Raw genomic sequence first — 144,179 nt, 5'->3', positions numbered from 1 at the left:
TTCATGCTGGGTATCTGTAAATGCACTTTGTGACAGCTGCTGATGTAAAAGGGGCTTTATCAAATGAATTTGATTGATTCATTATTCCTTGTAAGTACCATCTAACTACTACATTAGATGTTTTAACTTCAAAGCAATGAAAGACAGGCAGTCTAACATTTAAAGGCTTTTCCTCAGGCTTTAAAGGGCTTTATAGAAAATAATCCCAACGACATTTGAAACATTTCTGTGTCTCTACTGATCTTTAACTTATTAAGGAGGGTTTTCATTAAAGATACTTTGCCTTTTTTGCTTTATTGGATAGAAAGAGTTTATTCATAAAAGGACTTGGATAATTGGTCTTCGATAATGTCCCTTAGTAAAAAAAAAATATTGTCTTGCTTTAAATTACTTTCATACCATGTTTTTATCAAAAGCACTATATTAACGTGTTACAAAGCATATGGAATACTTTTTAAAGGGTTCATATATATGCCTTAACAGTCTGACATACCATTATCCAATGTGACATACTGTAACCCACTATGTGAAATATGACATAAATCTGTGCTTTATAAAGGCTGCAGGTTGTGCTGAAAGAGAACGACTCGAGAGTGATGTCATGTTAGTCACATACAACAACAAACGTCTATTTTGACGGAAGCTCCCAGCAGACGGAAACCGAAAGTGGCTTTCGTCAGGAGCCAGGGTTTTTGTTCCTCAGCACGTAAAAACACACCCAGCACATCAACGACGAGCCGGGCCATGTGGTGTTGGAAGCACGCTCCGGTCTTTGAAACATACACCTGCTTCCCCAGTGGAATAGCACCTAAATGTCAGCACCGGGTTGTAATCGAGCCATGGTCTTCGGCATTATATTGGTCCATCAATCAATCCAGATACCTTTAGCACTCTGTGTGTCATGGAAGAACTATCATAAATCAATCCTGGCAATTATTCATTGACGGTTTCTTGTTTTTTTCCTGTCATACTTTCAGTTGACTCATCTTCGGTCATCTATAACACACATATATCATTGTTTTATTTTATATTTACTATAAAGTGTAGTGTCAACATTAGTATTCAAATCAAATTGTTTATTCGTTCTGATTGCAAGATACAGCAATGTGATTACATTGCACAGGGCTTTGGATAATGTTACTTGTCTTTCAGCCCACAGGCAGAGGTGTTTTCCTGTTGTTGGAACTAGTGCGTGCAAGTTTCAACATCTTTAACATATCATTGACATTCTGTCAAAGACGTCAGATTTTGTTAACCTAAATACATTTAAAAATAATCACCAAGCTCTTTTTATTGCATAGTGCAGGTTTCTCCATGGGATTAACATTCTACAGTCATGGTGTTTCAAAGTGTTTCTGCCGGTCTTAAGCAAATGACCTGAATTTTATCTAAAAATAAAAAGCTTGGTATGTGCTTAGTACTCTATTGATATCACAGAGATTGACTATGCCTGCTTTTGGGTGAAATCCTTTGAGACGAGAAAGATCATGGGAAAAGGAGATTGTCTGACAGGGTCGGAAGCAGTTATGCCTAGTTAACCTGATGCTATAGACAAAAGTATAATACTTCAACTGGGTGATTTGAATTGTGAATGTCATGGTATGTGAGACTATACACCACAGGGGTGACATCACACTGTTTAAATTGAGTTGGTAACTGGTTTATAGAAACGCTAAGGCACCTCTGGGTTTGTGTTATATTGCTAATATGCCACGACTAAGTGGTGTATCTACACACTCCACAATACCTTATGTTTAAGAACATAGACCTAATCTCCTTTTACTCCTACTGCTTAACAAAAAATAACAGTAATGGCTATTAGGTTATTATTATTATTAATGACAAACGGAATTAAATATAAAACACTTTTCATGGTTGGTCCTAAAAATTGCCCTAGGCTACTCTATACTGTACTGTAGGTTATTGCAATAAAACCACTTCTGGCTTCTTGCTCAACTCATTTAGTAACTTTAGCTTTGCAAATCTTACAAAGGTGAAAGCACCAATAACGTTCAAATGGATGACAAAGACTAAAATTTGCATTTATGAGTGGAAGCTTTTTCCCCTAATAGTCCACTGTTTATAATGATGTCAAAAGCAGGGCTCTCTAATGGAAATATGGTGTCATTTGGGATGAACACAGGATATATTGGATGATTGGACGTTATTCACTAACTAAGGAACGTTTAAAAAGAAATATTTGACTGAACGCTGAGGCTGAATAGTAATCAGTTATAGGAGAGATAAAATGCTATTGCTGTTTACTGTTACTTTATTTCATCAGTGGCTCAGCTGTGATGGCCATTTCATTTGGGCTGTGTACGTTCGTTTACTCACCCAACACTATCTTGTTTGTGCAAAGCTGTCGATGATATGAAACTAACCTCCAAACTAAGTTATTTTTAGTGAGCCTTGCTTCCCAGACATATCATTTCTTTATGCCTGGTGTGACCTGCTGCATTGATCACCATAAGTTAAACTGCGGCTCAAGTTACACGCATGTTGCGGTAACATGACAATGTTTGTCTATTTTGCCTATAAGCCATCGCCGCGGAGCTTCAGCTGTCCCCCCTTGCTTCAAACTGCGCCTTTATCTCCCATTCTGATGATGATCGTACACGCTCGCGGAAAGTCCCACAAGCCGCCCTTGACACAGTGACCGGCCCCATCATCCCGTGGCGCCAACTTGTGTTTGTGCTTGCATGCCAGTTTCTTAAGCAGCACTGGGATGACGGCTTTAGCCTTGGAACGACTTGGGGACACAGACGACAGTAATTGCCCCAGTCATCCGCATCCATGTGAGGCGAGACAGAGAGTTGGATGGGGAGAGAGAGAGAGACAGAGCGAGAGAGAAGCGATTGAGTCACGTGATAAAACATGGCCGCTAGTGGTTACACACGTCCTCGCGCAACAGGCTGACATTTTCTCATGCGTGTCTAGACAGCGCTATGACTGTTGATGCAAGTGATTTTGACAGAGGAATAACAGATGTGAATAGAATGTTATTTGGCACTGGGTGGCAATAACATTTGAAAGTAAATAAAGTTAATTGAGCGTTATTGATGATTTACTCCAAGCGAAAGTATCCTACAGCACTCTTCTACATTTATTTTCAGAAACACATGAATACAATACCAGGGGCCCTATATTGACCTGATCTGTCATTTAACATGGATCCTCTGACATAAAATATGCTACATATTTCTACAGTATATAACACTACTAAACTCACTGCAGAATACTATTACCATCTGTTATAAACGTTAGTACACTGTAGAACACTATACTGCCCTACAAAGGACAAGCAGAGTAACTACAACATGTACAAATATGTAGTATGCTAGCATAGGAGATATGCTAGCTCCTGAAACATATGCTCACTTTCCGTGCTAGAAGTATATCAGCTGGAAGGTCCTGTCTGCTGAGGATTACAATGTGCCACCATTAATGAGTGGAGGATAGCATTCCTCTGTAGTTAGCCAAGATGTTTTTCTTGTTCCACACACTGCCTTCTGATGGCATTTCCAATTAGACGAGAATGTGTCAAAGTGCATTGAAGCTGTGTTCCCTAGAGCATAATTTGCCGTTTTGTTTTTCAGAAAGGTGAACTGACTAGCAGTGATGAAACACAAATGTAGGTTGAATTTAGTACTCCACTCGTTAAAGTGTTTTTAAAACAATTGCCTTACCGGCTTTAAATTGGCTATAACTGTGGATGCTGTATAGCCATCCCAATGCCTTCTACCGGGCAAAATATAAAAAATATCACAACATAGTTTGTGCTGTTGTTTTTATTCCTGGCTTGGCTTCCCCAGTGATCGAATCCACACACCACCGATTTTCTCTACTCCAAATCCTCTGTCTGTAAACGTTATTTTTCAATTGACAGCGGGTGCTCCAGCTTTTAGGGAAAAGATAAAGACCAGCCTCGCTAATGTCAGGGTTTCTCATGAACATGTCACAATGACTCACCTAATTATTATTTTCCCATGAGAACATACCTCCCCCTTCGGACTCCCAAAGAAGAGTGCCATATCTTATTATAATCTCCATACTTCTAGGAATGCCCTCTGACTTTTACTTCCTCTTATTATTATTTTTACAGTCTTTAAAGATAAACCAACTTGAAGAGAAAGAGAGAGTTTGAGATTTCCAAGTAGACAGGCCATTGCCCGGGTTACATCTACATAGTTGCTTCCTTCAGTTTTTTCCATTTTCTTGCTCACTGATTTGTCAGGGTCAGGAAATCAAGGCAAAAATAGAAGGAAAGGATCAGTTCTGATTAAGAAAAGGACATGAAGAAAGATCAATGAATTATATTGGAATTACTGGCACACCACCCTGGTCTCTTGCATTCGATGACTCTCACTCACGTGATGTGATGAGACCGAGTCTGTGTTGGGTGTCTGTTGTTCACTGCCAATACTACTTCAGGAGATCAAGATGATGGCTGGATCTCACTGGCATGGCAGGATGGTGGGCTTCACAGTTGGGATGGAGTTCTTCTTGTAAGCCTCCCTGTTTTTCATCCAAATGTAATGATGTTTTTTATTTCAGACCAGAGGACTGCAGTTGCAATCCCTAGTCAGTTTTTTTTTTATGGCAGTTTTGGAGCAGTGGCTTCTTCCTTGCTGAGCGGCCTTTCAGGTAATGTCGATATACAGTAGGACTCTTTACTGTGGATGTAGAAACGTTTGCACCCGCTTCCTCCAGCATCTCCAGGTCCTTTCCTGTTTTTCTGGGGTTGATTTACACTTTCTGCACCAAAGTACGTTCATCTCTAGAGACAGAAAATTATGACAAAAGGTATGAGGTCTGCGAGGTCCCATGGTGTTTATACCTGCGTACTATTGTTTCTACAGATGAACGTGTTATCTTCAGGTGTTTGGAAATTGCTCCCAAGGATGAAGCAGACTTGTAGAGGTCTACAATGGTTTTTCTGAGATTGGCTGATTTATTTTGATTTCCCCATGATGTCAAGCAAAGAGGCATTGAGTTCGAAGGTACGCCTTGAAATATATCCACAGGCATATCTTCAGTGGACTCAAATTATTTCAATTAGCTTATCAGAAGCTTCTAAAGTCATTACATCATTTTCTGGAATTTTCCAAGCTGTTTAAAGGCACAGTCAACTTAGTGTGTGTGAAGTTCTGACCCACTGGAATTGTGATATAATGAATTACAAGTGAAATAATCTGTCTGTAAACAATTATTGGAAAGATTACATGTGTCATGCACAAAGACATGACATCTGTGGAGTTGTTGAAAGAGAGTTTTAATGACTTGAACCTAATTCTATGTAACCGTCCGACGTCAACTGTATGTCCCCCATACAGTGAAGACCCAAAGTCTCAATTTCAAAAAATACTGTCAGAAGCAATATGAGAAGTGAAATGACAAACTGCATGAGGGGATTAGTGTTTTAGGGATGTGCCAGAGGGAAGAACTTTCAACATTTTGTAAATGGAATAAATGTGGCGGTAAATGTAATATTAATGCTTGGGGAAAACACTGGGAATCTGCTTATAGACCCCCCAAAGCAAAATTAGCTTCCATCTACTGTGTACTATTTGTGTACTATGTTTAGTTAAATTAGAATGTGTTGCTGTATGGATCACTGTCACCAATCCACTGCATTACACTTATGCTACAATCACGACTTCTGCATGCTAGCTATACTATCAGCTCACCAGTGTACTGTAGCCATTAGCGTTTCTAAAATGTTAGAGCGAAAAACCGACAAAAGAATCAACATTGTAACTCAATTGTGGGCCTGTTACAAAAAATAAATAGGATTTAACAAATATTCACTTCTTCAGATCAGAGTTTTGGACTGCATGCCAATTACAACAACCTTCTTCTCCCCCATGTTCTACATTATAAAGACCCATTTAAATTATACATTACTAACAGGGTGATTTTAATCCTGAATGCTGTTTAGTCTTTGTAAACGAGACTGTATACCACAGCTAAGTGTTGTGTCCAGACACTAGACCAATTTGTTGTGACTATGAACAGCTTTTAGCCCTGACGTAGTATATTGAACATTTATCACAACCCTTGTGCCTTTTTGCTTCAAAAACTGTTTCTCTGTTCGTGAGGCATGTACACGTTATAATCCAAAAACAAAATAAATGACAATAAATACATGAAATTATAAAATAGTGAACTCAAGAAAAGCTGTGATCGATTTACTGCAAGTCCTCGGTCAAGGTCAATATCGCTAAATAAAATGCGTTACCACAATGCGGATTGCGTGCACACAATGCGCCCATGCACGCACGTGTTCTGAGACAGAGACTGACCGCGGATCACCCATGATTTATTAAATCATAAAATCAAAATTGCATACTGCAAAATATTTAAGCTCGTATTTTTCGCAGGCGACATAATAACCTGAAGAAACATAGCAGAATGAAGTCCTGCAGAGGCAGCAGAAATCAGAGTGTCCGTGTATCACTCACATTTTACTGTACTTGTGGGGGCTAAACTAAGGTAAGGGTCCCCACTGGGACAGTAAAACATGGAATGTATGTGTTTGTCTGTGTGAGTTTGTGGGGTGGGGATATATCCTTATTTCTATAGCCATTAAAAAAACACAATATGAAAATAACTCATAGCTGCCTGTTATTTTTATTTCGCTTGTCCCACCTCCACGGTTTCACTTCGAACACCTAGACTATACCAAAAAGCACTTAGTACATTTGTCATTCTCATCTTCTAATAATCTGCTGTTCGGAATCCATCTGGGATAGACCGCCTAAAGAATTTCAAGGAATGGCTTGCTTGACATAACTACACCGATACTTTTTCAAACCATAAAAAAACATCAGTACACAAAGAAACCATATTATGGAACTGTGAGATTTCTTACTAACTTTGGATTATGTTATTATATTAACTAAGGACTGGAGAGAAATTTTAACCCTGAAAGGAGTGAAGAATTAGTTGCAGCCTGTGTGAGTGCTTGTCTTGGGAGATGGAGGCATCATAATGTGAAAATAATGTGCATCGCAGATCAGGGTTGTTGCAACCTAATTAACTAACCTAACTATTTTAATGGAGAATAACGACTACTTTCATAGCTGTCTGTAAATGTTCTGATTAACACACAGCATGTGTTTGGAGACAAAATGGAGAGAATTTAGCTCTGAGACGATTGGGTGAAACCAAATACAGGATTACGTGCATGTGTGTTTTCACCACGGGAAAACAAAAAATGCTGCTTATTAGAATCCAGTCATAGTAGCTGGCTGAACAAACACCCCGCCCATGTGTTTACTGACAACCAAATCAGCCAATTGATCACTCAGCATTACGCACCGTGAGAGATCGCGGACGATGACATTAAACAGTTGACTCTGGCAAATTCCTAATATCGTTAACACTACTTTATTTGTCCAAGCACTCTGATCACCTCGAATTGGTATGTGTACATCTATGTGAGTGTTTGCTCATTGTAATGCACTGTCAGGGAGTAAAGACGCGGGCTGCAGGACTCCAGAGGCTGTTCAGAGTTTAATTGTTTAGCCTTTGGTCTGTCAGCAACCATTACCCAGATGCCTGTGCAGTGTCTATCAAAAACCAACATTAGCATTAAAACACTGTACCTTGCAGATGGGCCCACTTATTTTCTTTTAAATAAATGGCGCAGGTGCACAGGGGGAGGAAAGAGGGGCTACATTTGAATAATCTAATGTACTTAACAAGGAACCTGTGCAGGCAGTGGATGAGACGAAAAATGAGAGAAGGGTAGAAGCCATGACTTTGATCAGGACTGGCTACATGCCTCATAATCTTAGACAACACCTTAGCTTAGACAAAGTCAGTTGCTTGGCGGGAGCATTTAAAAGTACATGGTAACTTCTATTGGTTCCCAGATGTAAACAGTGGAGGTAAAAACGGAAAAAGCATGACAGCTAGGTTCTAGAAGGTTTGCACATGGTCTTAGGCACAAAATCTGAGGAAAGCTCACCTATGCTTTTGGCTGAGGCTAGAGCCAGGAGTAAGGCAGTAGCGCCGGGGGAACACTAACGTTTGGCAATCAAAGGATTGATCGTACGGATGGGCTTGGCTGGCTGGTTTTAGCATGCAGGAAGGGAAGACTTTTGTCCTCACCAAACTGTGCCTTTTCTCTGCCCCTCTTTACCGAACAAGCTGGAATTACTGTCTTAAGGGAAGAGAGGCACCTAAAAGCATTGTTTATCCACATACAAGCACCATTAATCCACCCTTGTTGTTTGGTTTTAGTTGTTTTAGTCTGCTAAATCTGAATTTCTTTTGCTCTGGAAATCTGCGGCATTAGGCCCACAACCCATGACAAATCAGTTGGGAATGTCCTTACTATGTCACAGACAACTTGAGCGGCCAAGTTAGAAACACAGCAGATGCTGGATCCATTTCCCTCCAGCTGAGATACCTCAATAATAACAGCCCCTTACCTGTTTTCCTCCCCTGTGACAGTCACCTTTGACTCTGACAAAGCCAAAGCAAAGGGCAGGCAAACACATACACAACATCTTTCAACTCTCACAATAACACAACCCATGCACAGACTGAGACAGGGCAGCAGAAGCATGACCCATGCTTAGACACACAAGTAAATAGTGAGAGCACTTAGTGGAAAGTGATCACTGAATATGCTTCATTTGGCAAATGTACCTATTCCACCAGACATGAATAGATATACAAAAGTGGGCAGTTAAACTGGCACCAAAAATCAGGTGGTGAAGAGTTCACCTCAGTTTTGAACTAAAGTGTGATATCTATTTTCCCGGGTCGTGAAGGGACTATATCTGGTTCATGTCAAGCTGAGGTTTTACCAAGTTTATTGGCCATGACGGTGTGTTCACGATACCTAGTACCCTCCTTCAGAGAAACAGGGATATATCCTGATTCTTACATTGTAACACTATAACAGACGTCTGTGTCTTGATCTATTGCCTGAGTTGGGACCAATAAAACATACTGTGTTTTTTTTTTTTCTTTTATGGAAGATGTTGAGATGTTGAGAATGTGTTGCACCGGCAAGTTACTGCTTTGATGTTTGCAGTGAACGACAAGGTGTTGTCTAGGGTCAAGATAACGTTCTTCGCAGTATGGAAGAGGGACATCACCTCCAGTATTTGTCAGCCGTGATGAAGAGGTCTTGGAGCAGTAAGAGCTTCCCGAGGAATAGAGGCAGAATGAATTCTGAAAGTTACATCATCGATGACAACGAGGAGATGAGGCTGTGTCAGTGGCAACCAAATATAACCAAACCTAAACACCATCTCCACCATGTTAACACCTTAACACCATCTCCACCATATATAACCAAACCTAAACACAATCTCCACCATGTTAACACCTTAACACCATCTCCACCATATATAACCAAACCTAAACACAATCTCCACCATGTTAACACCTTAACACCATCTCCACCATATATAACCAAACCTAAACACAATCTCCACCATGTTAACACCTTAACACCATCTCCACCAAAATCCACAGATGAAGTTGTACGCTTGGTCTGGATCTTGTACCATCGTTTGTAGAACATCCTGGTACATGTTCATTTTCTTGCTTTAAATGTAGAAAATCATCCACTGTAAAGGATCCAACTTTGGTAATCCGCTGTAAAGGATGCTATTGCTCACCAACCTGTTTGAAATTCTTCGTCTGTGACAAACCAATATGCAGGTCAGTTGCACAGCCCACTCAGTGTACAGTGCGTCCTACTTGTATAGGTTTGAAGCATTTGTTGACTAGCTTGTTTCGGAAAATCATTATCTGTAGAGGAGGAACAGAGTTCTCATACACACACACACACACACACACACACACACACACACACACACACACACACACACACACACACACACACACACACACACACACACACACACACACACACACACACACACACACACATATATATACACACTCACCTAAAAGATTATTAGGAACACCATACTAATACTGTGTTTGACCCCCTTTCGCCTTCAGAACTGCCTTAATTCTACGTGGCATTGTTTCAACAAGGTGCTGAAAGCATTCTTTAGAAATGTTGGCCCATATTGATAGGATAGCATCTTGCAGTTGATGGAGATTTGTGGGATGCCACATCCAGGGCACGAAGCTCCCGTTCCACCACATCCCAAAGATGCTCTATTGGGTTGAGATCTGGTGACTGTGGGGGCCATTTCAGTACAGTGAACTCATTGTCATGTTCAAGAAACCAATTTGAAATGATTCGAGCTTTGTGACATGGTGCATTATCCTGCTGGAAGTAGCCATCAGAGGATGGGTACATGGTGGTCATAAAGGGATGGACATGGTCAGAAACAATGCTCAGGTAGGCCGCGGCATTTAAACGATGCCCAATTGGCACTAAGGGGCCTAAAGTGTGCCAAGAAAACATCCCCCACACCATTACACCACCACCAGCTTGAAATCGAGATTCATCAGACCAGGCAACATTCTTCCAGTCTTCAACTGTCCAATTTTGGTGAGCTCGTGCAAATTGTAGCCTCTTTATCCTATTTCTAGTGGAGATGAGTGGTACCCGGTGGGGTCTTCTGCTGTTGTAGCCCATCCGCCTCAAGGTTGTGTGTGTTGTGGCTTCACAAATGCTTTGCTGCATACCTCGGTTGTAACAAGTGGTTATTTCAGTCAAAGTTGCTCTTCTATCAGCTTGAATCAGTTGGCCCATTCTCCTCTGACCTCTAGCATCAACAAGGCATTTTCGCCCACAGGACTGCCGCATACTGGATGTTTTTCCCTTTTCACACCATTCTTTGTAAACCCTAGAAATGGTTGTGTGTGAAAATCCCAGTAACTGAGCAGATTGTGAAATACTCAGACCAGCCCGTCTGGCACCAACAACCATGCCACGCTCAAAATTGCTTAAATCACCTTTTTTTCCCATTCTGATATTCAGTTTGGAGTTCAGGAGATTGTCTTAACCAGGACCAAACCCCTGAATGCATTGAAGCAACTACCATGTGATTGGTTGATTAGATAATTGCATTAATGAGAAATTGAACAGCTGTCCCTAATAATCCTTTAGGTGAGTGTATATACACACACATTTATAAACTTCTCTTAAAAATTAAAGAAACACATAATCATCACAAAATAACACTGAAATCAATTAAACTTCAGGGATTTCAATCTGTCCAGTTAGGAAGCATAAGCGACTATGAATCAATGTCACCTGTTTTGATGCAAATGAAAGTGACAGCATGTGCACTGGATGCAACAACAAGACAACCCCCAAAAAGGGTATGGTTTTGCAGGTGGTGGCCAAAGACAATTGCTCTCTCCTTACCCTTCCTGACTGATTCTTCTCTAGTTTTGCATTTTGCTAGTGTCCTTGTCACTACTGGCAGCATGAGGCTGTACCTGCAGCCCATTCAGGTTGCACAGGTAGTCCAGCTCCTCCAGGATGACACAAGAAGGTTTGCTGTGTCACCCAGTACAGTCTCAAGAGCATGGAGGAGATAATGGGAGACGGGCGGTTACACTAAGAGAGCTGGCTAGGGCCGTAGATGTGCATCAACCCAACCCAGATTTTAGTGATCCCTTAATTTATTTTCCCCATTTCAGCATATGTACATACACAAATCTATATATACACAGTATCTCACAAAAGTGAGTACAACCTTCAAATATTTGATTATATCTTTTCATGTGACAACAATGAAGAAATTACACTTTGCTACAATGTAAAGTAGTGAGTGTACAGCTTGTATAATAGTGTAAATTAGCTGTCCCCTCAAAATAACTCAAAACACAGCCATTAATGTCTAAACCGTTGGCAACAAAAGTGAGTACACCCCTAAATGAAAATGTCCAAATTGGGCCCAATTAGCCATTATCCCTCCCCGGTGTCATGTGACTCATTAGTGTTACAAGGTCTCAGGTGTAAACAAAATGTTGTCTCTTTTTCTAGTGCATATTTATGCCCTATGAAGACAGGACCTGAATAAAACCAGCAAATGTGGCCTACACATAATAGTTTAAGAAATGTAGCAGTCGTATTGTTACTATTGTATTGTTTAGAAATCCCAACTTTCAGGAATATGTTGATATATATGTTCAACTCCAACTTCTGTATCTAGGCCCTTCACTTGCCAATAAGCTTAACACTAAAAAAGACAAGCTCAGTGGATTTTTCTATTGAACTAGATTGTTTAGTTCTAGACTAAGCTTACTCCGTGTCTGCGAAACCGGCCTTTAGTCTTTCTGCTTTTGTCAGATTGATGGCAAACATTGCATGAATACAGTGCTGGCTCTGGCTGTTTGGGTGCCCTAAGTTAATTTCAAAATACATTTAATATTATTAGCCACCGTTTGCCTTGATGAGAGGTTTGAACACACTTAACATTCTCTCAACCAGATTCATGAGGTAGTCACATGGAATGTGTTTCAGTTAACAGGCGTGTCATGTTAAAAAATGTATTTCTGGAATTCCTTTCCTTCGTCATACATAAGGATGGGTATACAGACAATTATAAAATAAGCTGGGTATATAGACCATCATTAATTCTGTACTGTAGTAAATGTTACCATAGTTTTGTCATAATGCAATAGGATTGGTGAGATAAACACCATTAGTTTCAGTGCCTGCTACAAATCGCAATTTAATAGGTTAATATCTGAAAATGTGCCCATAACTTGCAAAGACAGAAGATTCCATTCCAGTCCCAGTCTTACAAATGGGCCCAGGATTGAATTAAGCTTCTATTTAAAACTTCTGTTCGAGGTTAACTGAGATTATTGCACTGGTCACCGTTCTATTTAAATCCCTTTTTGTCTTTGTCTCTAACTACCTCTGCATGTCTCTACCCGTGAGGAAAATTTCACTCAACTGTTTTTTCTCTCTCTCTAGTTTCTCCTATGCTCTGTCTGTGAGAGGAACTTTACACTGAGAGAGGGTTTCTTATCTGTCCTTAGCGCTGCCACAGTCTCTTTTTCAGTCTCTGTTTCATTCTCTCTTTCTTTTACACCCCCATTCGCCTCATATCGGTTCTCTTTTATCTGCTTCTCTGTGTAATTAATGTAAGGGTGCTAGAATGATAGACAGAAATTATATTCAGTCTGACACTTGTATAATTCAGTCTTAAATAAAGGTGGTAAAGAGGTCAATGGAATGCAGACCATCTGCCATATAAGATAAATACTGCCACTGGCACAGAGTCAATTGTTAAAGATCTAAGAAAGTAGATATTTGCAGTTGTAGAATTTTTTTGTGATAGATCTGCAATGTAAATGCTTAAATTTGATTTGGATACATATTTAACATTTTGCACGTTTGTCTTTTTCAAGGTGAGAAGAAGTGACTGCTAATGGCATAAGATGGCAGTTATCTGTCAATCGTTGACAATGACATGAACATGCAGTGGTGTTGACATTCATACAAACATCATATTCACATTTTAACATATGAAATAAGAAAACAATACATTATTGTTAACACTAAAATGTAATAGTTTCCTCTGTTTCACCATACTGTAGAGGAAATAAGATGTTACAAGAAACTAGAATTAAATTAAATCCAGTATTGTTTTTCTTGCATTTAAATCAGTCACTGGTCAGCACTGATATACAATTCCAGGTTTGTGTTGAATTGTACAACAGGGTTATATCTACTAAACACTAAACAGAAGGATTCGGCCTGAAACTATACTGTCCAATAAAAACAATAATAAATGAGTTTCCTGTTGTAAAGCCTATTGCTCCTCTGAACCCTAATGATTACGATCAGATAAGGGCGGTTTTATTTCGTGAATCAAGACCTGAGGCCTAACCACTTCCTTTCAAATAATTCATGATGCTGGTAAATGACAATGGGAACATGCTTGCCCTTGTTAGTTTTTGAGCCTGTGTCTTATTTGTTGAACTCATTCAGTAGTCTACGACACAACAATTTCGTTATACTTTGAATTGCACATGCGATTGCAACGTTGGACATTTGTGGCTAACACACTAATTTGTGACGTTAGAGGGAAGTGGCAGCGCACACACAAAAAATTATCTCCTTAGATTCAAAGTCATATTTGGAGTTACATTTTGCATCTTCCAAGCACACATTTCAATCTATTTTAATATAACCCTGGTAACCAATTGGGCCTGAATGGAATGTTATATATATATATAGGCGTTTTTATTGAAATGTATAATACCAACTTAACTTTCAACCTTGGTATCCAAACCTTAACCCTAAACACAACCATAACCAAAAACCACAAACTAAATTCTAACCCTGAAATTAATTGTAAATTTTACCTTAAATCTTAGCCTTTAAATTTTCCTTGTTGTACCATCCTTGTGGGAATTTCTGGTCCTTGCAAGTACAGAAAGTGCGCACACACACACACACACACACACACACACACACACACACACACACACACACACACACACACACACACACACACACACACGGTTCCACTGTCTGAGCTTCATTCAATGGACTGTATCATTTGATCCTTTTTTCATTAGAAACAGTGCCCCTTCATCCTCCTCCCCCGGTGTCTATGAAACGCAATCAATGTTGAGGAGGACAAGGAAGTTATTAATGGCAAAGGCCATGAGGTCAGGGAGGAAAGGCCGAAGCACCCCAGCCTTAACAAGCTGACTCTGGCCTTTTGGGGATCGTTTGTCCGTGTGATGGAAGAGTCAGTCAACATTTGCAGTGCCAAGAAGGGTTTTCAGGCATCTCATTTTCAACCGGAGTGTGTGTGGCGGAGCGGCAGGAAAACCCTTTTGTGTTTTGAAGTGTGGGAAGTAGAGGGCCCTTCCTCTAGCTTCAACTTGGCCGTTTCTCTCCAACTGTCAATCAAATGAAACGTGAATAGTTGAAGGCAACAGGTCAGTCTCTATTTCGCCCACCTGTGTATGACGTGTCTTGATGGTAGCTGATGGTTACGCTAACTTCATGTGCTGTAACCGGGGTCGACACAGACGGCGGATGCAGGGCACGTTTCTAGGGCACGGGAGGGCGTTTCTTCAAATTAGACGGCAGAGTAGGAGAGGGGAAAATTTGAAAGCAAACACTTCTCTCCTGGGGTGGCCGCATCGTCTTCGCCTTCCCAGCGTCCGTTTGGGAGGAATGGGAGTGGATGGTCGTCATGGCGGACTCTGCTCCCGCCGTCTCTGGGGCTTTCTTCCTCCATCTCCTCAGTACAGCATCGACTTTCCTCGCGTCTTTCGTCGCCTCTTTATTTTTGGCCTCGGGCCCCAAGCTGCTCCCCGGGAGTTCCTTAAGGCCGATCCTGGCCAGGTTCCCAGTGGGAGCCAAATCCGGAACCTGGCAGCCTTCTGTGCGTTGGTGAGATGCTGATCCAGTAGGCGGGGAGATTCAGTCTAAAGTAGAATTTGCATTGGTGAAATACACAACCCAGCAGGTGGTGTTGAGATGTAGTGAATTGCTTGTGTGCCATTGAAACTACAACTACCAACTTACGATAAACAAAACCAAATTAAACAGGATATCAAAATGGAAAAGGAGCAGTTGCCACAAATGAGTAGTGGTGGAGATTGAGGAACCGTCGCAGGCAGAGTGGCAGTCGATATAATGTATTTTAATAGAAACAAAACACAGAGCACTCAAACAAAACTGAATGAAAAGCAAACGGTACAAACCGAAACGAAACACTCACCCCGTACATGAACAAACAAAGACATTGAAATGAGGCCGACAAATGAGGGAAGCAGAGGAGCAACATTTAAACATACAAATGACCGGAGTGGGACCAGGTGTGAGTGATAATCAAAGACACAAGACAAGTCCGGGATGTGTTCATGGATGAAAAGTAAACCGGGAAAAGAGGGAGATGACGGGGCTGTCTGTCACCTCACCGTCACAGCAGTGTTCAAAATGTGTATTGTACAGGCAGATGTACTATGTAATTCTGACCGGGGGATAGAAGCAGTTAGTACTGGACACATGAAGGATATTATGTCTATATGATTTGCATATGTTTGCATTCGTGGTAGGTTTCTTGAATGTGTAGTACTTGCATCTCTTTTTCTTGCTCCCTGGGCCACATTAGGCTTCAGGTAGGGAGTTAGATGTTTGCAGAGGCTGGGTTTCTGGAAAGGCAACATCTTAATTAAATATGGGCGGTAATAATACAGTATATGCCTAACAGGCTTACTAAATAGGAAATACTTATATTGGCTGCGATACAAGCAGTTACACCTGGAATGTGCGGGCCTATACTGTTCACTCAGCTGGGGATACCCCTGAGAACCATGGCAAGTGGGTGGTGTTAGATTTGACCAACAGTCTCAGAGGGGAATATGTCAATAAGATCTGAACATTCTTCACCTTAGATAACCTGGGGCAAAAGCTAATCAAACAAAAATGGACCATGGTGAGCATAGTATGTATGTATGTGAGCCCAAATGTACGTGCATGTGTGTGTGTTCAGATGTACCGGTACTCTCTGTAAAGGCACCGTTCTCCGCCACTGGCCACACTTCAGGCAAATGAAAATTGGTTGCCTTTTGTTTCATATGTTCTTAAAATCAGTGTTGAGGATATCATCAAGTTACACGCGGATCAAATATAACTTAACCAATGGCTTAGCGTGCTCGAACGTGCTGCTTAAGTTGTCCACCGTCGCCATTAGCAGAAGGAGCTTTCGCCGTGCGCTAAAAACGTGCAAAGAGATGTCGAGCTTGTCTGGGAGTGAGGTCTCATCCCTTGCCAGCCATCTTAAAATGACGGACCGATCAAACTGTGACCAATTTGTCCCTCAACTGACATTTTGCCTTCTTGATTGCTTTGGGAAGGTCATCGCTGGACTGTTTGTACTCATCCATGTCTTCTGCCACCTCACAGCTCTTATGTAATAATAATTCATTGGAAGTCTTACAAGCAATATTCCTTGACAGGCCAACCGACCAAGGCAAAGTCTGCTGCCTCCTCCAACGACGGAGAGGGTTATGGGGTAAGCAGAGAGGTAGCCTGAGGACGGTAGATTATGGTGATGAAGTCCACGGACGTTCTCGTAGAGGGCAAGTTTGGAAAACGGCCTGATCTTGAAGCCACAAGACTTCGCCTCCACGTGGCACCCACTCGGCTGATGCTTCAGCAACCCTGAGTGTCAGAAAGCTTAACGCAGAGTTCAGAATAGAGGCCAGTTGTCCTCATTACAAGTTCTCACGCTGCAGGCAACTCCAAGACCAATGTTCTCAGAGAGATCAGGAAGTAGCGGACGAGTGAACAATTATCTAAAAAAAAAAAAACACACCAGATATGAAATAAAAGCCAGTGTTATCCAACACAAAACAGTTGATTTATAAAACGTAATTTGCCATTAGAACACATCTGGATATATAACGTAAGTTACGCACTGCCAGTTTTGCAGTTCCTGATTTAGATGGTCGTAATAGCCGTAATTGATGAGTTTCTGAAAGGCTGGCTGAGAGGGCAAGAGAGGGCTTTGTAACGATTCCAAAATGGAGTATAATAGCCTTAGTTTATTCACTGGGTTTTGTGCACTGGAGGCGTTTAGGTGAATTTTTCAAACTCCTAATGTTGCCATGAAAAAAGCAGCTTTGTGGTACACAGTGTCTCGTTTCCTATAAATATATGGGCAACTTACATTTAAATCATTTCACTCACACTTATCCAGAGCATCTTACAGTGGTGAATGTGTACAATTTCATACTATATCATGTTCCTTAGGAACCCACTTCGTATGAGCTTGGATAAGGATGGACAAATTATAGTTTACATTTGTCATTCAGAGAGAATGACCGATAAAAAGGTTTGCTGTAAATGGGCCTGCTCCAAAGTATAATTTCGAACAAAGGGTCTACTTCGAAGATTGCGAGAAAAAATCTTAAACGCATGGATTGGGTTAGGATATATGTCTTTCTGTGTGTGTGTGTGTGTGTTTTAATATGTGAGCAAGGGCAACTTTCAGACCTTAATGGTAAGTGCAATGTCAATATTTGTCACGAGTGACACAGTTTGGCCCTGGCCGACGCGACCCATAAGTGTACGGCCTGCAGGCAGAATTCAGGCGGGCATCAAAAACGTGTGGATAGGTTAAGCACAGTATGACGGTTTGTGCACCTTGGGTGTTTGAGAGGATTGTGTGCGCGCATGTGGGTTGTGTGCTTGCGTTTGTGGGTGTCATGTGTTTGCGTGTGGGTCAATAGCGCACACGCCTTTGAGTTATAGCACACACGCCTGCAGTCACGGAGCGCACGCACACTTTTTGTCCCTGACTCCTCGACTCCTCCTCCCACGTTCTCTCTCCTGCTCTCCATCTCACTTGCACTTCTGTCTATCTGTTACAGACAACAAACACGTTCACACTGAAACTCTTCAACAAACACATTCACACTGAAACTCTTCAACAAACACATTCACACTGAAACTCTTCAACAAACACGTTCACACTGAAACTCTTCAACAAACACGTTCACACTGAAACTCTTCAACAAACACATTCACACTGAAACTCTTCAACAAACACATTCACACTGAAACACTTCAACAAACACATTCACACTGAAACACTTCAACAAACACATGCACACTGAAACTCTTCAACAAACACATTCACACTGAAACACTTCAACAAACACATTCACACTGAAACTCTTCACCAACTTGCTGTCTTTCTTCAAGAAACATGCAAGCAGACAGTCCCACACACAAAAAACAACTGGTCTTAGATCTGAGGAATAAACCCTCTGCGATAACCTTGGGAAAGGGTTATTACCCCCTACTCTCTCTCTGTGTGTCCATATCACTGATAAAACCACTTAACTCGTTTGATCAGTTTTCAAATTCATAATATTTGGTTGGTAAAACAAAAAATGTATTGAAAAATATATTGCTTTGTCTCCAGGCATTTCAGTTAAGTGGAAATGCATGGAAGCAATTTATGAAAGGCCAGGCCATTTTCATCCAGGCCATTTTGTCTAAAACCTCTGTAGGTTTCTTATAGTCCATGTTCTTCAGGAAAGAAATATTCTGATTTGCTCATTTGTTTGAGATGCACTGGTGACTTGAATTCATGGGTCTCTTGAGACATTGTCCGTATTAGAGTTACATTTTCTATTTTAAATTGCATGAAGATAGAAGCTGGATTTGTTTCATATTTTCTGTGTAGACACATTGTTGGGAATAGATATTAGAAGCATCCCAGCTTTTTTTCAGACTGAGCCAATATCAGCCGAATTGATTGTGAATGGTAATCTATGGAAATATTGCCTTCAAAGCCCCAATCCTAAACCCGCTTTGGGATTGTGGCTTTAAAGGCAATTAAATCGTAGATTTGGCCACACACACTTTCAATTCTCTGCGAATTTGTTGTGAAGATGCAGGTGAAAGCTCACACTTTTTGAAGTCACTCGAATTGAAACAAAAGGACAAACCTGGTCAATTACACATGCCCCTAAAAACCAGACCATTATTGAGCCAGATATTGTCAAAGTGCGCTCATATTGTACGCATTTCCCAGGAAATCAACAACGCACTTCAGTGGTGCTAAATGTTTCGACTGTGGCTAGTTTCGAATTCAACTGTGCTTGTTTGTGATCACTATGTAAAAAATCTTTTTTAGCAAATAGTCATTCAGATTTCCTTCTCCTGATAACATTCCTCTACTGTACCATAGCATGGCCAGATGTACCTATACACTGAAGGATCTTAAAACAACAGTTTTTAAACTAAATGCCTTCAAAAACATGAAGGAGCATTACCTAAATTGCACTGAAATCGGCACACTAGCTTGTCCAGCCATATGCAATCCACTCAACTTGAAAGTAAATGCGCTTTAAAACAACAGGGATTAGGGATACTATTGTTTGGGGCCAAATCACACAAACAAGTGACCCACTGAGGAGTAAACAAAGCCACTCTTGGCTGGAGAAATATCTGAATTCACCAGAGGTTCGATCTGTGTCATTTTTGTGCATTTTCAGCCAATTGAAAGGCACAAGGTTTCAAGCCACATTTTGGCTCTCTGAATTCTGGCTATGGGATTTGCCTGGATTCACATCAGAGAGTGTGTGCGTTTGAACACATTTTACTATATAACAAACACAATTCCCTAAACCAAGAAAATGTGGTTAATGGGTACATTTGTCCTGTCTTTATATTTTCTTATGCAATGTTTTGGCTTAAATGTTGTTGATGGTAAAAGTAAAAATTGGGTTTAGGGTTAGGCTAGGTTAAGTTAGGTATAAATGTGAAATAATTGAGGTTAGGGTGAGGTTTAATGTTAGGATTAAAGCAAATCTACTTTGTTTTCCCCATTAAGATAAGTGAACATACAGTGTGTGTGCGTGTGTGTGTGTGTGTGTGTGTGTGTGTGTGCACATGTGTGTAGGTGGGCAAACCCGGGCGTGAAACAAATGATCAGTTCTGATCCCTGCTGCACCCAATGTGTGGCTTTGGAGTAGCTCTCAAAAGTATCCACCCGCTTTCCATATTGATCTGTGTTACAACATGAAACTAAAATGGATTGTATTAATTATTAATTATTATTATTATTATTAATTGCTCAAGCTCCATCAAGTTGAATCGGGACCTTTGGCGAACAGCAATATAAATTATTTTCACATTTTCAGTTGGATTGAGGTCCAGGCCTTGACTATGCCACTCCAGGCCTTTGACCTATTTGTTTTTAAACTTCTCCAGTGTGGCTTTGTCTGTGTGACTGCGGTCATTGTGCTGTTGGAAAATACATTTTCTCCCAAGTCTCAGGTCTCTTGAAGACGTCAGCAAGTTTTCCAGGATTTCTTTGTACTTTGCTGTATCCATTTTGCCCTCAATCCTTTCAGGCCCTCATGCAGAGCAGCAGCCCCATAGCATGTTGCTTCTACTGCCATCCTTCAAGGTATATATGGTGTAAGACTTGCACCAAACATAGTATTTAGTTTGGAGCCCAAAAAATATTTTGGTCTCATCAGATAATAGAATATTCTGGCAAACTCTAGTTTGATGTGAATTTTTTGCACTCTCTTGAAGGTCACTTTTATGAAGCAGTGGGGTTATTGCTGCAATATGCACAGTGTCTCCCAGTTCAGCTGTGGAAGACTAACTTTAGAGTTGCCATATGCCTCTTGGTGGCCTTCCTGAGCATTTCCCTTCACGCCTAGATACTCAGTTTTTGAGGATGCCCTTTTCTAGAGAGATTAGCAGAAAAAGCCAAATTGTCTCCTTTTCTTATTAATGGACTTTACTGTATTCCGGGGATGTTCAAAGCCTTGGAAATTTTCTTAATTGACAGTCACGATTGGATAGAATTTATCATCAATTATTTTCTGTCCTTTTTTTGTTATTCACAATCATTTCCAGCTTTTATTTTTCATTACAAACTACTGTGTTGTTCAGTGATAAAAAACGAATTCCCATTCCATGATGTAAAACAATAAAATTCCAAGGAGGGTGTGAATACTTAAGATCCATTTTATCTCCCAGGCCGATCGTAATCTCAGTCTCAACCCCAGGTCGAGCACACGCATTCCCTATGGTGCTGTCGTGGTTCAGGCAGAATGTCACCCGATCGAGCACCAATACAATCTGGTTGTGTTGCAGATGCTGTCGCTGCCTAAAGACACAGCCCACCTGCATTCACTGACACAGTGGCTAATCTGAACATGCAAAATAAAAAGCAAGCAAATCTAAAATGCGTCTTTGACGTCTCTGATGTCTTTGACAAACTGTGTATTTTACAGACAGTTTGTGTGAGGGCCTCTGTCCCGGCTGGCCACATTTCAGTGTCGTTGAGTCGTTTTGGGCATTCGGGGGTGGACTCACTATTGCTATTGGTTCAAATCCAGTTGTGAAAACATCACGGCATAGCTGCTTGGCATCTGCTACAGTCCGATCATGTAACTTGATCTGGCCGTACGCGCACGACTACACACGCGGACCCACACGCACACGTGCACATGCACGAGTAGACACGCAGACCCACGTGCACAGTGCCTAAAACTCCACTTGGACTCAAACATACGCATGTTGCGCGACTTTCCACTGCACTCCAACGGGATGCGCTCCCATTCCAAATGATAGAGGAGGGAATGAGAATCTCTCAATTAGAACAAATCGGTAAAAGGGGAAAGTGGTGCTCTTTTGGATTCAGAACACAAATCTCGAAGTTGGATAAGTGTCATAATTAGACTAAAATGTGCATGGAGACACAGTTAAGCTCGATCCTCCCTTTAAGCATGGGATTGACTGACAACCGACCAATGACCTGGGGAACATGAGACCTCTGCCGGCTGGGAATATTAACAAGGGCAAGTCTGACGCCCGTAACCTTTAACCGCCAAGTAAATGTTAATTTAATAAAGAACTTGCTATAAGTTGAGCCTTCCTGGCAGTCCTCTTCCTAACCCAAAACCATAACCCCCCTCCCACCTGAAAGATTTCCTACAGCCTCATTTTCCTCCCCAAGCCATGTCATTTTACCGTGAATCCAAAGTGACGCAGCCTGTCAGACTGGGCTGGGTTGTGTGGTTGTCTTGTCCCTGGTTTCGTCAACCCCCAGTCACCTGTCCTTTGTCATAATTAATTTATTCTCCCTAGGCCGTACCCCCCAGCTTGGTGTCTTTTTACCCCCAATCACCCTCCTTCGCTCCCCCATCTGCTGCCCGCTGGGTTGGCCTCCAGACAAACCTGTTCCAATCTTCATAAGCCCCTGCCAACCCGACACCTATCGGTTCAGGAGGCATCACACGCGGGCCGATGGGGTCCTTGGAGGGAAGAGAGACAAAAAGGCCCTTGAAGCAGTTTTTCCCTGGTTCTTTTCTTTCACTCACTCACTCAGCCAGACAGACAGTCAGAGGCACAGTCAGATATGGAATCATACTGACGCTCCTTCATTCTCTGTCTGCTTCTCTCTAATAGCTGAAAGAATCGAGTACTTTCACATGATGTTAATATTTTACAGATCTCCTCTGACTTACGTTTGTAGATAACCATCTCTAGCCACCTTGTCTACCTTAAGCCTATCTTACTGCTTATTCAATCATCCTAGTTGATGCATTTGATCACCCATTCATTGAATTTAGGATCATTAAAAAAGAAACCGGTATTTGGTTGTAATCTGTCAAAGTGGCTAATTATTCTTTAGGACCTCTTGTGAGGGCTCTGGGCCCACTCAAATCACATTGTAGCCTAAACATCAGCTACTAGACAATGAAAAGGCTGGGAATTCTGTCTCTTTAACGTAATGCAATGCTTTTTAAACAGAAAATTGCGATTGGTTGCCATGAACTTCAGAAGATTGTTATTCAACTTCCACATGTTCCTTTTCTTCTCTGTTCCTTTGTTGATTTGTATGCCGCTGAGATTCCTTTTGGCAAGCACCAAATGGGCTGTAATGTGCCTTTTTATTGAGGAGTGCCTACCGTCTGGCCACTGTACCATCAACGTGTGGTTGGTGGAGTACTGTAGAGATGGTTGTCCTTCTGGAAGTTTCTGTCATCTTCACGAAGTGTCATGAAGAGTCTGAATACTTAAAGGTGTGTCCAAACATTTGAATGGTATGGTGTGTAAATTAGATGTTTCTGTAGTTGTATTTGTATTTAGAAATGTGCTAACATTTCTATAAAACACATTTTTACTTTGTCATTATGGGGTATAGGGTGTAGATTGATGAGGGAAACATTTAAACAGTTGAATTCATTTAAGAATATGGGCTGTAATGTAACAAAAGGCTTTCCAAATGTACTGCACTGCGTGTAGACATCCTAGCAAACAGGACACAGGTTTTTAGAACAATCTGTCATGACATCTCAGTATCTCAGGGCACCAGTATCTGGACATGTTTTAGGCTAGAAGAGTGTGCGTCTCATTAACTCTGTCAACAGATTGGAGAGTCAATGAGTTCAGTTAATTGATTTTAAAGCGGTTGTTCTAGTCAAGATCAAACTCTCACTCACATTCATCCCCGCAATGACCGGGATTATATCACTCCTATGATAAAGAAAACTGATGGTTTCTTGTCACATTTAGCCAGTCTCACACACACACACACACACACACACACACACACACACACACACACACACACACACACACCCTACCTCTCTCTAAATCTATCTGAGCGGGATTAGGGATTGAAAGGCAGAGGCGTGGGAACCTCTTCCTCTCGCACTGTTCACCCCCAAAAGCAAGGTGTTGTGTGGCGGGCGGGATGACGTCAGCGCCGTCCAGGGAGAGTACTGGAGAGTGGAGGAACAAAAGGAGAGGTTGAGTGCGTAGGCAGCCAACTCACAGAACCCTATTGACAGACTGAAAGAGAGATGTTCATGTTGTGTGGTGAACAAATACATATATTTATATAAATGCAGCAATTTCCCCCAAAAAAACTATTCTGAGCTATAGTTCCTTAAAAGAAGAGGTAGGGGGAGTGGATCAGAAAAACTAGTCTGAATATTACGTGACCACGGCTTGTCTCGTGCAGCGTCACGCATCTCCATCTCCTGCATATACTCGTTCAGGGTGTTGACTGTTGCCTGCAGAATGTTGTCCCCACTCCGCTTCAGCAGCTATTGCCAAGTGGATGGAGATTGGTGGGAACACACCGTCTTAAGAGCACCCCAGAAATGCTCAGTGGGGGACTTTTGAGTTTGTCGCGGACATAGGAGAACAGGGACATTTTCATCTTCCAGGAATTGCATACAGATCTGTGCCTCGTATAATAATGCTGAAACAGGAGGTGACTGCGGTTGATGAATGGCATACAAGTAGACCTCAGGATCTCGTCACACCGTCTCTGTGCATTTGAAATTGGCCGCAACTAAATGCCATTCTGTTTGTTTTCCTTACACCAGCCTGTGCCGTAATTCCACTACGCCTTCATGGAGTGGTCTGTCCACATTGTCGACATGTCGCCACTAAAAAACTCAGTAAGAAGCCGAATGGAGGACCTGGACTGGCGTGGTCACACGTGGTCTGAGATTGCGAGGCCGTTTGGTCATACTATCTGATTCTGGTAGAGAAATGAACACCTCTAGCAACGGATCTGGGGACAGTCACCATATGCAGATTGCACGCTCAGAACAAAATGTAAGACGTCAGTGGCATTGCACATTTTTAGCAAAGAGCTGCATTTTATTGTCCCCATCACAAGGTCCACCCGTTTTTCCTTCCCTCTTCCTTGGCACCGCTACTGGCATTTACCATGTTTTTTAATTATTATTTCTAAATCTAAATTCTCCATCTTTCCAATGTTATTTTAGCAGAAAGAGGAAAGCGATATTGGAGACAGGCACCCAGAAACACAAACAGAACAACAGAGGCGGAAGTATAACTTTGAATTTATAAGCAAAGTATTTAAAGGCAATGTTCCCTTGTTAGCAGAGACAGCACTCATCGTCGGCTGGCTGAACCGTGTGAATCGGAAACCAACTTTGTATGACCTATCAAACATATCCCATGGCATGCCTATGGATTTATCTGAATCAAGATAAACTTCCAAGAACAGAAGTGATTATGAGAAAAGAGAGGGAATGAAAAAAAATAGAGTCTGTAAAAGAAACGAAAGAAGAGAGAATAATGAATGGCTGAAACAGAAAAGGATCCTGAGACAGGGCGTGAATGACAAAAGAGAGAGGAAGAAGAGGAAATGAAAGAACAGAGAATGATTGAGATCCAAACGTCTGCAGCATGTTCCCAGACATTTCTGAGTGCGGCACAGCTGTGGTCGGGTCGCCATCCCTTTAATCCTGTGATCTTCCACTGGTAGTGTGCAGAGCGGCGAAAAGCCGGTGGCCATTTATCAAATGGAAGATAGATATATTTGATATTAAATTCAATAAATTCCAGATATTTCCCATGGTGACTCTGCTCACCTGATGTCAGCTTCGCTAGTATTGAGTTTTCCTTCTTTATTTCTTTTACATCCACCGTGTGTGTTTTCTGGGTTTGTGACCCAGGTCTGTGTGTACATGTGGGAACCAGTGAATCCTGACAAATCAGTCCCCACAAGGTTTTTAAGCTGTCCCGCACAGGTATTAGGTTGGTTTGGTGTAAGATTTGTGGTTACTGTTTAGGTTTAGGGGGTAGGAGTTTAGGGTAGGTTATGTTTAGATGTAAAGGTTAGGTTATTGAGGACAAGGATAGGATTAGGGAAAAGGGAACGTGTATTTCTGGGTTTCATATTACTACAATGTTGAGGCATTTCACATGAAACTAATCTGAAGCGAGGGACTGAGCTTCCATGGGTGCAGGGGGTGTGGCATTCATGGCAGCCAATAAAAGCGTCCCACAAACGTGCTCATCATATCCCCAACAAAAATAATGACATGCATAATAACACATTTTTCGAATTTATTCATAGATTTTTTTATATTTTCAGTTAGGAAAATAATGATGGGGTGAAAAAAATTGATTTACAGCTGGATTTTATTTCATTATTCTATTATGCAGTTTTAAGATGTGTAACTGTAGGGGGCATGATGAAAGATCAAGCTAATCTAGAGCTAGATAACCTCTGGTGAGCAAAGCTAAAGAAAAGCGAGAAAATAATAAAAAGACTATATAGACTATAGTAAAGTTGTTGAGCAGGGGTGGCACAAGAATATTGATAGGCCTAACACTGGTACAGTAAAATAAGTCCACAAACAGTGACAATGATCACAGACGTAGCAGCAACATGGTAGCATCAGGAGAAATTATAGATAAAACATAAATATGGCATTATTTGTCAAATGGTATTAAAAAGCAATATGCTCTGGGTTATTAGTTTTATCAGCTAGCTGTAGTAAGAGTGAAAGTTAAGCTCCAGTCCAGCTTACAGCCTACACAGCACAATTTTGTATATAAACATCAAATACCAACTCTTTATTAGGGTTACCCTCTTTGAATCTTTTCATTACAGCTACAGTGAGTAAATCAGTAGACATGCCTGAACAATTGAGTCTGGTTTAATATATTTGGGCATGTTGATATTTGTCTGTCATTTCAACATGACTGACAGATCAAGCTAACGTTCATTTCCTAAATAACAAAGGTAAACAGAAAAGCAATTTCTACAGACAGTACAGTATGTGCACTTTATTATCCAACCAAAAGGCTAACATTTGAATTGGGTGCACCAAAACAGGTGCAATGGATTAGAACATCATTGGTGAACTTATAGGGTCTGGACATTAAAACCAAAACTGCTTTTGGTCTGAACCATTTTTGCACATCATGCAAAAATCTAAAAAGCTCTCTGAGGGCCTCCAAATAAATATGTTTTCATGCCTTGGTGAAAAAGGTTATTTAAGCATTTTCAGGCAATTAAAAATCAATCATTCCACTATTTACAGATAATTTTTAAATTCCAACCAGTCTACAACAGACTGTACTACCAAATCCAGCCAAAGAGCTAAAAGATGCTCTAATGTTCCAAGAAACCCCCTGAAAACACAAAGCTATCTAGATAACTAAAACCTTAGAAAAAATTTACACTTGGAATAGATGAGTCAAAGCCCAGATATTATTATAATGGAAATGCTGAGTGGGACTTCAAGCATGTAGTACACGCAAGAAAGCCCTGAAATTACCCAGCATTTAAGTGAACTGATTACCTTAGCTCCACCCACGTCAATTGGAGAAGTCAGATATACATCTCACTGAGATGTTCTGGTTGTTACCAAACTGCTCTCTCAACTAGGAAGTACTCACCGGCACATATGCACTGCCCTGACAACAACCGTGATTGAGCTTGCAGACACCCCATTCATTTAACATGTGTACATTATCGATCTAGGTTTATTTGAGCCAATCAAGTGCTCAGTGGTTAGCCTGGGGGAAGTCGTTAAAGTAGTTGACGTTTTCGTGGCCTGAGGACAGGATTAAAGTTCAAATGTATGTGACAATACATTTAAGTCATTTCTCAGCTCAGAGTGACTTGCAGTAGTCAGAGTACACATTTTTACACTCATCTGGAATATCAAAGGATTGAAGTGTTAAACAGTTAAGCCGCCTCTGTTCTACCACCTTATACATTATCTTATCTTATGAAGTGCCACAAATTGGCTTATTGTGTATTAAATTATTCATAAACGTAGTGCAGGAAGGAAGGAAAGGAAATAAGGTACCATTTGGGATGCATTCTGTTTCCCGTGTCAATGCTAATATTAGACACTTTGCTGTATTTGCCTGTGGGCAACCTGGACAATTTAGAAAAAAAGCTTGCCTTTCTAGTTGTCAGAGATTGACATGAAAGACAAGAGCACCCACATCGTGCACCAGCCTGAACTACAAAATGCCAAACAGCGTACTCCTGCATTTGTCAATATTTAGTGCATAACAGACGACAACCAGCTGTTCAAGCATCCGAGAAACAAAGACGTTTGCTGCCAGTTTAAACAAAAGTGTAAGTCCTCTGAATAATTTGACATTAATCTGCCTTTTAACCAATAAATCCAAAAATGATCACAGAGCAGCTTTTTATGATCTACATAACATAGCACAAAACTGAAACATTTTCTCAACAAAAGATAAAAAACTACAACGCATACATAGTATCACTGCTCGATTCAGTAACACGAAGCTGTCCCATCACATGATTTTTGTCCACTTTTTGTTTTTGTTCACTTATTATGTTAGCACTTACAGTTGACCAGGGGCAGATCTAGTAGGGCATACATTTCACCAACGGGCTTGGGGCAAACGCGGCATCCCATGATAGTGCCATGTTTAAAGCCTAAAGTTTTGTACTGATAATGTTTGTACGCTGCATTTTATGCACCTGTGAGCAATGTTTGTGGCTGAAACACCTGAACTGAATAATTCATTTGCGATAAAAACATACAGTTGGTAATAGTTTTACCTCAGGTGTCAGATCCAATCTTTTTTGCCATGGTAATTTCCTACTCTCTCCTTTATGAACACGGAAAATCAATCAAAGTAAAATGTGCTGATTTGGCATTTTCTGCGTCCTTCAGCTTGTCCTTTGAAGCACTCCCTTTCCCCCGTCCTTGTGTTATTATTTTCTCCTCTGGCAGAATTATTAACGGTGATACACTTTACTAGCAAGAGAAGGAAGTAAGAATGGTGTTTCAAGAGTCGACAAAGCCAGATGATACACAGCGTTTTCAGAAGTTGCTCTGAATGCAAGAGGCGACAACTTGAAACGGCCATCATGGTAATATTGTCACGAAATTCCTCTTTTTCCACTTCCCATATTTTCATTCAAACTTCTCTCAGCTCACAACTAGACACCATACAACAAAAGCACACCTCTGGATCTAAAGGTCTCCATTAAATGACATGTGATATGTGTTTGTGAGTGCAAACAAAGTCACGTTGATTGGTGGACACCTTTTCCTCCATTGTCCCACTGCTACAAGTAGTCTCCCAGGGGTATAAACAGTTACGAAGGAAAAGCACTTGGCTGTGTGAGAGACGTTTCTAATTAAGACCTAAATGATCAGGTAAAGGGAATTAATTTAGCTCTTATTTAGGAACTTCCCACACTCTTCATTAGCTTGAGAGAGGGAGCGTAATCGAGTATGTCATGATGACCCGAGACCTCTCACGGTGCATGCAAATGGGTTTTTTCGACTGTGCCTGTAATTGATTCACAGAGAATTTGTATGTTAATGAAAATGTTTGACAATAACTCACAGTAAGTGTCCGGCGAGCAAAGTAAATGTGAACTAAACGTTAATATACAGGTGCTGGTCATATTATTTGGATATCATCAAAAAGTTGATTTATTTCAGTAATTCCATTCAAAAAGTGACACTTGTATATTATATTCATTCATTACACACAGACTGATATATTTCTAATGTTTCTTTATTTTAATTGGGTATGATTATAACTGACAACTAATGAAAATCCCAAATTCAGTATCTCAGAAAATTTGAATATTACTTACCAATGCAAAAAAACTTTGTTTTTTTAATGTTGGCTAACTGAAAAGTATGAACATGAAAAGTATGAGCATGTACAGCACTCAATACTTAGTTGGGGCTCCTTTTGCCTGAATTACTGCAGCAATGTGGCGTGGCATGGAGTCGATCAGTCTGTGGCACTGCTCAGGTGTTATGAGAGCCCAGGTTGCTCTGATAGTGGCCTTCAGCTCTTCTGCTTTGTTGGGTCTGGCGTATCGCATCTTCCTCTTCACAATACCCTATATATTTTCTATAGGGTTAAGGTCAGGCGAGTTTGCTGGCCAATTAAGATACCATGGTCCTTAAACCAGGTACTGGTAACTTTGGCACTGTGTGCAGGTGCCAAGTCCTGTTGGAAAATGAAATCTGCATCTCCATAAAGTTGGTCAACAGCAGGAAGCATGAAGTGCTCTAAAACTTCCTGGTAGATGGCTGCGTTGACCTTGGACCTCAGAAAACACAGTGGACCAACACCAGCAGATGACATGGCACCCCAAACCATCACTGACTGTGGAAACTTGACCCTGGACTTCAAGCAATGTGGATTATGTGCCTCTCCTCTCTTCCTCCAGACTCTGGGACCTTGATTTCAAAAGGAAATGCAAAATTGACCTTCATCAGAGAACATAACTCAGCAGCAGTCCAGTCCTTTTTGTCTTTAGCCCAGGCAAGACGTTTCTGACGCTGTGTCTTGTTCAAGAGTGGCTTGACACAAGGAATGCGACAGCTGAAACCCATGTCTTGTATATGTCTGTGCATGGTGGTTCTTGAAGCACTGACTCCAGCTGCAGTCCACTCTTTGTGAATCTCCCCCACATTTTTGAATGGGTTTTGTTTCACAATCCTCTACAGGGTGCGGTTATCCCTATTGCTTGTACACTTTTTTCTTCCACATATTTCCTTCCCTTCGCCTCTCTGTTAATGTGCTGGTACACAGAGCTCTGTGAACAGCCAGCCTCTATAGCAATGACCTTTTGTGTCTTGCCCTCCTTGTGCAAGGTGTCAATGGTCGTCTTTTGGACACAAGTCAGCAGTCTTCCCCATGATTGTGTGGCCTACAGAACTAGACTGAGAGACCATTTAAAGGCCTTTGCAGGTGTTTTGGGTTAATTAGCTGATTAGAGTGTGGCACCAGGTGTCTTCAATATTGAACCTTTTCACAATATTCTAATTTTCTGAGATACTGAATTAGGGGTTTTCATTAGTTGTCAGTTATAATCATCAAATTTCAAAGAAATAAACACTTGAAATACACTCACCTAAAGGATTATTAGGAACACCATACTAATACTGTGTTTGACCCCCTTTCGCCTTCAGAACTGCCATAATTCTACGTGGCATTGATTCAACAAGGTGCTGAAAGCATTCTTTAGAAATGTTGGCCCATATTGATAGGATAGCATCTTGCAGTTGATGGAGATTTGTGGGATGCAACATCCAGGGCACGAAGCTCCCGTTCCACCACATCCCAAAGATGCTCTATTGGGTTGAGATCTGGTGACTGTGGGGGCCATTTCAGTACAGTGAACCCATTGTCATGTTCAAGAAACCAATTTGAAATGATTGGAGTTTTGTGACATGGTGCATTATCCTGCTGGAAGTAGCCATCAGAGGATGGGTACATGGTGGTCATAAAGGGATGGACATGGTCAGAAACAATGCTCAGGTAGGCCGTGGCATTGAAACGATGCCCAATTGGCACTAAGGGGCCTAAAGTGTGCCAAGAAAACATCCCCCACACCATTACACCACCACCACCAGCCTGCACAGTGGTAACAAGGCATGATGGATCCATGTTCTCATTCTGTTTACGCCACATTCTGACTCTACCATCTGAATGTCTCAACAGAAATCGAGACTCATCAGACCAGGAAACATTCTTCCAGTCTTCAACTGTCCAATTTTGGTGAGCTTGTGCAAATTGTAGCCTCTTTTTCCTACTTGTAGTGGAGATGAGTGGTACCCGTTGAGGTCTTCTGCTGTTGTAGCCCATCCGCCTCAAGGTTGTGCATGTGGTGGCTTCACAAATGCTTTGCTGCATACCTCGGTTGTAACGAGTGGTTATTTCAGTCAAAGTTGCTCTTCTATCAGCTTGAATCAGTCGGCCCATTCTCCTCTGACCTCTAGCATCAACAAGGCATTTTTGCCCACAGGACTGCCGCATACTGGATGTTTTTCCCTTTTCACACCATTCTTTGTAAACCCTTGAAATGGTTGTGCGTGAAAATCCCAGTAACTGAGCAGATTGTGAAATACTCAGACCGGCCCGTCTGGCACCAACAACCATGCCACGCTCAAAATTGCTTAAATCACCTTTCTTTCCCATTCTGACATTCAGTTTGGAGTTCAGGAGATTGTCTTGACCAGGACCACACCCCTAAATGCATTGAAGCAACTGCCATGTGATTGGTTGATTAGATAATTGCATTAATGAGAAATTGAACAGGTGTTCCTAATAATCCTTTAGGTGAGTATATATCAGTCTGTGTGGAATGAATGTATACATTATAGAAGTTTCACTTTTTGAATGGAATTACTGAAATAAACTTTTTGATGATATTCTAATTATATGACCAGCACCTGTAATTTCTCAAATGGAATCCACAAATACCTTAACAAAAATGTCATTTTATCTTTTACAATTACAGCATTTTCATGTTTTTTAGGCAATTTCTTTATTTGTTCAGTGTTGCAGGATTTTTCGTAAATGCATATAGATTCATTGTCACTTTGGAAGGATCTATCGCCATTCACCTGTGTGGGCCCAGACAGTATTTAAAGGCTGCAAACAGTTTGGTTCAGTTGATGTTAGACTTCTGAGGCAATGCCGTCATTTGCACTCTCCTGCTTTATTCCATGCCACCTTTTGAAAAAGACTTTTGTTTTCTGTCTTAAAGTTACTATTGTTTTCACGCCCTATTCCTAAATTGGTGTTGGTTGTAGTGCTTCTGTAAACAGGCGAGGGGAGGTTAATTGATTTTATTTATTTAGGAATGGAAGTTGTTTTACTGTTTTAGGGCTTAATCGATTTCTCAGAACAAGCCCTGCCTTGAAAAACTCTCACATGGGACAGGAGAGGGTGGTGTATACAAAAACCATAGTGCCAGCTGATAAAGGTGGGGGTAAACAGATTTTTGTTTTCATGCAAGTTTATTTAAATAGCACAATTAATACATCGAAGCAATTCAATGTGCTTAACAAATAAAAAATATAAAAATACAATAACAATAACCCTTCAATGTAAAACAGAGGTATTGAAAAGAAATGACCTAGTGTATTTTCTTTGCACTGGAATGTATCTTTGAATAGGGCAGCCCCTTCTCCTCCTTTCCTACCATTTCAACACGTATTCATACAGCCACATTTTTCAGGTGCTGTCTCGTTACGAATAGTAGCACTACAATCTTCTGTTAGCCATGTTTCATTTGTTGTGCCCCCGGTTGAGACAAGGAAAACTTCTGAAAGCATTGGGTGATTTTAGATAGAGGGTCAGGAGAGGGGGGGGGGGGGGGTGAATACTCCGCCTATGAGTACTGTCCTTCATGCTTATCTTGTTTGGGAATGGCATTCCAAGAGCGTGACGTAGGTTGGCACACAACAGCCGGCATCCCATGATGTTTGGATGAACCCCATCAGGTCTAAAGCAGTCTTTACTGTTCCAAAAATATTGAAATTGTCAAAAAACCTTATCCCGTGGTTGAGGCATGCAGATGTCAGCCACGTATTCAGCCCAAGGAGTCTGCTAAAAGATTAAATTCCATTCCCCAAGGTTGGAATGGGGCCCGAGATGAAAACATGTTGTTGAAAGTTGTTTATTTTCTCCAGTAGCATAGAAAAATACCTTTTCAGGATCTCAGAGGCAGCTTTCCTTTGTAGAATGTCAAAAGACCCTGTGTGGATAATAATCTGCATGTTGCTTGGATGTGTAGAGAGAACAACATTTATGTTAGCTCTCTGACCAATGTGTCAGCCATGGTTAGCTTTTCAGTCTTTGCCATTCTGATATGCTTAGTTATGTCGTCCCCAATCAAGCTAGTATCTGGCTTATCAGATGTGGAATTAGCAACGTTTCTTCTTTCCGCATTTCAGGTCCTTGTCTGGTCAACAGTGCTATCCAAGAGCCACAGGTTTGCACAGAAGAAATATTAACAAAGACAAAACTGGCAGCAATTGTACTTGCTACAACATATGTCCCATCTGAATACACCAGGTCAGTACAAATTGATTAGTAAAAAGCTCAGTTCTAACCATTGTTTTTAGACAAAAGTTTTCCTACGGGTTGTGTATGCCCAAGGTTGACTTGCCAGGTGGGAAACAACAACGAACACAATCAGGAACTTAAGGGACACCTGGGGAAACTGCAGGAGGGGGAAAAACACAAACGTACATACAGGGTACCTGCATGGGTAACAAGGAGTAATACAGCAGTTTAAACAAAATGGCATTACAGTCTTAAATTAACTGGGATTGAAACCAGCTTTATTTGTGTGCCTATTGGATCGGGCTACTTTCCTCCAGCCCTGCACCGGTTTCCTTTCATATAGTGAAAACATACATACTCTACTCAAACAGTCCATGCCCCACGCCTATTCCTTCATGTAGAATTCCACATTATCAGAGTTTTTAATAACAGTATTAATAAGTGCTCGGTTCTCATTCCCACACGCGCCATGCTGACCCATCGGAGAAAATGTTAATCAAAGCAAACAAAAATAGGAACAGTTAATTACTTAAATGATGGAAAACATTCATTGTCTAACTTGGTGGACTTTGTTAGCTGAGCATGACCGAACAGAAACTGAAAGTGTTGCCCTTCAGCCGGTCTCTCCCGTCGGGGGCAAAACCGGAGTAGCTGTCACACTGGCAGCTTGGTGGAGAAAAAAGGGGGGAAAAATCCAATCTTTTCTTTTATTGGATTCATTTAGCTGACGTGTACCTTATCTACAGGCTGGCAGTCAGGAAATTTTCAGCCACATCAACCTTTCGAGAGACCTTTTTCTTTTTTCCTGTTTCCATCCCAATTTATATGCTAAATGAATCAATGATTCTGAAATTCATTTGAATGGCAGGTAATATGCCACAGCCCCTGAGTGATTATTGGCATATGTTTTATACAGGCTGTTTTTTGTATCCAAGCAAGAAAGGAGCAGACAGAATAGTAGTGTACATTATACAACTGGGCTGAAAGCAGATGATGTATATTGGAGGACTCTGTTTGCATTATTGACCTTTGGCCACTAGGTTGTGTTGCCCATGGTTTCTGGGGCACTGTTTAGATATGACCTCCAACCAGCCCTCATGTCCTTTGTGTATTTCTTGGTTTCTTCCTGCTGAGGTCTCTAATCTTTGTCATTCCAGCAAGGTACAGTACACACAACATTGCCTGTTTGAAATGAACTCTTCGTGAGGGCAGACTCGGGTTAAACTAAAATCCCAAATCGTGTGTAATCAATTACTTCATCAGTGATTGATTTTTGCCTGATGCGATCAATAAAGTTCCTCACATTGTATACACCTATCAGTATGTCTTTCGCTCAGAGATTAATACAGGGCTCACTAAATCCTCTCCGGGCATCCGCCCGAATATATCCTTGGAAAGTTTGCTCCGTTAATCGCCCTGTTTATTTTGGCACGGAGAGAAGGTTCAAAATGCACAAGCAAGGGAGGATGGTTGACAGTGATTTGGGAGGCGATTGATCTCACTGTGTCGTGGACCCCAGAGAGGCTTACAGAGAGGGCAGTAAAGTATAATTTGATGATCTGAGGTGCATTTCCATAAAGACGTGTCTGCATTGACAATGGCACTCAGTCGACACATGATTACAATCCAAACTCTTGAGCTGCAAAGGGCAACATGATCTCAAACTTGATGGCGTATTTACAGTTTTTTCTAATTGCTAAAACACAATTTTGCAATCTAGCCTGGTTTTATCAAAATACTTAACACAATTCACAAAATCACACACCCAAACTGCAAAATACCTCATGTATCCTGCAAAATGAAACACTGCAACCAAAACTACATATAGCATTCTCAAAATCAAACTTTTCCACAAAATGGCACGCACTTCATTCATAATACTAGATTTTTGTCTAACCAACAACACACTGTTGGGCATAATGAAAAGCACTCATCTTTATTATGCTTTGCCATAATACTAAAATAATTCAAATTGTAAAAAAAGATCTTCAGATTGTTCACATGAACAGAAATATTTGCAAATACAGTGCAACATATGCACAGCAGATATATTTACATTGGACTGAACAATAATATGCTCACAAAAAACAGTAAACTGAAAAAAAAAGAGGCAAGAAATATAATTAGGCAGCACCTTGCCACACAGCTGGGTCTGGACACAACCCCTCACCCACATCACAGGCAATATCTTCCCTTGCCAGACATCAAGGGAAGAAGTGCCTTGAGTGCCTCATCCATCCCTGAATCGCACCCGCATCAGTCTCATCACATGCCTCTTCCAAAGCCTGCACAAGAGGCATGCGCACAAAGGGCTGCTGGTCGTATACCTTCCACCGCCATGCTGAAAATAACTCTTCTATGGGGTTCAGAAATGGTATAGTGGGAGGTACTGCATGAGAAATGGTGGGTGGTCAGCAAACCAGTTTTGGACAGGGGCTGCACGATGAAAGCTCACATTGTCCCGTACTACAACGTACCGGTTTCTTTGACGGTCTGCATCATTCATACACTCTGGTGGTATGAGAATGTGGTGGAGCCTGTCCAGAAATGTGAGAATATGTTGTGTGTAGTGTACTGCAGTCCATATGGTGTTATCCAGTACACTGCGAAACAGTGTTGTGTGTAGTGTACTGCAGTCAATATGGTGTTATCCAGTACACTGCGAAACAGTGTTGTGTGTAGTGTACTGCAGTCAATATGGTGTTATCCAGTACACTGGGAAACAATGTTGTGTGTAGTGTACTGCAGTCAATATTGTACTTACATCCACATACGCTCATCTGACCTCCTTGTTTCTTTGAGTTTCTCTCAAACGGCACCTTATAAAGTTGTTTCATTCTGATTTGGTTTTGCTCGAGAATGTGAGCCATTGTGGACAGACTGACTCGTTGAATGTTGTTGAATATGGTGTTGTCTTGGATGATGTGGCTTTGAATTTCTCATTCTGATTAAATTATTTTCCAAAACCAAGTTTACAATGACAGCTTCCTGTACCCCGGTGAACATTTGGCCCCTTTCTCCACCATGTATCTCAGTCCTTTAGAAAAAGAAAAAAAACTAATATTATAATAATATTATAGGGCTTGGACAATGCAGTAGAGTAAATTGTACTGGAAACTTAGTGTATGACATCAGCCATTCACGAAGTAAACAGGTGTCACCCAAATGATACACTATGACATTGGGATGAATTTCAAAATGTGTGTAAAGCAGAAAATGTGTTTAGACTTTTGGAGACTTGAGAAGAGGTTTTGCTCTCTGTGTGTCAGTTTAAATAATTACGCTGTTCATGTAATTTTAGTGTGTTAGCAATTGGAAAAAACTGTAATGTTTGACTGAAAAACGGAAGAGAAACTACAAGGATGCAGGAAATACGTGACCTAGCAGTAATAGAAAACATTAGTGTGGGACTGGAAAGTAATAAATAAGTAAAAATTGCTCTCTGTTAGAGAAATAGCTTCTGTGTAAAAGAATATATAGAGCTTCCATGATGCAGGTGTCACCATTCACTCCCCCTTTTGTAATACTCCCTATGAGTTTTGCAATCAATTTATTACAGGATTTAGCATCAGTATTTACAATGCCACTGCATTCTTTGCAATGCAAAAAATGCTTCCTGAAAAGTAAAAAAGAACTGAGAAATCCTTGAATCAATAGCAAAACCAGCCAATAAGGTGAGAAGACATTATCTTGTAACAAGACAGAATATTCTGAAAACAAGGAATAACTTGATGGGAATATTCCAATAAGTAGTCATTTTTTCACGGTGAGGACCGGGCCACTTGCCACTTCACAATCCACCAGATCATCTCTGTCCTAAGTCCACCTGATTGTGTTGCTGATCTAGTCTATTCCTGTCAAGACGTGCTGTCGCTGGCCACTGCCCACCTGGTCCCATTGCTGTATCTGTCTAAACCTCCTAATACTCGCCTACGAATAGCCTACTGACATTTACACTTCCTCTGCAGGATCTGACCTTTTGCACCCTATGTAAACACAGTGATTAGTTTGAACTCCCTGTTATGAAAAGCCAAATGACATTTATATTTACTCCTGAAGAGTAGGTATTTTTTGACCCGGTAGTCATTTGAACTTTGGAATGTTTTGAAGGATTTAGCCTTAAAACGTCATGTACTCTTATCTCCACCCGTCAAAGAAAAGGACCAGCTAATCCCTGGAGCCCAGCTCCTCTCTTGGTTTCTTCCGAGGTTTCTGCCTCTCTAGGGTTTTCCACCTCCTCTAGTGCTACAGTAAGGAACTACAACCCCAAACACAGCATTCTCTCCATTCGCTCCAGTCGTTAACAACGATGAATCTGAAGTAGCCGACTTCCACTGACAGTTTGAATGGGTCTGCATAGGAGAAATAAGAGGAAAGAGACCTATACTTTTCTCACATAAGAAAATAACACTTGTCAAGATGCAGGCCACAGGGTCTTGAGTTAATACATGTTTACAGTGGAATCTGTACAGGAAGTTAACTACATTGGTATTTCGGTCCAGATTCAGAATGTATTTGAATTGTAGCTGATGGTTGGTATCAGAGCTCTGCTGGTAATGACTTTGCAGACCTGGACGCTGTTGCAGAGTCCTCAGCTGAATATCCGTTGGAAAATGTTGCTTTAGGTTCCGGCGTCATCTGAACCAATACCAACACAGAACGCCAATTACAATAATCACAGCGAAGATCTCTATGGTTCGTCCAGAACCAGCGAATGGGATTTGTGGGCAGCAGTGATTTGATTGTTGAATAATTAAAAAGGTATTACAGTTATTACATTGAATGACTTGTCACTGAGAACCACATTACCTCCTGCTTGCTCTGTTGTCAGGTCCTAAACCTGATAATGCACAATCATTTTTGTACAGAGAAAAAAACTATTCTGGTAATGCTTTAAAAACGGATTTATACAGATGTCAGGCTGTCTCGCAGGTGAGAAAATACTTTGATAAGCACTGTAATAGTTCCCAGCCTATAACACAGCGCGTATTAGCAGACTAAAACAAACATTCAGAGTTAGCCTTAGTAGGAGTGATCTAATCATTCTGTGAGAGTGAATTTAAGTAACAGCCATCATTCACATTTTAGCTTATCACTATTATGTGACGCTAATGGAGGCCAAGTCAGACTGATGGATCCACTAGCAATTCCACACATTTAGGCAAAGTGTCTGGGAACAAGAGTACTCCTCAAATAACACTTGGTTTAAAACCTCTCATGGGCCAAGCTAAGGTGAAAGGTTGCATTTATTTTCCTCTCCCCAAGTTCTATCATGTTTGTGTGATTACCCATGACACTCTAAATCAGCCTGCCACATGGCTGCGTGAATGATCACCATGTATCCATCAGTAGCCTGGACAAATTGTTCTGACCTCCCGACCAACACTATTCGCCATTAACCTCTCTAAAACAAAACACCCCGGGAAAACGAGTTTTGAAATCCACCGACTAATGAATTAGATGTTTTTTTTTCTGAAGCTTGCTGCCTCAGCTTGCCTCCTCAATGTCAAAGAGAAAATGGTTGGGTATTTCCAAGCCCCCAGGGGCAGTTACGAAGTCTTATACAGTAATGTGAAAAAGTACACCCCCTGGAAATAATGTCTTATGTGGACACGAATATCTGAGCTCAATTCCAACCACATTTATTGATAAGGGGAATTTAATTTATACAATCATACAAAAGGAAATACTTTGAAATAATTGATGCACCCAAATTAGCATGTTGAAAATCCTACAAGAACATCTGAACTTTATTTGTGATTAATCAGAGTCACTTTAAATGATGGCAGGTGTGTAATGACTTCTATTTAACTGGAGTTTGAATGTGATTGGTTAATTCTGAACACCGCCACATACCCAGTTATAAGAGGGTGTGCACACTTATGCAACCAGGTTATTGTAAGGTTTTATTTTTCATTTTTCCCCCTCGAAGATTTCAGTTTGTTTTTCAATTGAATTGTTCATGTTTTGGGTCACGTTAAAGGTGGAAAAAGTTCTGACATTATTTCTTTGTCTCCATCTTTTACATCACAAGAACCTGGCATTTTAACAGGGGTGTGTAGACTTTTTATATCCACTAATATATATATATATATATATATATATATATATATATATAAAATAAATATCTGGAGAGAGAGAAAAATCGATTAACAGCACTTCACAGGTGCCGTGGGTGGAAATGTAATAAAAAAAATAAAGGATGGGAGCCAAATAAATTTCATTATACCTTTTTATGTCGTGTCCACCAATCATCAGCAAATGTCAACATTTTGACCGAGATTTCTTGAGACAAAAGGTGCAATGCTTTATCAAATTCAGTAATGTAGGTTTTATGGTGCATTATAGATCTGTGATCTTTAAGATTTTGCATTGGAATCTGAATTTAATGACCAATTTGAGTGCCAAAAATTGTCATATGGTGTGACATGAAAGTTATTTTATGTAAAATGATAATGGGGTATACTTCTCTTAAGAAACGCACTTTCTTAGAATTCTTTATCATTACTATCTTGAGATCCAACATTTCCTTGTGAAAATTCATTTTATGTTGTATATATATTCTAAATCTTTCAACACTGGTCCAAAAAAATTAAGGTAACACTTTAACCACACATCGGGTCTCGATTAACAAAATATACTGGTTTTAAAGATCAAAATTGTGTAATTCATTAAAAAAAAAATAACAATGGTTAATGGAAACCAAAATCACCAGCTGGATTCAAACTCACATCAAAAATCAAAGTAAACAGCTGAAATCACAGGCTGTTCCAACTTGCGTGAATTTCATTATGGCAACTCTTAATGTGCCTTAGTAGTGTGTATGGCCCCCACATGCCTGTATGCACTCTTGACGTCTCAGCTTACTCCTGATGAGATGGTGGATGGTGTTCTGGGTGATCTCCTTCCAGACCTGGATCGGGGGGCATCAGTGAGCTCCTGGACAGTCTGTGGCACTACTTGCCAGCATTGATGCCCAGATGCAGAACGTCCCAGAGGTTCTCATTTGGTACGTTATGTTGGGGAACTTGAGGGCCAGTCAATAGCATCAATGCCTTCGTCATCCAGTAACTACTTACACACTCTGGCCACATGAGGCCGGGCATTGTCCTGCACCAGGAGGAACCCAGGGCCCACTGCACCAGCGTAAGTCGATGGGTCTGAGGATTTCATCCCTGTACCTAACAGCAGTCGGGGTACTGTTGGTTAACACGTGGAGGTCTGTGCAACCCTGCAAGTATAAGCCTCCCCAGACCATCACTGACCCACCGCCAAACTGGTCATGCTGGATGATGTTGCAGTCAGCATAACGTTCACCACGGCGTCTCCAGACTTTCACATGTCACGAGGGCGGGACTCCAATGGTGGGCTGCCTATTCTGGTGTTCTCTGGTGAATGCCAATCGAACTGCACAGTGCTGGGCTGTGAACACAGGTCCCATTAGAAGTCATCGGGCCTATATGCCACCCACATGGAGTCTGTTTCTGTCAGTTTGGTCAGACACCGTAGTATCTGAACAGACACACTGGTATCTCCTCCATGTTCTTGAGACTTCTGTGATGATTACATGTTCCCTTATTTTATTTTTTTAGCCCAGATATAACTAACAAAATGCGTGTGTATCATGCTGAAACTATTTTACATGTATTCCATTGAGATTTTTATGATTTAGCACTGACAAAGCCTTTCTTTGTCCACAATTTTGAATGTCACACCAATTATATAGTGCCACACCACCGGATGGACAATACCACAGTACAATTTGTCAGTGCAGAAATGTGTATAATATGCATTTAACATTCAAACAAAAACTGACTTGTGACACAGGACTAGTGAAGAACCATATTTCTAGTGAGGAAACACTAATGAATAATAATAATATCACAAGTAATGGTTTACAGTTAAGTCTGTAGAATATTAACTACTGGTAAGTATTGATAACTCAATTACCCCTAAGTAAATCAGTCATATAAACAAGGTTAGTTTATCATATGACAAATGGTGTATGTACAGTCTTCTTCAGTGGGCACTAATGCAACATAATAGGCTACTTTGACTGTGAGAGGTCAGCTAAAACAAAATTACACTGTGATTAGCAAGGTGTTCAAGGCTGGCCATTAAACTAGGCTTCAGCCTAGTTCACTTGTCGTCATGTGATGATAGACAGGAAGTGTTAAAAAATGACAAAACATACATTAAGCTCAGCTATTAGTTATAAAATACAGTAAGAAATGTTTGCTCAAATTAATAATTATTCTGTGTGTAGGAAAATACTGCATGAATATTAAGTGACAATCAAAACCTCTCACACAATATGAGTGTCACACCATATGAGGTTTCACGCAATCCTAGCAGCATACCCACTGCAACATGGTAACATAGATTTAAAAGTAATAATGACTAAAAGTCATTTATCTTTGGCATTTTTATGTAGAAAAAGTGTCACCCTAAAAGACACTAGGAAATGGGAGTGCCAAAGACGTGATATGATTTATTGAATCATAGGTTTAAGACCCTCTGTGCTAAAGCCCTTTCGTAAATGTAAATGCATTTCTTCTTTTCAAAAAGCTTTGAGTAACACTTTAGTACAGATTGACCAGCCTGTCAAAACACAAAACAAGTGTAAGGTACTCTGGAAAACAGTGTTAAGGGTAAAATAAATTAAATTAAATGAAGCGCAGCACAGCCTCTCTTCCAGCTAGTCTGGACATCCAGGTTGCCCCCTGTAGGCCAAACATCTCCATCATGCTGGTTATGCCCTTCGAAGGCAGAGAAGAGTCAATAACCAAACTCCTGATCTTACACCTGATCTTATCTAATTGAAACAAACACATCCAAACCAGCCCTCTAATCCTGGCCGAGATTCAACAAGAACAGCTGACAATGTGCCTTTCAAAAGAGAATTCCACTTCGTTGGCTGGGATTGCTTTTGTTCTTGATCAATCTGTGACAGAAACGATGCACAGATCCTCGCAAAATGCCCAAGCTCGGCTCGTAGGCGTGAATGCATCGCGTGCATGAGTTTAGCTTTGTGCGCACACGCTTCTAGGGATATTAACACACTAGCAGCATTTTGAAATATTACATGTATCCTGAGGGAATTCTGTCACAATTTTACAGTTACGTAACGATCACCCTTGCAAGCGCTTAGAGTAAGCATGATGCCATTTGTCAAGTTGTATTTTCTCCTGAGTTCTAACGGGAAAAGTGCATGACACAATTGCATGGCTTTCAGCACTCAGAATGCCTACGGAATTCATGACTTTAAGTCCAAAAACCTGTCCGAGTGTGGATGAGATCACCCACATTACTGGGGCAATAACTGTGCTCTAACTGGCCTTTCGCTCAGAGCATCTGAAAAATAATCAAAATGCTGACGGATTAAATCTGATGTTCTCTCCCTGAGCAAAGCAGTTACCCCTACTTCCACTTAAGTTTTCTGAAATCGTTTTCAAGTTAGCCAACTAATAAAACAAGGGTAAGAAATGCACTGATTTATATACATATACATGCAGGCGTAGGCCTACTGTGCGCACACCCACATCCACTTTATTCCACATTATGGTTCCAGGTAAATATCAACGTTTAGGAGAAGCAGCGAGCAAGGCTAGAAACAAACGTAAATGACATTTAAGCAGTTGTATACATAGTATTTCATCTTTTGCCTTGTACATTCCTAACCTTCATTATTCTCTGATAACAAATTCGACATTGTTTTTAAATATAGATCACAGTGGTCTAGTGGTGCTTTGGAAATGCCAGAAGAAAGCTTAGCATATCAAAGGTGTTCTTATCTAAATTGTAAATGTGAGATTCAAACTGACTGTTTTGTCTCAGCGTGGGAAGACTGTCAGGAAAATGTAGATATAATCCCTGCATCTGAAGAATGGAACCTCAATGGGGTGTTGTATCAACGCTAGCGGAGCACAGCTATAAAGTTTCACCACAAGTCAATGTGGGATTTCTGCAGGCTTGGTGGTGAATGCCATCTAGTGGAGAAAACGCATAACTCACCCAGACACTGGCTACACCTCTTTCACCACACAGCCATTGATTCAAAAAACAAAGTTGACTGTAAAAAACACAGGAATATAAGTAAACAGTATTATAGCTTCTCAGTGGAGTGCCTATAATTACCAGTATATCCAGTAATAAAAGAAAATGTCATTCCAAAATCACTCTTGGAATGTAAATTGCAGTACATTACAGGTTTTACATATGCACTTGTTATGTTGCCCAGTATGGTTCAATTTTATGATGCTAGCAAGGGGTTGTGGGTTAGATTTCCACAGGGGGCTAGTAAGAAAATATGGACTTGACTACATTATGTGCTTCTGGATGTGTCTACTAAATGACTAAAATGTAAAAGTTACAGAAACATTGCATTTCTGTCCAAAGTTTGATCAAAGTTCGTTCCATTGCTGACATGATTAGATATCAACTCCTTCAGCATTTTATCGCACCCGGACAACTTCCCAGTTCAGGTCAGTGGTGGCAAAGACGGTGGCGAAATGCGGTCGGTCTGTTACAGAGCTGCACGAACTGCACATGGATATGGAAAAGGAAGCTTTTGAATGTCGATAACGTGTGTCAGTGTTGAACTGTGTGTGAGGCGCTCATGAGCTAAAGATGACGAAACTGTTCTGTTCAAACATTTGGCCCACCGCTCGGACACACATAAGCACCAGGAAGACCTGCATGCTGAGGTCTATTCATAGTTCTATGGTCACAGAAAGAAGATGTTGAATAGAGTAAAGAAAATCTGTGGCCACAGCCTATTTCAAGCTGACAAAAGAACATTCCGCATTTCTCTGAGTGTGTTATCGTATTATGTAGGGATATGATGACTGGTATGGTTGTTTTTGACAAACACGCGTTAAGTTAACTTACCCCACTCAACTTGGACAGCAGAGCCTGCTAAATTATAAAATGAAAATGTAATGATATTTCTGTGTATCATTTATTGTATGTATTTTGGTAACTGTCTTGACACTAGGAAGGGTTGCCGATGCCTTATAGAATCATTTTTCATTTAAATGTAATTACTAGATTTTATTAACTGCTGAGCATTTCTTACTATTTTCTTTTTTTTAGTTGGATGTAAAATAAACATCTTTATAATCTCTTATAAAGAAGTATCGAGTTACCAGATAAAACACTACAGATACCTGTATTTCTGTAATGAGGGAACGAGAGAAGGCGTCCATGAGAAACGCCATATGCATCTCAACTGAATGCGTGCGGTCAGACGTAGTTATCTAAAATCGCCATCATGTGGGTTTTTAGTGGTACTACAACACCTTTTACCCAACTGACATTGGTCAAGAAAGTAATTATAACAAAAACATTCATGAGCAGACAACCTGCATTCGCAATAAATGTTGGATTCATACCTTTCAAGCCATTTCAGTGAACACACCTCACCATTTCTCCCCACACTGGCATATGCAATGAAATTGGCCAGATTGTGCTCCTCAACGTGTTAAGTGACCCCCACATTACGGTTTATTTTTTGAGGATGGAATTTAAGTTACGGAAGAGTGTGCTCAATCAAGAAACTAATGCCCACAAGGGACCATGATGTGCAAAGATTGTCAGAATTTCTTCATTTAGTCATTCTTCAGGTATGACCCTCCTATAGACTGACAAGTGGTAAAACATCCTGCAAACGTATACAGATTTCTTAATGATTTTCATTATGTCACAGAGGAAAAACCATTTTGTGATTTTGTGGACATACTAGGCCCTGGAATGTTGGCTGTTAAACTTGTTCACTTCTGAAGGGTTAACCAGGGGGACTGGCCCGATCTGACTAGGCACCAGCCTCTCAACAAATATTTTCTAAGAAGGAAACATTACAACTTTACATTTCTACACTTGGACATACTTCAGCGACATTTACACCATGTTAGAATATATTTTTTAACTCAATCTTTACAGGTCTTTTTCTTTAAGTAGAATGTTGTAACACGTAACATGGTCATAACCACATCCTTTTAGCTTCTCAGAATATCCTGTTGTACAGTCTACAGCTGTATGTGAGCGGGCTTGAAACAGGATTAGCCATCCCACCGTGAGGTCACTTTACCGGAGGTTACTCTCGATGTGTTCCTGGCTGCGTCCCTCAAGGTCTTCAACACCACTGGATGCAGATGCATTATCTACGTTTGTTGCGCCCTTAAACAAGGGAATAGTAACGGGAGAAGATTAAGAAACCACATGTGCAGCTCTTGCCTTCACCCGTCTGTATTGAATGATATTTTCAACAATACAAAACTCATATCAATTTACGTATACACTCACTTAAATTCAGGACCACAGTCAACACTGATATCTTTTTAACATGCTCTAAGTTATCTCTTCAAATTATTACGATGTACTACATATTTGTAACAAGGTTTCACATGCCATTTATATAATGAAATGTATTCTTAGTTTGTTAACGTATTCGCTGTTGCTACCACCACATGAACTATAGGCTTTTACGGTGATAAATATTCACTTACAGCGCAAGTACATGGGTGTAACACTAACTACCTTGAACAGCAACCGTAGTGTAACCACTAGAACATAGCGGGACCATGAGGTCTCTGGCCGCTAGCATACACGTCAACTCAATTAGCACGAAAATCTCTTTAACAAGTGCAAAGAAACGTCTTTCATTTGTCTAGAATCACAGTAACATGAAAACATAAATGTACTATCAACATGTGTTTCAATTTACAGTGCTTTGTGAATGGTAATTACCTTAAACAAGGGAATATTAACGGGAGAAGATTAAGAAACCACAGGTGCAACTCTTGCCTTCACTCGTCTGTATTGAAAGAGGAAAAGAAGCGCGACATTACCAATGGATCGACGACCAGTTAAGGAGCTGCATTACCTATCTTTTCAGAATTACTCACAGTTACCACAGAATATACATTCACCTTGTACAAAAAAAATTACATGCCCTGAAAATGGACTACTGCAATAACTAGTCAGATCATAATGAAATTAGCTTTTCAAAATGAAATTATTTGATCACATACTGTCACACGTTTACAGACAAGAAAATCGCTCCGTGAAGAAAAGAATGACGACAACAATGTAGTGACAATGCTGAAGAAATATACACCGGAGACAGAGACCACATGCCAATATGGTAGCGATCACATTCATGTAGCCTAGTTAAAAACAAGATTTGTTTAATGGTAATCATTTGTTGGCACTTCCAGCCTCAGCCAGCCTCACACCTGGGATTTTTTTTCTCCTTTAAGTGTAAATAGATAAGATCAGGTCACAATCCGGACACATTTCACAAGGCAGGTTTATACAGTGGTGAAATGTCTCAAGCAGTCTTTGAGGTGGTCGAAACAACGCAGATCCCAGGTATTTTATTTTAGAAGAGAAACAACTAAAGGACCAAGAAAAAGCTCACACCTTACATACACAATAAAATACAAAGACAGTCCTATGTTTTCTGTGCATGCGGAAGAAAGAGTTATCAGACACGTTTGTGACACCTTTACAATTTAGCATAAAAAAAAAATCACTTCACATTCCAGATAACATGCTGAAGTGTTTGGATTTGACTAGCAAGCTAACGAATATTCACTGAGAAATATGAGCAATGCAATTTGATCATCGACAGCGTTACTTTTCACAGAGAGGCAGGACACAAGTTGAATGCAGAGACGCTGCGTCGAACCCCTCCGGGGGCTACAACAGTCGTTCGCGGCGACTCCGTCGGTGGCAGCTTCGCTTTCCGCCGAGACTGCTGCCGTGTCTGCTGAGGTGATCGCCGGGGTGGCCGCTGAGCTGGCGGCGCGGCTGGCGGAGAAGAAGCTGAGCCCACCTGGAGTCCTGACGCTGGGCCCAATTCCGCCAGGAATAATGGCAGAAATTCTGCATATGGCCGCCGCTTCCAAAGCTCAGTCCGTGTGCACCAGAAGGCCCAGCTCGACACCCTCCCATCCAACTATAACAGGGCCCTTGCCAACATGTCATTGACTGTTGAAGTGCCACCCGGAGTCTGGGTAGGGTGAGAAGACACCTCGTGATAGTAGGGAGACTGCTTGTCCTCCTCGGGGACGACGTAGGAGCTCCTCTACATTTAAACGTAGCGGGGGTCGGTCATTCTGTTTTGTTTCAAGGAGAGGGCAGGACACAAATGCAGAGTGAAGGTAATGAAGGGTATTATTCCAAAAGACTTACTAAAACAAGGCGAAGTAGAAGATAACTGCCTTGCAAGGGACAACTCGTTTTTTCTCCCCTTGCTGGCTCAGGGAATCGAACTGGCAACCTTTTGGTTACTGGTGAGGCTTTAACCTCTGGACCACCCGCCAGTCCGATATGAGAACCGTAGAGTCACTCAATGTTTCTCGGTGTTAACATTCTCTAAGTTCTGCTTTATGTACTCATTGAATACTGCCGTTAAACCACACCTGTGCTTTCGAAGTCTGGGAGTTGTCTCCCGCAAGGTGTTCCTTTGTCTGCCACCAATTGAATGGGGCCATTATGTTTTCACTTGTATAGCTTTTCTTTGATCCTGAATCTTACTCAAAAGAAATGCCATCACTGTTTGGTCGTGGACAATATTTACAGTGCATGACAAAATGCAGTAACTACAGATATTATTGCCGGGATACAAAAGGGCGAAAAATGCACACAAATCTGCTCTGTGAGCACCTGCGAAATGTAACCAATAACTTATTAACAGGCAGTCCCCCCTTGATACATAGAGCTGACCCAATTCCTTGCCCAGAAATTGTCAGTCCACTAAAAGAATGGCCATTGACCAGGTGCATTTCCACTATCAATGTAGACGTATAAATACACCAAATCCTGTAGTACAGAGACACACTGCGAAAAAGACATCCGTCAAGACCCAGGTAGAAGTTTCTGTATTTTCCTCAGGTGTATAAATGTTAGTGACATTTTAAGTGTGTGGGGGGGGGTGTGCTTCCATTTCAAATACATTTATTTGGGGTTGAATCTGATTTACTGTTGGAATAGAATAAGGGGGGGGAGATAATTGCAATGTTTAAAGCATGCATTTGCTGTTTCTCTCATTTTTATGTCCCTCTCTTCCTCTCAGATTGATCATGGCCTGGCAGACTTTACATTGCTATTTCCTCCTCGTCCTCTCTGGGTCCACTGCCTCGTCATTCCCGACCATTGATGCAATCAGGGATCTGAGAGGAATATGGTTTGGCAACATATTCCCAAGACATGGACTCCATCTGCTTTATTGGTTTGTTGACCAATCAGACGTCAGCAGCAACTATGAGACCATCCAAACCAATTTCGATCCAGCCAGAGGTGACTATGGCTTTGGCTACTACAGTAACAATGACAGTTTCCTGCCAGTACTGACCAATCCTAAACGGGAAGCTTACTACTCAGTGGGGGATATCAGTAAGAAGAATTCTTGGGGATTGCCTGAGTATGTCACTGAAAGTTACTACAACTCTCTGAAATCTGGGGACAGAAACAGGGACCGGATCATTGTCCGGGTTGTCCAAGCCAATGGGTCAAATGAGTTCAAGTTGGACAAGGTCTTTGTCACGCAACTTCATCCGTTGAATGACAACCAAGCAAATATGATCGATCCAAATCACACGTACTTGGTTACATTCGACCTTTTACGAGAAATTCAAACATTACAGGTGCTAAGCAGAAGGAATGACACGTTGGCCGGTTTAGAGGAGTTTCTGACACAAGCGGGCTATCAAACGTGCCCAACGCCAGAATTCCGTGTTTGTTCTTCCAAATCCATTCGATTCCAAAAGCTTCAGATGGTGGACATTAAAACAGTGGACGATTGTGTTTTCCTGAAGCTCGATGTTCAACCGGCCATGAATGGCTATTTGAAAATGAGTTGGAGTAAACTGCCGAAGTCTATCATGGATCTTAACATGGTGGTGGCGCTTTTCAACGATGACACTAGCACAAACATGTTAGCCAAGTCCCCTGTTGGAAATGAGACGTCTGGAACCTCTGACGTTACCGTGGCTCTAACCTCTGGCCTTCAGGTCAGGCTCCTCAAACAGAAATCTCTCTGGGATGTAATGGAAAAGGAAATCTGGAGGGGTGCTGAATTTGACAGTTCATACAGCTTGATTCCAGTCAGCCTGAAAGGCTACGATGCCAGTCTGCAGCTGTACGCTAAAGACGGCTATGCTTGTGGTCGGTTGTTTGTGAAGACATCGTTCGTTGACTGGAAGGAGGTGTTTTATAAATCTTGGGTAGGGTTTTACTCGGGAAACAGCTTAAACAACAACAAATACTACACCTTTCAGTGGGCAGTTTCGTTTACTAAACAGTCTTGGTCAGAGGAGATACCGGCGTATGATGTCTATGTTTATGAGTCCAGAATGGCTATTGCACCAGGTGTCCAGGCTCGATTCATGATGTCTAAATACAATGAAGTTGCACGTACGGCAGCCTGGGGAAGTCAAACCTAATCAAATTCAGAGCAAATTCAGGGGTAAATCTTGGTAGAAAAAAGTATTTCATGTTTGAGTGTATCGACTTTTCCAAACAACAATATATCTGATCATAACGTCATTATTTTGCTTTATTTGGCTTTCTTGGTCCATTAATAATAATGCTAATTGTGAATTAATGCATGTATGTCAATGCAATACATTCTGCAAAATTAAAGTTAACTACATTTTATTTGATAACACATTGTAAAAATACATGCATTCATGTGGAAATAATGCATTAAACTTTTTTTTTGTTGCATGCTTCAATTCGAAATGAATCTTTTCAATTTGAAATAAATAGAAAACTTTTAACAAATGTAGTTTACATTTTTAGTAGTGCATGTTGTGAATTACTCTATGTATTGTGCCCCAAATCAAAAAAGCTGTATACTTATATTTCAAGTATTATGCACTTTTGATTGAGTATATCTTAATTGATTGAGTATATCTTAAGTATTCATGAACACTCTTCACAAAAATTTGTTATAATTATTCTAAAGTACATGATCTTAATTCTAATGTTTAAATACTATTTTGTGTACTAAATTACACCAAAAGGGTTTCCAAAAACAGAAGTAGTTTACGGCTTGGTCTGTCTTGGGGCTTTATAGAGTAAGATAATAATCTGTAAATGGTTTTAAACCCTAACCTGAAGTAGCAATATTTTTTCCAGTACAAAGTACAAGCAAACTGTTTTTCCAACATTGTAGACACATTGTTCCTCATTCCAGTGTGCAGTCTTGGAGGGGCCGGTCACTGCAGCCATCTGTTAGCTTAACTTACAAAAAAATCCATATGCTTCTTTTAGGATGATTTCAAGATTAAAATTGGTTAAGGTATTAGCCTAATACAAAAAGAAGAAAAAAAACTATCCCTGTCCTATATATTCAGGTCCTTTAATCTGACGCACAAAAGAAAAAGAATACCATTTCCATAGGGCTGTCAAGTACCTGAGGGGCGGGGTCTGCCTGGTGTCCATTCAGGCCCGATTGCTGGAGTGCTGCAAAGATGGTTGTGCTTATGTTACGTTCTCCCATCACCACACAGGAACTCTGAAGCTCTGCCAGTGACCATCAGGTTTGATTCCCTTCTCTAATTGGTTTGGCCGAGTGGCCAGCTCTAGGAAGAGTGTTGGTGGTTTCAAACTTGCTCCATTGAAGAATTCAGGAGTCCCCTGTGTTCTTGGGAAACTTTTATGCTGCGGAAATATTTTAGTAGTCTGAACTCGAGACAATTTCATCGACCTCATGGCTTGGTTTTGCTCTGACATGCAGTCAACTGTGTGACCTCAAATAGGCAGGTGTACCCTTTTCAAATCATGTCCAACCAGGTGAATTTACAATAGTTACCTCAAACCAAGTTGTAGAAACATTTAGAAGATCAGTGGGCACACGATGCACCTGAGCTCAATTTCAAGTGTCAGCAGAAAGGGTCTGAATACTTACGTAAATGAGTTTTTTCTTAATTTCATTTGCAAAAATGTCTATGATTGATGTGGGGAAAAAATGACTTAAATGCTATAATGGCTTTAACGTTAGAAAATGTGGAATAAGTGAAGGGGCCAGAATGCACTGTATCTATTGATGCAGCTTTATGTGAAAAGTTACCAAAAATCCATCCAGTGTCTGGAGTTGCCATCAACCGTTAATAAATGCTTCCTTTGAAATAACAATCATTAGCATCAACTACCCAAAAAGTACAATATATTCCGGGAAAGTCTATCATGAAAATTAACATTTTAAAAATAAGATCAAGCTAATGCAATTTACAGTTCAGTTTTTAAAACCTGTATTACACATTCAGGAAATGTGTACTGGTAGTTGTGAAACATGAAGTGGGACATACAAACACCAGCAGCAAATAAGACTCAAAGCAGCAGAGCTATTTTTTATGAATAATTTATTGCCAGTAGGAAAGCGTGAGCTAGTGGCAGTATTCAATAAAAACCTTAACAAGACCATAGCATTGCTCACACACACACAGACACCTGAAAAAGTCACGTGTCCATGGATAACTTTGCACTATAAATATATTGGGTCCCATTTTTGTGGTGGAAAAATAAAGAGGTTCCAAAGTCGCCATTTACAAACAAACAAATAAAAAATAGAACAACACAAGAATATGCAGTCGCTCATCGAAGACCCTTTTTGAAATGAGCAGGAGACAAACTTTTTACGGATACAATGTGTTTTGGAAAAGCAGCGCTCTTCTCTTTTTAAACAAGTTTCGGTTTTCTTTTCTTGTGAATGAAGGAACAGGAAGGCTGATAACGCCACACACCATTTAACTTGGTTTTTTTTCTCCTCAAAAATAAAAGCATAAAATATCTACAAAACCTAGTAAACCTTGAAATCAAAACTGTACATTTAAATTTACATTGAAAATGAATGAGGATTTGTATCAAAAATCAGTTTGCACGGTTTTACCTATACAAATACAGATATCACCTTTTTTTTCTCTTTTCAATTTCTGTGTTGAACGCTATTTTTTTTCTCACTTGTACATCTCAGTGTGCTTTTCTGTCAGACATTTCATTTGCATGATTGACATTTACCTAAAGCAACGGCACAGCCAACTGAAACGGGGGTATTTTTCCAGTACTGCAGGAGTTGGCCACATAGGAAGCTACAGGGTCCGACGATCTTCAATTATATCTACGTAGAGAAACTTCCGCCCAGCCAAGCTACCTTCACAGAGTAAGACCAGTCTCGACAACAGATCTCAACGCCCCCGGTTTAGATCAACAAATTCATTTTCCTGGGTGTGTAATGTGAAATGTGTGTACAATACATGGGGCGGGCGGGCGGGCGGGGGGGTGTTATGCTAGAGGTGTGGAAGGGATAGGGAGGGGGCGGGGTGTTCAGGCACTTTTGTTTGGATCCAGTGTCAGACTTCAGTGTGCTGTTGGGAGTCCAGTGCGGGGATGGCCAGCCGCTCGAAATGGCCCTCGTCGCCGCTCTCGTAGTCGCTCAGCATGACCTCTGACTCCTCGCAGCACGCCGACATGTCCGAGCAGGAGGCCGTGGACGTGTACAGGGACATGGACATGTTGTCCAGCGCCGGCGTGTCGAAGTCCCCCCGCCCATACCCCATGGGGTAGCCGCCCCGGTAGCCGCCGGCTCCGCCCAGGGTGGACGCCGGTGTTGTGGTGGCGTTGGTGTCGGTCGCGGAGCTGCCCGGGCCTCCCTCGGCGTCGCTAGGGCAATGGTGGTGCGGTAGGTACTGGTTAAGGCTGTAGAGCTGGGGGAGCGGCGGGCGCCGGCGCACACCGGAGGCCGAACCGGGGCTGTCCCTCCGCGGTGGTTCGAGGGTGTCGTAGCGGTCGCCGTACTCTGGCAGCGGCGGCGGGGGCGGGTCCTCGTGGGCGTGGAAATCCTCGGGCGGCGGCGGGAAGTCGCTCTCGATGTCGTAGCCGCCAGGGTAGTAGTCGGTGTCGATGGCGTTCGGGTCGCTGTACAGGGGGGCCGGGGACTCCACGATCTCATACTGCGGGAACTCCTGGATTCCAGGAAGTTGAACACTTGGCATCCAATCAGATGTGTCCCAGTGGTAGCCTATTGGACGGGACGCACACAGTTATACACAGAATTCACCCTATGCCTCAATCGAAGCACCCTTCTAAATGACAGTGAAGATTACATACAATTACTACACCAGGATGTTACGGTTATGAACCCACAACATGCATGTCACAAAACACTGAGGGATATTTGTTAAAATAAATCAAATAGAAATTCCACAATACTTTGTAAAGAATCCATGCACACAAAATAAATATTTTCTATCCTTGTGGGGACCAGAAAACCCATGTACCTTATCTCCTAAACCTAGGTCTTATCCTAATTTTTACATTGCTAGTCTTTGTCTGAATCTAATCTAGCCCTAACCCATTCCTTCTAAATGTAAAAAAATAAATAAAAGTAAAACTATATTCAGTTTTATCACAGACCTAACTCGTAAGCAAGAAATTGCAGTATTTCCCAATGAGGACTGGCAAAAAATTTGATTTGTCAGGTTTTACTAGCAGGGAATTCTGGACCCCACATGTATTGTCAAACCAGGACCAAACACACACACAAACACACACACACCCTTTGTAAATACACACGACACAATTAAACACACACACACACACAATGCAAACAAAGTGATTAAGTGGTAGAAAGCTCAAAACAGATTCCTTTTCCTTCTACATTTACTGAGTGGTTTTTACGCTCAGAACGTTTCAAAGTAAGCGTGAATGCGTGAATGAGATTAGTCATTTTCAAAGCACTGTTTCGAATGGTTTCTTTAAAGTTGGCTCCAAGTTGTCAGTGAGACACATCAAAGAATACTGAGTGATAATTCTACGCAATGTTGGAAAGCTGTAGTTACTGGGGGGAGAGGGAACACAGCAGCCCTTAAAGGGTTGACGCAAGGGATTTTCAGCAACGCTGATGTGACAAAATTAGACCCTTTTGAAGCACAAACTAGGCAACACACAGTAAGGTCAAGAGAGTTTTAGTTACGAATCCGTGTTTAGTTTGTAGCTTTTGAAACATCTTAACCAAATAATGTGTAATCATTACCAGTCTCATTTTGTCACAGCATTCACTTCATGCAAGGGATTGTTTGTTTGGTTGACAGGATGGGGGTTTGAGGGAGTGTGAAACAGCACTGGGCTTCAGGCAAACAAATGACAAAACGGTCACCTCTTGGGTTCTTGAGATCGTGAGCCAAACAAGACTCTTAAGATGAGGCGAGAAAGGACAGGAGAGAAGGAGAGAACAAGTCAAGTTAAGAACCTGAGAAAATGGTGAGCCCCGAACAAGGATGAAAAGAACACGTACCTCTCTGACCATGGTAACAAACTAACAATACAAACTAAAACAGAAACAGAAAAGCCGTTTTTCTTAAACAGTCAACTGAAGGGAGTGGGAGTTGAATAGAACGTCTTCTGAAGGGCATCCTGCTGCTCTGTTAATTAGCCAATTGTGTGATAAGACCTGATTTAAATGGCAGTTGGACAGATGCCAATGAGATGAGGGATATGACTGGATAAGGAAAAGGCATCCCAGAGGCCAAACTCGTCATCCTGACACCTAGGATGGAGCATGAACTACCAGACCTGTGTTCAAATACTATTGAAAACAATTTTACCGGCAGCATACTTAAGAGGTTTTGGACGGAAACCAAAGGGCTGCTCGTTCACATCCCAAATCAATTAAAATACAAATCAATTAAAATAGAAATACTTCAAATGTGTTCACTGAGCTTTTCTGGTGCATTTGAACCAACGGAAATTTCCAAAAGCCTCGCCCACCTAGTCCTCCAGCCAGGCGAACGCAGACACTCACATTACTTGAAATATTTAAAACAGCGCTTGAATCCAGGTCTGGCGATTTAAATGCCAAAACAAGGTAACAATCACAGATGCCTAGAATGTAGGTGATAGTAATAAAAGAGTACCTTCTCCTTCCACTGAGTCAACAACAGAGTTGACAAGGTGGATTGCCGTCACTATGGAGGCTTGTGAAAGGTAAGGTGAGGAAACACATGATAAGAATTCTACCATTAGTACAAATTATTTGGAATAAGAAACCCCACCAAAAAATGGGAAGTGCCTCGTTGCTTCAGGAAACACCCAACCAACGTTCGAGAAATGTTTCCCAAACCACAATTCTACTATTTTTCTTTCCTGTGTTGACTGAGGCATATGGGGTTTTTCGGTTGGGAGGGGTGTCGGACAAAGAGAGGACAGGGAGGTAAGTACTTTTGACTGCATGATATTGAAGGACGTCTACATTGGATGTTTGGGTTTCCATGGTTGGTCACAACACAGTGAGGGAATGGGACAAGGTGGAGAGGGTGGTCTGGTCTATGTGCAAGGGAACAGACAGCAACAAGATACGGTGATGCTAGGGGGTTGCCAGTATGGAAGGAAGGATCAGTGAAATTCTCAAGGAAAAAAAATGCCTTTCCACTTATGAAACCGAAGTCCTAATTCCCTAACAATGAGGTTGTATATTTGTGATGCATAAATCTATCCCAAATTCAGCAGGTTTAAACAGTTAGGTTCAGGGTAAGTACAGATGAAGGTTGAGGTGATTGATGGTAAACATTCCAATGTGAAAAGAGGGTGGATATGGGAAAAAAGCCATCATGTACTTTATACCCTCGCGTAATGCTCCTCGCAGTTTTCTTGAAACATCCTGAGGCTAAATTGTTTCAGGAGAAGCACGGGCAAAAAAAGAGAAATAAAGAAAAACAGAAAAGGGACATGCAAGTAAACAAATGAAAACAACAAATCAAAAGACTAGCATATTGTGATGCTAATGTGCTAAAGGGCTAATGCTATTTCCCACTTGTTACCTCAGTGGGCAAGCCTGAACATGCCTGTTTTGCAGCTAGCAAAAGTAGATGGGAGTAAGAACAGAAAAACACAAGACTACAGAAAGGCTTTTTTATGCCTGGAGAATCTCGCAAAACATTCACTTCGATCGCTTCCTTCTGTACCAAGGTGAATGACGACTTACAAGTTGGCCCCTAGTTAAAACCGTGTTCTGGGTCTGTGGACCGATTTGATCCAAATGGGAACTGAAGCCCCCGCAGCAAAGAGGGAGAGAAAAGAACACATGGCCGCCATGTTGGCCAATCATGGCATCCAAAGACAGAGGGTTAGCACACAGCATGTACACAAGTCAACAATAGCCAAGGGGCCTCGCTACTTGTTTGACAGCACAAGACCTGCTGTCAAACAAGAACCAGAAATGTTTAAAGCATTCCTTAGGTGTACTTTCCACTGCAAACATGCAAGAGCCTGATTAACTGCTTTGGAATTCTCATGGCTTTGTTTATTACAGACATTGGTCTACACAAGCAAGGCAAACAAATATATTTAGATTTACATTTAGTAAGTGAGTCCAAAAAATACATCTGGATATCTGTTTAGTACAAGTATTGGTTTGCAAAATAACCAAACGTCATTTGTTCGCATGGGGTTGTTAATTGATCTGGTCAACGTATAAGGATATTTATCAATAAAAACAGGCGAAAAGGTTGGCCATTTCACAGATACGTACCGTTGTCATCACAAGACTCGGACTGGAAAGAGCTGAGGGACTGGACCTCTGACATACTGCCCCTGGTGTTGTAGTGACAGGCACTGTCTTCCACTGGCTTCTTGGTCATACAAGGATCCAGGTCGACTACTTTAGCTGGAGTAAAGAGACACACACCCAGACAGACAAACAAACACAGACAGTAAGTAGCAAGTACACATCCTGTAGCCTAGGAATGAAAGAGAGCTTTTGTGTCTTGGCTTTAGTAAGAGACACTCGTTTTTGTGCAGGTAATTCCACAAAGGATCTTAAAAAACCTGGATTACAGCCTTGCCTCTTTGCAGGAACTCCTAGAGAGCTTGTGAGAGTTGAAGCACTCTGAAGCCGATTGCATCAAGCTTTTCTGCTTGATGCACTGTTTCTTCAAGCCAGAACCAATGCGCTTGTAGCAGAGCGGAATGAACACAATTAACTTGTAGAGTACAGACCTGCCACAAGTAGTCGATAAAACGTTGAAATGCATGCATATTCAACCATCCATCTCTCCAACTCAGAGAGCAAAGCTAATTTGCGCTGCCATTTGCAAATACGTTTTTGAAATATTAATCTGAAATAAAGTAGCATTACTGAGTAAAGTAGCATTACCATCATAATCATAGTCCCAGCTCGGCTTCTGAATAGAGTCGCTGTCAGAGACCGAGTTGGACGGCGGCGGCGGCGGCAGGTTCGGCGCCACGCTGCACACCGCCACAGTCTTGCGGTGTCCGTGCGCCGTGTCTGGGTTGAACGTGCTGAACTCGGGGTGCTCGGGGATGGCCGAGCCCTCGAACGAGTTGCGGTCCAGGTTGTTGCGCGAATCGCTGGGGATGCTGGGTGTGTAAGAGATCGGCCGCACGGGCACCTGCGGCGGGACGTCCGAGTAGATGTTCTTGCTGAACTTGACGTCGAAATAGGGACGCTGGAGGAAGGAGTGGGGTGCTCCTGGGTTGCGCTTGTCGTCGTCAGACTTGGACCTCCTTCGGCACACCCTCTTCCGGACCACCACGAACAGGAGGACCAAGAGGAAGATTGAGGCCACGAAGACCACGATGCCGATCACTTCTTCGAGGCCGATGTTCCAGGAGGTGGAGACAAACTCGTTGCGGACCTCCGAGCGTAGATCGCAGAGTCGCCCGCTGTAGCCCAGGGAGCAGTTGCAGCTGTACGAGCCGTACGTGTTCTGGCACTGGCCGCCATTGGAGCAGGGATTCTTCGTGCACTCGTCCACATCGCTGAGGCATCTGGAGCAACAACAAGGGAGAGTTTAGAGAACACGACGCTAGTTGCAGGACAAGCGTTGCCAAAGTAACAAGAAGTGTCAGTTACCTGTCACCCTGGAATCCCTGATCACACTCACAGACAGGACCGTCCAGGCTGTCTATGCACTTCCCGCTGTTTTTACACGGGTTGTCTGTGCAGTATGGTCCCACCTGGCAACTGCAGTGGAAGATAAACAGAAATAAACCAAAGCGTAGTGACAAATGACCTCACCACTTCCTGATCGTTCGCTGATTCGATCCATACTTCATTTTTCGAGAGTTGCCGATACGCGTTCAGGGATTTTAATGCTGCGAGAATGCTCGATACCCATTTCCTACAGATCAATGGTTCCAGTTTTTTTTTTTTTTTTTATCTACAGGAGTCTGGACTGGATCGTCATTTCAGATTGAGCTGACAGATTGCCGACACGTGTTACTCTTGATGGAAAATACTGAGCCCCGGATATCAGCAAATTCGTTTTTTAATGGAATTATGGATTTCGGAGCGAAGATACAATAAGTCAATTCCACAAAACATGGCCGTACGGAATACTTTTGAGAACATGAAATGTGAACATCTGAAATTGGTAAGGGGGCATCGTTTCAAAGGCTCATATCATTCTTATAACAACTAAGTCCCGCATATGATACACGTCTGCGTTATCGGCAAACCGTCAGATATATCCGAGCTCCCGAATACTCAGTTCTGTGCTTATCCTCAAATGGGCGCTATGTTCACAAAAGGTGTCGTTTTAATATCCGTTGAAGGAACGGGTCTGTACCGTTGTCCGGAGTACTGTCCACGGCACTGGCAGTAGAAATCGTCTTCGCGTGGAACGCACGTGCCCCCGTACAGGCAGGGGTTGGAGACACATGGGCTGATGCCAACCTCACACTGAGTGCCCATGAAGGAGGCCGTGCACTTGCAGAAGTAACCTGAGGAAAGCGCAGACAATGTGTGAGGATCAAGTCAGGCCATGGTTTTGTCAATTCATGTTTTCCCCTTGACCGGGGGAACTATTGTGGCTGCAAGACATCAGGGAGGTGTGTGTTAGATTATACGGTCAGAAAATTTTTTAATTCGATTATTGAGATTAGTGGTGTGCTTTAGCTTTGGTTAAAGAAGCAGAAGTTTAGAGCACCAGGTCGCAACCTTCTAATAACAAAATGTTAAGGATATTCCAAAAAAGTCCAAAGGGGAGTTTTCGTACCTCCGTGGGCCAGTGAGGAGCAGCTGCCCCCGTTTGTGCAGGGGTTGCTGGAGCAGGCGTCGGCGGGGGCCAGGGCGCACCCGGGCGTCACGTCCACCACGTCTTCCAGCAGAGCGTGGGAGCGCCGCGCCTTGGTGTTGAGCGGCAGCTCCTGGCCGTTGAGCGCGATGGCTTCCACGCAGCCCCGGAGCCCGTTGGTGACGGGCAGGCTGTGGCCGTGGCGGCCGGCGGCTGAAGTGGCGTGCTGGCGCACGTGCCCGCCGAAGTAGACACTGTTGTCCAGGTTGAGCGTGCGCAGGGTTCCGGGCGCTGTGCCCGAGGCGGCGTGCACCCGGTCCAGGACCAGCTTGGCGTAGTTGCCGTCCACCTCGAGTGTGACCGTGTGCCAGTTGCCGTCATTCACCTGGGTGCTGTGTATTGAGACGATGCCCGGGCCGCTCCCACAGTCAAACTTATATTGCAGTCGGCCGTTCACAATCTGACAGAGGGAGAGGAGCTGGTTAGGTACGACGTAACACCAGACACAAACCCCTACCTTTATGCAAAGCGACATTTGAAGATCCAAAAGGGATTTGCAATATATTTTTGCCTTTTTCATCTGGCGAATATGGGGCCACCAGAACTTTGCTTATACCTTGAGCTGCATCATGGGAGGATTTGTCTCATTCGCTAGTGCAGTCTATAAGAAGGGATATTTTTTGAATAACTACTCTAACTATCTTGAAGTATTACTGTACTTAGACATAGACAGGCTGTGGAACCATGCATTCCAATAAGGAGCAGGCTACATCCTAAACGGCAACTTAAAAAGCAGGAAGAAACGGATTGCACGTGGCCCGGAATGTTCCACTGACCCTCTGGGACTAAGACTCGGATTCCCCCCCGGAGAGGAATGTGTGAGAAAGCGCTTTCCGCTCCCCTCCCAGGGCTCCTCAAAATAGTTCCCTGCTGTGTGTTGTTGCACACAGACAGCCACTGCATTTTCCCAGAAGCCTTTCACGTGGAGGGGACCACCAGTAAGACAGAAAGGGTGGCTCCCAGGGGAAGTCCTGCTTATCAGGCGGTTTTCTACACGGGACAATGCGGGCTAATGGGTAGAATTGCCAGGGGGAGCGGGAGCTGAAGCGGCGGACGCTTTGAACAAGTAGGGTAATAGCCCTGGTACAGACAGAGAATGTGGGGTTCGTTTATTAGGCTGTCATTCCAACGCTGGAAAAAAAAGACCCGAAATTCATTAACGAAATGAATCGCTTTCCGGCGCTTTCTCGACTCACCTCCAGGATGCTGTAGTCGGTGCCTTTGGCGTACATGACAGTGGCGTGGCTGGAGAAGGTCCTCAGTCTGAGCGAGAGCTTCATCTCCTCCTTGTTCTCGTTCTCCATCAGCCGGTACTTGACGTAGCCCGACCCGCTGAAGGTCAGGGAGTGGCCGTCTGGGAGGAGGGGGGACGGGTTAGTGCAATGCAGGAGGGAGTGGAAGAGCAGGATGAGAAGAAAGGCAAAAAAAAAAAAAGAAAAGAAGAGGAGTGAGAGGGAGAGAGAGAGAGGGGCCGTGAGAAAGAAGAGGGAAAGGAGAGAGAATGGGATTTTTTTTTTTGTTGAAAAAGATAGGAGGGAGAGAACTGGGCAGGTAATTATAGATAACAATGATCCGCAAAGAAACGGAACATACTGTAGGTTTGTATAATCATCGGACAGCTTCCTCTCATTATTTACATCAAAGAGGAAAGAGAGAGGAAGAGAGACAGAGAGGGAAGGCCAGAAAGTCACATGACGAGATGGTGCGAGGTGGGTGGTCTTACCGGAGCACTTGCCCTGCTTTCCGCCATCTGGACAGGCACAGCTATACTTGGCTTCCTTCTGGTCTGCCACGCATTCCATGCCCTCTGGACAGGGGTTGGCATCGCACAGCTTGTTCACCATAGGGCATTTGCCACCTGAAACAATATACCCGGGTACATGAGTCAAGCAGTTGGATGGCATGAGGCCGGTGGGAGGTGTGTGTGTGTGTGTCCATCTTGGTTAACCATCTGTACCTTCACATTGACACTTGGCCGTGCGAATGTGCCGCGGCGTGACGAAGCTAAGGCGGGCCGTGCTATAGGTGGACATGGCCGCCTTGTCCAGGCCGACCGCCTCGTCGCAGAAGCGCAGCGGGCAGTCCACGCCGGCGCACAGCTTCTTCACCACGCGCACGATGCGCACGCCCGTCATCTCCTCGATGACCGCCGCCGACGAGTTCAGCTTGCGGAAGACGACCTGAGGAAAACCAGGGCGCGTTCTTTTTTATGAACAGCGGAAAAGACTTGGCGCCCGTTACGAAGACACTTATTCGGGTTAGTAGGACTTCGCTAAACGAAGCAAATGGGTTAGGTCTACAGTCCTTCTGGTGAGCTTGCTGGAGGTCATTTTAGTGCTTGTCGCCTCAGAATATCACGTGTCATTATTCTTCAACAGTTATAATCAGTGAAAATACTGTAAACAGTCATTCATTTGGCTCTCTGGTTATAAGGCGAAGTAATAAACGAGCACCATTTAAAAACGCCTTCATAAATAAAGTGCCCAATTCTGTGTTATGCTATAGCTAATATCACAGTCATCCTCATTAGAATGCGGAACATACACAACCAGTGTTTTAAACACAATCCCTCCCCATGGGAGGGATGAACACAGTGCGGTTTTAATGGTTGCTACCTCCTGTGGCTGATAGGGACTCCCGGACTTCTCCAGAGCCAGCAGGACGTCCAGGTCTCCTGTCCCCTGCTCCGAGGGCTGTAGGCTGACCAACTGCACCTCGCTTCGCCGCACCCCGGCGATGTTCCTCAGCGCCCGCTGAAACGTGCGCCAGTAGTCCCCGACGAACTCCTCGGGCGCGATGGAGGCGAAGCGCACGGCGATGGAGTTGTCCAGCGCCTGGCGCGTCGCCTGGCGCACGTGGACGTTCACGTCCGCCGTGGCCGTGAAGCGGCCGTCCGTGACCGTGACGTTGAGGGGGTAGTGGCCCGCGTCGAGCGGGAGCCGGGCGATGACCTTGCCGTCCGAGGCGGAGACGGTGAACGGCGCGGCGGCGCCGGACGACCCCGGAGCCAGGCTGTACGTGAGGGTGTCGTAGATGTCCTGGTCGGTGGCGTGGATCTTGCCCAGCACGCCTCCGGGGTATTCGTCGCCGGCGACGGAGATGTAAATGTCAAGCGGGAGGACGGCGGGCGGGTAGATGCTCTCGTCGATGACCCGGACGCTGACATAGGCCGCGGAGAAGAGCCGAGGCTTGCCGTTGTCCGCTACCTACAGGGAGCGGAGAAACACTTAATTACCGCTGCAGAGGCAAAGAGAGAAAACAATGCAGAGAAAGAGGAACGCCGCGGGTTCGGACTACAGCTTTCAATAGGACACTCCTGGCATGATAAGACCTCGTACTCTGAGCTGGTTCTTAAATGTCTCCGTATTAAGGACAACCTATGCCTGTTTTCGTCTATCTGGTTGTCCCAATTATTATATTCAACATGTTCCCGGGTGGACGTCCAAAATGCCACAGCCCCTATTTTGGGGGCTGAGTTGCTGTACAATTTCTTTGCAATTATTAGACCGAATTTTACACCTACATTTAAGTAATTTAACAAGCATGACAAGAGTGAGTGCATATATTCCTACTTTCTTTTACTCAACCCCCTGCGGGAATCAAACCTGCAGCCCTGGACTCGATGTGTTTTATCACCCAACTTCCTTCAGGTAGATATTTTCATTTGTTTTACCAGATCCTTTGTTTATCTTCCCAGGGTGTTACAAAAACACAGTGCAGCAAATCCCAGGACAGTAAGAGTCAAAGCATCCCTGCCATTCCTTTTGGATGAACACTTGCTCGCTGTGGCATTTTCTCACCTGCAGGGGGAGCTTGTGCTCCTCCAATCTCCTCAAGTGAATCTCCCTAGTCATCAACGCTCAAGCCAAAATGCTTGACCTGGAGAACGACCAACAGCTGACGACGTGCTTAGGCAAACACGCCTCGCCGTGGATTTCAATGACGTTCCGCGCCTCTACAGATGCTGCGGCGTACAACAAAAAGACGGCAAACACAACAATCGAACCGCTTACATCTGACGTGCTCGAAGGGGACCGCTGAATATTCATATAGAAATGTGTGTCAAACAGACACGACTGTCGGTCAGCGGAATAGGGAAACCGTGGCAGCTCAATTTCTTGGTTTTCTATCCGGAATGTTCCGAACTGTCTGTGGGTCTAGAAATCGCACTCTCTTTCTCGTCCGCCTACTCCTTCCCTCCTCCGAGAGAGGGGAGAATAGTTCACCGTCCAAACACACGCCAGCTGGCTACGCTGCTCTCCAGTACGCCTCTCATGTGTGATAATGTGATATTCCGTCATGCACTCTGACACCCCCCCCCCCCCCCCCACCCCCACCCGTTGGGAGAGAGGGCAGAGGGATTTTAGAGTACATTATTATTCTTTTGGTTTCGACGCTATTGTTAGACATCCTGTCATCATTGGGGGGTTTCTACGAGTGGTTTATCGTAGCGGGCAGGTGCACTGGAGGACGGCCTACACAGGAGGGAAAGCAAGGGAGAGAGAGACTCGGACAGAGCGGGATAAAGTGAGGACTCGAAAGCCGTGCCTTTGCCCACTGAACTCACCTGGACAATAAGGACGTAGTGCTCCTTGGGCTTCCTCTTCAGCTGCCCCACCACAAGCAGCGCCCCCTGCTGGTTCACCTCGAACACGCCGCCCTCGTTGCCGTCGACCACGGAGAAGGCGAACGGCGGCCCATTGTGCGTGGCGTCCCGGTCGCTCGCCGTGAGCTGGAGAATGCTGGTCCCCATTGGTCGGTTCTCCTTCGAGAGGGAAGGAAGCGGTTTAGGCTTGTTCAAGTGTTCGAGGTGACACACAGTGTAAAGCGCGCTTGTTACGCTTTCAGGCGTGTGTGAAAGAGGGGGAACGGGGAATGCGACGCGGGATGCAATCTTGTGAAGCAATCTCTATTCTTTGAGGACGCTGTCATTTTTGTCAGCAGGTGAGCTTGCGCCACTACCAAGTCCCCATATCAAACTTCACAGTATCTCCCAAATTACATTTCTGGTTTTCACTGTTGGCTCTTCGAAACTCGAGAGGAAGAAGCCCGGCCATGCATAAGACATCCCTGTTTCTCCTACCGCTTCCATCTGCCGGGCCGATTACCTCCTCTTCCTTCGCTTCCACACCCTCCTCTCGACCTCGGTCGCCCCCACGCACCCCCCACCACCCAATCCGCCCCTCCTCTTTCCCCTGATGGCCTCCCTCCGTCCCCGCCCCCTCACCTGGACGATGAGGCTGTAATTGGCCTGGGCGAAGAGGGGCGGGTTGTCATTGACGTCCGACACGTCGATGTTGACCGTGGCGCTGCTGGACCGGGCCGGAACGCCGTTGTCCGACGCTAGCACAGTCAGGGTGTATCCCGATGTCTGGGGGGGGGGGGGGATGTGAGGGAGGGGGGAGGAAGAAAATTAGCACTTCGATCATTTCCTGTAATGCTTGTGTAAGCGATAATACAACCCCGACAGCGAAACCCGGCTGTGCTTTTAGCTTTGATTGAGTCTACAGTGCAATTAACGTGTCTCAGAAGAGTGAACTGGATGTAACGCAATGCCCTCACACACACGCGCGCACGCTCTACTTTGTTTCTCACGTACCGTCTCTCTGTCTAGCTGCCGCGCCACCTTGACCTCGCCCCTGATTGGGTCGATGGTGAACGGACTGCCCTGGTTCCCGCCCATGATGGAGTAGCGCACATGGTTATTGGAGGGCCCGTCCGCGTCCTCCGCCATCACCTGCATGGCCCCGAGAGGTCAGGGGGGGGGAGAGGAAGAGTTACGGCCGGCCGCCCGAGGACGACGCGTGGACAGACGGAGACATTCAACACACACCTGGAGACCACGGGACACAACGTATACACACACACACACACACACACAAATACACACACCTGCCCTGTATTAAATGAGCTCCCAGGGGAAATCAGCGGATGGAGATGTATTTAAATGTAATTTTGCCACAGACGATTTATAGTGAAGCTGATTAGACACGTGTGCCGATGGTAATTGACACTGGTGGGGGGGGGGGGGGGCATCAGCAGGTTTGGAGGGGATGAGCCGTTTTATGTGTGAAAAACTAAAAGGAGGGAAACCGAAGCGTGGGACATGCAGAAGAGAATGAGAAGGGGTGGCGTGGGGGGGGCAGTGCGAGGGGGAGGGCTTTACGAGTCACCTGTCTTTAATTAAATTGCCTGTGTGCCTGTTATAGCACACCAAGCATGAAGTGCACAGGTACGTCGTCATTCTACCCGGCAGAAGGCGATGCCACGGCCACTGATATGTGACGGACAGAGACCGAGGGGCAGAGAGAAAGCGGGCACGAGGGGAGAGACAAAGAGGAACGAGAGAGAGAGAGAGAGAGAGAGAGGTGAAAACAGCACGCACTGACGTGCTGAAAGTGTTGAAGACCGAGACCTAAGTGACACAGAGAGCAGTGATTGAAAACCAGTTATTATGACGCGGGGGCGGAAAATGACACCATAACGGGGAAAATGAGGATGGCGGTCCTCCTCTAAGGTCCTCCTCTAGCAGTTCGCCAGATCTAATCCCCGAGCTGGGAAGGTGTTTGTGGCTCCAGGGAGACACCGGAGCGAATGGTCGCCCCGTCGCTCGACTCACCGCCAACACCGTCTTGCCCGGCTCGGCGTCCTCGGCGACCACGGCAGTGTAGGTGGACTGGCTGAAGGCGGGGCTGTTGTCGTTGACGTCCGTCAGGTTTATGTTGACCGTGGCCATGTCGCTGAGGGACGGCGTGCCACCGTCGGCGGCCTCCACCGTCAGGTAGTACTCATGGGACGCCTCGAAGTCCAGCGGCTCGATGATGAAGATGTCGCCTGGCGGGGTGAGAGTGACCGGGGGGGGGGGGAGAGGCGATGTCAGAGTTGGAGAGGTGCTGGTTGGGGGGAAGGGGGGGGGGTGGTGGGGGGCTGGAAGGAGGACGTACCGGTACGAGGGTCCACGCTGAACATCCCGTGCTCGTTCCCGCTCACGATGGCATAGGAGATCTCCCCGTTGGCCTCCACGTCCCGGCTGGCGGCGTGCACCCGGAGCACCTGCGTGCCCACCGCCACGTCCTCCGCCACGGCCGCCACGTACTCGCGGCGCTCGAACACGGGCGGGTTGTCGTTGATGTCCAGCACGGAGACGGTGACGCGGCACAGCGACGAGAGGCGGCGAGGCGCGCCGCGGTCGGTGGCCCGCGCCTTGAGCTCGTAGACGGCCTGCGCCTCCCGGTCCAGGGGTTTCCCCAAGGAGATGACACCGGTGCGCTCCTCCACGGAGAAGTGGCCGTCGGCCGAGTCGGCGAGCGAGTAGAGGATGTCGCCATTCAAACCTGGGGGGGGGGGCAAGGGAGAAACAGAGACGATAAAAACTCTAACTAAAATGTGTAAAACCTGAAAAGAAACCGGGAAAGAAGTAGAGAGACATTCATTTGATTGGCTGTTCACTTTTGGGTTGACGCGAAAAAATCGACAGTAAACACCCAGGCATCGCATGATATAATCTGCATAAATCGTATAGCCTTTTCACAGCCACACGGGCGCTCCCGGAAACCGTCTGCTCTAAGCCGCTTCGACCAGTTATGCCTCTTTCGCCCGCCGAAATCATTAATGAGGCAAACATGCGAGGTGCAGCGGCCCTGTAATACCGCCTCGCCTCTTCCCGGCAGGGGCGGCCCGGCGACGAGACAGAGACGGATGCGTAGGAGAACCATAATGCATTTCTGCAGGTGGCTCGGCACTCGGAAGATGGATGTCTTTATATTCACATATATCAGGTAACTCGCTCGCTTGTCCCGCTTACACACACACACACACACCTCCGCGTGTCTCATTAAGGAGCCTCGTCCCATGTCCCCAATGGTTCCGTAGTAGACCATGTTTCACCGCTGGGGAAGCCTGCGGCGGCCAGCTTTATTGCCATCCGCTGGTCCCAGCGAAAATTGCTTAATGACAGTTAAGTGGATCTCGCCAAATCATTTAGCAATCTCCACTCCCTTCGCCAGACGTGTCCTTTTTATGCAGCCGACTCTGGGTCCCTTCTACCGCCACAGACGGGGTCCAAGGGTGTCATTCAATCAGTATTCATTTATGAACCCTATACTTGATCAAACGCCTCCTATCATATATTTTAGGAAGAAACCTAGAGAGGACCCAGGCTCAGAGGGGTGACCAGTCCTCTTCTGGCTGTGCCGGGTGAGATATTAAGAGTCCAATTGGAATAATTAACAAATGCATGTGGGCTACATCCAGAGTGTATTTAAATTAAGACTAGGTCAGAATTATGACCAGATGGACAAGGAGAGGGACAGCAACGGGCACCCCAAACCCGGTACTCCGCAGGTGTGGACCAGGACCTCATGTCCTCCTAAAGTTTAAAACGGGAGGAGACTGGGAAAATTCAGAAAGTCCATTCCTCATATCAACAACGATTTATAGTGGAGAAGGAGAACTTAGTGAGGAAGGAGAACTGACCCAATCCCCCAGCACATTAGTATAACAGCGTAAGACCTTGGAACTGAGATGGGGGGGGGGTCCGGCAACACTGTGGCCCTACCCGGGGGAGGCCCCAGACAGGGCCCAACAGACAGGAAATCAATCCACCCACATTGCCAGGCATCACCCAAAGGGACACCCACCCATTTTTCCTATCATTCAGGAATTTACCTGGTGGATTTTTTACTTAACCATGAACGGACAACTTTAACAGGCTAACCAACGGACTCTGAATTCCCCACCGCGTGCTTAACTGAACTTCCGCCACCGGGAGACGGTTTATGTTTTAACTTTATCGACACCCTCGGTAGCGAAGGCGTCTCATCAAACCAAAGTGGCAGAAAAAGCTTGTTTACGGCGAGAACGAGCCGCATGAGAATGCTGTTTACCCAATCGGAGCGGAAAGGCAGCGCCGACGAGGACTGATCTGAAAAGAAACCACTTGAGAAGATAACAGCTGGGGAGATGGAGAGAGAGGAGAGAGCAAGTGGAAGTGTGTGTGAGAGCAATGGGAATAGAGAAGGGGGGGTGGGGGGGGTGTTTTTAGAAAGAAGGAATAGAGAAGGAAATGTGTCAGCATAATTTCCTCTCTTTATAGCCAAATCAAGAGCAAACCGGTTACTGGTTTGTCTAGTTGTTCCCTCTGGACTGACTGACTATTTTAAGAAGCGAGGCCATGTCAGTTGTACACAGCTTAGGCAAAGACGCTGGTAAGTATCCAAACTACCAGCCAGACCTAACTGAGCCAGGCTGCCCAATGTGTCCAGCACAGGGAACGACAGCAGGGTACAAAATGCATTGTGGGAAGCGAAGAGACCCCCCCCCCCGAGGTTGAAATATTGATGGTCACGTCTGAATAGGACATTTATTTCATTGGCTATCCAACATTGGAGTTTGGGAAATCCCACCTGCCCGTCAGATGGTGTTAGGCAAAGCAATGGGCCAGTCCAGTGGCGGCCAGGACCGTGTGACCTGTTGGCAGAATGGGCATTTTCATCTCGTCGGGAAGCGTCGTGGATGGCCTTGACGGTGTTATTTTTGCAGTGGAGTGTGTGTTTGTGTGGGTGGGGGACTCCAGTCACTGGAGTATAGATCCGTGAATACACATGCGCGAAGACTGGCGATTGACATACATCCTTGAACTCTACAGATCCGTGTGTGCGGATTGCAAATCTAATTTCTTTATTCCTCGTCACTCTTTTGGTCTCTCACTCTCTCGCTCTCTCTCTGTCTGTCTCTGTCTCGCTCAAGCCTCTTTTCACTGAGTGGTTAGGGAGATACTTATTTCACCTCCCTCCTTTCAGATACTGTCGTCTTTCATGTCGGCACGGAGGTCGGAGGTCGGGGTGGAATTTTCCCGAATTCAGTGCTTGTGAGTCAACTCTGGGGAAGAGACAAAAGAAAAAAAGAAGCCTCCTTTCGCGGTTCAACGAATGAACAGACGCCTCGTTTTGTACGTCCCATTCAATCTGTCAAGCTGACTGAAAGGGAGGGAGAGTGAAAGAGAGGGATAGTGAGACAGAAAAAGAGAAACTGAAAGTGAGAGAGACAGTTCATCCTTTGAAGGGAACAGTCTAAAAATTACCTCCTCTAGTTTCAAGAACTAGACAGTGTAACAGGAGTCTTTGCCAAATTCCAAGTCAAAGAACATCTATCTAGTCTGACAAGGGGGCGTCAGACAGCATAGTGGTTAAAGCTTCTGATTGAAGTTCTCTGGTTCGAATCCCTGAGCCTGTTGATGTACATGTACCTTTTGAGCTCAGTACTTGACCCTAAATTCCCTTTCTCTGGAAGAGAGCGTCAGGTATATGACTAAAACGTGCTGAAATTAATATTGGTTGTCCTGCTGAAAGCATCAATCAAGTCCCATTTCAGGGCAGTCTGGATATACCGGAGATGGCAGATAGAACATGGCCATTAGGCCCTTTCAAAATAGAGTGCTTGAAGAGAACAGAATTTCATCGGAGCGAAATGGGCCTTTTCATTTGAGGGGTTGATCGTTCATGAAATTCTCTTTCTCATCGTTTTGCACCATAAGCGTCTACAATGGAATGAAGATTACAGTGGTATTGTGGAGTCAGCATTGCAGGGGAAAAGCAATGCAGCTTTATTTCTCATACAATTAGATCGGTATTTCTCAGCATATATGTGCGTTGTTGTGGAGACAGACATGGTCCTCAAATGACTTAGCCGTTCACAAACAAAAATGAAGTGGTTCAAATTTCACCCAGTTTACTGACAGATAACATTCCGCTCCATGCTAATTCTGCATGTTAACTTTAGTTTCCAACAGCAGGAAATTAACTGCATGGCAAACGGAAACGTGAATTGTCATGGGAATTTCCATTATTGGAAACGGTTGGTAGCGGTTGTGGTATTTCACTGGGGCAAATCAATCTGACATTTTGAAGAGGAAATGCAACTTTTTAAACCTCATCTACACTCCAAGGTGGCATTTCCTGCAGAACAGGGGGGAAAAAAATCCCACAATAACAGGATGATTAAATTAAGATGCACCATCTGTAGTGGCTGTAAAGACGAACGACCGTCAACAATCCTGAGGAAGGTGCTGCGCCATGGAGTGAAAGCGCCCGCTACAGACACAGGCCTACAGGACTAATGGGGTGAATACATGAATGAACCAGAAACCACACGCACCAGTGTCGAGGTCAGAGGCGAGCAGCCTCGCCACGAAGGTGCCGACCTCGGTGTTCTCGAAGACGGTGATGGCGTAGGGGTCGGAGGTGAACTGCGGCGCGTTGTCGTTCGCGTCCTCCACGGTGAGGTGCACGGCCGCCTCGCAGTAGCGCCCGCCGCCGTCCAGGGCCCTCGCCGTCATGTGGTACTCCTCCTGCTCCTCGCGGTCCAATGGTCGCTGGGTCTTTAACTCCCCTGGGGAGAAGGAGGCAGGACAGCGCGTGTCGATCCATTAGTCTTAGTAAACGCACGCACACACACACACACACACACACACACACACACACACCCACCCCCCGTTTAAAGCGCACACCCAATGCACTCTAGTTAGAAGCTCTGCCATCCGTGCCCACCACACTTGTACGTGGTACGAGTCCTAGGGTTTGGCCTGCTGTGTGTGGGGGCTTGCCACAAAGCCCTTCCCCTGCTCCCCGCATAGAAACCATTTGCAAACTGATGGTTTTCAAGAGAGAGGACGAAGGGCAACAAAGAAAATTGCCAACGAGGAAGAGAGAGGGGAGAGACACTGGAGAGATGTAGCTGGCGGCAAAGAGCAGCAAGGTGTCCTGGGATGTAAGCACCCGCCAACATTAAGGGGACCTCGCTGAGCACGCACACACACACACACGCGCACGCGCACGCGCACGCGCACGCGCACACGCACACGCACACGCACACGCACACGCACACGCACACGCACACGCACACGCACACACACACACACACACACACACACACACACACACACGAACTGGCATTACTGCCTCTCGGCGGTCTTCGCATACAATATTCCTCCTTCTCTGCAGGGAACAAGTACCCACCACGTTGATACTCAGACTTAATCAACTCCACAACAGTAGCTCTCCTTCAAATTGGGCCAAACGCATAAGAACCGGGAGGATTTTCCCCTCTTTTCTCCCACTTATGTGCTTCTCTGGTGGCCTTTGAGGGGGTACCAAAGTACATCTGAACTCAAGCCACAAAAGCCGGGCTATTGTGTTGGAACTGTCTGCCTTTTTGGTCGCTAGCCTAACTCTGCACTGGTGTTGGTCTGGTTTTTTTCATAAGCCAACCACTGCCCTCACCAAAGGCCCATGTGTTTTTAGTGTGTGTCTGCGCGCGTGTGCGTGGGGGGGATTAAGAGAGGATAATAAGCATTCCCTTCAATGTGTTTTTTTGGAGTAGTCCGACTCCTGTCATTACGTTCTGTCTCTGCTTGGGGAAATATATACACAAATGTGTCTTCCACTTAAAACATCAGTTCTGGAAAAACAAGAAACCAGGCGAGCCTAGTTCAGCCGGCCTGCAATAGAAAGGGTAGCCACCTCAAGACTCGAACCCAGGTCGCCCACATGAAAGGCTGTGTCGTTAACCACTACACCATGGAGCAGTACAGCTGCCGGGTGTCAGTATAGCCTCTAGTCTCTATCAGGAAAAAATCCTGTTTTGCCACTGGCCGTTTTAATAGTTAATTGGCCATTCGTGAATGACATTGAAACAGTTAAACTGACTAACGTTTCTTACTAAGATTACCTCCACCACAAATAGCGTCTATGTATGGCGTTTGCCACTGGCCGTTTCAGCAGCTTATTAGCCGGTAATAGGCTTACTAGTATCTACAAACTCCCTAGGAATAATCATAAGAATTGAACAATTGCTAGCGAGACTGAAGATGACCTTTTCCATGCCAGAAACAGTCGCAATATAACCGTAAACTGTTTTATTTCAGGGTTACCATAATGTAGATACTAATGGTTTTATTCCTAATTCGCTTCACCTGCGAGGAGATACGAATTCGGGACCTCACATGTCCTCTTCTCTAACAACTACGCTATTTAACAAGAGTCAGTCAGTCAGTCAGTGAAAAAATAATAAAAACACACAGGCTGAATGTGCTTGGCTCCCTAACAATAAAACTACCAAACAACAACCATCACCTTCGGCCCCATTAACAATGCTCACGGCACTTAGCCATTGGGGACATGCACACGCACACGAACCCAGGGGTGGATGGATTATAATTCAATCAGAAAGTGTGTAGCATGACTGCCGTCCACACTGGGGATTACCAGGGTCTTTGTGAGGAGTTCAGTAGAAGACGAGGCCAAATGGTGCGAGTGATTTCAGTTGGGGCCAAAAACGTCAAATCCAAAAGAAGCCTTTTTGTCGCCATCCCACGCCCACGTCAGATGTCAGAACAAACTTGGAACGCAAACTGTTGGGATGCAAGTGCAGCGCGGCCAGTTGGAACAACTTGAATCGACTCAGCGTTGCCACGGACACGGACACAAACTTGTGGTTACTGGATTTTTATAGCACGAGCAGACCAGCAAACATTGAGCGCGTTGACGAATAAAACCCTGAGACAGAACGCCAGACATACCCCGCAAAACAAACATTTCCCAATACACACGCATGCTCACAGTGGTATCCTTGTGAGGACTTGTGACAAACACACACCTGTGTCAGGGTCGATGGTGAAGAGCTCCGCTCCTGGTCCCCGGAGCTCGTAGGAGATGTGCGCGTTGGAGCGGATGTCTGCATCCGTGGCTGAAACCTGCAGGATGAGCCGGCCGGCTGGGGAGTCCTCGGGAACACTCTCTGTGTACAGGGACTGAAGACAGGGGAGGACGTGGATGGGGAGAAGGAAAGAAAGTGAGGGGTGGGACAGGGAGGAACAGAGGGAAATTCATGAAGGGGAGAGAGACAAAGACGAATGGAGACAGGTAGACAGGAGAGGAGTGGAACATGAAAGATGAAACATCATTCAAAGGGCAGTTAAAGAAGGGATGGGAGGAAATTGAATGAAAATAAATTACAATCCATGGTGGCACCCTCTTTGCACGCACTTAAACAACAATAAAATCAGCAATTGAAATACATTAGCCGAGAGAGACAAAAAAATAAGAGCCGATGGTGCAGGAAAATTGCCCGGTAATTTCCTTAACGATAGCTTATCTGCGACAAGGAACCTTTTCAGATGTCTTATTTTCCAACCTCCCTGCTTTTTCTCAGGAACACGCCATGTACCCCACCACGTTTCCCCTACTCCCCCACACTTTACTGCCAGCGACACGTGGGCAATGTGACATTTTGAGACGGGCTGCCTTCTCTCTTTACCTTTTCGCAAACGGGGCTGTTGTCGTTGGCGTCCAGCACTTTGACCTCCACGACGGCCTGGGCGGCAAACGTGCCGTCAGTGGCGGTGATGTTTAGGAGGTAGTTACCGCGCTCCTCGCGGTCCAGTGGCTTCCTGACCAACACTTTCCACTCGTTCTGGAGGTGCTCGATGGCAAACTGGCCCTGAGGGTCGCCTCCTGCATGGGGAGATTGAATGGGGAGTGTGGGATTCAAACCAAGGATCATTGTGGAGCAAAGCCTCGGCATTTGGAGGCTAGTAGTTTCTTTGTGCCTGCGCGCGCACGCGTGTGTGCGTGTGTGTTTGTGTCTCTCAAGTGTATACTGAATCATACATCAATGATGAAAAGAAAGATGAGTAGGATTCATCCAAGCCTTTCTATTGGGCTAGTCTTGAAATGAAACGAGAGCTTATCCCGTGAGTATAGTGAAGCTCAAAGAGGAACTGCATCTGTGTCTACCAGTTATCGCTTCCTATTTGGAAAGATGTCGGCAAGCAGGAATAGTGTTCAACCCCAGGCTCTTTATAGTGCCTGAGCAAATCTACCTCAGGTATCATTCCCATTATTAATTTATCATAACCTCTTTAAATGGAGAAAGCGTGTCTGATACACAAGAAACCATAATAAGGAGGTGGTATTGAGGAAATGTGAATCCGGACTAATATGGGAGCTAATTTCTAATATCAGTGTGGCATAGTTATTCATACCCACTAATTAGCACCAGAGGAAATGCATTCCCTCTGTCAATTTCAAAGCAGTATTGAGTAATTATACATTTCGGTTCTCTTTTCTTTTCTGATGACCTAAATATTTGACTTGGGTTTCCTGCAGATTAGTCGATTCAAATTGTGTTTACAGATAAGGAGTGAATAACATTCAGAGAGCAGATAGTATTCGTACTTAAGTGGGGGTAAATGTCTAATCCTCCTATGTGCTGGTGTTTATTTAAGCCGTTGCACAAACAGACAAGGCCATGAGCTGTAAGAAAGGCAATTAGCCTTGTTGTTAAGAGATAAACACTCACCTGTGATGAAATAGTGGACCTGTTTGTTTATTTCCTCAGTGTCAGCGTCCGTCGTGCTCAGGATGGCGATGACTCCACTGGGTGGAGGGTCGTCTTCGCTAACCGTGCCCTTGTAAATCTCGGCAGTGAAGCGAGGTGGGTTATCGTTGACGTCAGCCACGGAGACATCCACAGTGGCACTGGTTACCAGCTGCACTTTGTCACCCCGGTCGGTGGCCAGGACGGCAACGGTGTACTTGCTGGTCTTCTCCCGGTCAAGTTCTTTCAAAGTTGTCAGCCAGCCAGTCTCACTGTTGACGGCAAACAGCTCAGAGATCTCAGCCAAGGTTTGTTTGGGGTCCAGGCTGTAGACGACTTGACCGTTGGTGCCGGAGTCTTGGTCGGTGGCTTTGACCTGGATCACCAGCGTGCCATCTGGAAGGTTCTCTACCACAACCGCCTCATAAGGGTCAGACTCAAAAACAGGCTTGTTGTCATTGAGGTCCTTGACTTGGATATTGACATCAACCAATGCCACTGTTTCATAGCCCTCCTGAAGGCTCTGGGCTTGCAGCGTGAGTTGGTACCACTTGGTGGTTTCATGGTCCAGACTCTTTTGTAGCTTCAGGGCCCCAGTGTCCCGGTCCACCACAAAGACCTCGTCCCGGTTACTTTCCAGAGTGTTGCCCTTCACTAAGCTGTAGATCACTGGTTGTTCGCTCTCTGCCTGGATGACATCAATCTCTGTACCGATTGGCATGTCTTCGGGGATGGTAAACCGGTAGTGTGGCTCAGAAAACTTGGGGACTGGGACCTCGGGGGCCACTATCCTGATGTAAACGCGGACGATGGATTGCTTGGAGGGACTACCTGCATCCTTTGCTCTGACATAGAAAGCATACAGATCGTTTTCAAGTCCAATTAGGCTTTCTTTGGTGACAATGACTCCACTGAGGGGGTGGATTTCAAAGTTCTCTTCAACGTTTTCGACTTCGGCTTCGATGGCGTAAGCAATGTCGGCATTGCTTCCCTCATCCATGTCTGATGCAGATATTTTCACCACAGTGGTTCCCCTTGGGACATCTGATGCTACATTGGCTCTGTATTCCACTGCCCTGAATTGTGGGGAATTGTCATTTACATCAGTCAAAATGACATTGATTATGCAGAATCCTACTTTGCCACCTCCGTCCTTTGCCATGAGCGATATGGGAATTACCTTCTCCATGACATTCTCACGGTCTAAACTCTCCAGGGTAAAAATCTCTCCATTTTCATTGACTGAGAACTTGTCCTTGGCAAAATCATTCACAATGTGGTAAGTTAGGTGGCCATATGTGCCTTCGTCTTCATCTGTGGCTTTGGCCTCAACAACTAACGTGCCGACCGGTGAATTTTCCACAAGTTCAACCACATAGTCAACTTGGTGAAAGGTGGGGTTGTGGAAATTGGCACCGATGACTGTCACTTTAACCATGCCTGAGCTCCTAAATACACCATCTGACACAGAAACCTTAAGGTTATACAGAGGATCCATCTTTAGTTTGCGGTGTTTAGAGATGGAAATGGCTCCTGTGTTTTTATCCATGGCAAAGTTCTGGTCTTCATTGCCAGACAGGATGGAGAACTCAAGCCTCCCAGCATCTGAACTATCAGCGTCTGATGCCTGGACCTGAGTGACAAAATGGCCACGTGGCGCCAACTCACTTACCGTGGCTTCATAAACACTCTCTGTGAATGCTGGAGCATTGTCATTCAGGTCACTGACGTCTACTGTCACTGTGACATCACTGGAAAGGGCAGGTACTCCTCCGTCCACAGCACGGACCAACAGCTTATGTTGCTGCTTATCCTCCTGGTCGAGCATGCGGATGGTCCAGATTTTCCCAGACTCGCGGCCAATAATGAAGGAGTCAGAGCTTTTTTCCTCGTCCTCAACTAACTGGTAGAAGAGCACTTTGTTGTTGCCAGTGTCGTAGTCTGTGGCAGCAACTTGCAGAACTGAAGTGCCGATGAAAGAAGCTTCAGAAACACTTGCATTGTAGGACTTTAGTTGGAACACAGGGGGATTATCATTGACATCTTCCAGAATGATATCGACAAAGACATCTGAGTGGGCACCGGTCAATGAGTCTGTGGCTGTCACGCTTAATTTATAAGCTGGGTGGCTCTCAAAATCTAGAGGTTGGACTACATGTATGACACCTGTGTTGAAATTGATGGAAAACTGACCGAAGGGATCTCCCTCAGAGATAGTATATACTATTTTGGGTCCTTCGGAGTCGGAAGCCTGAACGTGAACGACAGGTGTATGTAACTGGATGTTCTCAGGGATTTCGATGCTGTAGAATGGCTTCTCAAACACTGGCATTGCTTTGTTGACTACAGTAATAGGGACTTCAACCTCTGCCGAAAGGGACGGTTCTCCTCCATCTTTGGCCACCACGTTGACAACAAACTCGGTATTGAGGGAGTCTTTGTCAAACTGCTTCTTGAGAGAGATTTCTCCTGAGGGGCTTATCTGGAAGTGCTTGTGGTGTTCTTTCAGATAGTACTGGATTTCCGCATTGTGACCAATGTCCCCATCCACTGCAGTAACCTGTCGGATTGCCTGCCCCTCCTCTGCGTCAATCTGGACCAAGGCATGATAGGGCAGGTTTACAAACATGGGCTGGTTATCATTCATGTCTTCTACGGATACTGTCACAAGAACATGGGCAACTTCAGCAGAAGCGTCCTCCCTTGTTACTTCCACAACAATGTCAAAAGCGCTGTTCGCCTCACGATCAAAGGGTATCCCTGTTGTTGAAACCACCCCAGATGTGCGGCTGATTTCAAACCTCTTGTCTGGGTTCAGAATGGAATAGAACAGGGGTTCATTGACAAGGCTCCCAACAGCGGCAATGACTGCTAATGTTTTCTTCTCAGAGGAGTTTTCTTGGACGTAAGCCTTGTAGGTGTCCCTTGTGAATTTCAAGCTGCTCTCTTTGTTTTCCCTGACATTGATCTTTACTGACGCAGTGTTGGCGAACCTACCATCCGATACCCTTACCCTCAACTCGTATCTACTTCTAAGCTGAGTGACGTTCTGGATGGTGATAACGCCCGTGTTGGGATCCATCTTGAATTTCTCCCCAATGTTTCCCTCCGAAATGGAGAAAAATAACTTGGAGTTTGGTTCTGAATCGGCATCCGAGGCATTGGCTTTGATCACCTTGACGCCTTTGTAAGTCGGTACGATCACTGTTGTTTCATAGAGCAGTTGCGTGAACTGTGGTGGGCTGTCATTGACGTCAATGACATTGATGGTCACATTGGCAGCAGTATCCGCAAACCGACGTGGCATTCCGAGGTCGTGGACCTGAACGGTGAAGCGGAACACACTTTTCTGCTCGTAATCCAGAGCAGTCGTTATTCTGATGGCACCTGTACTTGAGTCGATGGCAAAGTAGTTGTGGGCATACGGCTCAACGATCTGATAGACAAGCATGGCATTGGCTTCACGGTCAGCGTCTGAGGCGCGGATGACCAGTGGGGTGTTGTCTGGGGTCAAGACTACACTATTGACCGGAGCTGACTCACTGATCATGCCTGTAAACTCTGGCTGGAGAAAAACAGGGACATTATCGTTCTCATCCTTTAGATGAATCAGCAGAGTGGTGTTGCTCGCAAGACCCGCCATGTTCGTGCCCTGGATGATCAGTCTGTACTCTGGGGTCATCTCATAGTCCAAAGCCTTTGAAGTTACAACAACACCAGAGTTTGGATTTATATCCAAGGCACTGTCAGTGTTTCCGCTTTTGATTTGGTAAAACACAGATGACTGGCTGGTTGCTGAGATCAGAGTGACGAAGCTGCCAGGGGGGGCTGATTCGCTGACCTCAGCAGAGAACTCCTTCTTAGTGAATCTTGGAGTAGCGTTGTCCGACACAGTAACATCAATGTGGATTGTTGCTGTGGCGGTCAGTGGGGGCGTTCCTTTGTCGGTTGCCTTCACAGCCAGTTCAAACTGGTTCTTGCTGCTTCGGTCCAGCTCCTTGGCCACAGTAACAGTCCCAAGTACCGGGTCAATAGCAAATGAGTTTGCAATGTTTCCTGTTCCGCCACAAAAAGAACACAAGAAGAGATATATTGGTGTAGTTACTATGACATTGATTTTTATTCCATTTTAAAATGTGTACATCTCTGAAAGATTAACGCTACAGTCTAATTTTAAGCTTCTTTTTTAGAGAATCGATACTTTAGAGTCACTAAATCAATATATTATTGACAAAAATAATATTGTGATACTCTACTGTAACACATTTTCCCCTTTAACATTCTATACCAGTCCACAGCTACTTAAAAACCTGATTCACTCTTGGGCAAGATCCATTTCAATTAGCTTGAGTCATTTCAACTATCTGAAAAATGTACATCCTCAACAAAGAATCTAGCCAACGTCTACATGGCGGACTCCCCTCCCAAAACACAGCTTATTTACAGGGAAAACAACGATGGGAAATTCAGAGGGGGCATAGTGTCAAACTCCTACAGATGGAGATCCTCTGACAAAGGTTGTCCAAGTCCTCGTGCTGTGTGTGCCATTCATGACGAGGGCCTGTGGGCAGTGAACTTCTGGATGCCCTGCATACATTTCACCCAGGCTATTTGCCATAATACAATCCCATCATATCTAACATGTTAAGAATGTGGTGACGTTTCCCCTCAGATCTAGGATCGGCTTCACATCTCATTGTAACAGTTACCATTAGTGTGGCTATTGCTAACCTGACCCTAGATCAGCCTTGTCAAACCACTTGTGAGATCTCAGAATAGCGCCTGTGGGGCTGATAGCGTTAGCCTACCTGACTCGATGCTGTAGGTGACCTCTGCATTCTGGCCTTTGTCTTTGTCCAGAGCGGTGACCTGGAGGACTGCCGATCCTACAGTGGCCGACTCAAAGACGCGTCCAGAGTAGGGCGAGCCCACGAACCAAGGGGCGTTGTCGTTGGCGTCCTCCACATCCACAATGACGCGTACCAGATTCCTCTTCACGGGTATGTCCTGGTCACGTACCTGGTAGGGGGTACAAGGTAGGGGGGAGAGCCGGAGGAAGAGGGAGGGAGTGAGGGAGAAAGCAGGGAGAGGCAGATAGGGATACGGAGTGAGAAATAATACAATCTGAAACCCACCATTCTGTCCCCAAGCAGTGATGCAATTAAAACGACAAACTCATGAAATTCTGAAAAGAATACCTGCCTTTTATTTGGAAAGGGATGTGACAATTCCCAGTGAACCAAACAAGAAAAGAATGAATGGAAGAATCACCAAAGTTATTTTAAAACAGCAAATACCAACCGATACATGCTTACTGCCTACATGTTGAAATTAAAGATTGGTTGACTGAGCCACACACAATGTCTGAAAAGGCAGAACTTTTCTGAAAACAAAAATATTTTCACAGAAATAAATCTTTCTTAATGTGCTATCAGAACATGTATTGAAGCAACTAAATACATTGGTTGAGTAGCAGAGATCTTTCACTGCACAGAATCAAACCTTTATTATATGCTATTAGAAGAGCCACATTCCTTTTACCAGTTCTGTTTCTATGGCAATAAAGATGTGATGCATTGAAATTGGCTCAGCTCCTTGAGTTGGAACACAGTATATAGTGAATATACTATCAGTTTCACAAAAAGTGTTGAGCTGACTATATGACCACATTAGAAGGAAATAAAAGTAAACATCTATTTAGAGTTGTCAATAAACAGAGAACGGGTAGTTTCACTTAGCACCGCAATTCTAAATTAGACTAAGCACACACCGTTGACATTTACACCTCCGCTAAATGACATCTCACGGCGATGATCACGGCGACAGCATTACGCGAAACACATAAAGTCACATACCATGACGGTCAGGGTGTGGCGCCGCATGGTCTCGTGGTCCAGCCGCTCGGCCGTGTAGAGGGCGCCGGTGCCCGGGTCCAGTCGGAACTTCTTCAGGCTGAACGGGTCGGTGCTGCTCAGCAGGGTGAAGGTCAGCTTGTTCTTCTCGTCCTCGTCTGTGGCGCCGACGCGGAGAACCTCGGTCTCTGGCGGCGTGTCTTCCGACACGCGCACCTCGTAGCGGGCCTGGGAGAACTGTGGCCGGTGGTTATTGGTGTCGATGACGCGGATCAGAACCTGGATGGGGGGATGGGGGGGGGGTTATTAGTGGTGTGAAGATCTGAGAGTGCGATATGCATGTACCTTTTCACTTGATTTCAGTCGCGCTCTCTGCTCTGCCCTCATCTCCTCCATCCCCTTCCCATGATCTTCTCCCATTCACCCCATCTCTCTGCCGGTCTGTATTTCTCCCGCCACTCTCCCTAAGTAATGAGCGGTGTTGCATAGATGCAGACTGGATCGATAGATATAATGGCTAAAACGATACCACCCCCCCACACACACACACACGTGCACACACGCAAGCGGCCATTTGGCACCGCCGACAACGAAAACAAGAAATCAATGCGGGATTAAACCTAATGCATCCAGATGGAGACGGGTTGAGGGAGTGCTAAGAGGGCGGTGATAAAATGACAGGTGATTGCTAGATAAATCAGACATGTCAACGGTGGGTTGAACAATGCGTTTTGAATATACTGCAAATCCATACGGTTCGCCAACAACCTACCACACACACTGACACAGGTTATCATACTGTAAAGTGTTATATACAAACATATACATGAAAATCTATATTAGTTCAATGAATTACACTTGAATAGGACCTTTCTGATATAACGACAGATCTGTGCACAAGACCTCAGATAAAAGTTCAGCTGTGTATTTCCGTCACAGAGCAGAGTCCCACACTATACAACTCAACACTTTGCATTTATACTTTAACTAGATGCACTCTCCACACAGACACGGTTCGCGTACCATGACTGGCTGTCTGGACCCATTTCATAGAAAGCATCACATCACTGGTCCCTAAAATTCCAGTGGGGGCTTGTTTTATCAACATGAGCCGCTAGTCTACCGGGCTTCCGACAGGGGATTAGGCAAGCCGATGCAATGGATGTGGCTTGAGCCATTCCGGCGGGGCTCTTCTGTGGCCAAACACATGGAGGAACAAAGGAGAAAGGATCAGGCACCTGGATGCCGTCCACTAGGGGGCAACGTCCTGCACGGTAATAACAGCCTAGAGCTCATACTGCATTTGACATTTCAGTCATTTGGATTAGCAATTAGCGTGTTCATCTTAAGATGGCTTGGCGTGACAATACCTGACGCCGCGGGGTCCATCGGAAACCGGACGAACTGGATTTGCGCTATTGTTTCCGAATAGGGCTGGGCAATATTGCCAAAATATCAAATTGCAATATCTCAGTTCTCATCTCAGTTCTCATAGAACGAATGTTTCTGAAGGAAAGCGGTTCTAGATTTTACATTACAACTGAACTAGGACTTCCAGGGAGGGAACTTCTCTAGAACTTTTCGCTCGCAATACAAAAAAATCGCCCAACTGAGCCAAGTCGAGCAGAGCTGCACTGGGCCAGGGCGGCCCGGTCCTGGCCACGGGCCCTGTGGTTGTGCTGTCGCCGTGCCGAATGGGACGACGCGGACACAAAATGGGCAGCACAGCACGGTTCCTGCCTGTAGCTTGAATGAGACTCGAGATGCTAGAAATAGGCAGCTCTCTCACTTGCCAGAACCTCTACTCTACCACACCATTAAAAATGACCGCCGGTGGCTCGTGACAGCCGGGACAACGTCGGCAACGGGCCCAGCCCAGCGCGAGCGGCAAATATAGCCCAATCAGCCGTGTGCTGCGAGGCTGGCAGCGCTGGCTGGGCTCGCTGATGCCCCACGCCGAGCAAGGGGGTAACTTCGGTAACATGCTAACGGGGCACTGTGGCGGCTTCTGAGCTCTCGGTCTTGGTTGTTAGCGGTAAGCAAACGGTCGAGAGTCATGTACTTCCGCCAGCGGATTCGTTGGGAGGCAGATCGTGCGGGATGCTGTACTTGGTAAGATGGTATAGAGTTGTGTGGGTGTGAGACAGGACTTCCGTTAAAGGGGTCCCCGTCGGCGGTCCACCCTTCTCCCTTTTCAAGTCGCCGTTTCATGTCACGCCAGAATTCCCGCTGCCTCGAGTCCCCGGGTTCCGTAAACGCACACGCACACACGCTTCACACCCCTGTGAGTTGAGCCCCTGCACCTCACACCCCTGTGAGTTGAGCCCCTGCACAATGAGTCTCAATCTGGACGGTCGCAGATAGCACGGCCTTTGAAACGGGAGCCATTCAACAGCGCCCGGGCCGATAATACCGTTAGGGCAGAAAAAGCCGGGTGTTCACCCACCGTGTCAGGGGAGAAAGCAGGGGAGACGGGGGAGACATGAATGTCAACTTCATCTAACGTCCATCTATTTGAGGGGTGCAAAAAAAAAAAAGCCACTTTAAGTTTATGTAAACAGCCCTTTTAAGGGGAGAAAGGCGTATATAGCCTCTTGAAAGAGGCATTACCCCTGAATCTGCGTGATGCAGCGTGACTGCCATTGAAAAGACAGCGGAGGACAGGCGACTCGCTCCCCCAATCCTTCCCCCCACCCGTAAGCTCTTCTTTAGATAGCCTCCCGAGGGGACGAGCCTCAAAGCAAATGTGAGCGCGACGCGGATGGTGAACGGAGACATACGACGGATGAAGAGATTGAAGGAGAGAGACTGGTTGCAAATGAGAGAACCTTCTGAGAAGTGAAGTCGGGATTATGATGAGTAGGAGTGAAAGGAGGGGTAAAAAGGAAGGAAGCAATGACCCAAAAAAAAAAAGGCTGCGTTTAAAAAATAAATAGATTTATGGGAGCTGAATTAGATTGTACCCAGAACATCCTGAGGCACTACTGCAGGGCAGGAGCTGGCAGGGGTTCTGGCAGGGGGTCAGGGGAATGGAAAGGAATTGAAGGGAAGGGTTGGGTGGGGTGGGGGGGGGTAGGCAATGTGCCTGCATGGTTGGCACCGCTTCCTGCCTATGAGGTGCCCAGGATGGAATGTTGCTCTGCACCTACCGCGCCTCAGCTGGTCCCACGCAGTGAGAGAGAGAGAGAGAGAGGGAAAGAAAGAGGGGCAGAGAGAGGCGCCACTCTGGAGCCGAGGGCAGGCAACCAGAAACAGAGACAGATCAACACACGAGACAGGCTTGGTATGTAGGTAGCGAGGCAGACAGAAATACTTGGAACAGAGTGAGAAGGAAAGACACCAATGCCAATGTTTTGTCATGTCTGTACCTGTGTAAAATTCATTACATTAAGTTAAATGATACAAAATGTGTCTTTTCATAGATTATAATAACTAGAATCACCCAAAAAAAGCAACAAAAAAAGGAAGAATATGAAATAAAATACCTAGTCTTTCTGCAATCATACATATGCAGTTAAATTATTAGACTTTATCAGAAAAACTGCAACAGAGATTACAATATGACCATAGCTTAAACAATAGCATGGCTTATGCCACAACTATTTTAGTAAAAATGTGTGGATAAAATGTTACGCATAGTTACTCAGAAAAAGCACAATCAATCGGACATAATAAAGGAATTGGCCCATAACGTACAAATCCTTTGACATGATTTGGCGATACTGATTGATGGCCATTATAATGGTCTCTTTAACTGAGAGACTATGAGAACAAAAACATCACAGAACATTCGATCACAGAAATACTGTGGCTACCGCTAATTCGCTGTGTCTCTTAGTCAGTCAGCGAGCAAGGAAGAGTTCAGCAAGGTAGCCGGAGCAGAAATATAGCCCAGGTCTGACCACAACCGCATGACAGACTGAACCCATCACAGGGAGCTAGCCAACTTCCGCCAGGGACAGAGAGGGAAAACCGTGCCAGCGGGAAGAAGAAAAAGCGAGCACAAGAGTTTTCGCACCTCTCCCACGCAGACCTCAGATGTGGACCGTTGCGTGGCTTCCAACACGGTCCGCGTGAGGGACAAGAAAAAATACGAAGAAAAAAAACGCCATTGCCACGAGCCTCAGCTGGGGTGCCATGTGCACGTAAGGCGGGCATGGATGCTCCCCTGCCACGTGGCACAGGGCGCTGGCACGGTCCGCCCCTTAGCTACATGCTTTTCCCAAAATAGGATTAAAACGGAACACGGCCAACAGAGGTCCAGTGTTTTTCGTTCAGGGTTTATTCTCCCTCAGAAGAATAAAGATCATCAGTGTGCTGGGTCTGAGAGAGAGGGAGGAAGAGGTGGTGTATAGAGAGGAAGAGACTCGACAGAGTTTGGAGAGGAAGTGCAGAGAGAGAGAGAGAGAGAGAGAGAGAGAGAGAGAGAGAGAGAATTAGGGAGAAAACAAGAAAACAAACAAAACGCATTCCTTCGAGAGAGAAGGGAAAAGAACAAAAGAAAATGGGCCGGCTCATCTGGCAGTGGCAGACGACACATGACTTTAATTTGAAGGGGAAGATAAGTGAATCTTTGTGGCGTTTCACGAGGTGCTCGGATGCTTTTGTGCGTGCCCGTGTGCGGGTCGAGGGCTATGTCACTCAGGATGGGGGGGCGGAGGGAGCGAGCGTTCCCGGTTGATTAAAAAAACTGCGCCCTCCTGGTCACAGGGTAAAGACGCACGTCATGACAAACCCAAATCAAAAATGGACCCACAACACAATCCCTTCGCCTAATGAATCGATGTTTGACTTTCTCTGGTTGTGTGGAGTTTTTTTTCCTCCACCCAGGCTTACATGTAACTTCACAAAAGTAGGTTTTATACAGGCGCGTTATCCACAAAGTCAATTACTCAACGTAATCTTCATTGAATCATCTCCAAACAATAAAAAGCTGATTACTCAAGAAACAAACAGTACAAAGCTTTTCAACGTGGACAAATCCAAAAGGGACAATGCGGGATATTAAAAGATTTTTAAAAGCCCCTCTACAGATCAAACCAAAGGGTAACCACTGACTACCTTACATAACCATTGTAACTCAAAGAAAAACAGCGTTGGGTTTTTTTGATTTTCAAACTGACAGATTTGCTCACTCCAGAATGAATTCAGCGTACCGGCGACGGGTTTCGTGGCAACTCTGACCGGACTCTTTATGCCGAGTGTCCTTTGTTGACCCCGGAGCGCGTTTGTCTGCGTGCGCGTTGAAGTGGGCTTAATGTTGACCATGTGCTTTCTAGTGTTCTGAGGTCACGAGGAGGTGGCTCCTCATTTGACCGTTAAGTCTAGCCGACCTTCGGTGCCAAGCTGTTGAAGCATTGGCCCCTGGAGTAATGGCCCGGACGGCCTTGGGTTATCGATGGGAAAAACCGCAGTACCTGCATTAGCGAGTCTGGCCATGTTGGCAGGTTGAACGTACGCCAAGCTTCAAGCGGCAAGGTTTTAGGCGCCAAGGGTGAGTGGCTAGGCGAGGTGCCACCGTGTCACGAGGATCCTCGCCGCGCAAAGGGGCAGAAGTCATTTGAACCTCTAGGTGTCCTTGCACAAAGAGTCCTTGGACATATTTCGAGTCCTTTGTTGAATTCTATATGAGAGGTCGGCTCTTTAAACGTTTTAAAATGTGGTGTGTGTGCGTGGGTTAATTATGCACCTTCCTCTAAAAGCATGACACACACATGCACACACACACACACACCTCTACGAATGAATTCCAACACAAGCTATATTCCCCATACATGTGGCCACCAGTGGCCTGGTTGTCTCTGTTGTCTAACTAAGAGGCTCTGCACCCCCACCCCACCCCCACACACACACAACCACACACCCCCGGTGTTAATTAGGGACGAGCCTTTGAAGCCCGTCAGTGCCGTGACTAAATGTGTTATGTCATTTCCAACCCTTTGTGCCGGCGCTCCTCTCAACAAACGGTGTACTGAACGGCATCCCTTTGGCTATTTATTGCACTACTTTTAACCAAAGCCCAAGCCACAGCTCAGGGACTAGGGTGTCATGAGACACACGTGGATAACTGTTCAGGGATTCAGTGATTGCCTGATATTTCCTCGTTTGCCCGGGAAAGACGGATCCGTCTTCAGAACTTTACTGGATCGGGCTAATGGACCATATGCCCCGGAGCGGGACGGGGGTGTGACTCGGCCATGGTTAAAGTGCGGAGGGGGCGTTTCTCCTCAGAACATTGGGGACGGGGTGTTACATGCGAACCCGTGCCCCTCTCCCCCTCTCCGCGTAACAGGGCGCTCCGTGCCGCTCAGAAGCCTCCGGTACGGCACATCCGTCGGCGGGACGGTGGATGAACGCCGTCGCCTGCCTCGCCGCCTGTCTCAGCGCGCTGGGAGGGGCTTGGCGGAGCGCGGGGGCCACAGGATGAAAGGCTTCGTTCACAGGCAGAGACGACGAGAACAGAGGGCTTTCTTTCTTTCTTTTTTCGCCACGGATCTCCGCAGGCTTTTTAGAAGGGGAAACAACCCTGCTGGAAAACCGCCAGCGTCTCACAGGCCCCAGACCGTGACGGGGTATATGATAGAGAAGGCCAGTCCTGGATTTGGGCGAGGCAGACCTACCGTGACATCATGTCGGTAGCATTATGACTCAGCCAGAAGATTGAAATCAGAGGTGGGTCGCTTGGGATTTTCAGAAAACCCCTCACAGCTCTGTACACTTAGAACCCTGGGAGAACGTTAGTCTCCTGACGCGGCCGGATTAAAGAATGCAGTGCCGACCTCAGGTTTTTCTTTAGCCCAGGTCTTTTCAGAAGACTTCGGTGCGTTTCCCCGGAGGAGAGAGAGCGAGCGGGAGAGGAGGGAAGCGTGAGAATGAGTGCGCGCTTGATGGACAGAGATAGAGAGAGGGAAAGAAAACCACGAGGAGAAGAAAAGGGCGGGAAGCTGGAGTGCAGCTGCAGACACCAGGCTGTGGAATGCAAACGTAAAAAAATATATAAATGCCTGGCTAGACAGGCACCCCCCCACCCCCCACCCCCCCACCGCTCCTTAGCTTCAGGAATGAGACAACGGAAGAATCCCGGACGTGGTCTGCCAGCAGCATTCCCAATGCTCAGAAGTGAGCACGCTCCCTAAGTCCGTACTGGCCAAAGACGGTTGACTGTGAGGGGAACAACGTCGCCATTCGGGACCCGGGCCGGGCAGACTTGGGGACGGAATGTTTGCCAGGGGGAAGTCAGGGGGAAGTGTGGATGACGCCCGCTGTCGAAGGCGGATGACCCGGGGCGTCGGGCTAATTCGAAACATGTAGCGAGCAGCCGGGCAGAATCGCAGATCCTCACTCGAGACACAAAATCCTGTGACCCTGTCCATCAGGGTAATTATTTTGGGGGGGGGGGGGGGGGGGGGGGGGGGGTCATGGACGATTTGTGGGGTGGAGGTGGGCTGTAAAAGAAACAGTCAAAGCCCATTGACAGGCACTGAAAACTCGTCACGTGAACCACTTTTATATTTTCACATTTCCCAGCAGCAAAGAGTACATCACCTGCTCTCAAACGAGAAACGTCACTAGGCATTGTTTAAGGGAGGGTTAAGATATCAAAACACAAGCTGTGAACTATCATGCACACCTAAATCTACCGACTTTGGAGAAAAGCTTCAAAAGGATCTGCAGGAAAAAAAGAAAATAACGTCCAGCCAAACCTCTGCTTCATATCCGACTCAACACAACCCTTTCATTCCGATCCGTGTTCCCTCAGCCGTCACAAAAGCCTGCCGTCGCTTCTATTCATATACTTTCCATTACACGCAATTGGCCACTTTCACCGTGTGTGGGTGTGCGCAGAGAAGATCCGTGACAAAGTCCACCTCCGTCGACAAACATTTCATTAGGGTTCCAATTACCTGGGCGCTGACGGATCGCGTGCCGTCCGTAGCCTCCACTGTCAGGTTGTAATTGGATTTCTGCTCGGCGTCGAGGGGCCTCGCGACGATCAGGGTCCCGCTGGCCTTGCCCACGTCGAAACGGCTGTCGTAGTTCCCACCTGGCGGAAGGGGGGTGGGGGGGGGCACAATGAAAATGGACAGGAAATGAGCAAAGCCGTCATCGCCAATGATAATGCAGTGCTGAAGCTCCGTAGGTTAACAGGGACATACAGTCCTGGTTGAAAACATCACCTGTCTACTTTTGGCTAAAATTACTTCATACAATCCATACGGTCGCTTATATATACAGAAGAAACTAGTCATATTGTCCCAAAGCGTGTTTTCGTTGTTCTATCTACTAACAACATGGTCGCGGTGTTCATGCTTTTTCACAGGATTATTCCGGACCCACAGTGGCTACATCAACAGGCGTACTTTGCATGGACATTGAACACATATGGTTCTACAGGTATGCAAGGCCCATTGGATGGGAACGCCCAAGCCGGCATGCGCGCGGAGCTGACGCAAAACAGAACAGTGTGTTTGTGATTATACGCGGTTCGAGGACATCTGTTGTGGTCCGGCGGCGCTACACTGGCGGACGGAACACTGCACGAGCTTAACCACGGGCACGTCACAACGACTGGGTTCAAATACCATCCGACAATTCACAGATGCGTCAGGGCGTTTTCCCCCGGGGCCAGATTGGAGGGGTTTGCACTTTGGGGGCTTCTCAATTAAGACAGGCAAATTCAGGAAAGCACAGCTGAAGCATGTGTAATTATCTCAAATAGTCTTTGAACCCAGGTCTGCACGACAGACATCACAGTCAGCGATCTCTTAATACAGCCAATGATATGAGAGATTCCCTAATACAGCCAATGATATTTGAGAGATCTCTTAATACAGCCAATGATATGAGAGATTCCCTAATACAGCCAATGATATTTGAGAGATCTCTTAACACAGCCAATGATATGAGAGATTCTCTAACACAGCCAACGATATTTGAGAGGTCTCTATATACAGTCAAAGATATAAAATCTCCAAACACATCAGCCAATGTATTAGAGGGATCACTTAACACAGCCAATCACAGCGGAGACCCAGTGGCAGCAGATCTACCTGCTGCTGTACAGTTCAGGTCACAAGCCATCTGAGCGACGTAAAACACTTCTTCTACGTCTCCTCCTTGACAAACCAAATCCAATAAAGCAGAGAGACATTCCCAAAGGACAGAGAGCAGCAGAGAAAACAGAGAAAAAGAGAAGATGTCAGTCAAAAGTTAGTGAGGAAGAGGAGTGGGAGGGGAAAGGATTTCTAGGAAATAGGAGGGTTTATACAGCGGAAAAATTAAGTCACACCATGCATAGAAGTCAGTGTAAGAATCAAACATTTAAAAAAGCAAGAAAAAGTATGTATATAGGTTTGCAGGCTACACATTCGCTCTCAAGTGGTTAGTTAGGAAGTTTGAAAAGACTAGAGGAATCTATGCCAGGGATTTCTTCCCAAGACTATAAAATGATGGGGAATCATCTCCTTTCTAGGATTTGTTCAACAAAAGACAACCTGGCAGACAAAACACTGCATGCACTTTACCGGTGATCTCGAACCAGATGGGTGTGTCCGACGTTTCCGTGGTGATCACCCCCACCATGTGAGCCACGGGGTCGCTCTCCATCACCGAGAAGGAGAAGGGGGGCTCCTCGAAGGCCAGGGGGGGCGCGTCTGCCGCCACCTCTGGCTTGGGGATCCACTCGACATGCAGACGACATGTGGATGACTTCTGGGGGCGACCGTTGTCCACCGCTTTGATCTAAAAGATAATTAATTACACAACAATATGCACTGGAACCCTGAACGTTATCCCTTAAAGGCCTTAATTAAAACCATTCAACACCAGGCGAGGCAGTGGGGATGAGAAAGAAAGAGTGAGAAATAAAAAAAGAAATAGAGTGAGAGATGGACATAGAAAATGTTGAAAAGAGAGAGAAAGAAAAGGAAAGAAAGAGAGATGGTTGAAGAGAGAGTGGGGAAAAAAAGAGGGCAAGGGTTCAAAAAACGGTCAAGTCAGCCCACATGGAAAAAAAAAATCTAAATAACCATGAGCTCAGTAGAACACCTGTTGCCATGGCATCCCTCCCCATAAACAGGTGTGGGTTGTCCAAAGCGAGGGCGGTCTAACCTGGTTTATTGTCACATTAGCTCATCCCAGACACTGTCGGCCCGATACTGCCACTTTGACAGCCCTGGGCTTCCTATAAGTTATGTAACAGACACTACAAAACTAAAAATCTATGAACTGATGTAAGCTGCCAAGTAAGCCTGTCCGGTGATAAATCAGGCAAAGTCCTTAAGCAGCTTTGAATGCAATTAGAAAACCCACACAAATATGGAGAGTCACTTTCCTAACCAATCACTTGGTATAGGCTGTGAACGACAGGTGGTACACAACTCAGACTTTCCCATGAATCAACAACGAAATCTAATTTGAGGACACTGCTGTGGTGTTCTGAGAACCTTGAGGTGGCCTACTCACAGTGAGAATGTCGTACTCCCCAGCCGAGGAGAACTTCTTGGACGACACCAGGCCCGTTTTAGGCTCGATAAAGAACTTCCCGTGCTCGTCTCCCTCCTCGATTGAATACGAGATCTCGGCGTTGACGCCCTCGTCGCGGTCCGAGGCGATCACGCGGTACACGGGATCCCGCTTCAGAGCGCGGTCCTTTTCCGGCTTTTCCCGTTCCGGAAGCTTGATCTTGTAGATCTTTTCCAGGAACTGCGGCCGGTTGTCGTTCTCGTCCAGGACTTTGACAATGACGCGAACTGTGGTGGACTTGGCGGGAACGCCGTGGTCGGTGACGGTGATCTGGAACGCAAATGTCACCATCATTTTTGGGATGATTTACACTTACAGTAGAATTATATGTACAGGTACGACTGTGACTTCAGCAAGAAAAGAAAACTAGCGGGAATAAGTTGAATTACACAGAGAATCCAATGGTTACGACCGGTGTGTGAGAAAAATATGAAAAGTTCAATCAAAACCTTTAAAGCACTTGTGTGAATTAAGTGTCGATTCAACTCCGGTCACAGAGGTCTGAAACCCTTTGGCTTTTTGTTTTGTGCTGCTACATAACTGTACTCAGTGATATGTCCTCGATCTGAATCCATCTCTAATTAGGAAGCAGGGATGAAAACTAGAAATGGTTCCAGCTCTCGAGGACCGAAGCAGAATAGCCCTGAGCTGCTGGTTGTGCTAGCACTGTGTTTCGTCAATATAATATAACCGGAGCACCGATGTTTCCTTGAAGTCTTTCCTTATTCTAAAGCCTTGAATTAATCAAAGCGGAGCGGAGGTAAAAAAAAAAAAAAAGCTAACTCTTCTCTCCCCTGTCTTACTTCCCTCCACCTCTTTCACTCTCCCTTCATTTCATCGCTCACAAGTGTTTTTCAGTAAGTCAATTGGCTGCCAAAATTGAAGCAATTCCCTCCGAGATTAGCTAGCTGTCAAGTCATCTTATTCAAAGACATGCTGTGCTTCCGGGAACAAATATGCAAAGGGAACAGGTAGTTATACAGTCCCTCGCTTATTGAAGTTCTTTCTTTTCATTTCCTTTTAGTGAATGGATGCAATGAATGCAAAAGGCAAATCAGTTTCCAGTTTTCCCTGAGACTAGTGCCACGAAATGGTCCAAGGACCACACTTAACCGCTTTTCTTTTTTTTCTGCCAGTGAAGAACAAGACTTGTTTTTTGTTGCGGATGTATCACGCACCGGCAATGTGGTGAGCCGTCACTCCTTCAAGAGCGACACAATACAATAGATTCAGTTAAAGTGTATGGGCTTCCATGGTAAATGTATCATCATCTAGCCAGATGCCAGGAGAAAAAACAGTTAATGGTTATGTTTTCTTCAAAACCACAAAGGAAGCACTCAGGGATCTTAAACATAATAAATGTGTAAGAAATGAACTGAATTTGTAGAATATTATTATTACAACACACTGGATGATAACATTTCTGCAGTTTGTAAAATTTCACACACAATTGACGATGTACTAAAAAAACAGGTCCCACTTTAAAAACTACTGGATTAAATTAACTAAACAGAAGCTCCAAAAAGCATCTTCAAGTACTCAGACACCAGCCTCCTCCCAGATCATTTTGCGCTGTCTCAGATCTGGACGGACAACAGTAACCATAAAACAAAGCAGTATCAATACTGTTCATTTGGCCTTTATGGCTGAACGGTGTCTAATCTTTTAAATTAAATGTACAGCTGAGAGGGTTTAATGTATGTAGGCACCATAAAGCTTAGCTGACCCAAACAAACACAACACTTCATTCTTATTTAGTTGCTGGGAAACCAAACCCCCGGGTTCGTCCGTCCATCTCACATCCGGGAGACGTGGGCAATTCCGAGCATAGGGCTTTGGGAAAATGAAAAAGAACTGGCTGTTCTAATGTCATTGGAAACCATCTGCTCGGTGCTTCGGCGAAGACACTTTGGGTGTCGGGGTGGTCGTCACGCGCCTTTTGGCGCCGCCGGCGACGATTAGCGTCATTGCGCGTGTTTGTTTTCCCTCGCCCGTTTGCTCCGAGGCCGTCCGAGCTATTTGCCACAAACAGAATTAATTAAATGGGATGACTAGTGCCCTTCGAGTTCGAGGAGGCGCGTGCCTCTCGGGAGCAGTGTTGGCCCTCCTCTGGTCTGTATTTTCGTGTTCTGTAATGAACGTTGCCATTATGAGCAGATGAATTCATTTGGCCACGTTTCGGATGATATTTCGGGGGTTGGTGGGGGGGGGGGGTTCAAAATGGTGCCCTACCTTGGCACAGTGCACTAACATTGACCAGAGCCTGTGAGTCCTGGTAGGGGACAGGGGGCGGTTGGGGAAGCGCACTTTGTCTACAGTTCCCTGTTCTCTTTGTGCAATCAAAGCACTGGATTGAGAGGAGAGAAAAAAAAAACTGAAGACAAGGACCCAGCTAATGTGAACAGCTGAACTCTGCGGTCTGTGAGAAACGTACCAAATGGCATCCTGTTCCGGTTGTAGTGCATTGGCCTGATAGGGCGCTGGTTTAAAGGAGTGCGCCACAGAAAGAGCAGGGTGTGCGACCTGGGACAAAGCCTACGTGGTGATTATGCAGAGCGACCGGAGGGACAAGATGCGAGCATCGATCAGGAAAACTCAACTCGGATACGGTGCTTGGACGGCAGAACTGAAGTGGAGAGTAAGGCGGTGTCTGAGAGTGTATTCGTATTTGAGTGTCCGTGTCTGTGCGCGCGCGCTGCAGGACAGTTTCTCGTTAGCACATCCTACTCTTTCAAAGTATTCACCAGATGCCCGTCTGCCTACCCCCTCCCTCCCACAGACAGACACAGAGAGACAGACACAGAGAGACAGACACAGAGAGACAGACACAAACACAAAGACAGCCTCAAAGGGGTTCTCAGAGAAAGGCCACGTTTCTTCTTTCCCTTTACTGTCCCCTTTATCTCTGTTCTTCATATTACTCCAACTTTCCCTCACTCTCCCCCAGTCATATCGGTCTCTCTTTTGCTCTCTTTTCTCTGTCGCTCTTTTCGTATGTCTCTTTCTCTTTCAGTTCCTGTCTCTTGTCTTTAGGCCCCAAGTCTGGGACAGCATGTCCTAACATATCCTCACTCCCCCCTGGTCTCTCACCCTGCTGCTAAAACCGACAGACACTCAACAAATTGAGCCTGGTGTCCTACTGAGACCTCCCCCTCTCTGCTGCCTGTTGCTCACACACACACACACACACACACACACTGGCAACCACCCATACAATCGCTAAGCCCCCAGTCAACCGGCCAGTCAGCCAGCCCACTTCCCCTCTCAGCATCTGGTGCAAACGAGGCCTGCACAGCCAGCCGGCTCCCCCCCACCACATGTTTCACCAAGCCCCCACCCGTGCAGCCAGACGCCCATCTTCCGGCCAGCGGTCCCCAAGCGGGGGCTCTGTCCCTGGGATAAACAGGAGTCTCCTATGGCCTGAACGGTTAGCGGTGGAAGAACCAGGAGTGTCAGGTCAGTGCCCAACCTCTTCCCGCATGTCCCTCCTATTCGCCACAGGGAAAGGCCCTCTTGGACCGGTCTCACTAGTAATGGGGGAACATTTGGATGAGTGGCGTCTGAGCCCGGATCTTAACGTACGGGCAATGGCACGTCAACTTCCATGGAAAACCTGGCACAATAAAGTCCGTACCTGCTGGAGCTTGGCCGAAACCACTGACCAGCTAGCACTGGCTGCTAAAAGTTCTGAAGTCGCCATAGTTACCAGCAATGGGCCGTGGTCAAACTAGTGGATTGTATAGGAGACAGCGGGGGGTGGGGTGGGGGGGGGGGGGGCATTGAGGACTTTGTAGTTCTGTTCCTACTTACCCATGTCCGAGGTATGTAGGTCAAAAGTGACTTGCGTCAAATACCTTTTTTTCCTCTCTCTGTCTCACTCTCTCTTTACCCAGCGCCTGACTGACTGAAGTAGAGCAGCAGATCAAATGCTTTCTAATTGTACAGTGTGTGAATGTTCTTTCGAGGCATTAACAACAATTCATTATTTGATTTTCACCCATCGAAACGTCTATTTCGGATGAATTTGGGGTTTTGACTAAACACCGCAATTAATTAGTTTCCTTCCCTCCCGTGAATAGAGGAACCGTACGAGTGTCACAGAGCGTTTTGCTATTTGGTACCAACATGAAAGAGCTGGAAGTGCGCTTTTAGCTCTTTAACGCTTAATGTAACATCTGTCGGGAAAGCAATGTGCCAAATGGTTAAAATGAACAGTGCTTACAGTACAGGATTCCTAAAACTCTGGCTAAGTATAATTTTTTTAATCCAGCAAACACAGATCAGTTTAGACAAAAGAGAATTGCGTTTTAAATACCATTTCTAAATAATGTTAAATAATGTGTATGCTTAGTTCAGCTTGCATAACTCACTGAAATCAACAGTGGCAGAACAACAAAGGCTGTAGATGTGGCACCTCAGGTAGGCTTGGCCCAACTACTAAAAGGCATCTAAAATAATGTTTGAACCCAGCCAGGTGTCTGGCAAGAAAACACAACAGCTTTTAACCAATGGATAACGGCCCTCTTCATCTCTAATTCAATTGTCACAGACCAAACTATCCTCCCTGAGATGAACCCTCGAGGTTGGCTTTTGACTCTCGGCTGTCCGGGGGAACCTGGCCGGTTGTCAACGGAGGGCTCCTAACCTGGTCACTTTGACAAATTAAAGGGCTATTGTGTCGAAAGCTTCAATTGAGCTTCAATTTGCCCTGCCCCTTGAGGCCCCCTCAGCACTGAGATCCTGGAGGAAGACATTTCATTCCGCATTGAAGTGTGTATGAAGAAAATGAAACGAAAGAGAAAAGGGGGAGGGAAGAAATGGGGCAGGGAGATAAGCAAGGGGGAGACAGTAAACCGTCTTCCTCAGGGAGAGAGATCCCTCCCCTCCTCTTCCGCACTATAATTTACTCTCCTGCGCCAGAATTCAATTAGCGCATCCCGCTGTGTAAATGTAGTATTAAAGAAAGCACACAGGGAGTGGCTGGAACGCCGGCTTGCACCCGCATTGATCGGCATCCAATGAACCCTGGACGGTGTCAACTCCTGTAATGATAATGAAATCCCCTCGTAAAATGCGCTGGCAGTAACTGACTTTGTTGGGAGCGAAGGGAGTGAGACTGCGAAGGAGTGAGGAAAAGGTAGAGAGTGAGGAGTGAGGCTCAATTAAAATCTGCAGGTCTAAACGCCGGCGTGACGTTGACGACTTACTTCCCTGCCCCGACTTGCCTCCCTCAATCCAGAGACGGAACAGTGGCGGAGAACAAAGAGCCAGTCACCCAGACTCCCCCCCCCCCCCCCCCCCCCCCCGCAAATGGCAACCGGCAGAATCAGGATCCAACACCCCCCCCCCCTTCTCTCACTGGTGTTGAACTATGCACTGTTTCTCTGTGGCCCAGCCTAGTTCGGTTGGCAACGCTTGGTGCCCGGCCATAGTAAGCCGGTTTGAAGACAGCCAAGGTTAAAGTTTACTGAGGCAAATAAAATGGTTGCTGTAGGCCTATTCGGCTGAGGGGGGGGGTCATTGTTGAGAGCCTTTTCGGGTGATTAGCGCGTTGCTAATGCTTTTCCAAACAAACCCTGACACAGATGGAGGAGGACGTAGACTGTTTTTCTTCCTTCCAGCTACCCCCCATTTACTTTTAGCGGCGGACCAGTCAAAACAAGGTGCTTACCTCAAGAATGTGCTCGTCCTGCTGCTCTCGATCCAGCTTCCTCGAGGTGGTTGTGACAAGGCCTGGGGAGACAAAGGTCTGTTAGTACTATGGCCACGATGTTGCACTGGTATTTCCTCACTACGGGTTATTGTGCTATCCACTCACTTCATGTAAGCATGATAATGAAAACGTCAAACCACAGACCACAATACCACAGTAAATATGGAACAAAAGGGTGAGGATATAAGATTCAGCAGACAATCTTCACTCTAAGGCACTTCTCTGGCTGCCTAGTTTGGATCTTTTACTGCACAATTATTGGCCAGAAAAAACAGATTTGGGCTGCCTGTTTAAACACCGCCATGCTGTCTTGTACTACAGGGTAATGTGATGTCTATTTGCTTGGCCTCATGCAATCATGAAAATGAAATCCATAAACCACAGACCACAAACCACAAAACCAGATTGAGTTAAAGCAGCTAATACTGAGTAAAGGGCACATTCTAAAGGGTAAACAAACTTCATAACAATACACATGATGTGCTTTTTCAAGACTAAAAATAGCCAAACGAACACAGAAGCAGGCAAATACCAGGGCAAATTCCAGTTTTACAGTGTTTGCTAAAACCAAACCCGCCATTCCGTTTTTTTTCTGGTTAAGTCATCCAGTCCCTTTTCCAAGCAAGGAAGTGGTATGAGAGATTGACCTAAGAAAGGTCAGCAACCCTAGGTCAACTCCACACCCCAGACAGGTCATTTGTGAAATACTGCGCAGTCCGCTAACGAGCTCTAGAACCTCTGTGAAAATGGCAGTTGCTTGAGTCTTACATTACCAGCTGAACAAACACAAAAGGTAAAGTCAATGCAAAGCAGAACCAGTCAATCACAGCCCCAGGCCAGAGATCTCAAGTCATCCGTAGAGAGTGTGGGGATTTTGATTTCATGGTTGGTTTTAAGGACCCCTTCTTTCAGCCACAATTGCAACAATTCGTTGGGACCTGAAGAAATTGTGTATCCTGGCAAGGCAAAGAAAAAATATAAACTTCAAACCTAGAGTTTCTATCCAATTTGAATCAGGATCAACCCAAAAAAAGTTGAATGTGAGGAGAAAACTAGTTTAAAAAAACACGATCAAATGAAAAGATATGGCTACGTTATACGAGCTGCAGTCTCTTCGCTACAAATAATAAGCAGTGTGTTCTCTCTCCCCGCCGTAATTGCAGTCCTGGAGTAGAAGCGAGTGTAGAGTAGATGCGCCAGCACAGACCACACGTCGACCACACGGGCAACTGATTAGTACAGAAAAAAAGGATTTCCGAAACCCAAGTCCATCAATGGCACATATGCTGCATTACAGAATAGTAAGCCCGCAACTTACAGCAGCTCCCGAAATAGACCCGTTCAGCAAATGAAGGAGTCGAGTGAGCCGGAACTCCCCAGGGATTCATGCTATATCAGTGTTAAGTGAAGACAGAGTTTCCCCTCGCGTGCCAGGCTAGCTGTCTTTGTAGTGAATTGAACCAACCTAACCAAGGTGTTGCTATTTGGACAAGCACATCCAAGAAGCTGGAAACTAGCACCGGTCAGGGCTAAGTCAGGGATTAAGTCTAACTGGTTACAGTGCACTGTTGATCGGTTAGCAATAACGCTGGGTAGTCGCGGGGACGTGCACTGCTATTGATTCGAGATTAGCAGCTAACCATGATGTGGCTTTTCAATAAAGCTCACAGAGAACGAGGCCCTTTGTAAAAGTAGGAAAGGCACTATCGGCAGGGCTGTCTTGAAAACCGGCCAATTTGCGAGACATTTGGATGGATGTAAACAAGAAGATCGCGTTACCCCCATTTCCCAAACGGCTGCTGATAGAGGCGCGCACACGCTCCTTGCACCCACTGACCAGCTGCGATGTGTCCGGCGGGGGGGGGAGGGGGGGGGGGGGACTAAATGTGGTCATCTCTGCAGCGTTTAAGGGATACCGCTGCACTTCCATCCTAGCGAGGAGCTAAAGTTAACCAGGCCAGAACTCTCAAAGGTCGCTCTAAGTTGATCCGGCTGGTTGGATCAATCTTAGGGAGGGAAAAAAGGAGGATCTTAGCTGTCTCCTAGCTCTCTGGAGCATGGTCCTTTGATGTGGGGTTTTACACGTCAACGCCGATGAAGCAGTACTCGTTGCTTTGCATGCCGTCCTATCTTTACCTGAGCCCCAGCACCAAGCCTTCAGATTGTAGTACCGCTGGGGGCCCAGGGGGACCAGACAAGAGATCAGTGAGGCACGGCCTCCATTTGTCAGGTAGCGGGCAAATCTGTATAGATTTATTTTTTGTCCCGCTGATGTTCAAACGTCTTAAAAAAAAATAATAAAAAATGAAACCACGCGCGCCCCCGTGCCCGCGCGCGGTTTCTCGCCCAAGTGCCTGGCGCATGCATTGCACGGATTCATTATGCCGCGGCTCAGAATCAGAGACATCTGAGTTGGCGCATGCTGTCTGGGACCCGTCTCGCTTAGCAGATGACAATTTAATATTTTCTCTGGATGATATCAGCTTACCGTCTCCACTTGAGACGCGTGATTATCAGCCTGTGCAGGTTCATCAGAAGGGAAGAATCCGACAAGCGCCACTGGGGCACTCTGAAATGTTTAAACACCCACCACGACTGCCAAACTGCTAGGCTACGAACGGAGAACAAAAACACGACAACTCCCGTGATGAATAAACTGAAATGAGCCGATTTTTATTGACGATGATGTATCACTAGACATACTGTTTGGGTAAGCGCCTACAGGCATCCGATCAGAAATTGTACGACAAGGCGCTCTCGATTTAGCACCGGTGTGGACTACGACAAATAGAAACGAACGTTTAGGGACTGCGGTCGGGTGCCGGATCAGTTCTGGCGGGAGAGGGCCGGAGTCGGACTGGACTGTGCTTTGTACTTGTGCTGGAAACAGAACACAGTAAACATGATTAAGTTTCATTCAGACTGGAAGAGCTGCACAGCTTTTGGCAGGCTACATATAGGGAATCTTGCCGTTCCAAGCACACAAACCAGTTCTCCGAACGCGCGCGCACGCACACGCCAGCAGGGAGAAGCTTGCTGTTCTAGCCCACAATCTAGCTCCACAACACACACACACACACCCACACACACACACACACGAAAAAAGCTTCCTCAGGCGTGGGCTGACAGTAATTACAGCCGTCTAGTTTGGAGACGAGAGGGGAAAACAACGGCTGCAGCAGGGAAACGCGCCGTGTCTCTCAGCACAACCGTGTCTCCAAAATGGAGGCCTGCCGGAGCCGTCCGGGACAATGCCGGCCTGAGACACAACCCGGGCATTATTGCACTGATTGGCAGTCTAACAGGGTGACACATTCTGACGAGGACCGCAGACGCTCGGGTGTTTTGCAGGTGTCTGCCGTGGGGTGGGAGGGGGCTGGGCGAACCGAGAGCTTTGAGTGAAATGAGATATGTACCGTAATGGTACAGAAACGATCCAAAATCTAATGAGCGTTTGGCTGTGTCGGCACGGACGTTCATTTTTCTGTTAGGTTCTTTTTTTTCCTCTTAAAACGGTTTACTTCTCTTAGCCTCTTGGCGTTGACCCCTCAAAACTGTCACTGTCCTCACGTTTAAGGACAGACTTTCAGCTAGCTCCAAGCTAGTCTTCAGGAGGACCCGAACCCGAAAACTCGAAACGGCGCTGCGTTTCCCGGGCTTCTCGTCTCCGACACCTGACTAAGGGAAACCTCGTTCCCAATGCATGGCCGACCTGCGTGACGGCGTGAACCCTGAGCAGAGGAGGGGCTGTTTGGGGGCTCCGTTACAGGCGAGCGGCCACGCGGCCCGCACACTGGGGCCCGTTGGCGGTCCTCCGCAGACCAACCATTTGGCTTCAGGATGAATGTCTAGCCGCGCGCAGCGTTCCCAAAGCCTCTGCGTTTAAGAGCCCGCTTGAGGTACACAAACACACAGTGACTCAGCGGCTAAACAGGGACATGGCTTACACAACAAGATAACGCTGCACGCACGCACAGGCAGACCCATCATAAGAAGGGGTCTTTGTGAAAGCGGCTGGCGTTTGGTGCAGGAGACAGGGCCGATATTATAAAAAAAAACGCTTGCCTAACCCCCCATTACAAAAGTCAGTGACACACCCTCAAAGGGGGATAGGTTTTCGTCAGAGGACTCCAATCTCTGTACCTCATCATCCTCCAACCAGGTAAGCTAATAGATCTAATAGATATTCACATGACAGAATATAAACAAAACCCTTTTCCCTGTGTCCCAAAAGGCACTCTATTTCTCACACAGCACACTACGTACGACCAGACGGAACAAAGTGGCATTCGGCACGCCTGACAATGTCGGTCAGACAAGGCCGACTGACAAGGCCCCGTCGTGAGCACGCGGATGTCCATTTAGACGGGCCTCGATTAGGACAGATGTGGATTAGGTTTAGGAAAATATATCCTCTTTAAAATGAATATACACGTGTTGGTAGCCCGAGGAATTTAGGAAGCTTGGGGAGTCTGTCTGACGGAATGCGAGGGACGGCGATAAGCGGAAGCGCAGCAGCTTATGACCATGAAGAGGAATAAATATCAACACGGATGGAAGGCAATTTTTGGGGGACAGCATTTTTATAAGGTCAATGTCATCTGTGGCCGTGGTAAATTGGAAGTGTATTAGAGCCTGTCGGGTGTTACAGATTCCGACGCCGGAGGTTAATGGGGCTGCCGTAGGGAAGGTTGGGTCATATTCATAAAGTACTAAAAAGGGGGGGGGGGGGGGGGGTCTAAAAGGTTGACGGACTAGTCCGAAACGAGGCACTTGTTTTCATCTCCCATTTCAAAAGGTTTTGCCACGGTGTGCCGAAAGGAACGAGGCCCTGGCGTGTTAACGGAGGGAGGCTGTCTGTCCAGATGCCCGCTTGAGCGTGGGATTGATGTATGGTCCGGTGACGGGGAGGAGTAATTGGATGCTGTGGCGCTACGTAGATTACCCAGCTGGGGTCTTCATGCTGTTTATACTGGTTATATTATGTAATGTGTCTGCCTTTCAGGAAGGGATGAGGTGACCGCAGAAAGAGTGAGAGAGATTTCTCATACACAAACAAAGGGTATATATTGGAAAAGCTCCTGAAAAAAAGTGAGAGAGCAAGAGATAGAGACACGGTGAAAAAGAGAGAGAGTCTGACAGAGGGGGAGACAAACTACAGGGAGAGCGGGAACACCTTGTGTGTGTGAGCTGGAACACCTTGTGTGTGTGAGCTGGAACACCTTGTGTGTGTGAGCTGGAACACCTTGTGTGTGTGAGCGGAAACACACCCGAAGCACAGACTCCCCGGCGTGATGTGCGTACATTCCCGCGCTCACTCATGCGCTAAGGACAGTCTGATCGGCGTGAAACCGCCCTGGCCGCGACGGCGGAGGATGTAGATTCAGCTGTTCCCAGCGAGGTGAGGGAGGTGCCGAGGAGCAGCTTAGGAGCAAATGCCGGGCCTTGTAAGAACCGGGGGGGGGGGGGGGGGGGGGGGGGGGGGGGGGCGACCTAGACAGGTGTGCTTAGAATTCACAGTCAACAAACCTTGTGATGCCACGAGCCCCCTCGCACGCTTTTAAAAAAGAGAGACGTACGACCGGACACTAGGCAGACACGTGCGCGCCCCTTCGTGGGCATTCACGCACACACTTCAAACATTAGCCTTAGAAATGTTTTTTTTTACTTTTACTCTCCGCCTTTCCTTCCTTCCTTCCTCGATAAGCTTGTGTGTCTCGTGTCAATTGTCTGGCCCCTGAATGGCAGGAAATGGCAGGAAGTTGTTGGTGGTAGTATCCATTTCCCATCTGGTTTTGCCTTGCTATTCAACTGAGCCTTTTGTAAAGCGCAGTGCGAATTGTCACATGATACTCCCCACCAACAAGAGAAGGCGTAGCCGAAAGCAGATATGAGTACATCACAGAGTAAATGATTTGCAGCCCGGGACACCGGCTATAAACCCTCTCTTGTTTTTGTTTTTCCTTCTGGCCCTAACAGCTTTTCACTGGAACCAGAAAATGCACATAAGAGCTGTCAGAGGAAGCAATGTTTGCCAGGGCATTACCATGATAGTCCTATCCAAATGACTACCACGACTGTCTCTCTGCTCCAGGGTAGGGGTGTGTGTGTGTGTGTGTGTGTGTGTCGGGGGGGCTCTAAACTGAACCTTGGTAAACTGAAGAACATTTGCATGCCTTGTTGTACAAGGGGAGGTTTTGTGTGTTTCCCACAAGACCCATTTTCACATAGCCTTCGTACAATACAGCCAAATATAGAAAAAGGTCTGGGTTCAGGACTGTATTTGACCCTTGAACCTATAGTGGCAAGAGACCAAACGGTGACCTACTTTTTTCTGATTTATAAATCCACGCCCTTACAAACACTTGCTCATAACCAGAGACAATTGGTGCTCTTGTTCTTCCGTTTCACAATCGCAGTTACGTCTACCTCCATTCGACATCAATATCCTAGTCATATTGGTACATGATGACCCAGCGGACTACAGAGGACGGCAGGCTACTGTAACAGACTGCGCGACAAGGACCTTGTGATCTTTGGCCGACCTCTCCCTTTCCCTCGCGCCCTCCCCATTTCCGGAGGCCGGGTGTAATTCCGACGCGGGCGTCGCGGCTCTTTGAGCACACACCCCAGTTCCGGCGCCAGGGCATTGTTTAAAGTCCAGTCCAATCCGTTTCAGCTGGCCGCCTGCATCTTTTAAATCCCCTAGGAATCCACTAGGTATCATTAAAAAGACACCTTTGTCCTGCTCTCCTTCGACGCGGGTGGGGCAGGCTCAAGTCCACCGCTACCCGGCGACTTTGGGAAGAATGCCTCTCGACGAGACCAAAGTTTCTTAGCTGTGAAGAGAGTGGAGGAAGTAAGGGGGTAACTCTGTAACTAAACTCCCACAGGGGCTCACTGGGGGGTCAAGCGAGGGTGGGAACGGCATAAACGTGTGTTTCCGGCCATGGTGGGACTACGTTTGAAAAAGGACACCGGACACAGGGGGGGGGTGTATGTGGTAAACCCCGGATTATGTCAGGAGGCATATGCAAGACCATGCACATATACTGCTCCCATACACCAACCAACATCAACAGCCAAGGAGTCACTCGCACAAAGCAAACATTATTCAACTGACCCAATTCTTCTGGGGCCTCTTGCAAAAACTAAGGGGGGGAAAACTCCCAGACTTCCAAGCAGTGGGGACTCCGGAGGAACTCTATTCCAGACCATGAAGAGGAAAAAAACTAAAAACACGTGAATTCTCATTGCCAGCTTTTTACGAATGAGATTGCCATGGTGTCTTGGGAGAGAAAATGAGAGAGCTAGCCTTGCACTTTAATGAAACCCCCAAAGTCATAGGGAACTAAACAGCAGGACTTGTTTACCTCGGCAGAAATAAAGTAAGCCTTTCATCCAGGGGTTTAGCCAGCTGATACAAGGACTGCACATGGAAAAGGGCAAAGCGACCCAAAACCAGCCAGGAGATGGGCCTTCATCTGCGTTTGAAGCACTCAGACAAAAGTCAATAAGCTACAGGGAGAACAAATGATAGCTTCTATGACAGCTACCTAGCAGAGCTACATATTTTCAATGTTTATCAAAATAGAGAAAGGGCAAGGCGACCCAATCTGCATCCATCTGCTTTTGAAGTTGTTTGTTTTTACAGGCAGAAAGCTAAAGGGATTTTTTTTGTTGCTAAAATGCTGGTTGGCTAACTTAGCCTCACATATGTATGCAACTTTTACTGAAACCCATACATACAACATGCTTTTTTGCTGTCTTTTTCCCACCCCTTTGTAGTGCTTTGTAGATATGCCAAAACTGGGCTTCGCTCCCGTTGCTGCTTTTGAGCATAATTACAGAGGTCTGTGTGCTGTAAGGTTAAAACTGTTTAAGAAACCTGTAATATGCGGGAAGAGTATCATATTGAGTGGATAATGTGAAACGGGTATCAAGCCTATTTTCATCCAACTAAGGGCAGTGACATGGAAAATGCTAAGTTAATTTGGCCCTTTTGCCTATGAATACTTTTGTCAGGAACAGCTTAGATGCGCTTTCAACTTCGTTTGCACTTTATCTCCATGTATATTATACCAATGCATGCAAAAGGTGATTCAGTCAAGATTATCATTGGACGAAACCTTTCGCTTTGACTTTCACTTCGACATTCAGTGTAAAGTTGCCAGCCGCAGCTAAGACACACCGCTCTCATCTCCTACCCAGCGCTCCTTCGCTCTCCCTCTCCCACTCCTTCTGTCTCAGCACAAAAAAAATGGAGAAATGCATACCGTATTGTAATGAAAGTGATTTAGTTGAAGTTTGTCTTTGTACAACGCCCCCCTCTTTGTTAAACCTGGCGTGAGGAGCTCTGGTGCTAAGCTGATAAAAGTTTCAACACACTTTGATATGCATGAATGGGTAACATCCATCTCTCAGTGCCGTCCTCAGTGGAACCTGTTTGTCACAGCGGTGCTTACAAAAAGAACACCTACAAAGCAGCTGAAGAATTGTTGCACGCTGGAATGCAAACAGCGTTCTATGTCCTCTCTAAACTCGGTAGCCGGATAAAGTGTGCCGTTCTACAAACACCCCGTTATCTGGAAAAGGGGGAACGTACTGCTTAGAAAGAGCAGTTCTTAGAAAGGGGCAAGTCAAATTTTGCTCTTTGGTTGTTAAAGATTTCAAAACACCCAGAAAACTGGGTTTTGAATAAATGTAAGGATGAGAGAAAGTGGAGTTTTGATTTCTGCCACTTTGGTCGGGAGGCAAAAACACCCCAACATGTCACAACGCAGGAATAGCTAAACATTGACGAAGGGACAATCTGGGGCCACCAGTCTTAAGACTAAAACGGAGGCCAATGTACTTTTTCAGAACCACCTTAGTTTTTTTTAAAACAGCTGAGTTGGAGGGGGGCTGATTTCCATTTTCAAGGTTAAATGAAAATCATTGGAGGTCAGCGCAGATCGATGGCCGGGGGGTCAGATATTGATCTGCCCATTCATTAGAGGGCCCCATTGAAGCTCTTATGGCAACACGGGTAATAGAATTTCAGACAGCCCTATAAAAAGGCCCGGCGAAATGACACCACAGCGCTGATCAGATCCAATGTGATTGATCACCGGTGGGCGTTCATATCTCGGCTGTTCAGGGACTACAGATAGGAGGAACTTAAATCCAGGCCTTCTGCCATTTAAGAGCCAAAACAAAAGGCGAATGTTTCAACAGCAAGACTCTGGTTAATCTCCACTACTCAGTAGCCTACTGTAAATGACTTTAAGAAATGTTGCCTCCGTTGTAAAAGAAATGAAGAATGTCTGTTTGGGAAGCTTTATCTGTCTAAATGGACCTATGATAGACACACACACCCACACAACTCCCACCTTAGTTATCAAACCTATAGGCCATTAAACCATTAAGAGTTAATGCCCAAATGAGCTAAATGCAGGGGCCGTGCCCTTGTTTTGTCTCTCTCTATTTATTTTCCCTATCTCCTTGGATAGTTGCCAGGATTAGTATTGTTCTGCAGGGAGAGCCCAGAAAGAGAAAGACAGAGTGTGCATGCTACACGACCAACCCTTATTTGGTCAAGAGAATTCTAACAAAAATAAGCCTGGGGTTTGAGGGGAAGACCGCCACGGAGAACGGGACCACACAAGTCAACCTCGGGGAAGCTGGAGAGCCGATCGCACTAACGGCCATTCTTCATTTTAGTTTAAATGAGTACTTGCATTTAAACCAATAATAGGCCGGAATAAAACACTCAAGAGACAGGATTTAAATGAGTTTGTTAATTGGCAGTTACTGAAAGACATACAAGGTGGCACAATGCAATCAAAGTAAACAAGCTTGTTTGTAATCCAAGCGTTCAGTGTTAATTCTATAAAAGGGACACACAAAAACAATTTCACATTGACTTGATTCAAACTAGCAAACTTTTTAATATGCCAATATGTTTTGTAGCCTCTAAACTGCTTAGTAACTCAGCCGCAGTTGCAAAGCTGGACATGGGGACCGGAGATAAGGGATGTTGTCCAGACGAAATTGCAAACGGAACAAAGACAAGCTGTACTGTGTTATACTAATGAATGTGTAATTATATGGTATCTGTCCAACTAGATATAAAGTGTGACGCATTCCTCAAAACCCAGCCAAAATTAAAAAAACATAGCACACAGAAAAAAACATTTAAAAGCTTTAGCCTTCCAATCGAAAAAAGTTGTTGGCACCATTTACACGTTACAGGTTTACTGAACCATTGCAATTACTTCCTTTCATGTATGAGTAAAACCGCTGCCTGTTACAGTGGGCAAAAAAAAGGAATAATAATGAAATATTCAAAAAACACAGTTAACCTAAAACAACCCCCAGTTGTCAAAGGACAACTAAACTTATTTTGTGTCGACGATTTATCGGTCACTCGTTCGTGTGGAGATACTTTCCACAACTTTGTTAGAGGAGCTGGATCCAGTGGCATGCAGTTGAATATGTCCCAATTTGTTTGGTGATGGTAAACTGATTTCTAGCAATGCAGTGTACACACTCCTTTTTAAACAATTACTTAGCCCAAGTGCATTGGATTGGAATGAACTGAACCCCATTCAAAGGAAGCAATGGAGAATGTCATTTCCGAAGACCCCAATAAAAAAAAAATGTTAGCATCAACCAGTTGTTTTCTGTCTGCCGTCACCAGTCTGTGCGCTTTGTTTAAAGCGACAGTAGCTTTAAACAGGTCTTACCTGTCTTGGGGTTGATGGCGAAGAAACCCTGGGGGTTGCCGCTGGTGATTTTGTAGCCGAGCTTGTCGCCGGCCCGGGCGTCTGGGTCCACCGCCTCGATCTGGATGATAGACACGTCCTTGGGCGAGTTCTCCTCAACCGACGGGTAGTAGACGGGCTCAGATGTCTGTGGCGCATTGTCGTTGACGTCCTGGACCTCCACGTAGACCTCCACGAAAGCCGACAGCGGCACCACACCGCCGTCTGTGGCGTACACGGTCAGCCAGTAGTGCTCGGTGGTCTCGTGGTCGAGGAGTTCCTGAGTCCTTATGACCCCTGGGAGAGAGAAAGGATAGTAATTACTTGAGAGAGCTCTTTCGTTGTCAGAGAGAAAGACAGAGTGCGACTGGAATCATTCCCGGGAATCATTTCACATTTCTTCAACGGAGAACCATTTCAATCCAAACTTTCAAGGCGCTAGCTGTCTCAGGCAACGCATACAGGGACAATGCAACTGGTATAAAAAACATGTTAAAAAGCTGAATGTGCTTAAACATGCTTTCATCTGCCACGGTGGTCACAGGCAAATGGTTAGGGGGAGAAGCAGCCTGTCCGACTTCGTTATACAGTACCACACGAAAGACAGCAAAGGAAGCAGAAGAGAGAAAAGGCCCGGGAAGAAAGGGCTGAAAGAGAGGAACTCATTTAGGGCTCTTTAAATCATGTGCAGGTCAAAGAGAACCGGAGTGTGTGTGTGTGTGTGTGTGTGGGGGGGGGGGGAGTATGGCATGGTAAAAGGCTGCTAGAGACATCAGGCCCTGCTGCCTGTGTTTACAATGACAGGCTCAGAGTTTTACAGCGGTCCATATGCCGTGAAGGGCCTATGGCTTTCAGCTGAGTAAACAGAGGCGTTTCAAAGCCTGGTAAGGACCAACATTGCCCAACAATACATACGCCGACTAAAAGAAGATCAGTGGCGAAATCTTTGGGTAAAGGGCCAACTTGAAAATGGACTGTAACGGACTGCCAGCCATGGCCAATCAGCCTGCCTTCTCCAGATGGGTGCCCGGCGGTTTCCCTCGACGACTGCCCCGCACATTATGATGTGGTTTCTCATGTAAATTATACAAGGGAGGCTTTCCTAAGCTATGATAATTATTAAAATTGTGTCGAGTCAAAAGTAGAGCGAAATGACAGAGTCGTCGCGATGACAATCAGTAGAATAAACACACCAGTTCATATTTAACTATTCGCCATGTAAAAACATAAACAAAGGTCAGTGTTATCAAGGGCATTATAAGTGAGCTCATCACCACGGCGCACCTCAGATGATAACACATTATAAGGGCCAGGGCGTGGGCCACTTCTCCATGAATGGGCAAGAGGTAACTGCACACTCCCCGGTCAAAGTTTACTGCTGTGCCCAGGAAATGGCGGAGGAGAGTCTATAATACTGTCCTAACGCCACACCAAAGCGAGATAAGGCCCCGTCCCACTTGTTCCCGGAAAAAAAAACACACAGCTCACTGGCAAATCTCATACTTTTCCGTCTGCCTGCCTTTGAGAACCCTTTGTTGTTTTCTGTAACTCAATGTCTTGCGCTGCAGGTCTGTAAGCGAGATCCAGGCATGCCTTTCCCCCTCTGGGGGAACGGAAAGACTTAGAAAAGAGAGGAGAAAAAAGAGAAAACTCTGAAAGACCTGTCAGACTTTTCAGGGGGTTCAGAATTGTTTTTTTAACTTGGGTTTTGTTTATATATATATATTTTTTTTTTTTAAAAATATATTTCAGAGATACCTGTATCTCATGTCGGGAGGTGCCTTTTGTCATTACACATCAGTATGGTTAGCCAGGGTTAGCAGTTAGCTTGAGGCATGTAATAAGGCAGGAAGGCAGAGAGGCAAAGGGCAAAACAGATATGACTGCAACACTTCGTAACACTTCCCGCAGCTAGCAGATGTCAGGGCACAACCTGTACCATAGCTGTCGGGTGCAATACAATGTCTTATAGGAACATTGGGTAGTCCAAGCTTGCTGGTTGCCACCGAATTTAACACAATGTAGTGTGCTGAAGTCATAATTAAAGCAATGGATGGTATATAATGAAGTAAACAAATTACTAAATGATGGGGCTGGTCCAATAACATTGCCACAAAGAAATGGTTGAAATGTGGCAAGTGTGAGTTTCTCCTCACAGACAAACAGACAGTCTATCAACTGCTTGCTGCAGCAAATGAAGACAGCTTCTGGGAGGAACAGTTGTGTGGGGAATTGCAAATGTGAAGCATAAATAACAAATGTGAGTGCTAATCTGACTGCTAGCGTCCTGCGAGAGCATCAGGAAAGAGTATGAGTAAGCGTGTGAGAGGCAGAGAGGGGAGAAGATTGGAGATTGGAAAAGGAAAGAGAGGATCAGCGCTAGAGTTGTTGGGGGAAAAAAGACAGGAGAGCGACTGAAATGGAATAGTCTGTGTGCGCGCCATGCTCGCCAATGAGACTGAGTGAGAGACGAGGCGCAGGACAGAGGGAAGCAAAGGGTTTGTGCCAAGGCGATGCCCATGCTGGAGTGCTCGTCCTTTTGACTGGGAGACACTGGTATAAACACTCGCTCGAGTGTGTCAAGCTTTTAGCGGCTCGCTGCCAACCCCAACGCCATTGGCATGCAAACGATGACTCTATATCGCCGCAGTTCAGTGGTGACTAACTGGGAGACTGGGTAGTTGCAGAGGACCCTGCCCAATACTCCCTCCCTCGCAAGAACCTTGCAGAAGACTCTAAAGTCTCATCTTTTAAAGATTCATTCCATTCAAAGAGAACCCCATTTAACGTCAGCTTTCACTGAACACTATTTCCAGTTGGTTCCTTATTCAAAACCCGAATGTCTGGCTGAAAAAACGACAGACCGGAAGACAACAAATGAAACATAACAGTAAAATCAGCATTTGGCCACATAATGACTCACTGAGTGTTTATAAAAGATTAAATCTGAGATATTCAGCCTCCGCACCCATACTTTAAGAGTAATGAGGAAGTTGCAACACCTGCCCTAAAGGCAATAAAAAAATTCAACTAGGGATAGGCAATCGACCCAGACAGATTTGCTGCCTCTCTCTCTCTCTCTCTCTTTCCCACTTCCGAACCATGCCCTGCAGCTGCATCTTCAACCGCCACCTAACACAAGGGCCGGACAACACAATGAAACCATCCAACGGGTGCAGCTGTACCTACAATTCTGCCGTCTCATGCAGGCGCGTGAACTGCGAAGTGTGTTTGCTTCAATCATCTCCGGAACAAGTCCACGTTGACATTTACTCAATAGGTAGTTACACTGGGGAGGCTGGAGGGAGACCGCGGCGCAACAGAGAGCTGCTGAGTGTTGTTTTGACAAAATTGTGAAATAACACGGTTGTGCTTCGAGGCCGGCGTCAATGCTCTGAGGAAAATGGCAGTGGAGGTCTGAACACAGAAGAAGAAAAAAAATGGTGGATTGGATAAAGCCCGATGATCCAGGCCAAAACTCACATTTACCACAGAGTGGGGGTGCAGACTGCACTATGATGTTCCTTATTTGGTTCAGGGGACATGAGTCTTGCGCGTTTGTCATGAAAGTGGGTAATTAGTTGGCATGGTCTAAATGGGGTGAGAGACACTATTTTGTCCCCAGAAGGCCTTGTGACTACAATGGCGTTGTCATAAATGGAGAGGATTGCACATGGCATGGATATCAAAAGCTGGCAATTGAAACAAATTAGAGCGCCCAAAAAGATTACCGGTTGTCAAAAGAGGATTAGGATTCGCAAAATCCTGTTTATCCCCTGTGTTCGTTTTCATATGGTGGCGTGTTGTCCTCTACTTCAGAAACTGAGTATATATATTTTTCTGGCAAAGCAAACGTGTAATGAGCAATCAGGCAGCATTCAATTTTACACAACACAGAGGAAAGATTGTCTTTTCTCTGTTGTCGACAGAGATCTACAGAAGTGAAGATGGTTTTCTGATGACCTTCACAAAAATAGACTGTACAGGAATGAATTAATGCGCTTCAGAGACCATGAGAGCGTAGAAACGTGTCTTCACAAGACCAAGGAATCAGCACTTTAAGCAATGCCTTGGTCTGCCATTAAAAAAAGCTTGAAGTTTGCTTTGAACTATAGTGGTTTTGGAAAGTATTCAGACCCCTTAATTGATGCACATTTTGTTGGGTGAAAAACTGAATCTGTAATTGATTACATCAATTTTAAAAACGCTATTAAACAACACACAATGCAAAATAACTACAAAGAAAGAAGAAAAGTGGAGATTTATGAAATATCATATGTGCATTTGTATTCAGGAGCTTGATACTCATAGCTATATGCTCCCACCATGCTTCACTGTAGGGATGGAATTAGACAGATGACAGGCACTACCTTGTTTTTGTCAGACATTTCGCTTGGCACTCAGGCTTAAAATTCAATTTGGTACTCATCAGACTTGAGAATTTTTCTCCATGCTCTCAGAGTCCTTCAAGTGTTGTTTGGCAAACTCCAGGCAACTCAAGATATGTCATATGCCTTCTAATCAGGAGTGGCTTCCATCACTCTACCAGAAAGGCGTCATAGATTGAGTGCCGCAGTAATGGTTGTCCTCTGACATGCACTGTGAAGCGTGGAACCATGTAAAGACAGGCCTTTGAAAAGTATGTCCAATCAATTGAATTTGCCACAGGCGGACTCCAAATCCTAAAAATTCCAACCCGGATGCATTTGAGCTCAATCTGGTGTCAGAGTAATGGTCCTGAGCACTCCTTTTTTTAATAAATTGGAACCAAGCTCAAAATAACTGTTTCGCTTTCTCATTATGAGGTACAGTGTGTAGATTGATGGTCAAACCGTAATCAGTCACTTGGTCGATGACACGACAAAATGTGGTCGAAAGTGAAGGGGTCTGAATACGTCTCAAAACCACTGTGCCTCTCGGTAATTCAGCTCTGCCTCAGCATCACATTCCTCAGCCCTCTTTTAGCCTCTTGCTCACATGCTTACATAAACTCAGCACCCCCCCCCACCCCCCAGCAACCAACCCTGGTGAAATGCTTGAAATTCCTCAACCACATTGAGCCCTCGGTGTATTAGAAAAAAAAGCGGGTCCTTAGCTAAGCTTCCCGTGGCCCTGTGACTTAAAAACATAGCGACTCTTCGGTTCCCAGAGTTCTGAGAAGCTAAGACCCGCTGCCCCCTGCATTTCCAACGCTTTTGGTTCCACAAGTACTAACGCCCAAACTGTTGGGGAATTTCACGAGGCCGTGAAGTGCAGCCATAGCGGAAGAACTGCACCTTGTGGGATACCCACGTAGCCCACGGGTCTCGCGGTAATCTTCAGTACTTTACAACATTATGAAAATGTACTGCAGTACATTACAACGAATGCTAACACGGGCTGCAGAGAGGCCTAGAATCATATGCAAAAAAAAAGCACACAGAAGACTTGCCGTTTCACGGACCATATCGGGGTCATCGACCAAATATGGTAGTGCTTCGAAGTGACCAGCACTTGGCGGAATATCGGCGCATTAGTGTAGATTCGGGACTACAATCATTGAAATCTCTATATGATAAGTCGACGCACAGGCAGTTTCTCGCCACAAAAGCATGTCTCCATCTTATCTCTCCCTGTATCCTGGCCCGAGAAATCCCACACGAGTTGTGCCCCCACCAACAATTTCCGCTTCAAGCATCACTGCGCATTTTGTATACAATCGTCATCGGTGGCAGAAAGCAGCGCTATCAACAGCTGGGGGCCTGAGGGAAATAGTACTTTAGACAAACAGGATCATTTCAGCCGGCTTAACAGTGTGGAGAACCGTGACTCGCGCTACATACTCACCTAATCTTAAAAGGCGAGGGCACTGAGTAACACCACTGAACAAGTGCCATTTACTAAAACGGCATTAACGGACCAGCCGGGCATTAACATTTTAAAGAGGCATGGATATTCAGAAAGGAGTTTCATAATGTGCTGTTGAGCACGAGTGGGGGAAAATATACACCAGAATCTCTGGTCCAAGGGAAAAACTAAAAAGAATGGTTGCATTCATCTGAAGTGAGTGGGAGAACGCACAGACGGTCAGAATGCCAGCAACAAAGAGAAAGTCAGAGAGTCAGAGACAGATACACAGAGAGTCTCAATTAGTTGGAGGGGATAGAGGAGAGGGATAAGGAGACAGAGGAAGACAGCGACGATGCAAGGGAAGTGACGCGAGTCGAACACGCCTGATGAGAGTGTGTGTGTGTGTGTGGGGGGGGCATTAATTCTAGTTGATGAAGCCTATTGGGACATGCCCAGACAGCTCCCATTGTTACAGAGCACAGTGTTATTTCAAAGACCTCAAAGCAGGCCTGTGAGCTGGGCCGCCTGGTTTAATATCACGTTATTATTTAAGAGCCGTTACTTCCCGGGCCTCCGGTGCCTTTGCCCGCTCCTCTGATAATAGAGGGGGCGACACACCGTCTGTCTTCCGTCTTATCGCAACATTTTTATGAAGCCCCCTGAAATAGTCGCCCAATGACACCGACGGTACTCACATTCTCGACGCGCCGAGGTGAACGGCTCCCCTGGATAGGCTTTCTCTGGAGACAGATAAGGCGCTTTGAAATATAGGCCTGTCCTCGCTTCAAGGGGCCGCCATGCTGACATTTTGAAAGGCTGACTCTTTTCTTATTCTTTTTTTATTTTTATTTTTTATTGTTTTCGATGTGGCCAGCAACTCTGTTGTCCGGAGATAAGAAATTTGACTGAGCAGTGGGCTTATGGTGTAAGAAATATAATATAATATAGTTGTTAGAACGCTGCAACGGTATGGCAGTTTCGATGTGCATTTGGACAACATCTTTAACTGAAGCTTTCAAGGATTAATTCAAGGATTCAAGCTTTTAAGGGACAACCAGCAATAGTAAGGCCAAGACATGGCTCGGTCTCCATTCAAAACATGATTCCGTTACTAATAAGCTGCCGTCTCTGGTCATGCTTCTGCAGCTATGAGGCTTCTGTAAAAAGGTGGTCTTTGCTTTGGCAGCTTGAGAGAACATGATGAGTGCTGAAGTTGAAACGAGCATCCATCTCCATCACTCCCTGTTTTTACATTTTAAGTGGCTATCTCTTAACGCAACAAACCTCGGATCTCGTTACGCCAAGTACCATTTCACTTTGACATTCAGTCAGTTACGCTTTCACTGACAATGAATCATACAGATGCTTTAAAATAAACAGCCAGCTAAGCCTCAGTGGGTTCCCCTTGTACACTGCAGAAAACTCTATTTTGATTGGTGGCTATGATAGAAGAAATCCAACTTTGTATTAAAGTGAACAAGTGTGTCTTTTCAAAGTCTCCCGTATCTGCAAACGTCACTAAAATGTATTTCATGCTTTTCTGCCCTGCAAAAAGGTGTGATAAACATACTTTGTACTGCCATCTTGAGTCGCTTCATTCAAACAATTAGCAAAATGTGTTGCAAAAAAGGAAATAAAAATATAAACTAACAGTAACTGCAGGGCGCCTATATTAGCATGACAATAGGTAACTCGCAATCAAGCAGGCCATCTGCACGCGGCACCTTTTCAGGTTTCTAAAAGAGACTCAATGACCTGAGAGAAGCAACCAACTTAAAATGGGTAAAATGTGCTTTTCATTTAGCACCCTACAATCAACTTTGGCCCGCTTCACATTCCTGTCCCGTTGCCCCAGCAACGGCGCTCAAGCAAAGAGCATTCTAAGTCATGTGCCTCTTCGAGTTCACTGAAGAAGTCACACTTCTGGCTCGAGCTTCTGCGTTTAGTATATTAACAAACCCCCAAGAAATGAAGTGACCAGGCGTCGCTGCTTTGGTTCAATCAATCTCCGGTGAACCTTTGGAAGCTATCACCTCTGACCGCCCCCCCACCCCGCCAGGAACAGTGAACGCGGCCAAACATGAAAAGACACATACCTCCCTTATCTGGCATCACTGAGGCTCGACCCTACCTTGCGCTCAACAGGAAGGACAGCGGGGGGACACTTTTGGGGAAGCATTTTGAAGGGGGAGGAAAAAACATGCTTGCAGAACTTTGTCATTACCCATCAAACTATTTAATTTGCCTCCACAAAGTTCTCTTTCAGCACACCATCTCGTAACAACTTGAAGCGAAAGGGCAACGCATACATTATCCAATGAGCAAAGGGCAATGCATACATTATCCAATAAGCATATGGACGGAAGAAGCAAATCCACTGAGGCTACTCGAGATTCCTTCAGTTTTCCCTACATAAAGTAGATGCAAAAATAGTGCCTGAAGGCCTACAATTCCGTTCACCTCTGATGATGGCATTTAAGGCCTGGAGTCTTTCATCAATATGCATTTTTTGCTCACATCCCCCTGTTCTCCCTTTTAACCTTATCTTATCCAGTAAAAAAATATGCATTTGGTGAATTTTGGCCACTGATTGTGAAAGCGGCACACTCAAGCCAAAACACTGCCCAGAAATTGTGCACTGTCATCATGTGTGATCAATCCATATCATCAAAACCACTTGCTTTCACACTCTGAACTTCATGGCTTAGTGAGGCATTAGAGTGACTGTACTTACAAATTAGGCAAATAAAAACAACATACTACAAATCCAGCCCAAAATGGGATAAATCTAGTGTCCTAATGGCAGTGGTCCCGAAATTCAACGCGGAAGTCCCAGAATGCATCTTTAAATAAACTGCAAACTACTTAATCACATTGGTTGTTCACCTCGTTCACAAAATAGGCTAACAAACTTAAAGACATGACTTCAACAGTGTTGGGCAAAACAGTGTTTAAAACAATGTTTTGCGAGTCAGGTCCAATTACCTCTTTATGTCAAGGTTTGTAACGTGGTAGGAGTTCTAACAAAAATACATTCTTAACTGACCACAGGGGACCCTTCTTTGACCCCATACCTCAGCGATCAATCATTTCAGGCAAACCCCAGGACTAACTGACCCCGCCTACTTGGAGTTCGGTATGTCTTTCAACAACAAAGTACCAGTTGTACACTTAAAGTACCTATTTCCTACTTCACCACTAATAAAGTATAGCCCATGACAAACAACATCCTCCGCCCCACAGCTGTTGACTTAAATTGACTGTCTTTTTATAGTCACGCCAGTGAAACGCATTTATAGTGCAGAGTGAAGCCCATTAGGAGTTGATTTCAACTCCAGTGGCTTTGTACCAAATTATTACCGCTCACCACCTCAGTCACCCCACGGCCTCTACGCCCAACAACCACCGCCTTCCGGCTATCATGGTCATGTTGAAAAAAGTTGTATCCCACATAAAAAATTTAAAACAAGATTTTTTTTTTTAAATGAAGGGTTTACCTATTTTCCTAACCTTATGTTAATTAGTCTAAACTGCTGTGAAAATTTGGCATAAGCAGTCTATTTTCCAATAATCTAAAGCTGCTAAAAGCCTTTAATTCTCAGTAAAGAGAGTAGTTGTTCCTCTCTCTGTTTCATGACCTCAAGCTCTTTTTTTTCTTCTTTTCCGAAAACGAAAGGTTTATTAAATCAAGGAACCCGGATTCCACGCGTGGCTTTGAAAACATCAATCACGTTAGAGGCATACCTAGCTGGCCCTAAGTGCGCACGGCCCCTATTAACTTGATTACCTCGGCAGGATTGTCTGAGCACACACAAGGACAGAATTAGCCCAGCCTGGACAGTAAATCTCACCAGGGCTCAACATATCCCCCGGCTCTAAACATGCTTGTGTGATGTGCAGATGTAAAGACAGGCAAGAAAACCAGAGGGGCACGGGCCAGTCCTTTAGCAGACATGGTTGTCTACGGTCTAACAATAAGAACAGTATAAACATGTCTTAGATATGTCATGGGCAGACAGGGGGTTCATAGATACATATCGCAGATTACCTTTGGAAAATCAATATTATATTGATGCTTAAAGATGTGGTCTGCAATCTCTGGACACTAATCTCTTGCTTGGTAGAGCTACCTTACAATAGTTGGCTATGCCTGCACACAAACGTATTCAACATTTGGTTTGTCCTCTTACTTATGAAAGTGAGTATCCACGTCTGTTCAAAGAAATACAGAGTAACTAACAATAAAGGACAGGCTTAAGGTTTATAATGACAACAACTGTGAGGGCCAACATTTGATGTTTTTGGCAAAATGAAGGGTAAGGAAGTCAAATTGGGCACTTAAGACCTTTTAATTAACACATTCCCCATCGTTACCCTTCTTTCGTCCAAACCGGGGTTTTGAGGAAATAAAGTGCATAAATAAAGCTTGCATATGGAGACCAAGCGTTCGAGCGGGCATTCAAGTTAACCAGACACAGATGTTAACCAGACGTCCCTTCTAGCCCCCTCATAAACCTTTTCCAGAGCTTAAGGTGTGTGGCTTCTGGCATGAAGGCCTACACTTCGATTTTATCACTTTGCTATTTATTAACGTCCCTTCTTCCCTTCCCTTTTTTTTTTACTTGTCAGAAAGCATGAGTTAAAACAACAAAATTGATTGGAAGTGATTCTGTGTGTACCCTTTGTTTTTGATTCCTTTTAGAACATAATCCTCAGACCGCATGTGGTAACCTCGCACCGCCCCGCAAAAAAAAAAAAAAAAACCTGCATGAATTCCCAGGAGGCACAGCATTGCCTAGGGCATTTTTGCTCTGCTACCAGCTCTGGCTGTGATCCCTGACAATGGAGCTGAATAGCAGGACAATCCTATCATTGCCACTTCTGATAAATCACTTTGAAGGTAACAGAGGTTGAGGTTGGGAAGGAAGAGCAGGTCACGGGCTCCTAGTGACCTACCTCCTATACATTCAGGGGTGGGATTTCAAATCAGACATAGGTGTCATTTACTGAAAGAAGAACACTTCAGAGATGTTGTCTAAGATCCACAGCTCCAAAGCAAAGGCAGAGTCTCAGCTAATGAAGCCCAGAGCAAGAATCTCTGTTATCTAAATATAAGGCACTTAGTTTCAAACGTAAGGAGTTTGAAAACTCCCTGAAGAGTGCATTGTGTATGAGAATGTTTCTACAAACTTTGAGAAGTGGAACCAAAGCCGTTTTTTAAACCAGTCTCTGACGAGTTTTAAATTGCATTTCAAGAATCAAAGGCTCGCTCCAATTCACTCTATTTACATTTTCCCTCAGTTTCTTAGGAAAAAAGGGGTAAAATAATCTATAACAACAATCTGACAACGGAGAGAACAATCGCACCAAGACTGAACAAGCACAATAGCTGACAGATGGTCCTTAAGGAGCGACGCTTCATGCCGGCTCATCCAGTCATGCTAAATTTACCAGCAAAGAAAGTGTGATTTCCCCATAGGTTCACAGAAGGCCCAGCTAATTTACTCCACTTAATACAGTGCGTGTGTGCATCCACCCCTCTTTTTTTAAATATCTCCTTAAGTTACTTTAAAATCACTGCATAGCAAATCCAGACTTAAGGGATAGCTGGCTACATACAGTATATGCTAAGAAGCTGATGTATTATGCATCAAGTTTTACCAACCAACTCATCTTGACATTAAATATGTATATTCCAGTACAGAAATACAGTTTGTTTTAAGGGAAGAATGGACACAGAGCCACCCCGAATATGGTAACTAAGCCTAAAACATAGAGGAGTGAGCCAGGTCTGACACACCCTAGACGGGGTGACCAGTTGTATTTTGTAGCCAAAAAACGTTTGAATTCCAGACTGCTTATTTTTAAACCCTTGGCACAGGTAACGTCTGTAGGCATCTGGGACGGACACACACACACACACACACACACACACACACACACGATTAATGCTTTATTTAAAACCAGAAAGAGGCCAACAAGTGCATTTCAGCTAAGAAACACACGAATTGACATTTGTAATTCTAAAGTAGATGAATGACAAACTATTGTCATTTCATACATTTTTTGACGATAAGCAACTTTATTCAAGCCAAAAACAACATATTCCATTTGCATATGATCAGTTTGCAACACCGAGAACACATTGCCGTTTGCAGCTCAACAGTGCTTTGTGTGGGAAGGGAGGGAGGATTCAGTGGGTGAAATCAACGAGCAATCCTCTTAATTCCACGGCAACTAGTTTGGAATGTCTACTGCAGGTCCAGGAGACAGCTGCTCCATCTGTTTTTGCCATTAATTCTCTTTCCTCAGAGAAAAATGAAAGGAGTCAGGAAGATCACCGGTTCAGCAGGAAGCAACCCTCACCTTCATTCCCCATTTGCCCCATCCCATGATATTTGGGGAGTAGGCATCGGGTGAACAAGTACAGCCTGCCATAATACAGGGGATTACACCCCTATTCAAATCCCAGTTGTTTAAAATGCATGCATACCCATTTGGTGCCTTAAATAATAAATGATTAACAAAATGGGCCTTCACACAGAGGCAATATGGTAATGACAGATGCGGGGGAAAAGGGAGAAACTCACCAGTCTCTTCATCAATGGTGAATATTCCTAGGCCTGAGCCATCCCGTATGGAATACCGTATTTCTCCGTCTCTGCCTGTGTCTTCGTCATGAGCCGTTACCTTCATTACGGAAGTCCCGATGAGTGCGTCCTCCTTTATAAATCCCTTATCCACAAAAGAGGGGAACCACGGGCGATACAGATTCTCGTTTACGTCCACTACATCCACCTCAATGGAGCACGTCGAAGATAAAGACAGGGGCTTCCCTTTGTCCTTGGCTTTTGCCACGAGATTGTACACCTGCCTCTTCTCATAATCCAGATTCTGCAAGATGCGCACTGCTCCGCTAAGTTTGTCCACCTCAAAGTTGCCATCCCCGTTGTCGATAAGGCTGTACCGTACCTGACTGGAAGGCCCGATATCCGGGTCGTAAGCCTCCAGCCACATAATCACAGTGCCAATCGGGAGGTCCTCCCTTACCTTTACGTGGTAATTTGAAGGGATGAATCCGGGAGGATTGTCATTGACATCCTCAAGAATTACCTTTAGCAACACCGTGGACACAAGCTGAGGTTCGTCTATGGCCTGGTCGCGGGCAGCAATCTTCAGAACGTATACAGGATGTACCTCGCGATCCAACAGCCTTTTCACTGTCACTACTCCAGTCAGCTCGTCAATGGCAAATTGGTCAGTGTCAGCCACAATCGAGTACCTGACTACTCCGTTATCCCCCTGGTCCTTGTCGGTGGAATCAACTTGGATGATTTCAGTGCCCACTGATGTGTTTTCACTAATTTCCACCGAATACGCATCTTTCAAGAACTGCGGACTGTTATCGTTAGCATCCAAGATCTTAACGTCTAGGAGACGCGAGGAGGATTTCTGAGGTATTCCCAGATCGTACACTGTGATGTTCAGTGTGTAGTGGTCAGTGGTTTCCCTGTCCAGAGGAGCATGAACCAAAAGCCAACCCGTGTTCATTTCTACAATGAACCGACTCTCTGTGTCTCCTCCCGAAATAACGTACACCAGTTTTCCGTTAAAGCCACTGTCCATGTCTGAAGCACTTAGATGGACAATCCTCGCCCCAACCTGAAGGTCCTCTTTCACCTCAATGACACTGGGGAAGGACTCTGTAAACTGAGGGGAGTAGCGGTTAACTGAATGGATATCCATGAAATTTTCATCAGGCTCCGTTGGGGAATGGATCTTGGTGCCATGAAGCAGCTTTTCTGCCAACATAGTTGCCACCCCAGTGTCGACACACTTCAATTGGACAGGCTTGCGAGCTGTGATGACTGTGATGTTCATAAACATTGGTTCGGTTTCATGCTCGCCATCACTGGCAATGATCTGCAGGCTATGGAATGATACTTTAGCCACCTCCCCCTCGTTCAGTGTGCGTTTCAAAGAAAGCACCCCCGAATTGGGGTTTAATTCAAATAGATCAAGGTCATTGCCGGCGCTTATGGCATACCGCACTAGCTGCAGTTCGTCGGCATCGATAGCAGACACCGTCGTTATCTGCTCTCCCACACCGTGGTCTCTTGGCACCGTGACCTCGCAATCTATATTCTCGAATAGAGGTTTATTGTCATTAAGGTTGTTTAGTGTGATAGTAACAGGGGCCTCCACCTCCCTCCGGAAAGGGGAACCCCAGTCTGAAGCCCTGACTTTAAGATTGTAAACCCTTGGCACCAGTTCGTAATCCAGCTCCTCTGAGGTGCTGATGACTCCGGAGAAGTAGTCAATGACGAACGGCTGTGGGCTCACGTTGGCAATGGTGTAGGTCACGTAACCGTTCTCACCGCTGTCTAGATCAGTGGCTTTCACGGCCAACACGTCAGTGCCTACGGGCGAGTTCTCGTCAACAGCAGCCTTGTAAGACGTCTGCTGGAACTCTGGGGCGTTGTTGTTTACGTCAGTGATGTCAATGATAACCTTAGTCGAGGCCTTTTTGTCACTGGTGATTACCTCTAGTTCAAATTTAGGGGCATAATCCGCATAGATGGGTCCAGTAGTGGTTATTAAGCCAGTATCTGGATTAATAGCAAACCGATTCTTCTCTGTCTTGTATTTGAAAGCATACTTCAACTGCGGGTACTTTGGCAATGCGGTTACCATAGCAACAGGTGTATGAAGAGGGGCAAACTCACTGAGATTAACCCTGTAGACGGCGCGTTCAAATTTAGGGGGACCCACTTTAAACTGGGGAGATGCAACGTGTACAACTTTGGCTGAGGAAAACTGAGGCGGGCTTCCTTTGTCCTTGGCCTGTAACGTGAGGTTGTATCCGAACGGCTGACTGACCCAGTCTACATCCTTGACTGCTTTGATTTTATACTCCTTGCTCCCAGGACTGGTCCGCATGGCCCTAAACTGCTGGAGGGGATCGCCCGCCACTACCGTCAATGACGCTATCTCCCCATTCGGTCCCTGATCATTGTCCTCCACAGTCACTATGGCGTAGGTGGGGTCGCGGTCAGCATCCGAGGGGGCGAGGGTGACAGCGGTAATGATGGGCGCGTGCTCGTTGGCCTGCTCAACCCTGACCGTCAACTTGGCCATGCTACTGAAGCCACTGCTGCCGTAGAGCTTCATGCCCCGATCCACCGCCAGGATCTCCAGGTCATACAGCTTGGTCTCCGAGTAATCCAGCTTGCCGGTTAGTGTCACCACTCCGCTGGTGGGGTGGACGGCGAACATATCCGTCCACTCCCGGAAGCTGTAATAGTACTCGCCGTTCGTCCCGATATCGGCGTCCGTAGCCGTGACCTTGGCAACACTGGTCCGTACGGCCGTGTTCTCCGGCAGCGAGACACTGTAGGAGGTGGGCGAGAACAAAGGTCGCAGGTCGTTGGTATCCTGGACCTGGACCTTGACTCGGGTGCGAGCCTCCACATTGGTGACCCTCTCCACAGCTTTGACAGTGAGCACATAGTGGTCTTTTACCTCCCGGTTCAGAATGGCAGTGCTCCCTCCTTTGGTTCTTATCCTCAGAAAACTAAAGTCTCCCAGAATGTAGTCCTCTGCTTTGAAAAGGTTCTCATTGTCTCCCGACACAATTTTGTACCGTATCTCCCAGGCGGGGTCCGTGATATAGATGCCCATCTTGGCGTGGCTCTCCAAGTAGGTCTTTGCAGCAGAGTTCTCATATATGGTGGCATTGTAAACCGGGTGAGTAAACTGCAGGGCCAATGTCTTCTCCATCCTTTGGTTCCCTGTGCAGCCGCAGAGGAGCTGCAGGAGGAGCGCGAGCAGCGAAGTCGAGCGTTTCCCCATTTTCGTACCGTGTTCTTCCCAAACCACCTGGACACACAAAAACAGATTGTTAGAAATCATATTTCTAACATTGGTATTGTGCTAACGATATTTGCAGATCAAGGTTAAACCTTCCTGTAATAATTGTGTCTTCAAAGTGGCACGGCGAGCGGCTGCTGTTAATATCTGTTGGACAAAGGTCTCTAACCTTATTCCTCTCTTCACTGTGAGGCTCACCGAACTCATTTAAATGGGATGACAAATGGGTAAATGGCTGCTATATGAAAGAGGAGGAGAGGTAGAAAACCTACAGGCCAAATAACTTATTTATCCAAGCCTGCATCCCTCTTAATATTTCAGCAATATGATTAAAAGGAAAGATAGGTCTACAAGTACATAAATCTGTTTCACTTTTTGACAGAATGTTTCAAAGCAGAAACTCTTCTAAACACAAACTGATTCGATTCAATCCTCCGTACAGAAATAATGATGGAGGTCATTGGTAATGACAAAATAGTTGTACAGCATTCAATTGTCACGTTTTCCATTAGATGTCAGACAAATACAGACATCAAAGCTACAATGAGTGAATTTCACAATGTCTTCCGTCTTGCACAAAAAAATATTACATTTACGCAGTTTTTTGATCTACATGACATGATGCAAATAATAGCTTCAAGCAGTTACATAACAGAAAGAAAGGGTTGGAAAAGTGTTTCTGTTCTCTCAATATAGGTGGTCTACAGTCAATGGAAGGGAAATTTAGGAAACAGGTTTCTGCTTATAAGATTTCATATACAATGAAGCCTAGTAAGTTGACCATTCTTTTTGAAAATAATGTATTTTAAAATAAGAGCCCTAAAAGATGTAGCCTTATTTACTGACAAAGGAGCCTTCGTTCATGAGCTTGCCTATTTTCTGGCAAGGCGGTGCTAAGACAACACAAGGCTGCTGATTGGCCTTTTATAAAGGGTGCAAACTGCTGGAAAAAACTGCTGGAGGATGTTAAGACATCCCAGGCCAGGCTATTAATGAACACTGGTGTCCAGCTTCCTTCAGACTGTTTGCAATGTTAGACTATTACGGGTACTATAGGGCGAGCTAGCAACATACCTAGCCAAACTCATCTGACCCCATAAAGTAAGGTATTCCACACGAGTAGGTAATTGCAGGCTTACCTTGTATGTTTTCTCGTCTGAAGTTTAGTGCCTTTGTTTGCCGAAATTAATACTTTAACAAAAATTGGTCAAATAAAACCACCTTCCATTTTAAATGTCTCTAAAAACGTCCATTGCCGTGTGTAATAATATTGGTTTGGCACATGCGGAATAGCATGAAATAACACCAAACAGCTGTGGCTGTACTGGACAAACATTCTGGTAAAGAATTACAAATTTCAGCAAACAAACTGTGGCACGTGACTATATACAATAAACATAAGTAGGCTACAACGTGTGTAATCACATACATGTTTCAAAGCACTGGCCTTCCAGCACTGCTATGTTCGAAAGAAAATTAACCAACTCCTATCATCGTATCATGATTTCACCCCGTGGGAAACTTCCTTCATCGGGTCAAGCAAGCTTGGCTAGCAACATCCCATAATGCATTAATGAGAACTTTTAAACAGTATTCCTTGGGGCTATATACTTTCCTCCCCGGGGATTAGATTAACTATTCCTGACTTGCGGGGTAGAGCTTTGCGACACTATCATATCAGTTTAGTAAGCATTCAGAAGTAATATATGGACAGTGGTAAGTCTGCCTACATATCCAGAATGTCTTACTATGCTATTGCTGGCAAACCATAAAGACCGTTTCAAAGTTATTTAAAGTATTTTCCATAATATATAATCTACTATGATTCCCCTTTGTGTTGCTTTATTTTTATAAATCGAAAGGCAAAAACTCAACAGCTTCATGCAAATTATTGCTTTATGTTGTTTAATTTTCAAACCCATCCCCCAACGGTGTCGATTTCTATTCATTTCACATTGACACGGTGCGTGAGCCAGATGTATATATTGTCTAAAAACGGTCACAATGCCCGAACACTAAACAATGTGTACAGCAACACACTGAAATTCCAAAACATTGACCAACTTCAATACTCTAAAATTCACATGGTAGCCATCTAACACTTTTTAATAAAACGTTAGGCGCTAAACTTCACTGGAAGAAAGGGCTCTGATTTTAGACCATTGCTCCAGCGCCACTTAGAGAACTAGTCCGGTCAGATTGCACTAACTTTTAACATCGATTAACAAACTACGAAGACAACTTGCTTATTCCAAGGATAAACGCAATGACATATAAATCCCATTACATACCTATGCCCTCATTAACGGCGTGGATTTGGAGGTTTTTCATGTAATTTATAAGGTCCAAATGTCTGCATGGTAAATACGTGGACTCCAACTCAGCGTCTCACTCCACTACACTATTTTCTCGTCGTGCTTTCTCCCTCTACACCCCCCCCTCCCCTCCGCCTCGCTCTCTCTCTCCCACACCGATTTCGCCTGGTATCTCTCCGCGTTGCGCACGCCCGGATCTACTTCTCCCAGTTTCGTGAACCGAAAATAACGGATCACTTTGATCTACTCTGCCGAAGTTAGAGGCAGCTTATACATATTTCAAATTAGCTTTGTTACAATATTCCCTAGTCTAATTTCAACCATGTATTCCTTCCTAGGATAAAAGCCTCCTCATCCATACAGAATAAGAATGCGAATGCAAAAGTAATCCCGATACGCTACCTATGAATGTTTTGTCCTATCCCCGGTGATTGCACTTTACATGCATCAATACTGTTAACATCAGACCACATGGCATTCCCTAGGTTTTTAGAACATATGCAAAACTTTTCAGGTAGAAATGCAGATAATATGTGTTTATTTTTTGAAAAGGATTACATCCATTTGTTTCCGCTGAGTGAATGGCAGTTCTCATTAATGTAAATAGTGATACATATTATTGGGGATCAAATAACCTATTATTTATTATCAGTCTATGGAACTTCAAATGAAAAAATAATAATATCAGTAAAAAATGTGTTATGATATGATTATATATATGTTTCCATCAAGGTTTGGGTCAATTCATAATATCTAACTAAATTCGGTACAAATGAATTTAATTGATTTTGGATTGGCCCCACCCTACAGAAAGAATCATTCACATGTAATTGAAACAAGTAGAATTGAATTCTAACCAATTCAACTGAGTCAAGGAACTTGAAACTCGTTCATTTGACCAAAAATTAATCAGAACAATATGGAATGCAAAGACATACCACTCACTATTTTTAAACACTAGTCTTTTTTTTCAGTCATACGATGTTTGCTTTTTTAATTAGTTTTGTTATAGTGTTCTCGTCCAGAATCTACTGCAGCGTCGGATCTAAGGCATTCTGGGAAATGTATTCTTATATTTAAAATATTAAGGAAATTATGATCTATACAATCCACAATACCACAATGTAATATATCCAGAACACTGTAGTTATTTACATATTATTCTTAGGATAACTAGTTAATTCAGCCATGTGCTACATGGTACTGGTTAGCACATTATATCAGTAGTGGTAAACGGCTGTAGTGATGTTTAGAATAAATTACAAATGTTTTATTACAATGAATGTTTATTGAAATTCTATTAAAGTGCTGCTTTTCCCCGATGGCCATATAGTTAATGTAAATTCATGAATTTATTTGAAATTAAAGAGAAATTGACAACTCAATTCGTAATTGACCCCAACCCTGATATCCAAGCTCCTGCGTATGGGAGTGTGGCCGATAGGCGATTGATGGCGCTCTCTCACTACTGTAGCTGAGTCTATTTTCTCTTCCATGCGCTGGGCGCTCAGGACCGCAAAGCACACGCCTCTGCTCAACCAGAACTTTGTAGATTGTGTGTGTGCGTGTCCATTCACGTGTGGGTTAGTATAAGTGTATCAGCGGTCTTCGGTGTGTTCATTTTTGTGGAAAGAGAAGAATCTTGATCATGGTGACACATGCCCGTAAATGTTATAGCGCTTCCTTGCAAGTTTAACATATAAATAATTTTGAACGTAAGATAGGACACCTGGTATTCACAGTGGCTTTAGGTTCTCGTTAAAATCAGCAAAGCAATATTTTAGACTACTTACCAGACTAACTGGGTGACGCCGCCGTTCCAAAGTTCCGTTCAGATAAATCCCAGCAAATGTTGGCAAAGGATGTATGCCAGCATGTCGCAAAACGGTAAAGTCACAAACAGGAACTATTCCGACACAGGTTACTTCACATTATTCACATTTCCATCGTATTCGAAATCAATAAAAGCCACATTTTCATTCAGCGTCGATGGCACATTTGCGTCCACTATCTTTCGCCTGCGTGCGCTCCTGTACAGATTCGGTTCAACAGCAGTAGCCTTCTCTTTCTACCGGGATGCCTCGCGTTTAGAGAGCTGTGACGTCACGAAGCGCACACTCCGTTGTTGCTCTCCTTGCCGATTTGCCACACAAGCGTATAGAATAGAAAGCAACGTTTCAAGTTTCCAAGTTTTATGCACGTATCTGGAAAGTGACTTGTGTTCACAATATACATGCCGTGTAGATTATTGGATATATGCGTGCGCGCGCGCGCGTGTGTGTGTGTGTGCGCGGTGATTTGGAGTATGTGACAGTGGGAAAAGATCACTGCGTGCATAGAGAGCCTGTATGTTTGACTGTATAGTGAATGTGTGTTTATAGATAAGCTGGAGTGTGAATTTAAACATGAATGCGTAAGAGTGCAAAAGGGCCATTATGGCCTAAAGCTAGAAGCTTCCAGTCTTGGTAGCAATGTTGTTTTTCCAAGACACCTTAAGAAGTATGCACTTATTGTAAGTCACTCAGGATAAGAGCGTCGGCTAAATTACTATAATGTAAAATTGGTCCTGTACTATCTCTGTCTAGCAGCATAGACAGCCCATGAATAGTGTTGCTGAGGTCCATGATGATGGTTGGGGACTTTCTGTGGCTTCATGTTTAGCAAATGGCCTGGAGGAATGATAAGGTGTCTGACATCTGAATCAAATACCTATCAACATTGTTGATAGTAAATTGCTTTGCAATTAGACATTGACAATAACATCCTCTAATTAAAGAACAAAGTTTCCAATATGATGTAATTTTACATATTTTAGTTATTTAGCCAATTGCCTTATCCAGGACAACTTACAGTAAATGTATTCACCTTAAGGTAGATGGGGGGACAACCACACAACTCAGAAAATATTTGGACTTAATTAACTTCCCTGTGAGAGCAAATGTACACATCATTCAAGAAGACAGAAACGGTGACCAGGAGAAAAACCCTGTAAATACCTTTTGTTTATAGGGTAAACATAAGCAGAAATCTTAAACACAGATTTACACCCTGCCCCCCAGTCACACACCAGAAGTTAGCTCCACTCTGCGCGCAGGTCGGCCCGCAAACGCGCATGTACGTTTTAGTGTGATCTGAACCAGTCATCTGGTACATGCCAATCCCTGTCCAATGTCCATTCACCAATGGCTCATTAAAGTCCCATTTGCCCACAGGCTGTGTAAACGAGAGGCAAGAGCTCCCTTTCTGTGTGTGTGTGTGTGTGTGTGCCTCACTCTTGCTAGCTCCTTCTTTTAGTCTCTCTGTCACAGTCTGTGAGACCATCCATGCACCCCCCCCCCACCACCAGGAGCCCTCCTCTGATCCGCCTATAAATGTTTAATTAGATACAGGTCAGGTGATCCCTTGGGCTAGTCCAAGCTCCCTTTGATCTTTCCTACTGTTTAGACATTCCACTTTAGCAGGCTGCTGGGAGTACCCTGGGTAGAGGTGAGCCTTTTAGGCACAGGCCTAGGATCAGATTATCACTCACAAATCTAACCTTGGCCATTCAGCTGAGAAGCTGAAAAAGTTATCCCAGATCAGCGTCTAGCGGGAATATACATATATTTTTTAAAATCTCATCTAGGGGGGGTTCAACCTCAATGCTTTGTCAATCCACAGCATGAGGTGATAAGGAAGACGGAGTAGCATTGGTTTAGAGCTTTAAATACAAGGTTGAGCAAACTCTGTTTGAGATGTTAAATGTGAATTCATTGAAGATATAACGGCTATTAAAATTGAATTGTTATGTAACATTTGAAGCTATTACGTGAATAATTTCTCAAAGTCTTTTACTTGAGTTTAGTCCCATGATAGCCAAAATAAAATAGAAAAACAAGTCGTTCCGGATAAAAGCAGCTGTTAATATACTAAAATGTAAATTAAAACTAAACACATATTTTTGGATGCCCTAATTGCAAGCTGCATTGGTTAGAGTAGAATGACATTTGTGTTTAAGTCATTTAGCAACACTTTGATCTAGAGTGACTTACAGTAGTAAGCGCGTACATTTTAACATTACTTCTTGCTTAGTCCCTGCTGGAATCAAACCAACTACCAGCAGCCCCTCCACTGCTGTGTTTAAACATAGAAATACAATTTGGCCTGGGACTGTCCAGTGATCTAAGCTGCTGACAATTACACGTGTCCAGCAACAACATGGGTACCGAATCCATCTCACTGACCCTTCAGCTAGGTAATACAATGAAAACAGTCACCCGTGTCTCTTTCAAAAGTAAACCACAAAAAGCCTATCAAACCACAACAGTGAAATGAGGAACGGGAATCTTTCTGCGCGAACAAACTGATTGTGAGGCCCCGGATGTTTTTTTGTTATTTTCCTAATTGTTCGGGAATATTTTGGAATGGGAGATGAGAATTGGCTGTTGAGAGGCATATTGTCAGGATTAAAACAAGATACACTGTTGATTAGGATACTCACGCTTCACCATAACAACGTTGCCTTAAGTTGTACTCGCACTCAATGTTACCCGATATGGATAATGACAAGATAGCTCTTAGAATGCCTTCAGCAATGTGGCCTACTTCTTCCCCTGGATTTGTCTCTCTGAATGTGTCCCAATTGAAACACTACTCCCTATGAAGTGCATTACTTAAGAACCAAGCCCAAAAGCATCTGGTCCAAAGTAATTCACTTTATAGGGGAAAGGGTACCATTTGCGCCATTTAGCCAAAGACTCCAACAACACAATCTGCTTGGAATCTGAAATAAAAAGCTCAATGCCAGTAAAAGTGTGATTGAGTGATTGAGGCTGAGTAGTAGAAGAGTAACAAATTGCACCCATTGTCCAACGCTCACCTCAAGGCTAACTTTTTGCTTTTGAAACAGAATCCATTCTAGACTGTCTCCTCGCGGAGGGCATTTTATCCTCCCCCAGCACAATGCAAATATGTTAGTTTTTAACTAGTTGTACTTGGTGGGGATTTCAGATAATGGCACAAGCGTTTATGGTAAATTATAATAGTGCAACATCTTTCTCCCCGCAGCTGTTTTGAAGGACCGCTGTGCGCCGAATACAAATTCCCTCTCCTCCCTCGAGCATGGCAAGAAGATTATCTTAACAAATCCTCATGGTTGGAGCTGTACAGTAATTACCCAGCAAAAATAATAGTATGGAACGGCACTCTCAAAGAGAATTGACAGTCAGGGTGAATGGTGCACATTACTTTGTATTTGTATCAGACACAACAATTTTGAAAGGGTAATTTTGAGTCGGGGTTTGCATCTATGCAAACATGTATGTATTTACCATCCACTTATTTCTAGACTTCTTTCTGAGCAGTCCCACAGGGATCCAGCTATAATATGCCAATATCTTTCTCATCCTTTTCTGAAAGTATTTTAATTGAATGTAATACAACGATTATGTACCCTGTCATGTGTTTAAATATTTTATGTGTACCCCAGAAAGAATAAAGGCTGCATGGGCAATAGCCATAGAGGATCCTAATATTCTAAACATCAGGGACTGGTGTTTAGTATTTTAGGACTAAAAGACTCATGGTCAGTGTAGAACTCCATTGCCCCTGATGTTTTTAGTCCTATATTATGCTTAATCTGTGTCCACGATATCGTCGCCAGGTGGATCACACCAGACGGAACGCAAACTAGGGGTTTGTCCAGTTGTGGAAAATGTCTGGACTCGATACATGACTTGTATATCTGACCCCCAGGGGCAATGGTGAGACCCTAGTGGAGTTAAATAGATTAAGTCTGTTGACTGGCGGTTTGCCAGAGTGTGGTGGTTGGGGATGGTGGATGGGTAGCTGACTTGACTGTTGCGTGTTCGATCGTTGCAAGGCATACTAGTTTGCGATGGTTTGCATCATCCCTTAGCCCCCTGCCAGTAGGAATGCCTATCTTTAACCTTAACCAGTCCAAATGAATACTGTACCCTAACCCTGTGAGTTCAACCTAATCTAGACTGTTGATATCCTCTTGCAAGTTCCACTCCCTCTTCAAAATGTATAATTCAGAAATTCATTAAATGTTCTGATTCTGAAGTGGCGTATATTTCACCTTGCGGTCTATCCATCAGAGCTACATCCACATTCAATCACTGATGAAAATCTATAGCCATAGAAAATCATAACTCATTTACATCCTCAAATACAGAAGAGTCCTCAAGCTTGATTATTTCAATGCTCTGCTGTCTTATCTTTCACCATAAGAAAACATTGACATGTTACAATCGACACCGAAGACCAGAATGAAAGAACATCCATTTATTATTTTGAAGTCCATGCATAGGTTTGCTGTTAACATCTCATCTCAAAATTACTTAACACCCTGGCGGAGAAAAAGTCCTTCAGCTTGGGTCTGCTGAAACCCCTTCCCAATATGACATCCATATTGGGACCTTCTCAGTCTCACGCTCCCAGTCCTATTTAAGATTTAAAAATATCACCATCACTATGCTAAAGGCATGTATTGGGTTATTTGTATGATATATGGCACACTATAATCTTCGTAACGTTTAACATTTTTCATGATCATTGGCTTTAATTTTATTTACATCGCTTACAGGATTAACATAATTCTGTTTAGGTCACCCTGATCCCGCACATTTGCTCTCATCAGACCTCAGGGTGGAGGATGGACAATGAAAACCTACTTGCAGTCACCATTACAACTGTTACTACTACGCTTATTTTAAATCGCTGTCACTGTAAACTGCTGTTACTATTACAATCACTGTCAACTACAGTCACTGTTTACTACTGCTGCTATTACAGTCATTATTAACTATTATTACTGTTACAGTCACTATTAACTATTGTATTATTTACTACTGTCACTATTACAGTCATTCTTAATTGCTGCTGTTATTACAGTCACTACTAACTACTGCTGCTATTAGTTACTGCCCCTATTACGGTCACCATTACATATGAACTATTAACTATTACTATTATTACAGTCATTATCAACTGTTAACTAAAAGACATAGTATCAGTATGTTCTGACACAGGGCAGGAAGGACGGCTTGAGCTTTCGTCCTTAAAGACCAGGATTGTCACAAGCAGCAGCAAATCAGTGGGCCTGCGGTAGTGCCTGCTTCTTGCTTTCTGCTTTAAGGTGAATCTTGTTAAAGGCCTTGTTATTGTCCTGTCCAAGAGGCGTTCTTGTGTGTCAAGGGCCGCTGTTCTGACTCGACCGAGGCACACTTACCCATCCACTTATAACAGTAGTGGCTACAGCGTTTTGTGGTTCTGACTCTGGATTTGACACTGACTGATTTCTCCCTGTTCGAAGGTGTAAAATCGGTCCTCAGCAGTTCAGCAGGCGTTGGCACCGCAGCGCAGGTGACCATCAGCTGGCAAATAGCCTGATGCCATTTTATCCGTCAGTAAAAAGTGGGCCATCTAATGGTTTACTGACCATTTGAAGTCTGACAGCCTTATGCAATTTTCACACCAATGAAATGAAACTGCTGGTTTGATATGAAAAATCACCAACATCACAAATGTATAGTCAAAGACCAGACAATTCTAATATTAACAGCTCTTTACTTCAATGGAATATATAGCGTAGAATATATAGAAAGGTACATATTCATGATTGTTTACTGTGTTTGACTCTCAAATACATGGACATGATGTGTCACCATTGAATGTAATAATCACATTGTCCAATCATGAAATTGGGTCAAAAGATTGGTCTATATACTGTATATATTAATAATAGTTCTCAGTAATGCTATTTCAGACACAGCTGTTTATTCTGGAAAATGGCTATGTAGATATTCAAAATATATTTATACGTGATGTGAAAGGAAACTTGATTCATCAGACCAGTTCACCTTCTTCCATTTCTCCGTGGTCCATTTCTGATGCTAACCATACTCTCTATGCAGCCCCATACGGAACAAACTGTGATGCACTGTATGTTCTGACACCTTTCTATCAGTACCAGCATGAACTTTTTCAGCAATCTGAGCTACAGTAGCTCGTCTGTTGAATCGGACCTCACGGGCCAGCCTTCACTCCCCACGTGCCTCAATGAGGCTTGGTCGCCCATTACCCTGTCACCGGTTCACCACTTTTCCTTCCTTGGACCACTTTTGATAGGTAGTGACCACTGCAGACCAGGAACACCCCACAAGGGCTGCAGTTTTGGAGATGCTCTGACCCAGTCGTCTAGCCATCACAATTTGGTCCTTGTCAAAGTCGCTCAGATCCTTAGGCTTGCCCATTGTTCCTGCTTCTAACACATCAACTTTGAGGACAGAATGTTCACTTGCTGCCTAATATATCCTACCTACAAGTCCTACCCATTTCGTTATAATGGCACCGGTCAGTGGTCATAATGTTATGGCTGATTGGTGTAGAAATCAAAGGGTACAGTAAAAAATAGCATCTACTAGTTTAAGTGTAGAAGCTGCTGCTTGGATATTACATCCCCATTTCAGATCTAACATAACGTTCCAGTGCAGGTCATGATGTTGAATATTACAGTGTGTTACACCAAAAGCTAGCTATCATGAGTTTTCACAAATTCTCCAACCATCACCTGCTGCAATGTGCACAGCTGATCAAAGGAGTTATTGTTAAGAGAATGTGTTGATGGGCAGGCAGATCAATATTCAATATTTTTGAGGGAGTATGTTTACAACTTTACCACGGAAAATGTCTTTTGACCACCAACGTCACCACTTGTGTCTAAAATTCACATTTGCGTCACATTCCGGACACTCTTTGGAGCCAGACATCTCCAGATTTCCGTCTTCTGGGGAATAGGTTGCAGTTTACTTCCAACTCTGCATTGCTTACATTTTGCAGTTTTAACTTGGGTATACCCACAAAGGTCTTTGTGCTTGCTAACTTAAGACTATTACAAAAATGTAGATTCAAGTGTTAACACGGGTTGAAGAGGATGTAGGCTTGGATGCCACTTGGCTCCATCTTGTCCGTCTTCATGTCATTCATCTTAAGACAGTGAGGCAGTGTTACAGGACAAAAAACAGCCAAATTGTACAGCTGTAAAGCTTCATCCTAACATAGGCTACATATTACTGACTACATTAACATGGTCAGCTTCATCTTAACATAGGCTACATATTACTGACTACATTAACACGGTCAGCTTCATCTTAACATAGGCTACATATTACTGCCTACATTAACACGGTCAGCTTCATCCTAACATAGGCTACATATTACTGCCTACATTAACACGGTCAGCTTCATCCTAACATAGGCTACATATTACTGACTACATTAACACGGTCAGCTTCATCCTAACATAGGCTACATATTACTGACTACATTAACACGGTCAGCTTCATCTTAACATAGGCTACATATTACTGACTACATTAACACGGTCAGCTTCATCCTAACATAGGCTACATATTACTGACTACATTAACACGGTCAGCTTCATCTTAACATAGGCTACATATTACTGACTACATTAACACGGTCAGCTTCATCCTAACATAGGCTACATATTACTGACTACATTAACACGGTCAGCTTCATCCTAACATAGGCTACATATTACTGACTACATTAACACGGTCAGCTTCATCCTAACATAGGCTACATATTACTGACTACATTAACACGGTCAGCTTCATCTTAACATAGGCTACATATTACTGACTACATTAACACGGTCACGGTACCTGATGTCATCTTCACATGTAAAACGCTCCACAAATCACACATTTCTATTCGGATTCACACTTCATCTGTAGTTAGCATTAACATTTACAGAAGTGGCACCCCGTGTTGCATGGGGCTTAACCTTTAACCTGTCAAAAGAAGCCAGAATCCCACCTTTGATCCCACCTGTCTGAGGGATGACAGAACCAGGCAATGAGCCGCTCCATCCAGTCCGACGGGAATATACTGAGAGGGTTTAAGCCTGGATTATATATTTTATTGCGGCTAATTCCCTGGTTAAACGGTGTCGTGTATGTGATGACTTTGATTGCGTGAGTGTGTACGTTATGCTAGTGGTGTGACGTGTATGCGAGCATGCATGGACATGAGGTGCTGTGTGTGACATTTCTTGCTCCTGTTGGTGGCAGGACAGCAGCCCAACGGCCAGCTCACGGCCCCCCACTTCACCGGGGGGAATCTGTCTGCTGCCTGGCAGATGTTGGTGACTGGATCGGCTGTCTGTCACAGAGACATATTTCTGTTAATACTCAGCTATGACAGAGGACCCTGGCTGTAGGAATGCAATGACAGGTTAGAACCATAGAGATCTGTCAAGGGGGGGAGTGTGTGTGTGTGTGTGTGTGTGGGGGGGGGGGGGGGGGGGGGGTTAGATATAGTTAGATACAGAGAATAAAAACAGACACAGAGACTGATGCCAGCAGGAGACAGACTAAGGATTAGTTGATATACTAGAAGCGTTGCCTTAGCTGCCTGCCCTCCATGTAGGCTTTACTTTGTGTTGACATTCGGTAGGGCTGAGCGACTAACAAAAATGTGGGTAGTTTTATAGATTAATAAGTAACTTATTCAACTGACATTGATTCAATTATTTAAATCCACTTTATGTGTATGCTCAATGTGCCGTTTGAGAAATAATCTAAAGACTAAACCTCCAAAGGGGTTTTCAGAATAATCTCTAAACACCAATATGCAGACAAAAAAAATCCCTTTTCCTTCTATTCTCCAAAACTTTTTCAAACACCAGATCTCACCTTAGGTGCTTTTGTAAACATGGTTTCATTGCACTATCGAGATGGTTTGAGTCTTTGTTTTTCTAGTTAGCCTGTCCAACAGCATGCTGGTCCTGAAGGATTAATCCCCATTGTAATTTACCTGTCTAAAAGGTGAGCCAACTCTTTGACAAAGGCTATGATTGACTTGAAAGTTGAATTCAAAATTGGCCCCCTTATAAACTCCGCTATCCAGCTTAATGACATGTCCCTCTGGCAAACTCGATAGGACTTGTCAGACCCTGAACATTTCAGACTATCCACCAGCAAAACCCACAAAACGCTGTGCTTTGTAGACCACAATGCAGATCCCAATTAGCAAATCAATTGTTAATCTTTAGCCACATGGTGCTTAATCTCTGAGGGAAGTGAGTGGCATCTGCTCTGCAGAAAGAAACGAGGTAGGTGGAGCTGAGCCTTCAGGAAGAAGAGTGCATTTAGCTATCAGGGGGCAGAAAGAGGTCAAGAGACAGAAGGAGAGAGTACCCGGGACAGGGAGGGACTTTGGTTTACAGTGGGTGAGGAGAGGAGACTGAGGCGAAAGAGAAGAAAGAGTTAAACAGACAACAGGAGAGCTGGGGAGAGGGGGATGGGGAATGAGAGAGAAACAGAGGGAGAAAGTAATAAGCTCCATGAATTATAAATACTCAAAGGAGCAAACGGACAAAGGCGGGAATGCTATGTGAAAGGTTATGGCTTGAGGGAGATAGATACAATCACACTGACACAATAGTGTGTCCATGGGATTCAGGGAGCGTTGTTTGCCTTTGTGAAGCACCGTAGACCTGAGGCTTCATTTATACATGGAGGTTCAAATGTTTCAATATGAATGTGACGGAATCATGGACCACAGCATTTAACTCTCCGCGCAAAATGATGTACTGTATATTCATTAAGCACCCAGAGTTATAGTTCATACTGGGACACATTTAATTAAGGTGACCCATACAGGAATCAATCACACAACCCCAACGTTGCCAGCACTGCTCTTTAACCTATTGGAATCATTGTCATACCTGTATTGAATATTGAGTAGATTAAGCTTTAATGACATTCACTCCAGCCTAAGCCTAGCTTAACTTAATAAGGCATATTTGATTTAAAGGCCCAGTGCAATCAAAAACTAGATTTTCCACTATTCTGCATCTATGATTTCCAAACAATGAGGTTGAAATGCCAGTCTGTTGTGGTTGGATGGAACTTTAGCTGTTACTTTGTGACGTCACATGCATGATCTGGTTGTATCAGACCAGTGCTTGTTTAAATGAACATGGCTGTAAACCATCCTATCAGCCAATCAGGGCTCTGCAAATAAACACACCAAAAGACAATTCTGAACTCCACATGATCAGAAGTGACGACCAAAAGAGGCTTGGGTAAAAACACACATGTTTGACATCATGGGATCTCTAAAACATCTCACTGTCCTTTAGATTCTATAAACCTAATGAATCCACCCAATTAAAAAATGCACTTAAATTATATCAATAATAGTTCCCAAGTCAATTCTTAGTAATTATCCATAGGGGCCTAGTCTTACAGATGTTAGTTGTTACCAGCTCTGCAGATCGTTTTCCTGGATATGTAAGTGGTAAAGCCACTGATTTCCTCTTACATGCAGATATCTAAGAGGGTTTAACATGACACTACAATGTATTTCCCCGAAATGTACTTTAGAATTCTTGTACTCATACATCTAGTAATGTCAGATTCAGCAAAGTTTAGGAACCAATGTTGTTGCTGAATGTAATGCAATCTTTCACTTGTCGGACATGGCTGTTTTAAGCAATGGTTACTTATCTAACTTTGAAATAGAAGGTCAGCAGATATACTTGTAGTTGAATATATACAGTGTGTTAGACTAAAGCATCTCATTAAATCATGAACTTGCTCTTCTGTTTTTCAGAGTTACCTCTCCGATAGCTAACCAGGGGACATTTCTAGAACAGCTAAAGTGGGGAACGCCAAGACGTCTCTTCACCTTAGACAAAGCCGATCATTCCTGTGGTTGGGTTCACCCACAGACTGAACCGTGTGGCCTGTTCATTCCCCGCGTTACATGACACACCTCCAAAACTCAGCCTTTTATAGAGTCAAGGGGACAGAGATGGAGGTGGGGCAAGAACACAGCAGGTTGGCTACAGTGAAAGACGCATTCTTGGTCACGCCAAAATGGGTACCTGAAATGGGTCACTGACCGGTCTTTCATGCACCCTGTGTCATGGAAACCACTTGTTTTATGGGTAACGGAGGTATGATAATGATTATGCGCATGGTCTATATGTGGAGATGGGGAAATGGGGAAGGGGGGAGAAAGTAGAAACCTAAAAATATTTTTTGCTGTTTACGTCCTCTAAAGGGGTGTTTAAAAAATATATATTTGTTATTTGGAAAAAGTCCCAGAATGCATCTTTAAAATGCAGCTTTGTGCAGCCAAAAATACTTTACAAAGACTACTTTACGTATAAATGTGTCTGGGCACTGATAAAACACATATCCCTCATTTCAAGCTCTCAACAATCTCTCAGCTCGTCTCACGGTCCATGCCAACATTTCTCTCTTGTTTACAGTCTATCTTAGTCTGAAAAGCCTCTAAATACTAATCTAGTGTTGTGTCGTGTTCTTTCTTCAGAATTCTATGGTTTTACAAGGTGTCTCCACCCAATACATGGTGCCCCACTGAGACTGTATGTTGTTGTATAGGAGGAGGCATGTCCAATCAAACAATGTTATCTAATCTTATTCAATCAGATTTATTACACTTGGGAAATGAAGGCCTGTGGATAGAAGCTGGTTTGATCTATTGACAATAAATACGTCATGCAGACATTCAAGGACATCTAGAAAAATAATTATATTGGTCTCATTTTCTTCTGCTCAAGGGGCTATATCCCGCTCTTGGTAGAGATCGATAGAAGCCTATATGACAACATTAAGAAATTGAATTGAACATGGTAGACTAGGTTATAACGTTGGCCTCAAATAACTCAAAACGCTTCCCCAGTACTCTCCCAGTTCTTTTATAAAAATAAATAAATAATCCTAATCCCATAGGAATTGTGTTGGGATTATACACAAAAGGCACATTTTGGACATGGATTTGCATGTTTGGATTAGTAAAGCCTTGTAATAGAGGCTCATGTATGTAGAGAAGGAGCCTCCATCTTGTTTTGACACATTAAAGCTATGCCGCAGTTCCCCTTTCAATAAACATGTATTACTCATCTGAGACTCTGCAATCCTTGATAATTTGGGCCAGTGGAAAAAAAAACAAGTGCATTGCTCTCTGTATCAGGCAAAAACACATGCCAAAAACCGGAAGACTCCAAAGTCCACGTTTCGCATCTGAAGCAATGCTCTGCACTGCCGCCTTGTCAAGCCACTCTTAACAGCCAACAGGCACCAGATCCTCCTTGTGTTCATTCATTTGCATCACAGGATTTAAGAAATGAGAGTAGAGAGATACATTTGAGTGCAAATTCTTTGAGCCTTTAAGCACCATACTATCACATTTCCAGCTGATCCTCGTCCTGCCCCCACATTTCCTTTCACAGATTCCAGCGAATAAAACCAACAAATTGGAAATAATATCCCAATCACACACAGACCAAAATCCCACTAATATACCATGCTTTCTTTTTTATACCAGCTTTTTCAGCTATCTGATTGGTTTAGAGGGTAAAAAAGTATGGAAAAACATACCATCTAAAGACTAAGTCTTGATGCCTCAGTGTTTACAGACGCTGTAACCAAAATACAGTTATCAGGTCTGAATGAATGGTACATTTCATACATTTCCATACTTGGGCCCCAGGGGGATTTAAACCCCCAACCCTGGCATCGCAAGCACCATGCCCTAGCAACTGAGATGAACCGCTATTCTACAGTTTGCAGGTAAATAGAATAACATTGCAAGTCTCCGTTAACTTTCTCCAGACGTAAGCTTTTAGTCCAAAGCTCTAAGAATGTCATAAGGTGGCTTGAAAAGGGGTCATGTAAACATCGCCCCATATTTCTAACAGGTCACACGCCACATATTCTCTCTGATAGAACAGGATCAATGAAGAACAGGATATTCTCATATCCACCTTGTGTGTCCTCTTTCCCGTCCATCGTTTTGTTCGAAAAACACTTTTGACAAGAATAAGCAAAAAAAAAAAAAAAGCACAGTATTCCTCTGGGCAAACGTGCATTATGTATCTCTGCACACATTTGCTTATCTAATAAGAGCGTATTGTCTCTGTGATTTAGGAAGCTTAGGGAAGAAAATGCCCCTGGGCCAAGTGTGTAGTTCTAATCCTCAGATTTGGCCCACGATGTCACATAGCTCCTGGGAACGGGAAGAAACTCAGGGCTTAAGGCGACGACTCTCGTGCCCGTAGCCTAACGAGAGGCTGCATGTTGCTTAAAGGTATGGTCGGCGAATCAGAAATAACAAAGCCCCGCACTTAGTCGACGAATGGGTATGAAGAAGTAATCCCTCTTAAAAAAACAGAGAGAGCTCCACATTCAATGACTGACAGTCTCTGGCTATTGACTACATATAAATCCCGGGCTGTGGCTGTGTAGCTTGGACTAGAAAGATTGAATGGCCTTAACAGAGACACTTGAAAGGTTTCAGTCCTTAAGACTCATAGTGCGAGTTAGCATTACTCCTTGCACAGTTACAGCAATACAAAAGACAAGCGCCCTATTGGCATTACAAAGGGAATTTCCAAAGCACAGGTTAGCGAAGATCAAGGGTTAACGTCCGTGCTGGAATCAGATGGTTTACAAATCATTACATTTGGAGGATTCAGCTATTAAATGACAAAAACAGGGGCAACTCGCTGTATGGGTATTTTGAGCAAATGCCAGAATTGCTAGTCCACATTAGCCCAGTTGCAGAATGATCATTCAAATAAAAATATGGGGAGGTTTTTCAGAAATGCATGAATATTGTGATAGTCTGTCCGTAAATGCAGATGATGTTTAGCAATGCTGATGTTTAGTGGATTATATGTAGGAGTAGGCTACTCACTGATGGGTCTCAATATTTTTACTCAGTAGTGGACATCAGTGAAGTGTGTCACTTTAAAAGCATACTTTGGCCAGAATTTTCAAACAACAGCTTTAAAATGTATAATTAATCAGTTCATCAACATAATACCCCATTTAATACTTAAGAACAGCACAAAATTATCACTCAAAAAATGTGCTACAGAATTTCCATTATATCCCAAGCTCAACAAATTCTGTCTGAAATAAATCATCTTGTGAAATTTATATCAACATGTACTGGAGAAGTGAGTCAGCATTCAGCTAGTCTTGTGAGTAGGAGTAACTTATTAACATCATCAACTGACCATTCCCTTGTACGTACAAAGATTTGGATTTGGAATTCCATGCGCATCATAAAAGGGGCTTTTTAACAATTTTTCAGGTTACAGATAAAAATGAATTTACCAGTTAAATGTAAACATAAAACATATACTTTTTTTATTAGAACCTATCACAATTATTACAAATTAAATCATATCCATTAAATGTTGACGATGGTAGAATGAAGAAAACATCCATTCACACAGGTTTTTAAAAAAACATACTTTATTGAAGAACTAATATTAAACGTCGACAAAATAACCCTAAATCTCTATATCTAAGTCAATTCAAAAATGCCATTTCAGCCTCGGGTGCTTCGCCGAGAAAATGCATGCGCTGGAGGGGAAAAGTCCCAGCATATGACAAAGCGCTGGAAATCACAGCCAGGAACAGAAAGGCAAATCAGTGCAGCAGCATGAAGACGATGGCATTCATCAATGATTGATGGACCTCACTCTCAGCCGACACACTGTGAAAAACCTGCTATGAACTAGAGTACAGTACAGCACGCTGAGATGCACATAGAGAACCGTGTGTGCCAGAAGACATGCACGCACTCCTCTTCCTCACTCCGTCTGTCACTCTCACTCGCGTACAGATGAACAGACACTTGTCCGTTAAGGCTGCACACCTCTGCCGTTCTGTCGTATACATCTTCAGCCAACCCGCCCACCTGAACACTTTCATCCATTCAGATGGGTTTTGAATAAATCTCTTAATATGCAAAATGCCTCCATGTTAAACCAAACATAGCTCCATCTGTATGGTCCCAATCCAATTAACACAAGCTGTTCCTCTTGCAGACATGTGATTGTATATTGACACAAAACCACACCGGTCCTTTAAATATGAATGATGGCAAAAACCGCAGTGTGAAATGCAAATCAATGAATTCAGACGTTATTGTATTCGGTGGTTAATATCTGGTTAACAGCTTGTTGGAAAGAAGACAGCAAAACAATACTGATGTATGGGCTTATAAAACACTTTGACGTAATAAACACGGTGTGTCCTCATCAACGGCATTAATCAAATGTTGGTCGTTACGAGTGCCTGTCAGTCGGCCGCTCTTCATAATCACACCATAGAAAGCTCTTCATTTAAGGTTTCAACTTTCAAAGATTTCAGTCCTGTGCGTGTAATAGTTCAGAGTTTGAACCCCAAGATTTCTTTTAGCATGTTAGAGGGCCAAACCTCAGGCAATAAATTGTGGAACAAACCCAAATGCTGATATTCCACGCCATCTCAAACTGCTGAGCAGGCTATGCCATTCATAGATAATTGCCAATTGGCTTTAATTGTTCTCATGGTTAGACTTTATGATAAGACATATTCATATTAAATTGGAAAAATGTTGGTGAAATGTCCCTTTTGAGTCATGAGTGATCAATATTCAGACACACGGTTGGTCAAAACCTTGCTCAGAGGACACCCAGAGGGGAAGAGGGAGCCAGTCAAAGCTCAGCGGGAGGGTCAGTGAGCATTATGCGAGAGCACAGCTCTCATTAACATCCAGTGTGTTGAGGGAAGGCAAGCTGTTCCAACACATCCTGGGGTTCAGATTTCCAAACGTTTGGAACTTTCCAGGTAAAACATTTCTTCAAGGAGCTCCTTTATAAAGGATCAAAGTAACTTTTCTTGCGAAGGAAAAAGTTTGAGTCTTATTTTGTTATTTATTGTTCAGGTGG

General features: G+C 44.4%; 2 protein-coding genes and 1 long non-coding RNA gene across 13 annotated transcripts; 1 reads left to right on the top strand and 2 right to left on the bottom strand.

Moving 5' to 3' along the window:
* Positions 1–24,160: 24,160 nt before the first annotated feature.
* On the bottom strand, positions 24,161–46,887 carry LOC105022858. The gene is made up of 3 exons (XR_828932.3): positions 46,817–46,887; positions 46,142–46,246; positions 24,161–24,198 (listed from the first exon to the last, which is right to left on the bottom strand). It is a non-coding gene; the product is annotated as an uncharacterized LOC105022858 (long non-coding RNA).
* Positions 46,888–47,113: 226 nt separating this feature from the next.
* LOC109615129 lies at positions 47,114–50,784 on the top strand. 4 transcript variants are annotated; one of them, XM_020043659.2, is made up of 3 exons: positions 47,114–47,440; positions 47,718–48,234; positions 49,149–50,784. In XM_020043659.2, the coding sequence occupies exon 3, from the start codon at positions 49,156–49,158 to the stop codon at positions 50,515–50,517; it is 1,362 nt and encodes a 453-aa protein (XP_019899218.1). In that variant the 5' UTR covers positions 47,114–47,440; positions 47,718–48,234; positions 49,149–49,155; the 3' UTR covers positions 50,518–50,784. The 4 variants fall into 4 exon arrangements, with proteins under 4 accessions (XP_019899218.1, XP_034146963.1, XP_034146962.1 ...); XM_034291072.1 differs by having other exon boundaries at positions 47,114–48,087; XM_034291071.1 differs by having other exon boundaries at positions 47,114–48,234.
* Positions 50,785–52,423: 1,639 nt separating this feature from the next.
* Positions 52,424–128,428, bottom strand: fat1a (FAT atypical cadherin 1a). Of its 8 annotated transcripts, none has more exons than XM_020043833.3 (31): positions 128,185–128,428; positions 120,797–124,085; positions 108,360–108,674; positions 97,591–97,652; positions 91,860–92,189; positions 90,920–91,136; positions 90,446–90,511; positions 89,300–89,439; positions 81,399–81,674; positions 80,352–80,562; positions 75,526–79,599; positions 74,482–74,678; positions 73,822–73,975; positions 71,323–71,556; positions 67,113–67,502; positions 66,788–67,002; positions 65,768–65,905; positions 65,396–65,539; positions 64,736–64,933; positions 62,784–63,374; positions 62,126–62,348; positions 61,892–62,026; positions 61,365–61,522; positions 60,091–60,568; positions 59,662–59,815; positions 58,947–59,057; positions 58,227–58,861; positions 57,603–57,737; positions 55,990–56,049; positions 55,233–55,268; positions 52,424–54,095 (listed from the first exon to the last, which is right to left on the bottom strand). In XM_020043833.3, exons 2-31 carry the CDS (start codon positions 124,056–124,058, stop codon positions 53,428–53,430), a joined length of 14,007 nt encoding a protein of 4,668 aa, XP_019899392.2. In that variant the 5' UTR covers positions 124,059–124,085; positions 128,185–128,428; the 3' UTR covers positions 52,424–53,427. The 8 variants fall into 8 exon arrangements, 6 of the variants coding, with proteins under 6 accessions (XP_019899392.2, XP_019899391.2, XP_019899393.2 ...); XM_020043832.3 differs by lacking the exon at positions 128,185–128,428 and adding an exon at positions 126,368–126,494; XR_002196155.2 differs by lacking the exons at positions 55,990–56,049; positions 128,185–128,428 and adding exons at positions 57,057–57,117; positions 126,368–126,495 and having other exon boundaries at positions 54,040–54,095.
* Positions 128,429–144,179: the final 15,751 nt, after the last annotated feature.

Source organism: Esox lucius, chromosome 25, assembly GCF_011004845.1.
Source record: "Esox lucius isolate fEsoLuc1 chromosome 25, fEsoLuc1.pri, whole genome shotgun sequence".
NCBI lineage: Eukaryota > Metazoa > Chordata > Actinopteri > Esociformes > Esocidae > Esox > Esox lucius.
Note: the sequence above shows the minus strand (reverse complement) of the source record. Positions and strands in the feature narration are given on the sequence as shown.

Coding starts and splice junctions, on each gene's coding strand:
- LOC109615129 (XM_020043659.2), top strand. CDS start 49,156: ATGGCCTGGCAGACTTTACATTGCTATTTCCTCCTCGTCCTCTCTGGG.
- fat1a (XM_020043833.3), bottom strand. CDS start 124,058: ATGGGGAAACGCTCGACTTCGCTGCTCGCGCTCCTCCTGCAGCTCCTC. Junction 79,600..80,351: donor CACCTACAGCATCGAGTCAG/GTAGGCTAACGC, acceptor GTGGCGGAACAG/GAAACATTGCAAACTCATTT. Junction 73,976..74,481: donor ACAGCCCCGTTTGCGAAAAG/GTAAAGAGAGAA, acceptor CCCTGTCTTCAG/TCCCTGTACACAGAGAGTGT.